Raw genomic sequence first — 144,179 nt, 5'->3', positions numbered from 1 at the left:
TGGAAAGAGCTTTTATTTCCAAGTTTAGTTCAGTTGTTCAGCTCTACAATTATTTTTAACATCTACTTGATGCTGGTCACTGTGCTGGAAATGCAAAGCTGAATTATTCGTTTGAAATATATGATTCTGTAATTCTGTAATACTCAGCTAAATTCTCGAATTTGCAATACATTTTTCAATACACGTATAATACATATTATGTGTAATATATAATATGTTATATAATTATGTATTATAAATATAAAAAGAGAGGGAGAGAGAGAGTTTGGAGGAAGAATGTAAATTCTGGCTATCAATGAACAACCTGTCACTATATTGTGAAAATGCTGGAAAATAACAAGTCTTAGAATTCCAGGAGTCTCCCCTCCTCTTTGGCTCTTATTCCCTCTGGGCTGACAGTTTAGATCAAGACCACATAGAAATTAAACTTATCCAAAACTAGAATTGGAGGAATAAGATATTTAGGAACTAAAATGCATATTTTAGTAAATTTGAAGTATCTCTCCCCCTAATCCCTTTCTGCCTTCTCTTCTCAGGAGGAAACATATTCATATCAAGTACATCTGTAAGATTTATTTCAATAAACACCCAGGCTCACTTTATGACAGAACAAATTGCAGACTAAATCTATTTATATTATCTGAACTCTGTAATATTTGAATTATAATTAAAATTTTGCTAAAAGAATGATGGAGTTTTTACTATGAAATTTGTGTTCACTCAACTAAACTATCATTTAGAGTTATAAATCTTCTACTTGGACTTTTTTTCCTCACTATTTCCCCCCTTTTCTTTTTTCTCTTACTTTTGCTGTTGACATTAAAGGAACCAAGCAACACACCTGTAATCAGTGTTTAGAAGTGTTTGCTAATAATTACTACCAGTCAAGAAAACATTCCTACCTGATATCACATTGAGTAGCTTTACTCAGCGGGAACTAGGGTCCAAAAATAAGTAAGGGAAGACGGGGGGAAAAAAACTGGTTGTTCAGTTTTAGAAGACTACCTTCATAGATGATGAAAAAGTCATCTGACAACTTTGTATGCCGTGTTCTTCATTCCCAGATAAAAACCAAATGGCTTCCTCCTCATAATGGTACATCTGGTTTTAGAGAAATAGAGCCTGAAGCATGGTATCTGGGAAATTACTGATAATACCAATGACATTTCAGAAGAGTAAGTTGTCTGACCAACTTTAAGAACATTACACATAATTTTTGTGCAAGTATTTTTTGTTATAATTTATTTTTAAATAGATTGACTTGCTTAAATAAATGCCCTATGGTGATATTGAGTTGAGTGCTTATCTAAAAACATGACATAATAGTGTTTTTGTTTCTTTTCTTCCAGCTCTAAAAATTTAGCTAGCTAGAAATGATTACTCTCTGTATATAAAAATTACCAAGTTGAACATACAATAGTAATAAGGAAAGTTAATAAATCTCTCTTTAATTACCTAGCTAAGCAAACAGTTCTGTGCAAATGATCTAATCACCTAATGTTTGAAAATGACATATGATTTAAAAATATATTGTTAAGTGTTATAGTTTAAAGTAGATCTGTCTAGCACGACAGGAACTCACTGGTTGAGTGGCCCCAACTTCCCAATAATGGGCCATCAGCGCTAATTTCACCATGCCCTTTGTCTCTGGCTCCTTCAACCACCCATCTCTAATGGTTCAGACTCTCAATCCCAAACTTTTCTATACAATTCCTAATGTGAACCCATCTCCCAATCTGCCTACCCATTACCCGCCCCTCCCCCAAACCCTTCAAAGTGTGCCCTCCGGAACTCATGGTCATCACCCTACTTCCTCAAGCTCTTTACTAAATGCTTCCCTCTCTTTGTTCTAACTAAAAGTGTCTTTCCCCTGAGGATATCTCATCCCCTACAGACTTGTCAAAGGCAGCTGTTTTCTCACCTGTATCCCTAGCTACCCTTTATATTACAGGACTTGGAGGAAAACTAAGCATCCTCTTGTACTCATTGACATTGCGGATAATTTTCCCTCTTTCTTTCCTAACCTCCACCCCTTGCAAACTCTGAAGTTCTGTGTTCAAACTATACCTCTTCTTGCTGCAGACCTCAGACTTCCAAGTCATTTCTCTCTGTCTTGAAGATGTTAACTCCTAGTCTACCGTCACTTTCTCCAAGGCTACTCCTGCCAAAATTCTTGATAATTTTCTTGTCCACATAAATGGTCCAATAATGGACTTTCAACTCTTTAACCCTCTGTCTTCCAACAAGCATGTCCTCCACTCCATTTCATCTCACACTTTCATAGCCATCCCCAGAATCTGCCATTATCGATAATGAAGCCATTCCAAACGATTAATTTCAAGTTCCACCCTCTGTCTTCCCAGCCCATGCCACTAGTGCTCTATTTCCAACACTTGTTCAACCTGCTTGAAGCCCATAATTCATTTATTTTATCACCTTTTCACTGTTCCTCATTTACTTACACTCACCTCTTTACCTAGTGTAGATTCCAAAATTTTTTAGCATTATTTTAAACTCTCTCCCATTAATACACTTTTCTGGCTAAACTTGACCCCTTGTTAAATGGAGTTGGCCTCTTACTGTACTCCTACACACGTGCAACTGAATATGATGGAGAAAAACACACAATCAGCCTCAGATTAAATTCATGACAGGTATGAACCACTCGAACTGCTCAAGAATCCTACCCAGTTCCCTATTACTTTCATTCTCCCACTCTTTGAGATGACTATTTCATACCACCTCCCTCCTTCAATCTCAAATACTTTCCTCATCCTCATTCTCAGTTAATGACATTGTATCTTGTTTCACTGAGAAAATAGATGCAATCAGAAGAGAATGTCCATATTCCCACCTCTACCCCTACACCAGCTTACATCTGTTCATATACTCAACCTTCCCTCTTATTACTACAATTGAACTGACCATCTCCCATCAGAGCCGCCCCTTCATATGTGTCCTATAGGCACCCTTTCATGCCTGTTCAAGAATATACCCTCCAATTCTCCTCTATCCCTTGAATCTTCAGTTCTCTTCTAAATAATTACCTCTAGTATTCAAAAAATGTAGTAATATTCCCTCTTAAAAAGAATTATTTTAAACCCACATCTTTCAATTATCACCTTATTTCTCCACTTTATGAAAAAAGAAAACCTCTTTGAAAGAGTCATGTAGACTCCTTGTCTTCAGTTATTCTCTTCCTAACCTTTTGAATCCACTCTAATGAGACTTTTGTCATTAACACTTCACCAAAACAATCTTAACCATATTGTTCTATATTACTAAACCCAATGGTAAACGCTCAGTCTTCATCTTGATGACCCCTCAGTTACTTCTTGAAACAATTTCTTCCTTGGCTCCAACTCACCTCCTTCTTGGAGCTCTGTTAACTCACTAGCTCCTCTTTATAGTCTCATTACTGGTTCTTCCTCAACTCACCGGCCCTAAGGCTAGTCCTTGGTTCTCTTCTCTATTTACAGCTTCTCCCTAGGTTATTTCTTATAGTCTCATGACTTAAAAAAAAATGTCTCAAATGAATACCTCCAGCCTTGACTTCCCCCCTTGAACTCTGAACTAAAATTTCCTGCTGCCTGGAGAATATCACCACTTATCATGTCTAAAGCCAAGTCTCTAATCTCCCCCATAATATGTGTTCAACTCCTCTTCCTCCCTAGCGTCTAGAAATGGCAACTCCATTCTTGAAAATCTTCAGTCCCAAACACTGAAGTAATTCTTTACTTCTCTCTCTCACACTCAACAATATAGCCAATCCATCAGTAAATACCTTGACTCCTCATTGAAAGTACGTCCAGAATCAGACCATTTCTCATCACTTGTACTATAGCCATAAACTTATCACTAACCACTGTCAAATTCGTAGCCTCCCAACTGGTTTCCTGACTTCTCATCCTTTTTTCCCCTTCCTTTTTGATTTACTTTTAGTGTCTTGACTTAACATATAGCTTTTAAGCCAAGAAGGGGTGAATTGTTTCCCTCCTCACTACTCTTTCATAAAACGTAAGGAACGTGAATGAATTCTGTGGAAGGTGTGGAGAGTATGTTCAATAGAAGATGTTGACAGAGGAGAAGATTGTTCTGTTTACAACCAGGTGTGAGAATTCATTATAAAGCAAAAGGAAAGGAGGTCCACAGTGTCTTTTGAAAAAGGCAATCATGGAGTCGGGAGAGGAAAGTCATAGCCTTTTAAAAACCAAGCTGCAATCACTGGTGTCCAGGGGAATAGAGCCTGGGAGAGGCAGAAGCTGTACAGGCTTAGACGAGGAATTCCGCAGCATGCCCAACCCTTACAGGAGAATGTCACCTGAGTTCCAAAGCGGTTTTAGGGAGAGGTCAAGATCTCTGCCCCTTACCATGAGGAAATGGGAAGCCCTTCAAGGAAATGACAGCAGAATGGCCTGGAGTTGCAATAGTGTAGAACCTTCCACCAGGTATAGGTACTTGTATGTCCTTACCCGAATGCACAAGCTAAACAGACATACAAAAGTAGTCCCCAAGCAGAAAATGTGGAGCAGTTAATTTCCTGGGGGTTCAAGGCAGAGGCCACTTGATACCTTAAAGGAAACTAAGAATAAACAACTGTTTATCTGGGAGAAGACCAATCCAGGTAGAGGGGTCAGCAAGTGCAAAGGCCCTGAGGTGGGAGCATGCCTAGTATGTTTGCAAAATAGCAGATGTCAATGTGGTTGGAGCAGAACAAGCAAAGCAGAGAAAAATCGATGGAGAGGCCAGAGAAGCTGCACAGGGCTGCACTGAATAGGGCCTACAGTAAGAATTTCAGCTTTGCCTTTGAGTGAGAAAGGAAAACATTGGAGGGTTTTGAATCCAGCAACATGCTCTGACAGATTCTAACAGAGTCACTCGGGCTGTTGTGTTGATAACAGGGGCAGAGGGCAAGGACAAAGTGAGATGATTAGGAAGCTGCTAAAATAACCTGGTGAAAGAAGATGGTGGTTTGGACCAGGGCAGTGGTCAAGTTTGGATATGTTCTGAAGGTACAGCAGGCAGGATTTGCAGATAGACTGAACATGTGTTGGGAGAAAGTTATCAGGGGAAATAGCAAGGCTTCTGGTCTGGGCAGCTTGAAGGGTGGAGGTCCCATTTACTGAGATGGGAAGATGGCGGTTAGAGAAGGGTAAGAAGCAGGAGAAAGTCAAGAGTTCAGTTTTGAACTTGGAGGCTGGGGCTGTGTGCTGAATAGCATGGCCTTTAGTACCCAGCTGCCTCTGTTTAAGTCTGGGGTGGGCCATTCACTGGTTCTGTGGCCTTGGACATTCTACCCAACCTCTTGGGGCCACAGTTTGATAATGTGGAAAAAAAGTCTATTTCCTGGGCTTTTATGAGGCTGAAATAAGTTAATATTTGTAAAGTGCTTATAATAATATCTTGTACATAGTGTTTATCAAATAAATAAACATCCAAGGGGAAGGTTAAGGGTGTGTTGAGGGAAGGTATAAGAACTATCAAGAGGCTTTTTGAGACTACATGTATATTTCAATCAATATAAAAAAGATATACTGTCACTATGGGTAGAGGGAGGAGTGGGGTGAAGGGTGAACAAAAAATAAGATGAAATGGAACAAACAGAAATAGTGTGTCATAAGGGAATAGACGGCTTTATTCACTGCTATGGCCCCAGGGCCTGGGTAATGTGTACTGAGCACAAAAATGAATAAAGGATTCAATGAATGAACAAATAAACTGAGGGGTTCATTAGCTCAATTCTGTGCTCCCTGGGGCCAATAAAAATTAAGGCACATACGCATAGCATGGATCTGATTCCAAAGATAAAGGAAAAATCTTATAGGCATTCAGATAGAAATTCCTTGATTGTGGTGATGGTATCACAGGTGTTTTGATAAGTCCAAACTCATCAAATTGTACACATAAATTATGTGCAGTTCTTTGAATATCAACTATAACTCAATAATGCTGTTTTCTAAAAATAAAAAAAGGAGGATCAGCCTAACACAGGGATTCTCATCTGTAACTTTGGAAGCCAGAGGGCAGTGGAATGAGCTTAGAAACTATTAAGGAAATAGGACGGCAACTCAACAATCCTATATTCGGCCAAAATAGTAATCATATGAAGGCAGAAAAAGGACAGCAAATATATGTCTATGACCACCTTCTGAAAGTCTCTAGAACATATCCTAACAATATAAAAATTAAATCAAAACAAAAATTTCTAAATAGCAAAAGATTAAGAGTAAAAGCAACAATATTGAGTAATATTATCTAAATTGGGATTTCGTTTATATCAAAAAGAATTATGATAATATGACACAATACAATGCTGTTAAAAAAGGATTTTTGAAATGGAAAAAACAAATTTCAAGAAAACACATAATATTAACCTGGAATTTAAATTTTCAACTGTGTATAAAATAGATAACTAGCAAGAACCTGCTGTATAAAAAAAATTAAATTAAAAAAAATTTTTTCAACTATGTCAATAACCCCTAGTTGTTAACAGCATTGGTGAATAGCTGGCAAGTTAATCTTCTTGACTGGATTGTAAGATGCATAGCTAATCATTTAATTTTGGAAAATTTCTCCAGCTGTATTTTTTGAAGTTTAAAATGCCAAATTGTTTGATCCAGCAAATGTTTGGTGCAATGATTTTCATGACAGCAACAAAAGTAAAAAGTAAAATTGTCTGAACTTATATCAGACACATAAACCTCAGTAGATATATGTTCAACAAGATGTCAAATTGGAAGAGTTGGTTCTTTTTATAATAAGACATAGAAAGATGTCAATGAGATCCTGTCAAGTAAAGAAAAAAAATTGCAGTGTTTTAAAATACCATGTACAGGGACACACACACACACACACACACACACACACACCCCTACACACACACAGAGGCACACACATTAAAGCAGGAAGTCATTCAGAAATGTGCCAGGATTTTTCCCACCAAATAATATTTGTGCAAATAAGATTTTAGTTCTGTAGTTTAGTATATAGTAACAATAAGATACAGTTTAATTTTAAAACCTGAAAAATCTCCATGAAGACTCCTTTATTACATTAAAACCAGCCAACAAACACAACATGGAATTTTCTTCTTCATTTACAAGGAAAGGAGATTTTAAAAAATCATGTTTCAACTTTTCAAACTTTCTAGCTTCACACAGGTGAATTTTTAATAAAAGTGAAATATTTTTAAAAGCACATGTAAAGCAAACTATTTAAAAATATGTAACTATTTTTATCCTCTCCTACTAATATGACAGAATCCTTGTGAATCTTCCCAATAAATGATCCTAAATTTTAATGTATGAATAACTATGAAACCATTGATAGGTCTTATTCTCTCGAGCACTCTCCCTGTAAAAGATTACCTGGGCCTCCAGGCTAGTCTGTGTGATTTGGCGAGGCCGTTCATCGCCTTCAGACCTACCTTTTCAGGAAAGGGTTACAGAGCGAGTGGATGAGCAGAAACACAACCTTTGGGAGGAAGCCGTCTGCACGTGTCTCCCGTACACCTGCTGCAGCTCTATGATAGACCGCAGTTAACGCAGACAGAATGACGCAGAAATTAAATCTGAAAAAGATAAGCTGATAATAAATCTTTCTGAAACAAGGTAACAGTATACTATTGAGAAAGATAAGTGGAAGGGGCTTTTATTCTAAACCAGCATCAGGAAGCTAGCAGTGAGCAAACTAGAGAAGGTAAATATTACCATTACTTTAAAAATAGTCTCAAGCGTGAACCTCCAGGAACCACAGTCATGGGTGTTAACAGCATATAAATGAAACCGCATGTCCATTAAAACTGCCTTAATTGTTGATTGATTTGAAAAAAAGTACTCCTGTATTAGACATCTGTACAATGCAGATAATAGCACTAAAAAAAAAAAAAAAAAAAAACCTCACTTCCAAAATAGATGACTTGTACCTGACAAAGGAATATTTTTTAAAAATCAGACTGTATTTAAACCCACTAACATCTTATAGTTAGAAAATAATTTAAGGCAGTGGCTTTCAAAATTTTTTAACCACGATAGGAAAAAAATGCATTTTAGATAATGACTCAATACACATGTAAGTACACATTTGTAACAGAAGCAAATGTTTTCATTAAAAATATCCTTACCTCATTCAATTCACTCTAATACTCTCTATTTTATTCTATTTCATTGTTTTCAAATGAGTAGGGTTCCCACCTCAATAATGTTACTAATCACAATTAGAAAAACATTACTTTAGAGATTATATGATCATACATATTTAGCCCACCAATTTTAAAATTCCTATATATAAAACTTCCAAAATGACCCTCTTTTTAGACAAGGAGCCAGTGCCTTCAGTATAGCAAAATAAATAGCTGAACAAGTGTAGTTTCTCATCTATTTCTATCTCTCTGTTATTCTGCCAAAGGAAATCATAGGATCATTATGACAGATTGATTATCGGTTCCAATTCTTACTCTCCTAGCATCTACACCTTTGTCTTTGCTTCACTGGGAGTGGAAGGTACTCCCCTGTCCTTTGAGCTCGAGCTTTGCCATTTGGCTTGTTTGGGCCAAAAGAATGTAGACAGAAATAAAAGTGTGCCAGTTCCAGCCTAGTCGTCAGGAGGGCTCAAGTGTTTGTGAATGTCCTCTGTGCCATCCGCATGAGGAGGACATGCCCCGGAGAAGCCCACTTGTCCAGGGAGGCTGAGAGGTGTGCAGAGCAGACTAGGGCGTGGAGATATGCAGAATATGGCAGAGCCACCTTAGCTGACCCTACAGATTCATGAACTTAAGTGGCTATTATTTTAAGCTACTGAGTTTTGGGCTGGTTTGTTACACAGCATTTTCCTGGGAATAACTAACTGAGTTAATTGTATTTCTGAAAGAAGCCACTGAAATCTATTACCCATTCTCTTGCCATGGAGAAATACTGACACCAGAGAAGTACTGACACCACACGATGGGCCACCTGTGATCTAACCAGCCATCGACAAAAGCTGCAACAGCACAAACAAAGAAAGCATAAAATAAAAATTACCCCATACTAGGTGAAGTTGACCTTTTACTAAGTAAATGTAACTCCATCTTCAGAAATTCCTAAATATTAAAGGTCAGTTCCAGAAATAACATCCAAGTTCACTTCTTATTAACAGTACATAGAAAGTATCATTCATCTTTCCAAAAATTAGTTCAATGTGTGCCTGACTCATGTGTATACCTGTCATTTTGTGAATGACCGAGAAAGCATAATGCCTCACATATTGGAGTTTATTAAGCTCCAGGAAATCAAAGATCTTATCTGCTTTGTTCACTACTGTCTCTCCATCACCTAAAATAGTGCCTGCAAACCATAAACACCCAATACACATTTGCTCACTGAACGATATTGATTTACTGATTAAACTTATTATTTTTTAAAATCAAAGTATTACATTGATATGGAACTCTCATAGCTCCACTTGTGTTAATTACTAAACTTCACCACCAGTCAATCTTGTTTTCATTTTAGGTCTAGTTATTTTTTTCACCTGAAAATTTCTTTAACCAACAATGAATGGGTGCTAGGCTTGTGAGATGAAAGATAATTATGATTTTTTCTGCCAGGAATAGATAGCTAATGGTGAGACAGACATGCAAACTGATGGTCACATTACAATAGAGAGAATGCTAAACGGAAATATAAAGGCCGTGTTATGGGAGCACATAAGAGAGATCTTGAAAGCACATGTGGTACCCAGGAAAGGCTTCACATAGAAGCTGAATCTAGAAAGAAGATCTCAGAAAATTTCGCAAAAAGACTAAATTTAAAATGGCAAATATGCACAAAATCTTTTTATTTAGTCTTAATAAACTAATTTCATAGTGGAAAATTAAAGTCCTTTAATCAGTAACGATCCTGTTTTACATTTTTATTATCTTATTCCAGCATCCTTTTTATCAACAGAATTGTATTGAGCGTGTACTTCAAGCATTCAAAGTTTCTCCATTCTGTCAAACACACACACACTTAAAAAGTATTTAAGCTAGCAAATGACTTTTTTGCCATTCTGTAATGCATTTATTTTTAATTTTTTATTGAAATATATCTGATATATAACACTGTGTAAATTTAAGGTGTAGAACATGTTGATTTGATACTCATATACTGTGATATGATCACCATTATAGCAATAATTGTCTTAAGTCCCACAGTCCAAACAGAAAGCTAATTTTTCCTTTATCCCTTTTGTTGCCTTTGCAAAGAACAAAACTGAGCATCTCAATTTGTATTTGGAATAGCTTAATATCATTTTTATGACTGGCATGTTCATATGGGTATGTTGAGATTTTCAAAATATGTCTTTAAAATTATTTATATTATATGTGAATAGTACTAATTGAGCACTTATTATGAATAGAGTTATGCTAAATGCTTAAGTAATATTTTTACTTAATCCTCACAATAACCAAATGAAGTAGGTATCATTATTCCCACTTTACAGGTTATGATGAATTTGAGAGAGATCAAGTGGCTTTTCCAATATCATATTACCAAGAATGGCAAAACCAGAAATCAAACCAAAGCCATGCTCTTAAAGAGGATTCTACACTGCCTCCAGAGACAAGCTTTATGATATCAGTAGCAGTTCATTACTGAAGATATCACAATCTCACATAACCACTTAAAGAAGAGAAGAAAAATGTAATGAAATGAACTGAGTAAAGGGAAAAAGGAGTAAGTAGAGAGAATTATCCTCAGTAACATGACTGCTTTCTCTCTATCCACATTTTCTTAGATATGAAAAAAAAGATCCTTAAGAGAGAAGAGAGTGTCTCCACTGAGATAAGCTTGAGCAGTGGGTCCTGATGATGGTGGAGGGGAAGATCTGCCCCCAGGGGACATTAGGCAATATCTGGAGACATTATTATTTATTACAACTGGGGGAGGGGGGCGGGAAGAGTGCCATGAGCATCTTGTGGGTAGAGGCCAGGGATGTTGCTAAACATCCTACTGTGCACACAGGACAGCCCCCACAACAGTGGAATTCACTGCTGTGGAACGGAATAAAGAAAAAAGAATGAAAAGAAATGAAGACAGCCTAAGAGACCTCTGGGACAACATTAAACGCAACAACATTCTCATTATAGGGGTCCCAGAAGGAGAAGAGAGAGAGAAAGGACCCGAGAAAATATTTGAAGAGATTATAGTCAAAAACTTCCCTAACATCAGAAAGGAAATAGCCACCCAAGTCCAGGAAGCACAGAGAGTCCCATACAGGATAAACCCAAGGAGAAACATGCTGAGACACATAGTAATCAAATTGGCAAAAATTAAAGACAAAGAAAAATTATTGAAAGCAGCAAGGGAAAAACGACAAATAACATTCAAGGGAACTCCCATATGGTTAACAGCTGATTTCTCAGCAGAAACTCTACAAGCCAGAAGGGAGTGGCATGACATACTTAAAGTGATGAAAGGGAAGAACCTACAACCAAGATTACTCTACCCAGCAAGGATCTCATTCAGATTCGATGGAGAAATCAAAAGCTTTACAGACAAGCAAAAGCTAAGAGAATTCAGCACCACCAAACCACCTCTACAACAAATGCTAAAGGAACTTCTCTAAGTGGGAAACACAAGAGAAGAAAAGGACCTACAGAAACAAACCCAAAACAATTAAGAAAATGGTCATAGGAACATACATATCGATAATTACCTTAAACGTGAGTGGATAAAATGCTCCAGCCAAAAGACACAGGCTCACTGAATGGATACAAAAACAAGACCCATATATATGCTGTCTACAAGAGACCCACTTCAGACCTAGGGACACACACAGACTAAAAGTGAGGGGATGGAAAAAGATATTCCATGCAAATGGAAATCAAAAGAAAGCTGGAGTAGCAATACTCATATCAGATAAAATAGACTTTAAAATCAAGAATGTTACAAGAGACAAGGAAGGACACCACATAATGATCAAGGGATCAATCCAAGAAGAAGATATAACAATTATAAATATATATGCACCCAACATAGGAGCACCTCAAAACATAAGGCAACTGCTAACAGCTATAAAAGAGGAAATCGACAGTAACACAATAATAGTGGAGGACTTTAACACCTCACTTACACCAATGGACAGATCATCCAAACAGAAAATTAATAAGGAAACAGAAGCTTTAAATGACACAATAGACCAGATAGATTTAATTGATATTTATAGGACATTCCATCCAAAACAGCAGATTACACTTTCTTCTCAAGTGTGCATGGAACATTCTCCAGGATAGATCACATCTTGGGTCACAAATCAAGCCTCAGTAAATTTAAGAAAATTGAAATCATATCAAGTATCTTTTCTGACCACAATGCTATGAGATTAGAAATCAAGTACAGGAAAACAATGTAAAAAACACAAACACATGGAGACTAAATAATATGTTACTAAATAACCAAGGTATCACTGAAGAAATCAAAGAGGAAATCAAAAAATACCTAGAGACAAATGACAATGAAAACACGACGATCCAAAACCTATGGGATGCAGCAAAAGCAGTTCTAAGAGGGAAGTTTATAGCAATACAATCCTACCTCAAGAAACAACAAACATTTCAAATAAACAATCTACCCTTACACATAAAGGAACTAGAGAAAGAAGAACAAACAAAACCCAAAGTTAGTAAAAGGAAAGAAATCATAAAGATCATAGCAGAAATAAATGAAATAAAAACAAAGAAAACAATAGCAAAGATCAATAAAACTAAAAGCTGGTTCTTTGAGAAGATAAACAAAATTGATAAACCATTAGCCAGACTCATCAAGAAAATGAGGGAGAGGACTCAAATCAATAAAATTAGAAATGAAAAAGGAGAAGTTACAACAGACACCGCAGAAATACAAAGCATCCTAAGAGACTCCTACAAGCAACTCTATGCCAATAAAATGGACAACCTGGAAGAAATGGACAAATTCTTAGAAAGGTATAACCTTCCAAGACTGAACCAGGAAGAAATAGAAAATATGAACAGACCAATCACAAGTAATGAAATTGAAACTGTGATTAAAAATCTTCCAACAAACAAAAGTCCAGGACCAGAAGGCTTCACAGGTGAATTCTATTAAACATTTAGAGAAGAGCTAACACCCATCCTTCTCAAACTCTTCCAAAAATTGCAGAGGAAGGAACACTCCCAAACTCATTCTGTGAGGCCACCAACACCCTGATACCAAAACCAGACAAAGATACTACCAAAAAAAAAAAAAAAAAATTACAGACCAATATCACTGATGAATATAGATGCAAAAATCCTCAACAAAATACTAGCAAACAGAATCCAACAACACATTAAAAGGGTCATACACCATGATCAAGTGGAGTTTATCCCAGGGATGCAAGGATTCTTCAATATACGCAAATCAATCAATGTGATACACCATATTAACAAACTGAAGAATAAAAACCATATGATCATCTCAATAGATGCAGAAAAACCTTTTGACAAAATTCAACAACGATCTATGATAACAACTCTCCAGAAAGTAGGCATAGAGGGAACCTACCTCAACATAATAAAGGCCATATATGACAAACTCACAGCCAACATCATTCTCAATGGTGAAAAATTGAAACCATTTCCTCTAAGGTCAGGAACAAGACAAGGATGTCCACTCTCACCACTATTATTCAACATAGTTTTCGAAGTCCTAGCCATGGCAATCAGAGAAGAGAAAGAAATAAAAGGAATACAAATTGGAAAAGAAGTAAAACTGTCATGTTTGCAGATGACATGATACTATACATACAGAATCCTAAAGATGCCATCAGAAAACTACTGGAGCTAATCAATGAATTTGGTAAAGTTGCAGGACACAAAATTAATGCAAAGAAATCTGTTGCATTCCTATACACTAATGATGAAAAATCTGAAAGAGAAATTAAGGAAACATTCCCATTTACCATTGCAACAAAAAGAATAAAATACCTAGGAATAAACCTACCTAGGGAGACAAAAGACCTGTATGCAGAAAACTATAAGACACTGATGAAAGAAATTAAAGATAAAACAAACAGATGGAGAGATATACCATGTTCTTGGATTGGAAGCAACAATATTGTGAAAATGACTATACTACCCAAAGCAATCTACAGATTCAATGCAATCCCTATCAAATTACCAATGGCACTTTTTACAGAACTAGAACAAAAAATCTTAAAATTTGTATGGAGACACAAAAGACCCCAAATAGCCAAAGTGGTCTTGAGGGAAAAAAACGGAGCTGGAGGAATCAGGCTCCTGGACTTCAGACTATACTGCAAAGCTACAGTAATCAAGACAATATGGTACTGGCACAAAACCAGAAATATAGATCAATGGAACAGGATAGAAAGCCCAGAGATAAACCCATGCACCTATGGTCAACTAATCTGTGACAAAGGAGTCAAGGATATACAATGGATAAAAGACAGTCTCTTCAATAAGTGGTGCTGGGAGAAATGGACAGCTACATGTAAAAGAATGAAATTAGAACACTCCCTAACACCATACACAAAAATAAACTCAAAATGGATTAGAGACCTAAATGTAAGACCAGACACTATAAAACTCTTAGAGGAAAATATAGGAAGAACACTCTTTGACATAAGTCGCAGCAAGATCTTTTTTGATCCACCTCCTAGAGTAATGGAAATAATAAACAAAAACAAACAATTGGGACCTAATGAAATTGAAAAGTTTTGCACAGCAAAGGAAACTACAAACAAGACAAAAGGCAACCCTTAGAATGGGAGAAAATATTTGCAAATGATTCAACGGACAAACGATTAATCTCCAAAATATATAAACAGCTCATGCAGATCAATATTAAAGAAACAAACAACCCAATCCAAAAATGGGCAGAAGACCTAAATAGACATTTCTCCAAAGAAGACATACAGATGGCCAAGAAGCACATGAAAAGCTGCTCAATATCACTAATTATTAGAGAAATGCAAATCAAAACTACAATGAGTTATCACCTCACACCGGTTAGAATGGGCATCATCAGAAAATCTACAAACAGCAAATGTTGGAGAGGGTGTGGAGAAAAGGGAACCCTCTTGCACTGTTGGTGGGAATGTAAATTGATACAGCCACTATGGAGAACAGTATGGAGGTCCCTTAAAAAACTAAAAATAGAATTACCATATGACCCAGCAATCCCACTACTGGGTATATACCCAAAGAAAACCATAATTCAAAAAGACACATGCACCCCAATGTTCATTGCAGCACTATTTACAATAGCCAGGACACGGAAGCAACCTAAATGCCCATCAACAGATGAATGGATAAAGAAGATGTGGTACATATATACAATGGAATATTACTCAGCCATAAAAAGGAACGAAATTTGGTCATTTCTAGAGATGTGGATGGATCTAGAGAGTGTCATACAGAGTGAAGTAAGTCATAAAGAGAAAAAGGAATATTGTATATTAACGCATATCTGTGGAACGTAGAAAAATGGTACAGATGAACTGGTTTTCAGGGCAGAAATAGAGACACAGATGCAGAGAACAAACATATGGACAACAAGGGGGGACAGTGGCAGGGGGGCAGTGGTGATATGACAAACTGGGAAATTGGGATTGACATATATACACTAATATGTGTAAAATGGGTAACTAATAAGAACCTGCTGTATAAAAAAATAAATAAAATTAAATTTAAAAAAAAGATAATAGAAATAAAAGGATAAATACTCACTTCCCAGTTCTATTGATAACCTTATACGTGGGCACATGGCCAAACTTCTGTGAACATCATCTTCCTAATTATAAAATGAAAGATTGATTGTTTTCAGTTCCACCATCCAATGGCTGTTAGTGAAGACACGATCCATGTCTCTGGATGTGCAGACTCTCTGCTGATCTCTTCGAGTGGGGCACTCCTGCAGAATTCGTGAGCTCCTGGAAGACAGGGAGCTCTATTCACTGCTATATCCTTAGACCTCGAACATAGTAGGTGCTCAAAAACTACTGATCAGTTGACTGTCTGAGATTTCTAGCAGATTAGATGAATATTCACGCCTATAGCACAAGAGCAGTCAGAGCATGTGGTATAGATTCGGAAGGCATCAACTCGGTGGTAATAGTTGAAGCTGTCTGTGGTGGAGGATTAAAAGAGAGAGAGGGAGAGAGAAAGAAAGAGTGAGGAAATGGATTGAAAATAAGGTCATAAGTTAAAGCGTCATTAGTGATTTTGAAGCAATGTCAATGGATTATTGTGGACTAGGGGGAGGAGGTCAGAGGAAAGCTACATTCACGACACTAGAAAGATAGTGCACAGTGAAAAAATAGAAGTACCTAGGTTAAATTAATTTTTTGAGACATGTGACAGTGAAAGGAAGGTGAAAATGGAATATCAGTGAAGAGATGAAAAGTTCAGGGAAGTATAAGGGCAAATACAAATTCAAAATATAAGGCTTAATTCTCCTTTTTGAAAATAAGGGAAGAGACTCCTTCTGTCCCTTTTCTTAGAGCATTTATTTAAAAGAAAAAAAGTGTAAGTTCTTTCTCTCTTTGAAATATAGGTAAATCTTTTTTAAAAGCTAAGTAAGCTGGCTCTTGCCAGCTTTATGACCCAGGAGTGTCTTGCTCAAGGACCTGGGAACTATCTCTGAAATATAATTATTAAGGAAGATGATTCCCCTAGCTCCCAGTTTCTGTGGGTTGGTAGGAGCTTAACCTCAGCAGACACTTCACTCCCAAGATGCAAAACTATCTTTTGTCATAAAGAGGAGTTTATATGTCCTTTGGATAAAGCCCATTAGTTAGCACAGATGGTCAGCCCAACTACCAAGTGAATTTAGGATAAACTATGTGTGACAAATGGTGCTGTCAGTCCTTTTTCTTGAGGACTAGTTATTGTTTATCTTGAGAACATGTATTTATTAGTCAGGGTTCTCCAGGAAAATGGAACCAGTAGGTTGTATATGCATATAAGGAGAGATTTATTATAGGGAATTGGCTCGCGTGATTATGGGCACTGACAAGTCTCAGGTTCTGCAGGGGGAGCTGGCAGTTTGGAGATGGAGGAGAACGAATGGTGTAGTTCCAGTCCAAAGGCCGACAGGCTCGGGACCCAAGAAGAGTCAGTGCTGCAGTTTGAATCCAAAGGCAGAAAAAAGCCAATGTCCTCGTTCAAAAGCAATCAGGCAGAAGGAATTCTCTTTTACTTGGCAAAGGTCAGCTTTTTGGGTTCTGTTCAGTCCCTCGACAGATTTGTGTTTACCGGAGTGGGGGGAGGGGGATTGGATGAAGGTGGTCAAAAGGTACAAACTTCCAGTTATAAGATAAATAAGTACTTGGGATATAATGTACAACATGATAAATATAATTAACATTGCTGTATGTTATATATGAAAATTAAGAGAGAAAATCCTGAGTTCTTATCACAAGAAAAAATTTTTCTGTTTCTTTAATTTTGTATCTATATGAGGTGATGGATATGCACTAAACTTGTGAAAAATCACTTCATAATGTATGTAAGTCAAATAATTACGTTGTACACCTTAAATTTGTACAGTGCTGTATGTCAATTATATCTCAATAAAACTGGAGTTAAAAAATAAAATCAGTTCATCACACACACACACACACACACACACATACACACAAATAGTGTGGAGGCTGAAAAGCAAAGTGGTACTTCAAAAATTGTGATCAGTTCAGAGCCCTGAGGATAGACCAAATGTTAGCAGGTCTCATAAATCTCTCAAAACTCCATTCAGACAATAGACTGACTCATAAATAAAATCATCCTGATGCCACTAACTCTGAATATTTTCATGAACGTTATAGGGAGGATCTTTGGAGGATTGTTTGTATACCTATTCTTTGGCTACGACAGATAGAAGAATGGAAATGTAATGAGGCATTCGGCTTACACACTTTAGGAAGGATATCTTCTCTTTTTTAACTGACCATAAGACACTACAACTTGAATCTTAATTTCTTATTGAACTTGAATCTCTGACCTAGATATTATATTCACATGGACCTATAGAGGACAGCCTTCCGCAAATTTTTGTAGGATGTAGGTTTTTATACTGGATCCTTCCTCCTACCTCCCAAGGACCCTAGAATGGAGTGACCCAGTGTGAAGTAAATTCATCCTTCTCACTTTTTTTTTTCCCCCGAGGGGAGAGGGGAGGAGGAATAAACTAGGACAATGATTTATGATAGTGGATTTCCCACAGTGTGCAGCTCTGGACCTTCCCTTGCATCTTAGGAATTCTTGAAGACAATCCCGAAACATACTGCTCATGTGGGCACAGCCTAAGCTTGGTTACTCTCAATAATAATAATTTTAAAAAAGGGAAATAAGAAGGAAGAAGAGGAGGGGCAAGAGGAGAGGTGAAGAAGAAAGGAGGAAGAGGAGGAAACCTGGGAGGAAGAGGGAGGAAAAGGAGGAGTAGGAGGGAGAGAAGGAAGAAAAGGGATGAGAAACAACTTTTACTGAACCTGTATCAGTCACTGGACTAAGGGCATTATGTGAAATCTCTAGTTTATTTCCATAACAACTCTAAAGTAATAGATACCATCATTATCATTGTTTTACAAAGGAAGGGACTGAGAATTAGATATTTTAAGTTAAGTTAATACTGAGGGGCAGCAGTGGAGTTTGATTCCAGATTTGTCTTACTCCAGAGTTCCAACTCCTAACTACTACCAAGAATTTGAAAGAAAAAATGTTTGAGTGAAGGGTTTTCTTCTCTAGAGGTGATTTTTCCCACAGACCCTCCAAACAGCTAGATAGCGAAAACTGAGATAACTACACTATTGTGAACTTTGCTTAACATCCATGTATGGATAGGTGGGCAGGGGAATCTTATTAATTACAAGTTAGGCAGGTGAGATAATAACATACTAACAGTAATTTCAAAACATTTTCAAAATAGTATTTGTAATTGTTTTTGTCTCTAAAATTATTATAGTATATTTTTATCAGCAGTCTCTAAAACTAACTTTCACATATTTATTTCAGTTAAAATTCAATTATAAATATTTTCAGGCTAACAGATTTTATTTTCTTGCTATAACACTTTTATAATCGATCTTTACAAGTAGTTTTTTTGTACTAAGTACACACAATGTCAATTAATTTTCACTCATATTGCTATAGCAAGTAAACCCTCAGTTAGTTGTCTTTGATAAAGCAAGATGAAATTTTATCACAGACAGGAAGAAAAGAAATCAGCAAGTTCACAATTTCAGTTAAATCAACATCATAATCTGTTAAAAGAGTATTCTGTGATACTAATATTTTCATAACTCAATTCAAAATGTATCCATTCATCCTGTCTACAAAGCATATTGCCCAAATATTAACTATTTATCAGATAATCTACCACTGTGCTGACAGGTGGCCTTTATGTTCTTTGGCAGCAGTTCAAAGTTTCTAGAATGTATTGATGGCTAAATAGCTATTAACACTGATAAGAGCTCTTGCTGTATTTCTGTGACTGGACCACCATATGGAGCTGATTTCAAAACAGAAAGATTAGAAGAGCTCACTCTTAACACATATAAGGAAACACAATGAGCACATTGTCATTGATCCTTCTAAACTTACCTCCCAAGTCTGAAAAATTCCTACTCTTTCTGTTGACAGTCTTCTCTCAGTGTCTCAAGGAAAATTTATATTCTCCATGCCACGTCTACAGATACGATTAAGTTCAATCTTTCTTCAGGGTGTGTATATATATTTAATATTAATTTTGTTCTCTCACCTAAGCCCTCACCCTGCATTCTATCAAAGTCTGTGGCTATTAAAGCTACAAGATTGACTATGAGGAATGTGGTGTATTTAAGGTAAGGATGCAATTAAAACCTAACTTTAATAATCACTAAGCAAAATGTCAGTGTCCAGCCCTTCAGTCAAACAGGATTAACACTGAGTCCCTCAGGAAGCCACAGTCTAGCATGGCCATGTAAGAAAACACTGGTAATCTAAACTGCTAAAGAACACATTGGACATGAAGTTCAAAGACTCTGGTTTGAGGATCTGATACACCTAAATTAAGAGATTTGAGTACAACACTTTGCTCTCTAAGATAAAATAGAGAAAAATATACCTACTTTGTGAAATAAAAGAAAATACATGTTAAAATATTTTGTAAACTATAAAATGCTATATATGAAACATCAGTGATAACTTTACATACTCCTGGCAAGAAGATACAGGTAAAATTGCCCTCAGATCAATGAAAAGGGCAGGGAAAGTTTGAGCAAATGTTGGTATTGGCTTGCAATTAGCAGGTACATGGTACTGACAACAAAGTAATGGGGCAAGAGGCAAGGAGTATAATGTAACTATTGGTTAGAGAATAAAGGAAGGATAACTGGCAACCTTGGTGACTCATGGCAGACATTAGTCATTTACTGAGTGACTTCTATATGCTAAAGTTAAAGAAGAATGTAAGATACATGTTTTTGAGGACCTTACATTCAGTGATAGACATTACTGTGCTAGCCAATATTCATGAATCATTTCCCTTTCCTGGACATGCAGGAGAATTACACTTCCTACTTATTTAAATTTGGCATGGCCATGTGACTTTCTTTGGCCAATAAAGTATGAGTGGAAATGGCAGGTATCACTCTGGGTGAAAGCATTTAAAAGGCAGTATGCAATTTCTCCATATTCTTTTCTCATGCTCTAGAAATTATGGGAGCAGTGTTGATAAGGAGATGACACAAGATGAAAAAGCCTGGAGTGAGCTTTGACATATAGGCTAGCTGCCCTAGAATAGATTCTGAATGAACAAGAAATAAACTTTTATTTTAATAAGCCATGAGATTTTTTTATATCATTTATTACTGCACCGTTACCTAGCCTATCCTGACTAAAACACATTCTACAGAGAAAGTATAGCATGGTGAAAGAGTACACTCATTCTTCAGTATCCAAAGGGGATTGATTTCAGGACCTCCTGTGGATATCAAAATTCTCAGATGTTCAAGTCCCTTATACAAAATGGTATAGTATTTGTATATAACCTATGCACATCCTCCGGTACACTTTAAATCATCTCTAGATTACTTATAATACCTAATAAAATGTAAATGCTATGTAAATAGTTGCCAACACACAGAAAATTCAAATTTTGCTTTTTGGAAATTTCTGGAAATTTTTTCAAATATTTTCAATCTGCAGTTGGTTGAATCTGTAGAGGCACTAACCACAGATATGGAGGGCTGATTGTACATGCATCTGAGGCAAAAGGAGCTGGATGTTTTACCTCATCTTAACTATTTATTATTGGTTGACTTTGAATATATTACTTAGTCCCTCTGAGCCTCAATGTTATCCTTGTAAAATGATAATAATGCTTGCTTAGAGAATTGTTTCATGTGAGAAAGTGTCTATTTTTAATAGTAAGTTAATTAAACAAGGAAGCCATTAGACTAGGCGGTTCTAATACCTTAGCAACTTATGTAAGCAAACCAAAACCTAAGCCTGTAAATGCGTAGAAGTTAAGAAATCAAAATCTAAAGACAACTAATCACAAACAGCCAACTAGGCTTTCCCAAATAAGGCGGCCACTTGAACTATCGCCAATAAAATTATTTCTTGCTTTGCTTTTTCATCTTCTCTATAAAAGTCTTGCCCCTAACTCTTGTCAGTGGAGCTCTCCTAACCACTTCTGGTTTGGTGCTGCCCCATTCAAATTGATTCTTGCTCAAATAAACTCTTAGAACATTTAATATGCCTCATTTTATCTTTTAATAGTTAATCCTTGAAATGCTCATTATTATTATACCTCAGCAATAATAAAATACAGTTGAAATATCTTAAAAATAAACACAACTCTTGTTGGTGCCACTACACATGGATGTCCCAATGCAATGGGTACTAAAGAGATATCAGGGCTGGAAAATAGGAACCATCCTTGGAGGGTGTGAGGGGTGGGATATTCCCTTGTTCCAGGAAATAAGGGTGAGGGGGCCATGCGTTCCTGCTGGGACATTTTTTGCATTTTGCAGTTGTTTAATTTTTTCCTTCTTTTTTGTAATTTTGAATTTTTTGTGAGACCCGGGTCTCAAGACAAGTGGAAACATCCTTACCACAGTGAGCAGACCACAGGTACTTTGAACCCTTTCCAAGGATGGACGATTCTTGGAATCTGGAAGTTCTGTTTTGTTTATGTTTTTATTTCTTTTAATTTTTATACAGATATATTCAGAGATCTAAGGAACTTTTTCCTTTCCCTGTCTTCTCCACCAACTTGAAAGTGAATACTTTTAGCAAAGGAAGGAGGAAAATACTATGGCAACATTTTGAGAGGTTTGGGATTTTTTATGAAAAAAAAAAAAAAGGAATGAATTGAGATGGAGAAAATGTCCCCACCTTAAGCCCACATGAATCCCTCTCTCCCACCTCTACTGTCTTCCTAAGTTTCTATTAAAGAAGCCATTGAAGTAGCTCTCCTATCATCACAAAGATGCATTAAGTGAGGAATAAAGAAAAAGACAAAGAGCTGGATAAAGAGTCACAGCCCATTGGTTCCCCAGTCGGTGTTCTACAGCACTCAGAATGTGAGAACTTGTCATCATGGCCATAGCCTCCACATTCTGGAGCTGTGGCCGGCTGCTCAGCTGGCCCTTCTATCCTGGTCCTGGCATCTGGGCTCTCTTCACCCATCATCCTGTCTCAAAACTGCACGAAGAATCCCATCAGTCCAGGTCAGCTGTTGTCAAAAAACCACCAGACGTGGAGTCCCATTGAGCTTGACACCATTCATGTCCCTGTGGGGTATGAACAAGATCGTTGAGATCTTGGTTTCTCCAGCATCCATGCCCAGGAAGTGTGTGACTGTAGGAAACCCAGGTTCTCTAAGGTTGTACTGAAACCACAGTTCACGACTAGGGAAGCTCACAAAGTCTTTATCCTTGGCTGTTGAAATTTACCAAGTCCTGAGCTATGACTAGAAAGAACAGTACGGCAGCCAAGTGCTCCTGCCATGCCTGGAGGCTGAAAGAAAATGAGATTGTGGCACAGGAGACCTCAGCCCTCCGAGTGCAAGCCAAGCACATTTCCCTGCAGGCTGCATTTTTGATTGTTCGCTTTTGAAGAGACTCATTTGTCTCCTGTCTGAGGGCACCATACCTGAACAAACCTTTCTGTCATAAACACTTTTCTAGTAGTACAAACACACTGACTCACATTTTAATCGACACCTGTGTCCAACTATGTGCTCCCACACGTGCTATGGCCTGTGTGTGTGGTCACAAGGTGTGTCTGTGTGTGTGTGTGTGTGCGCCCACATATGTATGCGTGAACACGTGTTCTTTTGCATTACTCTCCATTTTAAAAACCTTCATCTTTAGTTCAAAAAAAAAAAAGTACCATATTTTTATTAGATTATGGAGAACTCTGATGGTTTTCCTCCCCTGCTATTCTCTTTCCTCCCTCCCATTCAGTGTTGTTTTTTCACGTTAGACCTTATTTACTTTTCCATGCTGCTGTCTTTGGATTCACTAAGAACAACTTTGGTGAAATAGCAGGTCTCAGTTTTCAAAAGCACAAGCTCTTATTTGTTTAATCTTTAAATTACCATGATAAAATGCTATACAAAATAATAGCACGACACTGCAGCACTATTAACGTATAGGTTGTTTTCCTCACATTTTAAGTTTTGGTGATAATTGTCTTCATATTTAAAGTGCTATTTAGATTTATTAAGTCCCATATTTACTTCTATTTTATCTACTACGTTTCACTTTAATAATGCCAACCACTGCCAGGTAAGAATAGAATTATTAGAACACAGATTTGGTTTTGCACTATCTGTACCTAAATCACTAATCCCATTGTACACAAAAGCATGCTGCCTAAGTATTATTACTAGTGGATGTGAGGTATTTTCCCCATCTAAAAATTTTATGTTCTTTTCAGAAACAAAAATTAAAGTGATGCATTTGGAACATGCCCAGAACATCCACAAGACAGAGGATCAAAGGAAATGTGAGGAATGAACAGTTATTTTCTGTGTAGGAGTCAAATGCTATATTTCAAAACAGCTTTTGATATTGATATGATTTCCTATTTGACCTTTTCCATGTTCCTCTTGATATTCAAAACACTTCAATTATTTAAGTGGATTTTTCCATTTTTAATAAATATTTTTGTAAATTATTAGGAGAAAAAAACCTTGATGATTAAAAAAACATTGGCTCATTAAGTAAACATGTCGCTTTTTAAAGACCCTTTTTCCTAGTAGTGTCAATTCCTGAAGTAATCCTCACTCTAAGAAATTGTATAAGATAGTGTTTATTGTTTTAAGGTGTTAGGTTTGGTGTAACTTGTTATGTCACAATGGATAACTTATGTCACAATGGATAACTAATACATTTGTTCAGATTGAACAGAAAAAGAAGCATTTAGGGTTTTTTGAAGCCTTCAGTATTTTAAACCTATTACTGATATGCATCAGCATGTTTTCTGTTTTAAACTAAAATTGTAGGACGGTATTGAGGCTTATCATGCTGATTCCTATTCCTAAATACATAAGGAGCTTCCTTATTTTCAAATAGGTTTTTTTTTTTTAAGTCAGTTAATGTCATCCAAAACACAAGATGAATTTTACTTATATATTTATTGGATTATATAGTATTTTTTTAGGAAAAGCATCTGCCACAAAAATGTCTGTTTCAAAAGGGTGTATTGCTGGCATGAATCACTGCTGCCAGTGCCCTGCTTTCCCTCGTAGAAGGTCATGTTTTGTACATTGTGAGGTTTGTATCAGGGCTATGTGGATATTCTATCAGTTGAGAGATGATTTGACTTCAAAGATGTTCTTTGTTTCACTAGGTTGTATAATGTCAAGAGATTCTGCTGTTACTAAAAGAGAACGTTTAATGCCAGATTGACTGCATAATTTCATCAATATGACTTTCTGGTTTCCTAACTCCAATAGATCTCCAATAAGATGGTGGCTTCACTATCGTTTCATCAGCAGGTGCTTCTCTAAGAATGTCTAGTGGAGTCTTGGGGAGTCAGGCTAGCTGGATAGTCTTACTAGGTAAACATTTTGTTCAAGGTTCAATTAATGGTGGAAAATCAAGGTGGAGGGAGGGTGTTGGAATATGTATAAGTTTGCTAGGGCTGCCATAATAAAGTACCACAGACAGGCTTAAACAACAGAAATTTATTTTCTCATTCTGGAGGCTAGAAGTGTCAGCATGATTGATTTCTTCTGAGGGCCTCTCTCCTTGGCTTGTAGATAGCCATCTTCTTCTGTGTCTTCACATGGTCTCCCCTCTGTGCATGTCTGTGTCCTAATCTGCTTTTCTTATAAGAACACCAGTCATATTGGATTAGGGCCCACCCTAATGACCTCATTTTACTTCTTTAAAACCCTATCTCCAAGTACAGTCACATTCTCAGGTATGGAGTTAGGACTTCAATGTATGAATTTCAGGGACACATAATTCAGCTCATAAGAGACCTGAAATGTATTGTTTAGGAAAATAACTAACATATTACATAAATAAAATCGTTAGGAGTCTTAAGCAGAACAGAGTAAAAGATACGTGTTATAATAAAAGTGGTAATGAATTCAGACTTATTGTAGGTGATAAGGCTCAGAAATTGTATAAAAAATAATAGCAGAAGAGTTCATCATGGAGAATCTCTCCATGGAGACTGGAGGTGAGGATCATTGAGGGCATCTTGGAATGGGCTGCCACAGTGAGAGAGAGAGAGAGAGAGAGTGTGTGTGTGTGTGTGTGTGTGTGTGTGTGTGTGTGTTACATCATCATGAAGTTGATAACGTAAATTATATCATTAAATGAGGAAGGGTCAAAAGTTTCTCTCTGGACCATTGACATTTGTCAAGGTATAAATAGATAGCTTATTTTTTTAAAGTGTATTTGAGCATTGGTCTTTCTTAGAATTGGGTTGTTTGTATCAAATGAGCATCACAAATATTTTATGCAGAAGAAAGAAAAATTACAGTTAAAAAGCACATCAAAACTATCATTAAAAACATATATGCATTAAAGAAATCCAGAGTGAAAAAGTAATCAGAGCTGGGTATGGATGTAGTAAATAACATTTTTTAAAGTGAATTCACTGCTGCAATGTTAAATTTTAAGAAAAATCATTCTAAGACAAACAAGCAAAGTTGTCACAGAGAAAAATATCAGATAGTATATTAATATAAGTAGTTCTTAGTTGATCTCCAGGAAAAATTTGAAAATAAAAACTAACAATTTTTTTCAAAAATTTTAGAACATACCAATGCAACAAAAGACTATGATGTGGTATCTTATAATGATTAGATATTAATCATGTTTATAAAAATTATATTCACTTGTTTGGGGTATTAGCCTAATAGGCATATTTGGTCAAAAATTATTAAAGGTAATCCTTTTGTGGTGTTAATATAACAGAAAGCAAATTGGAATATTTTATTTCTCCTTGGGTGGAAGAATTACAAGAAAGACACTCAAGGACTATTTGCCTATTGATTTGTATTAAAGGTTTTCAATACTATAATCCATTGTTATTTAATACTTTAGAGCAGGAGACAGCAATGTTTTTCTGTAAATGTAGTAAATACTTTCACCCTTTTTAGCCATGTGGTCTCTATCACATCTACTCCATTCCACAATTGTAGCATGAAAACAACCATCAAAAATACTAAACAAATAAACATGACTGTGTTCAATAAAACTTTAGGTATGGAGACTAAATTATGAATTTCAAATAATTTTCATGTGTCACAAAATGTCTTCTTTTTCTTTTCTTTTTCAAACCTTTATAAACATAAAAACCTTTCTTAGCTCATACAAAAACAGAATAACAGGCCACGTTTGATAAATGTCTATTTTTGAGCCACCCTATTAGCTTGCTTACAGGTTGACAAGATAGGCAAAGCACTAAATAGGCAGGAAATCACCACTGAAAAGCACATAAAAAACATTAAGGCTCTTGAGCAGATTCCTAGATGTAAGCCCAGCTGCCTTCTGGGATACCTTAGTGCTAGATATCAAGCCACATCCAACTGGCTGATGTTGAGTTCATTGATTTTCTAACTGAAATATGCAGAGTGGCTGAACTGTTGGAAAATATATGCACTTTGTACAATCAGAGGTGATATAATTTTAGCGATAAATACATCACTGTTGGTTTTTCTGTGATAGTCCTATATCATTGAAGTAGCTAACATATATAGAGTGCTTTCCATGAGCTGGGAATTTGTCTAAGCACTTTAACTGCAGTAACTTATTTAATTCTCACCAAAGAAACCTAACAGGTGGGTATAATTGTTGTTCTCATTTTACAGATTTTACCTTTCAAAATTCTTTCACTATTTATCTGGTTTATATTGTCGTGTGTGTGTGTGTGTGTGTGTGTGTGTGTGTGTGTGTATTTGTCTAAACAGAAGGAAAAGTGTATTAGTAATTCACTGATATGATAGACCATGGCCACTATTATCAACATCCCAGACCCATTCTTCTTTTCACATCCACTTAAATGATCTGAAGTAAAAGAGAGAAAATGTAAATATTCTACCAACCTAATGAGTACACAATAGGTATTACAACTATGAGCATTACTCTCAGTACCTGTGCCATGGGGTCTGAGAAAGCATTTGGTGAACTATCCTTCTCATATAACCTTCCAAACAGAGTTACTGTCAAGATAGGTCCAGATAGTGGCTTCTGGCTGCACAAGCGTCCGTCACTTGACACCTATTTAAAACACAGGGAAGTTGACTGAGAATAACTTTCAGTTATACAACCCCACAACATACTCTTAAAATTCAGTACAACTGGATGAAGAACAGTAAAAATAATGGCCAGATTCTATTCCATCTGAAATATGTGAAATGGTACAGAGTATAAGAAAAATTGGAGCTATGGAATTGGCACTGATTCATTTATTATTGAAATGCCCATAATCTATATCTTATAATTTACTCTGAGTGAGCATCTGATGAGTTAATAAACATAAAACAATGGATATGAGAATAAATAAGAGAGAAATCTTGTTCTCTCCGACAAGAAAAAGACTCCTCCAAAGGGTCAGGCGGGCTTGACTAAGGGGGTTTTGGGCTGAGCCTCTATCATCCCTGACACTCACTCACCACAGCCTTCCTACCTGCCCATTGTCCCCAACTCCCCATAGCAACTGTTTGGACGAGGAAAGGGGAGTGAGAGTGGAACCTGCAGGAAAAGTCAGTAGGAGAATGTGGCTGGACAGAGCACTTGCGCAGTAATAAATTATTTCTTCCATATTAACAAAAAAAAAAGGTTTTGCTTTCTTGCCAATTCAGCGACTGTCTAATTCTCTCTCAGCTTTTCCTTCTTTCCTTTTCTCTGATGGTCACACGGTGCCCTAGGCCATCCCTCCCCAGTGATACAAAGAGGCTTCCTCTGGTGGGACTGGTCCTGAAACTCTTCTTGAGTCTTCTTTCTACTTGACAGACCTTAAACACCCCAGCCCACTCCCTGAAGTCCCCACAATAAGATATATTTCTTTATTCTCAAGGACACGCTCATTTTTCTCTAAGGGAATTTTAGACAAGAGATCCCATGTCCTCAGTGTCCTTGGTGAGCCCTAAGGACAATTTTACCCTTTCCAAATGAAAATTTTCATGATATCTGTAAGTACTTGGGCAGCTCTTCTACTCAAAAGATGCTTCCTCTTACGTAAAATGAGTTGGCAATATTAAGCAAAAAATCGTACCTGAAATTCTCCAGGTGCAAGCTGAATTTCACTCAGCAGCACCTCAGGGAAGACATACTGGGTTTCAAAAGTGCCACTGAGGGAGAACATTTCAAACCTGGTGGAAGCAGTTTCAACTGAATCACCACAAGTGTGTAAGTCCGTTGTTTTACACTTCAACAGAGTACAAATCTAGGAACGTAAAAACAAAACAATAAGTCTTAGGAAAGCCAGTTGGAACATTCTCTTGACCTAGAAAAAAGTGCCTATGCCCCTTTGTTTATAATGTTTTTTATAGTATTACTTCCTCATTAGATTAATCTGGTTTGTTGCTGAATACTATTGCAACTAGTAATAAAAATAAAGGACTTCAGACCCTAGTGCTTTCTGCAGTTCACTGTAAACAGATTAAACCACGTAAAGAAATAATCAGATCCTTGGTCTACAGTCATGAACAATTATACCCTAATTGTTTTCAAGTTAGCCATGCTTTTAATAATCAAAAGTGTTTGATTATTTTAAAAAAGTTTAGACACTAGTTTAATTTCTACCTTAGTGCCTATTTCTAACAATGAAGGAACTTTACATTTGTACTGAGTCCTAGAGTTGATCTAGAGACAACTCTTGTGATCTGGAAAAGTCACATATTTTATACCTGAGCAGGATAATGATAACAGCTCTCGTTATCCTACGTAGTTATACTATACTACACTACACTACATAGCTATTTGCATGTAAATTTAAGTGTATGAATCACCTCACCATGCAGATGCAAAGTCCCCAGAAGGAAGATCCATCTTCATTTAACTCCATCTGTACTGCATCTTCAAAGCTTTACTCCAAGCCACCTTTATTTCTTGCCTGACTAAACCAATAGCCCCTAACTGGTCTCCCTGCTTCCACTTTTGAAGTTGGAGAGCAAGCGTTTTAGGGCAAGTGTTTCAAGATGGGATACAAATAACTTTCAGATAAAGGTAGAATGAACACATGCTTCAATTTTGTTCCCTTGCAATCCTACTAAAACCAACTTTATTATTATTATTATTATTATTATTATTATTATTATTATTTTTGGAAGATCTAAACCCACAAGGTTAGGAGAACAGGAGGATAGATTATGGCACAAGTTTAGAAGTTGGGGTGTTGATGCAAAAATGGTAACTGAGGAAGCAACCCAAGTGTCCATCAACAGACTATTGGATTAAGAAGATGAGGTACATATATACAATGGAATATTACTAAGCCGTAAAAAAGAATGAAATACTACCATTTGCAGCAACGTGGATGGACCTAGAAAATATTATATTTAGTGAAATAAGTCAGACAGAGAATGTGGAATCTAAAAAATGATACAAATGAATGTGTATTAAAAAAAAAAAGAAACAGATTCATAGATATAGAAAACAAACTTGTGGTTACCAAAGGGAAGAAGGAAGGTGCGAGGGACAAATTAAGGGTATGGGATTAACAGATACACATTACTATACATAAAATAGATAAGCAACAAAGGTATACTGTAGAGCACAGGGAATTATACCTATTATCTTGTAACAACCTATAATGGAATATAATCTGCAAAAATACTGAATCACTATGTCGTACACCTGAAACTAGCACTATATTATAAATCAACTAAAGTTCAATGTAAAAAATGGTAACTGATTTAACAGACCTAAGAAAACCAAGTTCTGAACTAGCTGTGGGGAAAGCTAAGAATCAACCTATCTACACTGCAGAATACTCAAAAGTTTCCATCCCTGGAAGTACTAGGTACCTCAGGAGCTGGGAGTAAATTGGGGTTCTTGAAGAAAGGAAAATTTGTGGGAAGTTGTTAAGAATGCCTCAAATACTGAGTCCCCACCCATGCATGGGCAACTACCCTTTCCCTGTTCCAGTAAAATATGGAATATTTATTTCCAGAGAGGGTAAAGCAGACGATGTTTAGATGGAGGTTTTGAAAGACATATTTGAAGGGGATTCCTTGAATGAATCAAACTGAATGGTAAAACCATCTCCCTCCACCCTGCAAGGTCATTTCCCTCACTTGACTCTCTAAATGCTGTCAAAAAGGCATTTACCCTTCAGGAATAGGGTTGCCAGATAAATTACAGGACAGGAGTCCCAGTTAAATCTGAAGTTCAGATAAACTAAAAAAACTAAAACCAGTTTTTAGTATAAATATGTCCCAACTATTGCATGGACATACTTTTTTTTTTTTTTTAAATTTGCTGTTTATCTGAACTTTGAATTTACCTGGGCATCCTGTGTTTTTATTTGTTAAATTATTCAGGAAGGGAAATAGAAGAATTTTGAAACCTGGAAAACCTAATCATCCCAAAGGGAAGTCTCTAAAGACACTTGCCTCAGGGATTCCCCTAATCAAAAGCCCAGCTAGACCGTCCCTCGGTGAAGCTTAAAACTGGCAAGTATCACCCACATGCTCAGAACTTTTAGTCAGTTTTGGTAACCCTAAGAAGTCACCAGATCCATGAAGAAAGCTTCTAAATTTAGAATTTTAAATTCGAAAACCTGTCTGGCACCAGTGGCTTAGCTAGGGGATCACTGGCCAGCAATAATAACAGAGGACTTCGTTTCACTTGACAACACTAACCAACCTCCCAACACCAAGAAGAGACCTACCGCCGATCCCCTCAAGTGGAGCCAAGACTTTGGGGCAGGCAGAGAAGCAGACAAGACTGAGAGGGAAGGATGGAAAAGAGAGAGGAAGAGCTGAGAGATTGCTATCTTGTCTTACAACCAGCTTTTTAAACTTAAAAATAGATCACAAAATAATAAAAAAAATCACAATTTTTTAATTTTAAAAATATGGCAATATAATACCATATATATACACCACGTATATAATGCAATATATGTCAGTATGCTGCATAATATATGATGATATTTATATGGCAATAAATATTCTTCTACAACATAATTTTTTAAACTAATTTCCAATCATTGGACATTTTCTACCTGTGTTTTTTATACCATTTTTTCCCCCTTTCTTCTAGCACCTCAGAGCACTGGTAAGGAGTATTGATTCCGCTGATATTTTCATCCTTTCCTTTCTTGTTGCTCTTTCCCTTAGGCCTATAAAGATAATCATGCTTCTCTCATCTATTGGGAGAACAAAAAACAAAAAAAGCATGGGCCTCTCTGTCTAGCTTCTACCTTGTTTCCTTTCTTCCTGTATCAGACAAGATTTTCGCAGAAGAAATATTCACTCGCTCTTTCAATATCTCACTTCCCTTTGACTTTTCAACCCACTGTAATCTGTCTTTCACTCTATCATTATGAGCCCAGGAGATTTCACCAAAATTATACTCATTCATTCAATAATGGTAAACGTATTGCACAAATACACTTCACAATTTCCTCCTTCTGAGAGTCTTTGCTTCCTTTCCTTCCATGAGAGTTCTCTTTAAGTTCTCCTTTATTTCTCAAACATATTTGCATGTTCCTATTCTTCTGTTTATTTCCTGCCCAAACACAGGAGTTTCAAAAGCTTCCACTTTTAGCTCACTGTTCTTCACTGTTTTAGTCTGCTTTTGCAATTCACTCTTGTGGGTTTACCACCACCTTTTTCCTGCTGGTTCTCAAAACAATATTTCTAAATCTCGTATCTCCCTAAAGTATCAGACCCATATATTCAACAGCCTACTGGATGGCTCCAACTGAATGTCCCCAAAGTAATTAAAAACCAGCACATCCAAAGCTGAATTGAACGTCTTCCCCACTCCCATCCAGTTTGCTCCCCCTCTTGAATCCTGATCTGTCAAAGCATCACATTTCATCCAGCCACTCTTGCCAGAAACCTGGTACATTCTAGACCCTTCATTCTGCTTTCCTGTTCCATGTCAAATTAGCTACTAATGGGGCTTCCCTGGTGGCACAGTGGTTGAGCATCTGCCTGCCAGTGCAGGGGACACGGGTTCGATCCCTGGTCTGGGAAGATCCCACATGCCGCCGAGCAGCTGGGCCCGTGAGCCACAACTACTGAGCCTGCACGTCTGGAGCCTGTGCTCCGCAACAAGAGAGGCCGCGGCAGTGAAAGGCCCGCGCACCGCGATGAAGAGTGGTCCCCGCTTGCCACAGCTAGAGAAAGCCCTCGCACAGAAACGAAGACCCAACACAGCCAAAAAAAATAAAATAATAAAAAAAATTAGCTACTAAGTTTAGTTTTCTAAATATTTCTTGACTCCATACCCTGCTTTTATTCCTACAAACATAATCTTGGTTCAGGTCCTAATAGGACTATTTTAATAATCTAACTAGTCATTTTGTCCTATGTTCCATGATCTGTAGTGCAACCAAAACAATCTACTCAAAAACAGATGTGATCACATCATTCCCCTGCTGAACACCTTCCAACAGAAACCCATCACTGATGGAATGAAGTCCACATCTTAGGAATGAGAGGTAAGATCCTGCAGGATGTGATCCTGCCTCTACGCTCATCTTCCACCCATCCTTGCTTCTTATGCTACATTTTAATGACAGTCAGCTGCTTACTTGTCCCTGCATACCCTGCTTTTTGACATATCCACCCCCTTGCTCAGGCTCTTAACTCCACCTAGAATTCCCTCCCACTTTTTTTCACCTGGATAAAATAGCATAAGTTCAAGCAGCATGTCTTCAGAAACTTCCCTGGGTCCCCAAATTAGGCTAAGTGCAGCTTCTTAGTATTTCTACAGCAGAATATGCCTTTGTTCTATCACATGCCAACCTGTACTGAAATTATGTTCATCTGTCTTTCTCCCCTACTAAATTCCTCAAGAGGAGGGTCCATACTTATTCATCTTCATCACATTAGCACCAAATATATGCCTGATATGTATTTGGCACTCGATAAATGTTTGCCAAAATGAACAAGCTTTGGTAGAGGTGCTTATCACACAGCAAACAAAATGCTACACAGTGGGCATGGTTCCAGCACTCAAAAGGCTTTCGGTCTCGAACAAGTATGTACGTAATTTGACATGATATGTCTTTGAAAAAGTTAAGCATAGGATATTTGGGAGTATATAAAGGAGTTACCTAACCCAGCTGGGGAGTGGGAGTGTCAGAGAAGCCACCTTGGTGAAGATAACACCTGTAAAGCACTATGAGTGTTGAGTAGCTAAGGGCCATCAAAGTTTAAAAAAAAAAAAAAAAAAAGCCTGTTCAAACATCCAGAGGTTCTACAGATGCTGACACACTGTAAATGGGAAATGTCTCAATATGATAGAAGCCCAGGGTACATGGGGGTAGAAGTGAGAGATGAGGACAGAGAGTAGGAAAAAGCACATGTTAAGACTTCCTGTGTCCTTTATGTTAAGGAATTTGATTTGCCAATTAGAAAACAATGAGGAATTTTAAGCAAGTGAGGGAAATAATCAGAAATGGTGTTCCATGATTTTTGTAATTACAGTGTAGAGAATGCACTGGATGGAACTGAAACTATCAATGGAAAGCCCTCTTAGGAGGATGCTGCAATAATCTGGGTGAGATAGGATGGGGGCCACATCAAGGAAAAGAGCAGAATGAGAGAAACATGGAAGCAGCTTTTTCTTGAGGGTTCCATCTCAACTGGCTATAATAGCTCCCCCTTTATGTTGAGGGCTGTGAGACGTCTGAATCTCTGCAGCTATTCTACCGTACATCACAGAGGTCAGCTCTATATGTCTCCGGGACATACTCAGTCTGAAGCTTCTTATAAAACAAGATAGGCATTAGTGACCATAAATGGGAAATGCCTTAATAAGTTCAGGCAGGAAATATTAGAGGTTAATTATTCATTAAAATTATCTGTAATTTGATTAATATATCATTTTAAACACTGGGACTGCAAGTAAATGTTCTGCCTTTTCCCAACCAGTTTAAAATTGGACTGACATCTAAGATTGCAAGTTTTAGCAAGTAAAAATTCAGGATACCCAATAAATTGGAATTTCAAATAAACAACCAATTTTCAGTATACACATGTCTCCCAAAGTGGGACATACTTATAATAAAAGTAATTCATTGTTTATCTGAGATTCAAATTTAACTGGGTGTCCTGTGTTTTATCCAGTAATTCCCCTGCCACCAAAACAATCATTACCTGTAAATAATAGCTCCCTTCCACAGTATGTAATCCATCAAATGCCCCTAGTACATAAACTTCATCTGATCTCTTCTCAGACATCCTGTAACTTAGATGACAGCAGAGATCTTTCTGACAAACTGTGTAATTTCCTGCGACTCCTTTGAGCTCCAAGAAGGTGAACTCATCAAAAAAGATGGTGCCCTTAAATTCCTGGTTTCCCATTGAGGGGGCTTCTATACCACTGGCATAAGAAGTCCAATTCACTACTGCTGTGGGGTGTGGGTGGGAGGCCAGTTGTGAGAGGAGGAGTTTTCCCTCCTCTGTCTTCATATCATAATGAAATGCTCTTGGAGAATCAGGTGCATAGATGCCACTTCCTGGAAATTGGAAACGACATTTAAAACAGTAAAGCAAAAAGGGGTTGCATAGTTGTTATTGTTATTCTAAACTCATATTAACATTTTACTTTCTCTAAGCTATATATTTCATTAATTTCAGTAAAATATGTTGATAAGGACAGAGAGGTGAGATGAAATCCATTAGAGTATGTCACCAAGAAGCCAAGAAGAGAGAGTTTCATGTAAGAAGTAGTGAATTTTGAAAAAAACAAAAGGAGTGTACATTCAAGTTGAATAAATCAATTTATGAAACAATTTAGGTTGAGATTGATTCTACAGCGTGTCACCAGCTAGATGTGCAACCATTAAGAGTTGGAAAACATTGTATTAAGGAGTACATGTTACCTAGAAAGAACATGATTTTTTTTTCCTTTTTTGATTACATCAAAATCTTAAAGATGACACGTTACCTGTCATTTTCTTTGAGGGGTAGTGTAGATTGGATGCAAGGAAGTTGACTCCCATACCCATGGCCCAAGCTGAGTGGAATTCAATAGCTGACAAATGTGGCAAAACATTCATCCAAGCTGTCGGGAAGAGTATGGTGTCCACGTGGAAATCTTTCACCAGAGTCACAGCAGGATCATGGAAGAGAATATCAAAGCACGTGAAAATGCCAAACTTTCCAAAGGTGGTGTTGAAAGTCACGACCTCAGGTTCCTTGGGAGCATTGAACTCATCTTCACCCAAGAAAAGATTTTGCTGCAATAAACAGAAGATGATGGTGGGGGGAAATCTCTTTTAAGAAGTTGGCCCAGATATCACTGCATCTAAAAAAGTGCAAGCTCACATCTATTAAACAGTGCCAATCTCATCTACCACCACTGTCTCTGCAGGGAAAGAGCATTAGAAAATCAAAGATCACTATGCTGATAGGATTACTATGCCTTTGGTTTAATTTCCACATTTGATAGATCTGTAGAAGGGAATCCTTATCTATTAAGACCTTCTCAATTATTAGAGACATAGGAGTGAAACAGATAACTTCTATTTGCCAAGAACACATAACAATTTTCTATGGACAAAGAACTTTCTTTCCTCCTTTCTCTTTAAAACCAAGTCTATCTGGTAAGGAGTTTTTCATTCTAGCCTTGACCCTTTGCCAGGGCATGTCATTAAAAGGACAAAGTCCAAAAGGCAACATTTTATTTCAAAACAGGTAGCTTCTACTGATTATCACATACTCCTAATGACACGTTCCTGTGTTCCTAAATGTACAGGAAACCTCCCTTTTCTAGGACCTTACCACAAATAATCATTACTTTCTATGCTTTGTCTCTCCTCTGCTTTTAAAGTAAGCTTGTTATTATCAACAATGGTGATTTTTTTCCCTTCTTGTCCACTTTATTTTGGTAAGCAATTCAGGAGTTGAATTATTTGCAGATGAATTCTACCTTATGGTAGCGGGCCACCAGTTTCCCCTCAGAATCAAACACCACATCAGTGTTGTATTGGTAACGACCATCAGGGGGACAGTGAGGATCACTGGTATTGCATGGCTTCTTGTCCCCAATATTTGCCACGATGTAGATGGAGTTGTCCTTGGCCAGACAGCTGAGCCTTTCTTGCACTGGGGTGCGGCCAAATCTGGTATGTGTTCATTGGAAGAGGAAAAAAAATCAAACTTAGCGTTTAATTAAATTCAGAATGATAGTTGCCTGAACTTATGTGATATACACAAAAATAAATTCTAAATAGCATAGATAGAAGGGAAGGATTAAAACAAGAAGAGACTTCAGAGGAAGTCCATGCTTGTGGGAATTTGGTTCTAGGAAACTATTCTAGGATAAGACTCCAGGCCATGTATATTCTTATGGCATTTATCATCATCTATAATCATATATTCATTTATGTGCTCATCTTGTATGTCACATCTTATAGATATTTGGGGACAAAACACACATCTCCTGTTCACCGAACACATGCCTGAAAGAAAAGAGGTATTAAAAAATATTTTGAATGAAAGAACAACATTTTGGAAGTAGGATGATTGTGGAAAGATGGCAGAGTAGGAAGCGCCAGGAATCCACCTCTCTACGTCGATAAAACTTGCCCTACAAGAATCTAGCTGACATAATTATTTTGGAAATCTGGAGTCTATTCAAAGACATGAAACTTCGAGGGAAATGCTTGGAAGGTAAATTGCAGTCAGGTTGAGTCAATCTAAGCTCTTAGCTCAGCAGGGGCTGTCCATGCCCCAGCCCTCCAAACCTACCCCATTGCAGGCAGCCATGCAGGTGTCCTTGGAGCAACTTGCTCCAAGTTTGTAGGAGCAGGGTGGGCCCTAAGGACCCTGTCTTCCAAATATCAGGGGTCTGGTTCTGATCACTGATAACTGCTCTGTTCATGGAGGTACACACACAGAGACAGGCCATTATTACATATACTGTTGCAAGTACTTCCCCCACTGGCTGAAATGACTTCTAGGGGATTTAAAGCGCCAGTACCTTCTTTTTTTACCCCTTTTTGGAGCCAGACATTAAAGGACTAGGACATGGAAAAGCAGAATTTAGAAGATCACTGCATATGCCCAGGGAAAGTCATAGACTAAGAAAAGACCTGAGAAGACTTTAAGCTTACTCCCAGCATGGAGACAGCCTACAACAATCAAAACAAACAAACAAAAGACATAAAACCCTGGAGAAGGGGGAGAATTTGATTTCCAGAGTTATCACATTATAAGATTCAGATGCCCACTTATCAATAAAAAATCATAAGGAATACAAACAAACAGGAAAATATGACCCATTCAATGGGAAAAACTAAACCAATAAAAACTATCCTGGAGAAAGACCATATGGCATACCTACTGGACAAAGACTTTAAGACAACTGTCTTAAAGATGTTCAAAGAACTAAAGCAAGACATGGAGAATGTCAAGATAATGATGTATTAACAAAATGGAAATATCAATAAAGAGATAGAAACCCCGCCCCCCCCAACCAAATTCTGGGGCTGAAAATTACAGTAACTGAAACAGAAAATTTACAAAAGAGATTCTAAGACAGACTCAAACAGGCAATGATCTCTAAAAAGGATGAACTCAAAGAGACCCATATTAAGACACATAATCAAACTTTCAAAAGACAAAGACAAAATCATAATTTTGAAAGCAGCAAGAGAGAAATGATTTATAATATACAAAGGATCTCCAATAAGATTATCAGCAGTTTTTAATCAGACAATTTGGAGGCCAGGAAACAATGGGCTGATATATTTAAAGTGTTGAAAGAAAAATACTGTCAACTAAAAACCCTGTCTCTGGCAAAACCGTCCTTCAAAAGTGAGGGAGAAATTAAGATATTCTATGTTAATATTAGACCAGATAGACTTTAAATCAAAAAAGGTTATGAGAAACAAAGGACATTGTATGTTAATATTAATGTCCAGAATACAAAGGGAACTCTTAAAAATCAACGACAGCAACAAAAACCTGATTCGAAAATGAGCAAAAGACAAAGCCAAAAAAATAAAATTAATTAATTAATTAATTAATTAATTAATTAATTTAAAAAAAAACAAAGGGAATTCTCTGGTGGTCCAGTGGTAAAGAATCTGCCTTTCAATGGAGGGGATGCAGGATCAATCCCTGGTTACCACAACTAAGACCCAACGCAGCCAAAAAAATTAAATAAATAAATAGGCAAAAGTCTTGAATAAACTTTTCTCCAAAGAAGATACACAAATGGCCAATAAGCACATGAAAATATGCTCAACTTCATTGATTATAGGGAAATGCTAATCAAAACCATGACAAGATACCTCAAACCCATTAAGATAGCAGCTACTAAAAAAAAAAAAATAGAAGAACAACTGCTGGTGAGGATTTGAAGAAACTGGAACACTTGAGCACTGTTGATGAGAATGTAAATGGTGCAGCCACTGTGGAAACTAGTCTAGCAATTCCTCAGAAAATTAAAAATAGAACTACCATATGATCCAGCAATTACACGTTTGTGTATATATCCAAAAAATTGAAAGCAGGGTCTCAAAGACATGTTTGTACACCCACATTTATAGCAGCATTATTCACAATAGTTAAAAGGTAGAAGAAACCCAAATATCCATCGATGGATAAATGGACAAGCAAAATGTTGTACTATATACATAAAATAGAGTATTATTCATACTTAAAAGGAAAGGAAGTTCTGAACATGCTACATTGTAGATGAACCTTAAAAGCATTATGCTAAGTGAAATAAGCCAATCACAAAAAGATAAATAAGGTACAATTCCACTTATATGAAGTAGCTAGAGTGGTTAATCATAGAGAAAGAAAGTCGAATGATGGTTGCTAAGGGCTGAAGGGAGGGGGAAGTCGGGAGTTATTGTGTTTTTTCCCCAGCTGCATTGAGATAGAAGTGGTATATAACACTGTATAAGTTTAAGATGTAAAATGTGATGATTTGATACATGTATATATTGAGAAGTGCTTACCACAATGTGATTATCCTTCACCTCACAGAATTACAATTTTATTGTTGTTATGGTGAGAACATTTAAAATCTACTCCCAAAGCAACTTTCAAATATACAATACAGTATTGTTAACTATAGTCACCATGCTGTACATTAGGTCTGAGAACATACTATAAGAAAATTTGGTGTCATCTGCTGGCAATATAAGCAAAACCATAGCAATCATCCACAAAACATATCATTGAAAAAGACCAACAAGGATAGGAAACTGCATCTTAAAAAATTATTATCTCAGTGCATTTATATAAAAAATGACCATTTGATAGTTTTCCCCCCTTGTGTGCTTCAAGTCATATCTGAAATGCAGATATAAATACAATACACTGGACCACTTGAAGCGTATTTACCCCATGTCTTTTCAAATCACCTGAAGTGGTAGAATGGACACTTACACATCTTACACTTACACTTACACATGCCTTACATGTCTCAACAAATGACCCAATTTCTTTCCTTTCTATGGCTGAGTAATATTCCATTGTATATATGTACCACAACTTCTTTATCCATTCGTCCATCGATGGGCATTTAGGTTGCTTCCATGACCTAGCTATTGTAAATAGTGCTGCAATGAACATTGGGGTGCATGTGTCTTTTTGAATTACGGTTTTCTCTGGGTATATACCCAGTAGTGGGATTGCTGGGTCATATGGTAATTCTATTTTTAGTTTTTTAAGGGATCTCCATACTGTTCTCCAGGGTGGCTGTATCAATTTACATTCCCACCAACAGTGCAAGAGGGTTCCCTTTTCTCCACACCCTCTCTAGCATTTGTTGTTTGTAGATTTTCTGATGGTGCCCATTCTAACTGGTGTGAGGTGATACCTCATTGCAGTTTTGATTTGCATTTCTCTAATAATTAGTGATGTTGAGCAGCTTTTCATGAGCTTCTTGGCCATCTGTATGTATTCTTTGGAGAAACGTCTATTTAGGTCTTCTGCCCATTTTTGGATTGGGTTGTTTGTTTCTTTAATATTGAGCTGCATGAGCTGTTTATATATTTTGGAGATTAATCCTTTGTCCGTTGATTCATTTGCAAATATTTTCTCCCATTCTGAGCGTTGTCTTTTCATCTTGTTTATGGTTTCCTTTGCTGTGCAAAAGATTTTAAGTTTCATTAGGTCCCATTTGTTTATTTTTGTTTTTATTTCCATTACTCTAGGAGGTGGCTCAAAAAAGATCTTGCTGCGATTTATGTCAAAGAGTGTTCTGCCTATGTTTTCCTCTAAGAGTTTTACAGTGTCCGGTCTTACATTTAGGTCTCGAATCCATTTTGAGTTTATTTTTGTGTATGGTGTTAGGGAGTGTTCTAATTTCATTCTTTTACATGTAGCTGTCCAGTTTTCCCAGCACCACTTATTGAAGAGACTGTCTTTTCTCCATTGTATATCCTTGCCTCCTTTGTCATAGATTAGTTGACCATAGGTGTGTGCGTTTATCTCTGGGCTTTCTATCTTGTTCCATTGATCTATGTTTCTGTTTTTTTTTTTTTTTTTTTAAAGGGAACACTATTTATTTATTTATTTATTTAGGCTGTGTTGGGTCTTCGTTTCTGTGCGAGGGCTTTCTCTAGTTGCGGCGAGCGGGGGCCACTCTTCATTGCGGTGCGCGGGCCTCTCACTGTCTTGGCCTCTCTTTTTGCGGAGCACAAGCTCCAGACGCGCAGGCTCAGTAATTGTGGCTCACTGGCCCAGCCGCTCCGCGGCAGGTGGGATCTTCCCAGACCAGGGTTTGAACCCGTGTCCCCTGCATTGGCAGGCAGATTCTCAACCACTGTGCCACCAGGGAAGCCCTATGTTTCTGTTTTTGTGCCAGTACCATATTGTCTTGATTACTGTAGCTTTGTAGTATAGTCTGAAGTCAGGGAGTCTGATTCCTCCAGCTCCGTTGCTTTCCCTCAAGACTGCTTTGGCTATTTGGGGTCTTTTGTGTCTCCATACAAATTTTAAGATTTTTTGTTCTAGTTCTGTAAAAAATGCCATTGGTAATTTGATAGGGATTGCATTGAATCTGTAGATTGTTTTTGGTAGTATAGTCATTTTCACAATATTGATTCTTCCAATCCAAGAACATGGTATATCTCTCCATCTGTTGGTATCATCTTTAGTTTCTTTCATCAGTGTCTTATAGTTTTCTGCATACAGGTCTTTTGTCTCCCTAGGTAGGTTTATTCCTAGGTGTTTTATTCTTTTTGTTGCAGTGGTAAATGGGAGTGTTTACTTAATTTCTCTTTCAGAGTTTTCATCATTAGTGTATAGGAATGCCACAGACTTCTGTGCATTAATTTTGTATCCTGCAGCTTTACCAAATTCATTGATCAGCTCTAGTAGTTTTCTGGTGGCATTTTTAGGATTCTCTATGTATAGTATCATGTCATCTGCAAACTGTGACAGTTTTACTTCTTTTCCAATTTGTATTCCTTTTATTTCTTTCTCTTCTCTGATTGCTATGGCTAGGACTTCCAAAACTATGTTGAATAATAGTGGTGAGAGTGGACATCCTTGTCTTTTTCCTGATCCTAGAGAAATGCTTTCAGTTTTTCACCATTGAGAATGATGTTTGCTGTGGGTTTGTCGTATATGGCCATTATTATGTTGAGGTAGGTTCCTTCTATGCCCACTTTCTGGAGAGTTTTTATCATAAATGGGTGTTGAATTTTGTCAAAAGCTTTTTCTGCATTGATGGAGATGATCATATGGTTTTTATTTTTCAATTTGTTAATATGGTGTATCACATTGATTGATTTGCATATATTGAAGAATCCTTGCATCCCTGGGATAAACTCCACTTGATCATGGTGTATGACCCTTTTAATGTGTTGTTGGATTCTGTTTGCTAGTATTTTGTTGAGGATTTTTGCATCTATATTCATCAGTGATATTGGTCTGTAATTTTCTTTTTTTGTAGTATCTTTGTCTGGTTTTGGTATCAGGGTGATGGTGACCTCATAGAATGAGTTTGGGAGTGTTCCTTCCTCTGCAATTTTTGGAAGAGTTTGAGAAAGATGGGTGTCAGCTCTTCTCTAAATGTTTGATAGAATTCACCTGTGAAGCCATCTGGTCCTGGACTTTTGTTTGTTGGAAGATTTTTAATCACAGTTTCAATTTCATTACTTGTGATTGGTCTGTTCATATTTTCTGTTTCTTCCTGGTTCAGTCTTGGAAGGTTATACCTTTCTAAGAATTTGTCCATTTCTTCCAGGTTGTCCATTTTATTGGCATAGAGTTGCTTGTAGTAGTCTCTTAGGATGTTTTGTATTTCTGCGGTGTCTGTTGTAACTTCTCCTTTTTCATTTCTAATTTTATTGATGTGAGTCCTCTCTCTCTTTTTCTTGATGAGTATGGTTAATTGTTTATCAATTTTGTTTATCTTTCAAAGAACCAGCTTTTAGTTTTATTGATCTTTGCTATTGCTTTCTTTGTTTCTATTTCATTTATGTCTACTCTGATCTTTATGATTTCTTTCCTTCTGCTAACTTTGGGTTTTGTTTGTTCTTCTTTCTCTATTTTCTTTAGGCATAAGGTTAGATTTTTTATTTGAGATTTTTCTTGTTTCTTGAAGTAGGCTTGTATTGCTATAAACTTCCCTCTTAGAACTGCTTTTGCTGCATCCCATAGGTTTTGGATCGTTGTGTTTTCATTGTCATTTGTCTCTAGGTATTTTTTGATTTCCTCTTTGATTTCTTCAGTGATCTCTTGGTTATTTAGTAACGTATTGTTTAGCCTCCATGTGTTTGTGTTTTTTACATTTTTTTTGCTGGAATTGATTTCTAATCTCATAGTGTTGTGGTCAGAAAAGATGCTTGATATGATTTCAATTTTCTTAAATTTACTGAGGCTTCATTTGAGGCCCAAGATGTGATCTATCCTGGAGAATGTTCTGTGCACACTTGAGAAGAAAGTGTAATCTGCTGTTTTTGGATGGAATGTCCTATAAATATCAATTAAATCTATGTGGTCTATTGTGTCATTTAAAGCTTCTGTTTCCTTATTTATTTTCATTTTGGATGATCTGTCCATTGGTGTAAGTGAGGTGTTAAAGTCCTCCACTATTATTGTGTTACTGTCAATTTCCTCTTTTATAGCTGTTAGCAGTTGCCTTATGTATTGAGGTGCTCCTATGTTGGGTGTATATATATTTATAATTGTTATATCTTCTTCTTGGATTGATCCCTTGATCATTATGTAGTGTCCTTCCCTGTCTCTTGTAACCTTCTTTATTTTAAAGTCTATTTTATCTGATATGGGTATTGTTACTCCAGCTTTCTTTTGATTTCCATTTGCATGGAATATCTTTTTCCATCCCTTCACTTTTAGTCTGTATGTGTCCCTAGGTCTGAAGTGGGTCTCTTGTAGACAGCATATATATGGGTCTTATTTTTGTATCCATTCAGCAAGCCTGTGTCTTTTGACTGGAGCATTTAATCCATTCACGTTTAAGGTAATTATCGATATGGATGTTCCTATGACCATTTTCTTAATTGTTTTGGGTTTGTTTTTGTAGGTCCTTTTCCCCACTTAGAGAAGTTCCTTTAGCATTTGTTGTAGAGGTGGTTTGGTGGTGCTGAATTCTCTTAGCGTTTGCTTGTCTGTAAAGCTTTTGATTTCTCCATCGAATCTGAATGAGATCCTTGACAGGTAGAGTAATCTTGGTTGTAGGTTCTTCCCTTTCATCACTTTAAGTATATCATGCCACTCCCTTCTGGCTTGTAGAGTTTCTCCTGAGAAATCAGCAGTTAACCTTATGGGAGTTCCCTTGTATGTTATTTGTTGTTTTTCCCTTGCTGCTTTCAATAATTTTTCTTTGTCTTTAATTTTTGCCAATTTGATTACTATGTGTCTCGGCGTGTTTCTCCTTGGGTTTTTACTGTATGGGACTCACTGTGCTTCCTGGACTTAGGCGGCTATTTCCTTTCCCATGTTAAGGAAGTTTTCGACTATAATCTCTTCAAATATTTTCTCTGGTCCTTTCTCTCTCTCTTCTCCTTCTGGGACCCCTATAATGAGAATGTTGTTGCATTTAATGTTGTCCCAGAGGTCTCTTAGGCTGTCTTCATTTCTTTCCATTCTTTTTTCTTTATTCTGTTCCTCAGCAGTGAATTCCACCATCCTGTCTTCCAGGTCACTTATCCGTTCTTCTGCCTCAGTTATTCTGCTATTGATTCCTTCTAATGTAGTTTTCATTTCAGTTAATGTATTGTTCATCTCTGTTTGTTTGTTCTTTAATTCTTCTAGGTCTTTGTTAAACATTTCTTGCATCTTCTCGATCTTTGCCTCCATTCTTTTTCCTCGGTCCTGGATCATCTTCACTATCATTATTCTGAATTCTTTTTCTGGAAGGTTGCGTATCTCCACTTCATTTAGTTTTTTTCTGGGGTTTTATCTTGTTCCTTCATCCGGTACATAGCCCTCTGCCTTTTCATTTTGTCTATCTTTCTGTGAATGTGGTTTTTGTTCCACAGGCTGCAGGATTGTAGTTCTTGCTTCTGCTGTCTGCCCTCTGGTGGATGAGGCTACCTAAGAGGCTCGTGCAAGTTTCCTGATGGGAGGGACTGGTGGTGGGTAGAGCTGACTGTTGCTTTGGGGGGCAGAGCTCAGTAAAACTTTAATCCTCTTGACTGTGGATGGGTTGGGCAGGGTTCCCTCCCTGTTGGTTGTTTGGCCTGAGGCAACCCAACACTGGAGCCTACCTGGGCTCTTTCGTGTGGCTAATGATGTACTCTGGGAGGGCTCACGCCAAGGAATACTTCCCAGAACTTCTGTTGCCAGTGTCCTTGTCCTCACGGTGAGCCACAGCCACCCCCTGCCTCTGCAGGAGACCCTCCAACACTAGCAGGTAGGTCTGTTCAGTTTCCCCTGGGGTCACTGCTCCTTCCACTGGGTCCCGATGCACACACTACTTTGTGTGTGCCCTCCAAGAATGGAGTCTCTGTTTCCCACAGTCCTGTCAAAGTCCTGCAATCAAATCCCACTAGCCTTCAAAGACTGATTCTCTAGGAATTCCTCCTCCCGTTGCTGGACCTCCAGGTTGGGAAGCCTGACGTGGGGCTCAGAACCTTCACTCCAGTGGGTGGACTTCTGTGATATAAGTGTTCTCCAGTCTGTGAGTCACCCACCCAGCAGTTATGGGATTTGATTTTTCTGTGATTTTGCCCCTCCTACCGTCTCATTGTGGCTTCTCCTGTCTTTGGATGTGGGGTATCTTTTTTGGTGAGTTCCAGTGTCTTCCTGTCGATAATTGTCCAGCAGCTAGTTGTGATTCTGGTGTTCTCACAAGAGGGAGTGAGAGCATGTCCTTCTACTCTGCGATGTTGTTCCTCCCTCTCCTACCAGACTTCTTGAAATGGAACAAAAGGAACACCCTGGTGGGGATTTTCAGAAGGCCCTAGGAAATTTGGCTCTAGGGAAAGATCATTCAGAAACAAATGAAGTCAATTCAAAATGGAAGTCATAACAGTGCTTGCCCTTTAGAATCTGAAGCTCTGGTATAAGACATGGTTAAATAAGAAAAAATTATGATGTAATGAAATATAAGGTAGATGATTAAGATAAATAATATTGAACTTTGTCAAAATCAAGGTGTCTCTATAAGCAGATACAGTTGTTTGTGTGGTTTTGAGAGCAGTTCCAAAAGAGGAACTCCTACAATTTTAGCAATAATACACTTGGAAAGAAGTGAGCTAACTGACGTGATTCTCTAAAACGTTTGTCCACAGTTTGTATTGTTTTGCTTATATTAAAAATAATAGTGCTACTTTTATCAGACTTCATATTTCTTATTCTAGACTTGATGTAAACCACTTACACAGTTCTGCTATATCACCTCTTAGGTTTTCACCTTAAGCTTTAAGAATTTCGTATATATTAACCTCATCCAGCTATCTTATTCATGTGAAAGGAAAAATTTTAATCTTAAACTGACATGTGACTCTGTTTCACTATTTTCTCACATAGTTTTAAAAGTACAGACCTACATAGGGAAACAATTTTCTGTTCACTGGCAAGGAGTCAGAAGAGGTGAGTTTGGATATGGTTCTTCCTCTAGCCAACCACCGTGTGGCCCTAAGTTACGCTATTCTCTCCACATCATTCCCCCAGTGGAAATTCACATTGAATTTGATCATTTCTATGTTACGTTACAGCACTGACTTTTGTGATATCATAATTCATATTCACTTTCCTAATACACATATCTGTAGGAGATGAAAAATTATAAAACTATCTTGAAACTTAGAGTCAATAGTAAATCTTATACAGTGATCTTTTACAAAGTTTTCCCAGGTAAAGTAAGTTCATGTTCATGGTTAAATTTTCCACAATATGTTTCTTTACCTGTTGGGATTATTACAAGGGATCCAGTTCACTTGAGGGTCTGGGATATCCTCCAAGTATGGGTAGATAGATTCCCTGCTGAAGTTAAAGCCATAAATACCATCTTCTGGAGTCACAATAATATGTGCACCCTGTTAAAAATGGAGCTGAATCAAAATATTTCTCAAATAAGCAAACAGTCAAAAACGGGGCCTGCAAGAGGACCTGAGTGGCTGAAGAACAAACATTCGGGGTTTTTTTTTCCACCTTATTCTTTTGCTTTCTATATTTTTATAATTTATTTTCTTTGCCCAACCACTTTCATTTTCTAATCCCATAGTAATCATTTCTATGTAACTTTTTCATCCTTTCATAGCTGTTAATATTTTTCCAGGCTATTCTCAGGCTTGCCACTCACTGTGGTTGTTAACTATAAACCTAACTCTTCCCTGGATAAACCCTCTCCCTGACCTTTGGCCAATTATTTTGCCTGAATGTGTCAGGATTGATTTATCACTCTCTCCTCCGCCCAACCTTTCCTGCCTCGTACCCCGCAAATGTGATTCCTGCTTCTCAGAAGGGAGCTCTGACACAGTTACCTGAAGGGTGCCAGGCCTAGAGGTACAATGTGAGCTCCCCTGGGCGCCTTCAGTAGGAAGACCATCCTGGAAGCTGCTGTGTGGCCTTTAAGGAAATAGTTGGACTAAGGTGAAAAAGAACCTCAGAATTCTTAATAACCTGCTAATTAATTAATTAATTTGGTTGCTCTGGGTCTTAGTTGTGGCAGGCAGGCTCCTTAGTTGCAGCTTGCCGGCTCCTTAGTTGTGGCATGCGAACTCTTAGTTGCGGCATGCATGTGGGATCTAGTTCCCTGACCAGGGATCGAACCCAGGCCCCCTGCATTGGGAGCTCGGAGTCTTAACCACTGCACTACCAGGGAAGTCCCCTTAATAACCTTTTTAAATCTTTGCATGTAGAAGAATGTATGTTGATAGATATGTCATATGTATATATCCATGACTTTCATCAGACTTTATATATCCCTTGTTTACCTGATCTACGAATAGCTTATTTCAACTATATTCGTCCAAACCACACACTTAAACTTAACCCTTCATTCAACTCAAGAACTTACTATGCATTAACATATGTACTTTTGTCTTGTAATTAGAATGAAGTATGAAGTATATAATACACACTGTATATAATACACAATGCAATTTACGTTTAATCGTCTTGGTGTTATGAAGTAACCTAAAAACCTGCAAACTCTTAAGAGCACAGAAGTACACCAAGGCCACAAACACTCTAAGAATAGCAACTGATCCCTCACCCATCCGTCCTTCACCCTCCATCTGTAGCAGAAAAGAGCAACAAAATTGTTGAATTTACAGCAAGTTCCTCAAAAGTTTGTTGCCACTTAATAACCAGCCGTTCTTTTCAAAATGTTGCTCTCACTACAAGGGAAGCATGTAATAGTGTCTTTGCTCTAATAACTAGGAGCAGGGAGGACTCTGTAAAAGAAGGTCTTGGCTACTTTGACACATATGTCATTCAAAAGTGTAATTGACCCTGACAGTGATTCTGTCTCCTAAGACCCCACCCTTTTCTCTACGTAGAAGCCAGCACACTTGAGAAACGGTACCTGCTTTGATGCTGATGTGATTGCTCCCTCCAAAAGATCCAGATTTTGGTTTATTAATAGCAAGGCCTCTTCATGGGACACCGGTATCAGGGTGGCATTAGGCAATATCACTGCATGCTCATAAACAGCTGCAGTAAACGTATGCAGAGAGCTGGCTTTTAAGACACAGAAAAACAAAATTGCCACATGATCCAGCAACTGAGACATAGTCATGCTGAAGTCCAACGATTGTTGAAAAGCAGAGCAAGCTCTGATATTTACAGGGAGAAAACACAAGCAATCACGTGGTTCCCAGAACTTAGTACTTTAAAAATAAATTACAAAAGCTAAGTTTAAGAAAGCCTTGTGGTTTTACATCACAGATGTAGATGTAATCAGATTTTATGTAACAAATGACCTTCTTTTTGCAAGAGGTTTTGAGGATCAAATAAGAAAATGCATGTGTGTTTTCCTTTGCTGGGGTTGTCATAACAAAGTGCCAACACTGGGCGGCTTAAACAACAGAAATGTATTCTCTGTCATTTCTGGAGGCTAGAAGTTTCAGAGGAAGGGTGTCAGCAGAATTGGTTCCTCCTGAGGGCTGTGAGGGAAAGATCTGTTCACGCCTCTTTCCCGGTGTTTTGCTGTCTTCTCCCTGTGTGTCTTCACCCGGTATTCTCTCTGTGTGCATACCTGAGTCCCAGTTTCCTCTCTTTACAAGGACACGTGTTAATGGATTTAGTGCCCACCCTACTCCAGTAAGATGTCATCTTAACGAATTACATCTGAAATGATATTATTTCCAAATAAGGTCACTTTCTGGGGTACAGGGGGTTAGGACTTCAACACATGGATTTTTGGAATTCATACATTTGAGAACTTCAGCACCTAGTAGTCTATGTAAATAATTTGAAAAATAAATAACTTTTCAATTTTGAAATTATTATTAACATCATCATGCGAATATTTGAGCTTCATACTTTGTTCACTTTGGTTTGCACAAAATGACAAAGAGTCAGAACAAAGGGGAATAGAAAAGGGCTATTCATTGTCCATTCCTATGTAACAGATCACCCCCCAAAAGTAGTGGCTTCTAACAGCAAACGTGTATGATCTCACATTTTCTGTGGGTCAGGAATCCTGGGGCAGCTTGGCTGGGTTCCTCTGGCCCAGGGTCTCTTTCACAAGTCTGCAAAGGCTGCAGTTACCTCAAAACTTGACTGGGGAAAGATTCACTTCTCAGCTCCAGGCTCACACAGCTGATGGCAGGCGTTGGGTCCTCACTGGTTATGGCCCAATAAGTTCTTTGCCACAAAGGCCTCAGGCCACACTAAAAGAACACTCACATTATGGCATGTAGGTTCCCTCAAAGCCAGAGAGCAAGAGACCCCACCACCCAAGACAGAAGTCACCGTCTTTAGTATTGTCATCTGGGAAGTGACAGCCCATCATTTGTGTTGTATTGTATTCATTAAAAGCAAGTCAGTACACTTGTTGGGAGGGGACTACACAAGGGCATGAATGAGGCAGGGATCATTGGGGACCATCTTAGAGGCTGCATACCATACGAGGCATAGAGAGGGGAGTATAAAGAATGAGAGGGAGAATAAGAGGGAGAGAGAGGGAGAGAGAAGAGAGGAAAATAATAGAAAATAGAAAAAGAGCTTATAGATTTTGGTATGGAATAAGTAGGCAAATTTTATTTTACTTGTGAATTAAGTATAACATATTTTATATTTACAGAATTAGTGTTTATGATTATTTGTTTTGTTTTTAGATTTCACTTTGGATGGTGTTTTTATAGTTCAATTTGCAGATGGGTATGTATGATTTTTTTTTTTTTTTACTTCAGGACTACAGTAAATTTATTCTGTGGCTGCCAAAGTAGCCAGGAGGCTGTGTTTGCCTGGTCTTCCTAAGTCTATAGCAAATACCAGCTCTCTCTGCTTGCTGACCTCCTTTGGGCTTTCCCTTCCCAGGTGGCTGGGATACACATACTTCACAAGGATGTTGACCCAAAACAGACTACCAGATCTTTCTCCAGCAAAGATGGGTTTATCCGGGATCTGCAGAGAACTACAATTCAGGATCTGCCACCATGGTGAGCCCCCGCACGGCAAGGGAAGGAGAATGCTTACATAGAGAGAAAAAGGAAGCTGAGAGGGCTAGAGTAAACAAAAAGTCCATGGCTTTTCCTTGGCTGAGTCCTTGCCAGGAAGAAGAGAAGTGGTCTTCTTCCTGTTTGGCTCTGCTATTGTCACGGGGCACGAGAACTCCGCCTTCTGGTCTTCCAGCTCTATTTAATTGAGGTTTCTGTTGATTAATTTTTTACAAGGAGATGCAGTCATTCCATAAGAATTTATAAAGGAAGCTCTGAAAGAAAAGTTAAAACTGGAATGAGTCACCAGGAGATTAAAAAAATTACTTCTTTGATCTTATTAGAATAAAAATATTAAATAAGAAGCTTCCATTGTGTTTCTAGTCTGATATAGAAAGAGCTTGCAAGTCATCTCTACCATTTTCTCAATAAGAAAAAAGCTGAACAACTGAAAAACAGCAACTTTTTTAGGTACATCAGAGAACTGGACTCACAGGACAAATCAAAGTGTGAGGGGGGCCCTCACACTTTTGTGACTTTTACTCCAGAAGCCCAACCAGGTTTTCTGGGCGAATAATGAGCAAATAAAACTCCTTGTGCTTCTTCTAGGAGGAGGAAAAATACACCTACTTTGAAGTAAGTCTGGAGCATTCTGTCCTCTTAACCAAAGCCTGCCTTCCATGGAAACAACTTACTAGAGCCTAACCTTCCTGGGGGCCGGGGAAACCCTATCTCTAATCCCCTCTAGCTTGCCTGTCTCAACTATGGGGAAAGGAAACAGCTAAGAAACACTTGTGAAGGTCACAGCCCAGGAACACAAGCCCACTACAAGACAGAGATTTAATCACTGGGCTATAGAACCCTTCCCCTCCCCCGACATTTACTACTACATCAAGCTGGCCTTTCTGGCCTACCTTGGCACATACCAGCTGGGAGAAGCCTTTAGGTGGACAATTGTGGTTCTTGCAGTAGAATGCCATCAGCTTAAATTAGAACTGGTGGGACACCAATAGCCTCCGCTATGATGCCTGAGCTGAATCTCCTGACCCCTAATGTTACCCCCAAACTGGGTTTGCCTCTTGGTGGATGTTGAGCCAAAAGATGCAATCAAGCCAAAGAGCAGAAGGAAGGATTTTTTACTTCCAACAAGTAAGAAGAACACCGGGGATATTTCCCAATGCAATGTCTCCCAAACCGCAAAATTGGGGAAGTTTTAAGCTAAGGGCACATTCATATTCCTGAAGGGCCCTGAGCAAAGAAGAATTCAGCACAGACTAGGGACCAAGGTTGGCAGAGTCCAGGCTCTAGTTGACTGAAGTCAGGAGGGTTAGGAAAGGTCAGCATCATCCTTACTTAGGTTCTAGTCAGCCTGGTGGTTGAGTGCTCATTGGGGGTTTGGATCCTGCAAAACAGCTCAAGAATGTGCTTAAGGCTGATCTTTACTTTTGAAACAGAACTGGTAGTCTTTACAACTGATATATTGTCTCCAATATGGTTATCTTCTGGCCTGGTAAGAGCTGTTTTTTTCTTTAATTCCTTTGTTCCCTTAAAACCATTATCTACCGAGACCTATTCTTCTGCAAAGACAAGCATTGTGGCCAGGCTTAGATTACAAAATGGCTTAGGTCTAAAATGGCTTCTCTCATGTTAAGAAAGCTAGGTCTGGTTCTTTTCCTCCGGGGACCCCCTATCCTATCTGCCTACAGGTACGCAAAAGAAACAATAAATGTGGCATTTAAGGGATTAGACTAATTCTTGTCCCAGCACTGCCACTAGTTTGCTGTGGGACACTGGATAGTTTATTTCTCTTATCAGTTATCTTCCCAGCTGATCCAGCTGATTTAAGGGAGGTCAACAAAATGCTGATCTCACAGGGTGGTTTTGAGGATGAGATGAGATGAGAATTGTGGACGTCTGGTGGACTCTGAGGAGCCACTTGAACACGTGTGTATATCTGTGCACACACACGTGTTTTATGTGCAGTATTGTGACTCATAATAAGAAATATATATTTGGTCTTTATCCTCCACAGAGCTTTTAAAATCCTTGGAATTTTCTTTGATGAGGGCAATAAACATGTCTTTTGTTTTGTTAATGAAGTGACTCTTGGAAAGCACCTAAGGCTGGGAGCTGGTTGCCAGGAGAATCAACGAAGTGACTAGAAGCTTGGAACTTTCAGTTGCATCCCCCTGACCTCCAGAGAGGGGAGAGGAACTAGGGACTGGCTTTAATCATCAATGGTCAATGGTTTAATCAGTCATACCTATGTCATGATGGGGTTCAGAGAGCTTTCTGGTTTGTGAACAGGAAGACACGTAGAGAGAGTAGCATGCTCCAGAGGGCATGGAATCTCAGAGCCCCTTCCCCATACCTCACCCTACGCATCTCTTCCATCTGACTGTTACTGAGTTATATCCTTTTGTCATAAACTGGTAATCAAGTAAGTAAACTGTTTGAGTTCTCTGAGAACCCTGGGAAATTCATCAAACCTAAGGAGAAGGTCCATGAAACTTCTAATCTACAGCCAGTTGGTCAGAAGGACAGGGGGCAATCTGGGCTTGCAACCAGAGTCTGACATGGGGAGAGGGCAGTCTTGTGGGATCTAACGTTATCTGCAGGTAGATGGTGTCAGAATTGAATTGAACTCTTGGACACCCAGCTGGTGTCAGAAATTTGCTAGGTGGTGTTGGGAAAAAATCCACACTGCAAAATCATAGCTGGTAATCAGATGTAGGATCAGAGCCAGAATTCTAGTGTGTGTGATAAAAGATTAGAAATCTATCTCTTTATTGCTTCTAAATATATGCACCTAGATATTAATATTTAATGGCTACTGAGGCATAAGGATCCGGCGTTCCAACCCAGGAAAATGAGGCCTCTGAATGAAGAGGAGACGCGTGTAATGTTTGAGAAGATAGCAAAATACATCTGGGAGAATCTTCAGCTGCTGGTCGACAGGCCCGACGGCACCTACTGTTTCAGGATGCACAACGACCAGGGGTACTACGTGAGTGAGAAGATTTTGGAAGTTGGCCGCCAATATCTCCGGTGACAAGCTGGTGTTGCTGGGGACGTGCTTTGGAAAATTCACCAAGACCCACAAGTTTCGGTTGCACATCACAGCTCTGGATTACCTAGCACCCTATGCCAAGTATAAAGTGTGGATAAAACCTGGAGCAGAGCAATCCTTCCTGTATGGGAACCATGTGCTGAAATCTGGACTTGGTCGAATCGCTGAAAATACTTCTCGGTACCAGGGAGTCGTGGTGTACTCCATGGCAGACATCCCTTTAGGCTTTGGGATGGCAGCAAAGTCTATACAAGACTGCAGGAAAGTAGACCCCATGGCGATTGTGGTATTTCATCAAGCAGACGTTGGGGAATATGTGCGGCATGAAGAGACATTGACTTAAAACGAAATCATCGCGAGGACTTGTGGCTGTGTGAAAGGGCCTAGCTTTGTTTCCTGTGTCTGTGTAGCCTCCACCATCATGCTGAATTTTGTCAACACTGTGACCTCTTCAGGGACTTCTTAGTTTAATATTCTATTATGGACAAATGCAGGCTGGATTCTTATTATGCAGAAATGGCTCAAAAACGGGGTTTTGGATCTTTGTGATTATGACTAACTAGAATACTGTGTTTTATACTTGAATCAGAGGGCTTCTTGTTTTGAGTAACAGGTTCTAAATTGTTGGAACTGAGGACAAGAATAGCGTATTATTGTTATCTGTGATAACACTGTTTTCCAAACACATGATAAGAACGTAATGAATTCTCTTAATTATTTATAAATACTATGAAAGATAGATATTGCCATCAGAATAGTAGGTCGTGTCTGGGATTTTACAAATGAAATTTGGATAAAATAGTAAGAGCAGTTTATTCTGCCAATTTTCTATATGGTAGGTGCTGTGTAGCGTGGAAAAAAAACTTGGACTCAAACACCAGTTCTCACATCTACCAGCTATATAACCTTAGATGAGTCATTACACTTTAATAAGCTTCATTTCCTTCTTCTGGTTCAAAAAACAGCTTAGCCGTCTTCCTAAGAATAGTTTTTAGAATTAGAAATCATGATCGTAAAGCACCTAGCACAGTGCCTGGCAAATGATAGTGTTGAATAAATGGTAAGAATTATTTTTGTAATGTTTATACTGAGTGTTTCTGTTACTAAGAGTAGGATCTTATGAATATACTTTGATTATACTATCTTGGTTTTTACAAGTGGTTTTCTTGCTCTTTTTCTTGAATGGTATGATCCCAGGCTGAATGTTATTTCTATCACCTTGATTTCTAAAACAATTTCTCTTATAAATCTTTTGGTTTTTTTTTAAATTAAAAAAAATTTTTTATTGAAGTATAGTTGATGTACAATATTGTGTTAGTTTCAGGTGTACAGCAAAGTGATTCATTTATACATATATTCTTATAAATCTTAAATTACCTGACTGGACTGGACAAAAAGCACTAATCAGAGACCCTGAAATAATAATTTAGTTCCTCCATCCTTCTCCCATGCCTTCCAAAATTATTTTTAGAAATATTAAAATATTTTTTAGTGAAAAACATATCACAGACAAAAAAAATTTTACTACCTGTATTGTAAAGCAATTTCTTTAGTGCATATACGGCTTAATTTAAATTCCAAAGGTGACATCTCTAAAAATAAAGCATTTTTCAATTACAAAATATATATATATATATATTTAATGGCTAGAACACTGTGTTAATTTCCTATTGACATTAATCTGATTGATAAAGTTGTTTACATTGTAAGAATGTATGTTTGCCATAAGACTTAATAAAACTTTTATTTTTTTAATATAGCCTCAAATCATTATTATGTGGCTTGAACTGTCTCTCATGAAAAAAAATTTTTTTTTTTGCCTACCAGTGAATTATACTCTGCTGCCTCAGAAACACTAGTTGAAGCCAGAAGAGTGGCTTCACTCTCCAAAGAAAGAATTTCAATGAGGAAGACACAGCTGTGAGGGCTGAGTCTAGCAAGGTCCTCATTTATAAGTCATAGTAAATAAAATGAGAATTAGGGGGAGAAGGGTGAGAGACAAAAAAAGCCGTCAAAGAAATAAAAGACGTGGGATATTAAAAGATAAGGGCCAAAACGACTTTCAGAGGGGCACTGGGTTGTTTAGTCCCAGTGAGTAAGAGCTGAGAACACCCCAGTACTAGAGAAGGGCAGAGGTCAGCTTATATAAGATGGCTGGGGTGAGGGGCGGTGAGGAAGCTAGAGCCACCAGGTACTAATGCAAGCTCCAACAACTGTCTAGAAGAGAGAGAGAAGCCTAGAAAGAACCAACATGAGGCCATTGTGGGGAAGAAGGTCACGTCCTGCACAAGCGGAGGAGTCTAGGGCATCGGTAGCATCCTAGATATCGAGTGTTGTAGCCCCTGGAGAGAGATTCCGAGTAAAATGGAAACAAAGAGACAAAGGGCATTTTCTGCTGCCCAGAATGTCTCTGGCTTCCTGGAACTGGATTGAATTAAACCGAGCAGAAATAAACACCTGGGAAAAGATTAGGAAAGCAGTTGTCATATGTTTTAAGGGAAGGGAAAGGTGTCCCCAAACTCAGAGTGATCCTCAACCTCTCCCACACATCCTAGAGAGCCCTCCTGCTCTCATGTGTGTCTCTTCCCAGAGTTAATAAGTGACAAACCAGGGAAAGGATTCAGGGTGCCAGGGTCAAGGGACCAAAGGTAACCGGGAGAAAGGTAACAGGGTAGCCTTTTCTGAGGAAGCTCCTGTCTGGCACAGACTGCAACAAATCCATGAGTATGAGGGGGTTTAACCAGGATTGGGTAAATTTTAGGAAAGAATAATTTCAGAAGGAAACAGCGTGTGGTCTGAAGGAGATCATTTATTCATTTATCTCTTTTTAAATTTCCATTCACAAGTATCTAATTTCCATACAAATATTCCATAAAAATAGAATAAAGAGATAATGGAACAATTTTAATTTGTTATAAAAGTCATACATAATTACTTTAAAAGATACCCTTGTTTTTTAACTTCCTGTATCCTAAAGACTAGGACCAAATACCCTCCGCATTTTCAACGCTTACCCTGTGCATTTACAAATGAGAGACACAATATTTGCATATATTAGAGAAGTTACCACAAAAGGACTCTTTTAGGCTCCCCTCCCATAAATACATGTTGCACTATACATAGACATACTGACACATACTTAAGTGTACCCACACAGAAGATGCATGCAGCTCCCAGAAATGAATATGTAAAATGTGCACACACGTCCATTGCTTTTAAAAAAAAAATTTAATTAATTAATTAATTAATTTTTGGCTGTGTTGGGTCTTCGTTTCTGTGCGAGGGCTTTCTCTAGTTGCAGCAAGTGGGGGCCACTCTTCATCGCGGTGCGCGGGCCTCTCACTATTGCGGCCTCTCTTGTTGGGAGCACAGGCTCCAGACGCGCAGGCTCAGTAGTTGTGGCTCACGGGCCTAGTTGCTCCGCAGCATGTGGGATCTTCCCAGGCCAGGGCTCGAACCCATGTCCCCTGCATTGGCAGGCAGATTCTCAACCACTGCGCCACCAGGGAAGCCCCCATTGCTTTTTAAATCTTCTTAAGTTTGTTGTTTCAGCAAAGTGATGACATCTCTTCTAAACAGACACTAAAGACTCTCTCTTTTCCCTCTCTCTTTTCCAGGCTAATCCTGAAAGGATGGCGGTGAAGGGGATCATGGTAGTTGCCCAGTTCCCTGCCCTAAGCGCGGAGGGTCCCTCTCAAACACTCTTCCATACAGGGCCAGAACCAAGAAAGGCAAAGGGGCTCCGCCTCGGCTCTGCAGACGTCCATCTCCTGAAACCCGATCAAAGAAAGCAAAGGATTAACTTCAATGCAGAGTTGGTTCCAGCCCAGAAGCCTTCTCTGACAACATCATTCTAAAAGCAACATGAACAAAAGCACACAAAATTTGGAGTCAGAAGACCCCTGTTTCAGCTCTACATGTCCAATAGTATCAGAGGGACTTAGGATGAACGTGTAGCAAATAAATCTATTGCCCTGGGGATTAAGTAAAATAATGTATAAAAACGAGTGTTTTTTTTTTAATTCATGAAACACTATACAAAGTATCAATTATTACTATCATTATTATAACTACTCAGAATAATGTACCCATGAAATAAGTTATAGATGCATTATTTAATGTATTCAACTTGGACCTTCTCCACTATGCAAAAAAAGAAAACATTTGTTGCCGGTTATCATTGGCAATCAATATTTTTATTTTAATTCTTCCGTAATTTCCTTGTTCCCTTGGATCTCAAAATCACATTTATGTAGAAAAATAAACCCCAAATTCTCCACCACATCCTAAGGACAGTCTAGAACCACAACTTGTCTTCCATATCATAGTTTCTTTGTATAAGTTGCTTGAATAAGGTGAACGACAATGTTGCCATGTAGTCCCATTATTTCAACGATTTTCATTAGGCCAGTCTACTGCATCTGTTCAAAGGAATTTATTCTCCTGAAAATCTCCTACCTCATAATGTCTTTCAGGGGCAAGCTGACTCCCACTAAGAACGATCTGTGGGAAAACATAACTTGTTCCAAATGTGCCACTGAGGGAGAATTCTTCAAACTTGGTAAAAGCTGACCCTGCAGGCTCTCCACAAGTTCTCAGGTCAGTGGTTTGAAACTTCAGTAATGTGCATACCTGTGTAGGAAAAGAAAAGTGGTTGGAAATCTTGGAAATATTTTCTCAGCTAAAAATACAATTTCAAAGAATAGAAGAATATTTGTTAGGTTGCCTCTTAAGTAGTTTTTTTTTTCAATTGCAGCTCATAATCTATTAGTGAATCCTAAAATTAATTTAGTGAGTCAAGATTAGCCCTTTTTGCAATGAAGCAAAATGGAGTAGACTAGAATTTTCAAAATTAGAGTATGTTGGATATAATTATAGCTATTTCTAATTCTGATTTGAATTATTTTATAAAATGTTTGTTTCAATTAAGTATCTCTTTTAACTCAGTCATACATCTTGACTGCGCTTGTTTATGATGTGAAATGGACTTCTTGCTCTGGACTCTAGTTGAAGACAGTTTGCAAAACACAGCTCTAAAGTTACCTGACAGAAAAAGAGAGTATATGGGGGTTGTAGCTTTTTAAACTTGAACCCAGTCTGCTGAGAACTAATCAATCTGCTTCATGTTTTTACCTTGCAGCTCTAATTCTCTTCTCACTAAGACTGAACAAATAATGTGTTCTAGGCAGAAAAGGTCAGTGACAAATATAACACCATTCCAATTAACTGAATCCAGCACAATTCTTAAAGAAATGCAATGATGACCTTGAAGACAAATCAGTAAAAGAGCCATTCTAACATATTCGGGTGTTTCTACCTGTAAGTAATACTGGCCTTCTACCATGTGAAGTCTGTCAAAGGCACCTAGTGCATACACCTCATTGGTTCGTTTCTCAGACATCTTGTAAGTTAAGTTACAACACAGGTCTTTCTGACAAACTGTGTAATTTCCTGTGTGTCTCTTAAGCTTGGTGAAGGTGAACGCATCAAAATAAGTCATCCCTGGAAAACTCAACCGTTCAGATGAGAATGGCTTGACACCTCTGGCCTAAGCACTCCAGTGAACAGCTGCAGAGTAAATGGCTTCTCTTCGAGGCCGGGACTTCAATTCTGAGAGCATCAGCTGGCCACTCTCTGTTTCCATGTCATAGTAATACACCTTGACAGCCTCCGGTGAGTAGATTCCACTGTCTACGGGTGACATAAAGAAACACAAATATTGGCTTCAAATTTTGCATGGTGACAAACTAATAGAATCACTTCCGTAGGAACTGAAATATAAAGTTATGAAAGCATAAGCATTTTCAAGATAAGGAGGGAGAGAGCTTTACATTGACCTAAATTCCAATTTGACTCTGAGTCTTCCGTATGGGACTGCTTACACTGAAACTATATGACTTGATAGCTTTTTTTTTTTTTTTTAACTTAAACTCCCCTTTCTTTAGCCAACTTAACAGTAAACCAGAAAATTTCTCAAACATGAAGAACAATTTTAGCTCTCCACTAACCTATCTAATTTATTTGTGTTTGAGATTCTTCACCTGGATCAGTGAACAACAAACCAGTCAAGAGGGGAGGCTGCTTTACCTTGAAAGTGGATACCATAAAGGATAAACTCTAAAAACCTGATTAAGTCTAAAGTGATTTTATCACCTCAACAGCAAGATTTATTTCAATATTACTCATGGATGTTAGCTGCAGCATTCTTTAGCTCTGGCTTTGCTTTTTTTATGTAACTTGAATTCTCTCTAACTCCGATTTCCCCTCGCGTGAAATTGAGAATATAATGTTTGCCTTCTTCTTTACTCCCAGGAATAATGTTCCTTAAATAATGTTGGTATAGAAGCCCATACTCTTATTAATTTTGTGACGTTGGAGTTAATAGAAGAATCTTTAAAGAAAAGCATGGCTTGAAAATGAAGGAAGGCTTCCCAAGACTGTGGCTACCTGTTGGGGCAGAACCAGGGTGAGGTACGTGTCATGTGCATGCTCATGTTGTGGGTATTGGCAGCAAGCAGGTTGACTCCCAGGGCTCGGGCCCATGCCGAGTGGAAGGGGACCGCCGAGAGGAGGGGCAGCGTGTTGTACCAGGCCGTGGGGTAGAGAATGCTGTCAACCTGAAACTCTTCCACCACCATCACAGCTAGGTCATGAGAAAATATGTCAAAGCAAGTGAAAATGCCAAACTTCCCAAAGGGAGAGTCAAAAGTCACAAGTTCTGAATCCTTGGGGAAATCAAATTGAATTTCAGGTGCAAAAAGATTGTACTGTTAAGCGAAACGCAAAGAAGGGGAAGATTAGTAAGAAAACTGTCAGATAGAAGTGATCAATATCTTCAAAATCTTTTCTCGTGCGCGTGTTGGTGTGCATACTTAAAACTGTTACACAGCCCCTCCCGTTGCGGGGCACAGGCTCCAGACGCGCAGGCTCAGTAGTTGTGGCTCAGGGGCCCAGCTGCTCCGTGGCATGTGGGATCTTCCCAGACCAGGGCTCGAACCCGTGTGCCCTGCATTAGCAGGCAGATTCTCAACCACTGCGCCACCAGGGAAGCCCTCGCACGAACCGAAGACCCAACACAGCCAATAATAAATAATAAATAAATAAATAAAGTAGCTATAAAAAAAAAAAAAAAAAACAAAAAAAAAAACTGTTACACATAAATTAGTGTAAATTATACCCAGTATACCACTGTCTGTGAGTTTTCTCACTGTGACATTCATCAGAACACTTCATTTTCCCACAACCTATGAATCAACCAATGAGTTCATATCTACAAATGATATTTATTTATTTTTAATTAATTTATTTATTTTTGGCTGCGTTGGGTCTTCGTTGCTGTGCACGGGCTTTCTCTAGTTGTGGCGGGCAGGGGTTACTCTTCATTGTGGTGCGCGGGCTTCTCATTGCGGTGGCTTCTCTTGGTGTGGAGCACGGGCTCTAGGTGCATGGGTTTCAGTAGTTGTGGCACGTGGGCTCAGTAGTTGTGGCTCGCGGGCTCTAGATCACAGGCTCCGTAGTTGTGGCGCATGGATTTAGCTGCTCCGTGGCATGTGGGATCTTCCCGGACCAGGGATTGAACCTGTGTCCCCTACATTGGCAGGCAGATTCTTAACCACTGTGGCACCAGGGAAGCCCCTACAAATGATATTTAAAAGGTGAATATTTGTCTTAAAATCACTTGAAATTTTGAACCTCACAAATTTCTGATTGTTTTCCACTCTATTCTTTAAATACCAACAGCACTGTCCGTGTGAAGTCTAACACGGTAATAAAATAAACGGTAATAAAATAAACGGTCATAAAATAAACTTTGTCATGTCTCCCCATGGTACAGCTAGGTTTATATAATTGGAACTTAATTTAGACAATGTAATAGCTAAACCTTGTCAATTAGTAAGCCGTTAGAATTTTTTTTCCAGCCTGATTATTGCTCCCAAACTCCAACTACCCTGGGCTCGGGAGAACAGCCTTATGTTCTGCTCACGTTTTTATTTGGCCTGATGTGTGCATATGTGCTCAGGCAACACCCCACCCCCACCCGACCAGTGAGCATCCCAAGCTCCTCGGCCCTCGGCTCAGGGGGTAGCCCATCCTTCATCCCCAGCTGATCGACTCGAGGGCGGCATGTGGCTGATTTGGAGTCAAGGAAGGTTAAGGTTTTTGCAGGGTTTCTAGGAAAGACAAATGCAGTCTTCCTCCGGATTTTGTTGCTATTAGGATACGTGCTTTGTGATGAGCAGCCGTGTGGCTTCTGAAAGGACAGTCATCCTGGGAAAAAGTTGTTACAAAGGAATAAGAGAGCTAGAGGGATGGCTGACATCTTCTGGGCCTCTGAGGGACAGACTGCATCGGAAACTAGACCTACCCTTTCTATGATTTATATTTTCTCAGGTACCTAAGCAAGGAAATTCTGTGTTGTTGTTTTTTAAGCCAATTTCAGTTGGGGGGTTTTTCTATCATTGCAATCAAAAAAGTCCTAATGAAATGAATGACTACAGCTTAATACCAAATGTCAACAAATTGGGTCAAAAAACTAACTCTAGTACTAAATCTTGTGATGAAACTGAGCATTTCTCCTTTCTCAGTGAATACTAAAATCCTCGTGCAGCTATTAGCACATCTGCTTTAATAGTCTGCTAGATTCTATTTTATGACTAATTCAAATTCAGAACCCTTATACGAAATTAAAGTAAGTTAAATCCCTTTTTCAACTAAGTGTAATAATTCAGAAACGCATTCACAACAGTTCCCTCACCAGCATTCACAGACAAGTATACCTAGCTATCACAAACAAAAGAAGTAAATCGAGCTTAGCTAAGACACAAGTAATTCTCACCTTGTGGTAGTGGGCCACCAGCCTACCCTCAGAATCAAACACCACATCAGTGTTGTATTGGTAACGACCATCAGGGGGACACTGAGGGTCACTGGCATTGCATGGCTTCTTGTCCCCAATATTTGCCACAATGTAGATAGAATTGTTCTTGGCCAGACAGCTGAGCCTTTCTTGCACTGGGCTGTGGCCAAACCTAATTCAATAGATATTGCCTTAAACTCACTGTGTGTTAGTGATTTTGGAACTTCCAAAGTGACATTTTATTTGCCCGTTACCTATAACACACAACAGCTCTAGGTTAAGAATCAACAGTAAAGATTTAAAAACTCACATGTAATACAATCTTCTTTATGAAAACTAACCTATTTTTTAATTGGCAGATTCAAGATGGTAGTGCAAGACTGAAGCACAGAGCAAATTGAGGGGGAAGAGGAGAAAGAAGAGAAGCAACATATTTTCTTATGATGTTCTCCCAGGAACACAAATGAAGGACTTGAAATTTAACACTTTTCTAATGGGGAGGACCTTTTCCATAATCCAAGCCACAGTCCTACTAGAAGGCAGTATAGAGTTGGTCCCAGGCAGATCATCTTCTACAGAGAACAAATGCAGCATTAGGTACCAGAAATATTTTTAAAAAGGAAAGAAAAGAAAAGGAAAAAAGGATTTCACTATGCAGTCTCAGTGTCCCCATTTGTCAGTGCAACACAATAGCTTCCCTTCTATCTTAGAGGGTCCTTGTGTGAAACCCTGGGATAAATACAGACTATGAAATTGTTTTTCAGAGTAATGCCCAAACCACCCACCTTGGGGATATTTACCCTAGAAATAAGAGGGGATTGAGGTGAGGAAATAGGTGGGATTATAGCTGGCTTCAAATAATTGAAAGACTCTAATTTGAAGAAGATGAGTCATGTATCTTAATATAAGATAGGTGCAGTATGAACCCCAAAGGAAGTTATAGATAGATGATTTCAGTGGAAAATAAGATTAAAATTTCTAGCAACCAGAACACGCTAAGAAGTGGATTCACTAGTCACTGGAAATTTCAAGTATAAGATGGTGCTTCCAGGCACTCAAGAGTCCATTCCGTTAGCGTGGCTCAGTGGAAATGGCTGTGTTTGAATTCCAGCCAGGCTAATTACCAATTGTGAAACCTTAAGCTCCCTTCTTTTCTTCATATTTAAAACGGAATAGGGACTTCCCTGGTGGCGCAGTGGTTAAGAATCCGCCTGCCAATGCAGGGCACACGGGTTCGAGCCCTGGTCCGGGAAGATCCCACATGCCGCAGAGCAACTAAGCCCGTGTGCCACAACTACTGAGCCTGCACTCTACAGCCTGCGTGCCACAACTACTGAGCCTGCGTGCTACAACTACTGAAGCCCATGTGCCTAGAGCCCATGCTCTGCAACAAGAGAAGCCACTGCAGTGAGAAGCCCGCGCACTGCAACAAAGAGTAGCCCCCGCTTGCCGCAACTAGAGAAAGCCCACACGCAGCAACGAAGACCCAACACAGCCAAAAATAAATAAATAAATAAATAAAAAGAAACAAACAAAAAAATAATCATAAAATAAAATGGGAATAGTTATACCTGCTACATAAATTGAATGAGATAATGTGCATAGTGTACCAGGTACAGATTCTGGAACCAAGCAGGTGCTCAATAAATAAATAATGGCCATTATGGATTTTGTAACTACAAGAAGACAGCCCAGAACACTGATGACTTGATTGCTTGTAGAGACCATTCAGACTCTCCATGGTTTCTCAGTCCCTTTGCAATTGATGTTGAACTAATCTTTGAATAGAAAGAAGAGATTGTGACCATTTCTTTTATTTTGCCTTCTGGAAAAGCAGGGTAATATTGTCAACATTCATATTCATTAAGGCCTTAATAAAAGTATTATATATTTTATTTTGGTTTTCTTTTTTTTTTTTTTTTTGGCTAAATAATTAGGGTACTTTAATGTTTCCTATTAGTTCCTCATGGGGAAAGCCCAGGAAGAATGACATGTGTCAGTATTCTAAATGATAGTACTTAAATACACAAGGATGACTGTGGAATTTTATTACCCCTTTTAGGGATAAATGACACTAGGAAAGAAACGGTGGCTCTCTTTACCAATATTAGCATTCTATTAAATACTGGATTTTTCTTTTCTACAACACAGAGTTGAAAGCTTGCCATTTGAGTAAGTTTCTGCAAGCCTCAGTAATATTAAAGTTCCATCAGTCACCTACCTTCCCTACTTACAATAATTCATCAGAGACTAATTATCAGGCTTCAGGACATCTTTCCCCTAAGAAAGTCAGTTTTATCAGCCAAGGCAAATAGAGTGTATTTCAGTATAAGCCTCTCGAATTACTGCAAATAATGAGTCCTTCCTGCTCTGGGAAAAGCCCCATAATCAAGTAGAAACTGAGTCATAATTACGTGATTACTATAAACACAGACTGTGCAACATTCAGAGAAAAATTTTCCAAAGGTGACAATCCCGGGGTGAGACCTGACTCACGTAATAGAGCTCTTATGTTGCAACATTGGACTTGACTTTCCAACTGATTTCAAGTGGTCAAAATTATTTAAGAAGTTTCTTTTTTTGTGTGCTAGATAATAGTTCTGAACAGAGGCATGTAAATTTAAAATTAGCAAATTAAATTACTTTTTAATGCATTGATTTTGCCAGTTAAAGGGATTACATATGAACTATTTTAAAAAGTAAATACACCTAAAATAATTTATTTTCAAAAATCTTTCTTATATTTTATACAGATTTTCTTTAAGAAACTTATGCCTAAACTACAGCTATAAACAATTATTAAATTTCTTGAAGGACAAGAAAGCAAAAGTTCAGATCCCGCTCCTTCTGTTAAAAAAAAGTAATAGTGAGAGCTAACACTGAAGAGGGCACCATAGTATATAGATTCTATGTATTACTTCACTTTGCTCTCATTTTGGGGTTTTGTTTTTTTTTTTTTTTTTTTTTTGGCCACGCTGTTCGACTTGCGGGATCTTAGTTCCCCAACCAGGGATTGAACCCAGGCCCTTAGCAGTGAAAGCATGGAGTCCGAACCACTGGACAAGCAAGGAATTCCCTATACTGCGTGTCTACTCTGTAAAGTAAAGTAGGAGAGGAAATTTTATTATCCCTGGTTTACAGATAAAGAAACCGAGATGTCAATAGTTTGTCTGTCCCACGTCACTCAGTCAGGAGGTGGAAGAATGTGGTCTCAGAAAAAGCACCTCCTTTTTCAAGTCCTATGCAATTTCCGCTCACAGTACTGATTACATTGCATGCCAATATCAAAGCCCTTTGGGAACATAAACCCATTCATCTTTTTACCATTCCTGCAGAGGAGGCAGGTGTTCATGGGTGGACCTGCTTACTTACATTTGAGAACGTAAGTCCTAGATATCACAACTTTCTCACTTTGTTGAAACCCAATTAAGCACATCTGTTATAAAAACTGTGTGTACACATACTATTCATGAAAGAAAACTACAATAAATAACCAACCAAACATCATCCTCTCAAGTCATTTACCAAACAGGAGACAAGCCAGATGGTACACATTATGAAGAATTAGAGAAGTCTAAATCCAGTGCCACAGACTGATTGTTTGTCAGCAGGAATACTAGTCAAGCTTACTGAACTTGCTGTTACAATATCACTACACTTGTTTAAAATCAAAGGGCAGCTGCTTCCTCTTGCTACCCTTTGGTTTTAGACAAATGTTGTGGAAGGAAGACGCAAGAGGGAGGCATACGGGGATCTGTGTATGCATATAGCTGATTCACTTTGTTTATACAGCAGCAACTAACACATCATTGTAAATCAATTATACTCCAATAAAGATGTTAAAAAAAAATCAAAGGGTAATGATATTATCTCTGGGGGTCTCCACATGGAATCCAGTTCACTTCAGGATCTGGGATATCCTCCAGATAGGGATAAATGGTCTCCCTTGTGAAGACTCAGCCATAAAGTCCATCTTCTGGGGTCACAATGATATGTGCACCCTGCTCAAAACAAGTAGGAGCAAAAAAGTTTCTCCCAAATTCTAAACACTCACATTCTTATCAAGTTCCAAATTTCCTTTCCAATATCCCAGCCAGTGTAGAAAGGGCAATACCTGCCAGTTTAACTGCTTTCTCTAGGACATCTATATTCCTGCTCATCAGGAGCAAAGCTTCGTCTTTTGGCACAGGAGTTTCTGTTCTGTTTGGTAACATAACAGCATGCTCATACACTGCAGCGATAAAAGTGTCCAGTGCACCAGCACTCAGGACAAAGAGGGCTAAAACAGCACCACATTTTGGAAAATATGATATAATCATAGCTGAAACTTAGTGCACTTTGATAAACTCAGATTCTTGTACTTTGTATCACTGGAAAAACTTTTATGTTGAAGACCTTCCTGTCTGCTACCACCTATCTTCACTTGCTCATGAATAGATTACGCAGCACGGGGTTGAGAAAGAATATTGTGAAAGAAGTACATAATCAGATTGACTCAAGTGTCCGATGCTGTTGTTGGCATTGTTCAGAGGTCGACCCAACTCTAAAAGTGGAGTTAATGAGCCAACCAGATTAGTCCACCCCATTCCAAAACACACTGGCTGTTAAACTCTTTTCTTTTAATAAAATATATTTTCCTGGTAGTTCAATATTTCCATTAATAGGACCAATATGGGATCACTGTAGTAAGAGCTGTCGTAGCAACAATTTGTGAAAATTTACATATTTCGCTGTAAGAGACAGAACAGAGTGTTAGGCAAGCCCTGGTTTTAACAGAGCTCACAAAATGGCTCACAAAGTATACATGCTAATGACTGAACTCAATGTTCATGACCAGTGACCATTAGTGTTCGCATTTATAAGAGGCTATCAGCAGAAAACACGGGAAAGACCGCCTAATAATCTGAGATATTAGAACGTTACCTGAACACTGTGCAAAACATAGATAGATGATAACGTGATCAATGATGGCAAGTGCCCACCAGGTTAAAACTCCAGACCTCTCGGGAACCCAGCTAATGCTGTGGAGTTTATGTGCAGAAAACCAGGGAGCTAGGCTTTGGGGTCATACAATTTCTTCATCTTTATAGAATATGCTCATTTTTCAAGTGAACCCCTTTTCCCTAAATACTTATACTAGCACATCGCTCAAAATCTAATTTTCAAGAGGTTGTTTCCTTATGCCTCGTCTGATGTAGGGAAACTGGTAGGTTTGGGATATTTGTGCCTTTTGTTTCTTTAGTTGCTTCAGTTCTATAATTTTAAGCCCTTTAATTCTAATAACTTTTTTTCATTATCTGAATATGCCTTTATTCTCCCAGACTCCCTGGTGAGTTTCCATGTGTCCTTATGAAATAATATCCATCAGACACAAATTCATTTCAGAAAAAATTATTCAAGGACAAGACGAGACCTGTGTAAGACAGATAAATTGCTTTACAATGAGAAGGAACTTATTTTCATATGTCAAGTTGAAATTCTACCTGTTGCTTCAGTCGACCTGACTTTCTGAATAGAAGCAAAAAGAAACAAAGGAATTTCCCTTCACTCTCCCTAATATCAGGAAGTGTACCAACTTTTTATTATGTTGAAATCAATAGAAACTTGCATTAAATATTTCGTTACCAAGTGTCGTTAGTAATGCCTTTGCCTCATTTGTACATAAGGAATAGGGATTGTGGGTGCAAATTATTTAAACGAGGTTTGAACGTAAACATTCAAGTACCTAATTTGAATGACAGTTCAAAATTATTGTGGGATTAGGAAGTTTAGAGTCTAAAGTTTTGTATTAAAATAAATATAATTCTGCCTTTAAATATGTAAGGTACAAATTTTAAAGGGGAGAAGGGCCGGTAGAATAAAATCTCTAAGTTTGTTGGCTCTCCCCAGGTCGTTAGTTCCAATATCCATTATAAAACTTGCTTTCTATTTTTATCATCAGAGTCCTGACTCTGTGGCCAAGAGTTACTCTTACAGGCCCTCCATCAGCCCTTCTGATCTCACTCCTCCCAACTTAATCTTCAATCAATACTGCAAACTACTGAGTTCCCTTAACCCTTGCTCTCATTAAGTGAAATGCTTCCCATGTGTATATCAAATCAAGGCAGACAATCAGAGCCTTCTCCCACTCAGTCCCATTTTATCTTTCCTGTTCTTAGCTAAGACCACCTTTCTTATTATATTTTAATACACTTACTACCGCTCTGATCCTGGGTTGATTCCTCGCTAAATCCTGACCTTCCAACTCAGGTTTCTCACCTCTCACCTCTGTTGCTGTTCACTTCTCTGAACCCTGAATGCACTTATGGTCAGTAGTCACATTATTAATTAGTTTTCGTTCTGTATTCTACTGTCTTGCCCCCATAGCAGATCCTTTTCTACTTCATACCTTTAACTACCCTCTATGAACTGAAAACTACTGTCTCTATCTTTAGCTCAAACTTCTCTCCTGAACTCCAGGATTGTTTATCCAACTAAATAGACTTCCACAAGCTCCTGCAAAGCATCAATCCACTTGCCGGCATCCATGCCTATCAAGTTCACCTCCCCTCCTCTCACTATCAGTGACTGCTCATGCCCCTCTCTACGTCCTTTCCCTATCCTTGTTCACTGGATCCCAAAGACATTGCTTTAGAAATTCTCTCTCTTCCTCCTTCTCATCAATTTTTCTTTGTCTATTGGGTTAATTCCATCAGCATACAAATATCCTGTTGTATTTCTTACCTTAAATAAAAACAAAACAAAACCCTCTCTTGATCTGACAACCCCTTCCAGTTCCCGTCTCATTTCTCTGTTCTATTGTACAACAGAACTCTTCTACATGGTTGCGTATACTCTCTGTCTTAATTCCTTCCTTCCCATCAGGATTTTGTCCCCATGACTTCACCACCTTGTCAAGGTCACCACTGATCTCTGCATTACTAAGTTAGTTGACATGCTGGCAGCATTTGACACAGCTGCCACTACCTCATTTTTGAAGCACTTTCTTTGCCCACAATTTCCTGCTTTTCCTCATTCTTTCTTCTTGGTTTTTGTACTTATTTACTTCAGAGTTTTTTTGTGGCCTTTTTTCTTCCTGCTTCCTTCTCATCATCCCTAACCTCTCAACGATGTTTGCTTTGGAGCCTAATTCTTAGAAATCTTCTGTTCCTATCTACACTCACTGCTTAGGTGATTTCATCCATTTTGTGGCTTTAAATACCATTTATATGTTAGTGATTCAAAGATCTCTATCTCAGACCTCTCCTTGAACTCCAGACTTTTGTGTCCTAAAACTTTTGTCTGCTCAGAATCTCCAGTTGGATATATAAAGGCGTATCAAATCAACATAAACAAAACTGAGCTTTTGACCTTCCATTTCCGACACTCCTAAAGTTAGTCTTTCAGATCTCAGTTAATGGCTTCTGTAAACTACCAGTTGTTGAGGCCAAAGCCCTTGGAGTTATCCTTCCTTCTATCTTTGTCTCTCACTCTATACACTTTCAATCAGGAGGTCTTTCACTACTGCAACTCTGGTCCAAGCCCACCATCATCTCTGTCCTGGGTTATTCCAATACCGTGCTACCTGTTTCTGGTACCACTTCTACTTTTGCACAACAGCAGTTAGAGTGATCCTATTAAAATGTAAAACTAATTGTGTCAATCTGCTCAAGAACTTCCAAAGGCCTCCTACTTCACTTTTCAGAGTAAAAAGCCAAGTTCTTGCAATGCCTGCAAGATCCAGCCTTCTATTACTTCATACATCAACTCCTAGTGATTTCCTCCATGTTCATTTGGCTCCAGTTGTATTGGCCTTGGCCTCCTTGATGTTCCTCAATGTGCTATTGTGCCACCACTACCCTGAGGGAACTATTAAAATTGTCTCCTATATGGCTACCCTACATTTAGAATTTTCCCTTCTTATCTATCCTCCAAACTACTAGCAAAGTAATTTTTTATGGAAATTTAGTTGATTTACAAAGTTGTGTTAATTTCTGCTGTACAGCAAAGTGATTCAGTTATACAAATATATACAATCTTTTTTTGTATTCTATTTCATTATGGTTTATCATAGGATACTGAACATAGTTCTCTGTGCTATACAGTAGGACCTTGTTGTTTATTCATTCTGTATATAAAAGTGCAAAGTAATTTTTAAAACTATTTAGTTCATCATGATACTTGACTCTGAAATCCCTCAATGGGTCTTTTAGCTTCAGGATAAAGTCCAGACTTCATCTGTGCTTCAATGATCTGGCCCTTGCCTATCTTTCTGGCCTCAAATTTTTTCATTGTCTCTCCTTACCCTTCCTCCTTTTACCCTCCCCCAGCCTCAATATATTGTTCTCTACTTGCAGCATGCCATTCTTCCATGTCTTTGTATGCATGACTGTCTCTACCTAGGATGTTCTGATTAACTTACCCAACTGGTCTCTGACAACTCTCTTGTCTTCCAAGGCAAAATTGACCCATTATAATATTCTGTGATGTTCATTACATGTATTAAATGAGATACTTGGAAATGCAGAACACAGTGTGAGGCATATTCTACTCGCTCAATATTTGATTATTATGATAATGAGTGACAATGATGATGGTGATGCTCTGTCTCCTAGACTGAGATTCTTAGAAAAGAAACTTTTGTTTTATTCGTCATCACCATCCAGCACAAGACCTTCCTGACCAGTTGTAGGAATCCAAAATAAGTTGTTGGACTTCTTAAGATGCACAGGGAGATATGTACAAGAATGCTCAGAGAAGCTTTATTTATAATAGGAAATAATATTAATAATAAGTATAATAGGTAAAAAACCCCAAAGTAAAAAACCTAAGCATCCATTGAGCTGGACTAAACCATAGAAACAAATACAGGGACAAAGGCTGTTGAAACTGGTGATTCAGAGTCAGCTGATGTTACCTTTTGATTCAGTTTGTCACTGAGAATTCACATAAGTTCCACAAAGTATATATTTGAGATCAACGATATAAATGTCCACAAAACCTGTTCTCCCAGAGGTGCACCCAAAGTTTATGGTTTCAGCAGCCCTCCTGTAGTGAAGAACATAGCAGCTCAGAGGAAGCCAGAGGATGGGCCTGCTGCTTTTTTACTGATGTCTGTGTGAGAGGCCATGACAACATGCCTGGGACCACCACTGCATCACAGCTGACTGCTTCCACATTTTGTCCTTTACTATATTATCAAGCTTACCCAAGATTTCAGAGCAGCGGGTTTGGCCATGCCCACCATATTCGTCAGTAGGAGAGAAGACAAACGAATATTGTCTTATCCATTGTATCAGACGATATGCAACCAGGAAAACAGAATCCACACCAGTTATTTTAAGAGAATTTAACATAGGGATTTGGTTAAACAGGTATTTGATGAATGAAGGACAAAAGAGGAACACTGAGGTAACACACACAGGATAACTGAGGAAAGCAGCTACCACTCCTTATATTCGTGAGAAAAGGGAAGAGGAGAATGTCGGGAGCTAGAAGCTTTCCAGGGAACCCCGTGGAGCTGAGGCTCAGACCCCTAGGGAGAGGGTGCTCTCCAGCTGGTGCTGATAAGCCAGCACCTCAGAGGGGGACCTCCACAGAGCTGGGACTCATCCCTTGAGGAGACACTGGTTGGTGCTGGTACTTTTGAAGGAGAGTAATGACACTGATTCTGAAAGTATGGAAAAAACTGAAAGCTAGAACCAAGTGCTACTGGAACAAACTACTGCTGTCAGGTACAGTACTGCTGATGGGACGACACTGACAGGTGAGCAAACGGAAGTCCCTCCACTCCTCGTCCAATCTTCTGTTTCCCTCTAGCGTCCTCTATTGGCAGAACCTAACAGGGAGCCAGGTGACAAAGGAGAAATATGTTTGCCTAGTCCCAGCCTCATCATCACAAAGAAGAATACAGAAAGGTGGGTTTGGAGCTGAGAGACAATAGCTGAATAACTGGCACACTAAGGCAACTGTACAGCATACACTGCGAAAAATGCATGAGGTAGATTGATGCTCGTTTGCGTAGATAAAACTCAAAGTTTCTTATGTAAAAATAAGAAATATGCAGCATGATATGTATAATTTGATGCCACATATACAAAATTTTTAAAAATGCAAAACAGTACTAAGATATTTATGTACATATGTAATAAACTACCAAGAAGTCATGGGAATGATCTAAAATAACCTTAGGATAATGACTTCCTCTAATAAGAGCAAACAGGGAAAGGAGAAGAATGCAATTGGGAGGAAATACAAAAGGAGTCCATTCTATTCATAACATCTTATTCCATAAACGGGGCAGAGGGTACATATTCTTTCACTTAATTTCTTGTACTATCACTTTACCATCTTTTCTAGTATATTTGGATTCCTTTCAAATTAGTGAGATGTTTAATTGATGAATAGGTTCCTAGCCATGAGGCATGAGTTAGGACTTAATAGTAAGGCACATATCTGCCCTCCAACTACATACTTCCTACTTCTATTTTCATGTAGTCAAGAGCATGTTTATACTAGATGTCTCCCAGCAGGAGTAACTTATAAGCAATTGCTTTTCCGTCATGTCCAAATGACAATGCTCTCACAATTCACTGATATGTTCTATGAATTGCTAAGATACTTAAATCTAAATTCATATATGGTCATATTGGAAGTGTGATCTGGTCAGTGAAAGATTTATATCTTGTACAGTAGAATCTACAGAACTATCATGTCCCAAATACAAACAGACACCCATTCTGGGCACCCATTCTCTCTGTTCTTAGTAATTTTTTTTAGTTCATTCAGCAGCTTTGTTTCAGGCACTGTGCCATACATTAGAAATACATCATGGTGAGTAAGCATGATTTCTGTCCCTGAGAAGTTCATTTCAGTGGTAAATATATCAAATGTGATGCTTTTTATAACATGAAGTGTTACTAGTACTTACCAATGCCATGAGGGTTGTAAGAATTTATAATAGATGTAAAGTCTTGTAGGAATAATTTATTTTAGGCCTCACATTCTTTGCTTTAAAATCTACCATTTCTTATATTTTTAATTAAGTCTTAGATTTCTTTAGCTCTGGCTTTTCAATTCTAGCACATGGAACCTTACCTGTAATCTTGAAGTTGCTATGGTGGACCTCCTAATTACAGATAAGAGAAGGGCAGGCTAAATGCAGGTGGGTGGGGAATGAAAGTCAAACAGAAAAGCCACCTGAAGTGTATTCTATGTAAGGTCTGATGCCCAAAACATTAAATTCCTGTCCTATCACTGGTAACCACATGAGTGTCCTTGTAAAGTTGTCTATGAAAACCCCCATTTTAGCCTTCTGGAATTCAAATATTTTATACGTCTGTTATACCCGCTCTTCATTTATAAAGCCCTTCTGGCTCATTAGTCATCCTGGGTAACTGCATTTAAATTTGCACTTCTGATTCTAGAAGATATATAAACTGCCATTTTTCTTTATCATAAAAAATGAGTATTGACCTTTTTTGCCTCTTGTCTCTTTGTTCATAAAAAAAAAATCAGACTCTCCTAGGAAACTCATCTTCAAACAGTATAATGAAAAACTCAATACCAGCAATCTCCTAAAATGTTTTCATACTTCATTATTTATTTTATTAAAAAGATTGAAATTATAGTGTAAAGTGAACTTAGCATAAGAATTCCTCAGTCTCCAGCTAATGGACTGAATTTTGAGAGTTCAACAGGAACAAGTGAAGGTTAGCGTATCTTTCTAAAAATTAACATCTGGGATAAAAAAAAATGAAAAGTACATAAGAGGAGCAGGGAAACAAGGGCTCACAACTCTTATAACTGATCAAAGCTATCATCAGGGTTGTTCGATCCATATTTACATGAGGTGTCACAAGATATTTGAGGACAGGTAAATTAATATCATGCAGTTCATCCCTATTATTTTTCTCCTTCGACTTATCATCAAGTGGCCTGGAAATTCTCTAGGAGATTGTTAAAATATCTTCTTTCCTCCTCCAAGTACTACTTCATGTCTCCAGGTCCAGTAACTCAAGAAATTCTCTTGCCAGTTGTTACTGTTTTTATTCAATACATCCAAATATCTTTTCAAGAATGCCTTTGTTAGAGGTATCTGTGTGTGGCTAAGTGTTTGAGTGTGTGTGTGTGTGTTATGACCATATTTACTTAAGCAGGCATCAGCCCTAAGATTTTTTTAGAACATTATCATCTATGAGATACCTAAGACAGATGGTCAGAATGGAGTTAAAGAATGTGAATGGAATTTAAGAGAGGTCAAAACAGAGAAAAAAATGCCACTGGAAATCACTTATGTAGATGAATATGCTAACACCATGAGGATGGGTCAAAATGCAAAGAAGGAATAAAAAAGTAGAAAGTAGAGGTAGTGATCCTTGCAGAGTAGGTTGCGAATATATCACAGAAATTACTGGACTAGATTATATGACAGGGGCAGTGTCACAGAATGAATGGTAAAAAGATCAAAGAGAATGCATAGACCATGTCCCAGTACCTAGTGCCTGGAACATAGTATGAAATCAACAAATGCTATCTGAATGAAAGAACAAAAGACAGAGAGTGAGCGCTGACGGAAACCTGAAGCTGAAGGAGCAGCTTTGCAGTACAGGTGCCCGCAACTGGGAAGCTGTGACAGCGCATTTTAGGAAGAAGCCTGGTGAAATCCAGGATAGGTGGAAACCAGCACCTTGTTTATTCCCTCCAGAACCACAGGAGACTCAAGAACTAACATGAAATTTTAAGGTGAGACAGAAAGACGCTTATCAAAGAAACTGGACTCTGACATCAGATTCGTTAGAAACTAAAGAGCTACTCCCTCAAGCGTAGTTCCCTAAATCAATGCCAAATGAAACTACTTGAGTTGTTTGATAAAACACAGTGGGTGTGTGAAAACCACTGACAAGATGTGGGTTAAAACATTGTGATGCAATTTTGCAGTTAAGTACTCTTTATTTTCCTTGCGACTGGTGCTCTTTGTTTTTCATTTTTGTTTTTATTTTTAATGAGTTGAAGTACAGCTGACAGCTCTAAGTGTGAATGAAGGGAAGAACTGTCCCTTAGAATCTGTGAGGATATCCTTGCTTGTATCTTTCTCAAACCAGTGGGTTTAGTTTCAGCGGTCGACGGGAAGTGAAATATCATTGCCCAAGAGTCACAGAACACATTGCAAAACCATTGCATAATGTCTAACTTCCTCAAGCGAAACCTGGCAAATCTGAAATGTTCTATATTTTATGAAGAGATAAAAGAACACACAATTTTGACGATTATGTGATTTTGGACTATTTACATACATGTACATTCACCACCACTAAAAAAGCAGGTACTCAATGTTGAAAATAGTGTTACCATTAACAGTCATGGTGGGGCTTCCCTGGTGGCGCAGTGGTTAAGAATCCACCTGCCAACGCAGGGGACACGGGTTCGAGCCCAGATCCGTGAAGATCCCACATGCTGCGGAGCAACTAAACCCGCATGCCACAACTACTGAGCCTGCGCTCTAGAGCCCGCGAACCACAACTACTGAGCCTGCATGCCACAACTACTGAAGTCCACGTGCCTAGAGTCCGTGCTCCACAACAAGAGAAGCCACCGCAATGAGAAGCCTGCGCACCGCAGCAAAGAGTAGCCCCCGCTCGCCACAGCTAGAGAAAGGCCGTGCACAGCAACAAAGACTCAACACAGCCAAAAATAAATAAATAAAATAAATTAAAAACAAAAAACTAAAAACAGTCATGGTCTTTGTGTTATGGGATTTGTGCCTGTTAGATTACACCACGGCCTTTAGGTAGGACTGTTTGGAGCTATGAATACCCATTAACCTGGACTAACTGTTATTTCTTCTAGAACATCTCAAAACGACTTTCATTGTTAAGATAAACTTCAACGTTGGAGTTTATGTTTCCAATGAAACTCCAATGAGTTTATGTTTCCATCTGATTAGAAAGCAAATCCTCCCCAATCATTAGCACAGAAAACTAGATGAGTTCAAACTGTCTTTAATGTCAAATGGAATTCAGTCATAAACATCTCAATTCCCATCATTACTGTTCTCTCCCAAGGCTACCACTATATTTACAACGTCCCTGAAGCTCTTCACTCTGCTCATGCTCACACACACAAGCACACACAAGCACACACAGCAAGTAAGGCTGGAGTCAGGATTAGTCCTCATTTACATGACCCAAACCTCAATTATACAATTATACCATACTGTATTATTTCAGCGTAACCAAGAAAAGAGGCAAAATTACCATAACACTTAAATATAATCCTTGATGAGAAAAATATATATATCTGGAAATCATTGGTCTATACTAGGGAGCGAGCCATTCAAAGTTTCATAGTAAACTTGGGATGCAACAATGAATATGATAAAGTGATGATGTCCTACACCATCACAATATTTTGCAAAGCTATGATCATTAATAATGTGGATATTATCAGGTAAGTTGTCGCTGAGTTGCTGGTCCTGCCTGAGATGGAACGTACGTCTTCAGTGTACCATCTCCCAAACAGTGACACTGTTAGGATAGGCTCAGATGATCCATTCTTGTTTACCAAACGCCCATCTTTTAGTACCTAAAGAAAAAGTGGGAAAAGTATAGTCAACTTGATTAGAATATACATTACAAGCAGACTCATAATTTTGAAACCATCCTAGATATCATGGTAGGTAAGGGGGCTAGGGCTGGGGTTGGGGGATGGGGAACAGGTGGGAAAGATAGGAAACAGCTATTTTATATGTAAGGAAGACTAGAGCCATCCTAGAGGGTTCAATAATTGAGTTTAAACAATCAGATGTAACCCTTAATGAAAAGTCAGAAATCATCAGTAGCAAAAATCTATTGAGTCCAATTATATGCAAGATAACCAGGAGCCAGAGGCACACAAATAACACCCTTCCCTCAAGAAGCTTAAAAGTTAATGGTGAAACTGAGAAGATCCCACAAATAAAGAGAGAAATCAGTATATTAGTATATTGCAGAGAGAAACAGGTATGTGCTTAGGAGGTCTGAGAAGGAATAGCTGAACTGCTCTGCTTCCCAAGGTGGGATACAGTCTGCTACAAGGAGCAGTTAGGAATTTCTCCCTGGGGCTGTATGATGGAAAACTTTGTGCCAAGTGGAAATCAAGCAGCAAAGCCTCATTCTGAGACAGGAATGTATGTGACAGATCTAGGCAATGTGTTTTCTCACTCCAATTTGGTTAGAACCAGCTGTGTGCTGGAGCCAGTGGTGTGTAAGTTCACAACAACAGACTGTTAAATCTCCAGGAATTTTGACAGCTGGTTGTTGCATGGCTGTTCTTGAAATTGATGGTGGTGAGAATATTTACATCATGATAACTGGCAAATGCCACAAATCGGAGCTTTTCTTTTTCTTCCTCAGAGAGTGGCTTGTTACAATTTACAGCACATCACTAGCTGGAGTTGAAGATTATTGAAGAGGAGACTAAGCCATATGGTCAAAGAGAACGGTAGGGATTGGATTTGTGAAAGTCATGAATGATCAGATCTATCCTGAAGGCAAGAGGCTTCTCTGTAAGGGAGTAATGTATGCAAAGTAATGGAACAAGAATAGAAAAAAACACAAATAGACAACAGATAGAACAAGAATTAAAGAACATGAGTTCATCATCAGTTGTGAGAAGGACAGTTTGGATGGGGAAGAAATTAGAAGGTGAGAAATTAGATACTTAATAACTAGAAGTAGAAAATAACTAAATATCCCCGAAGACGATAATTGTGGTGACACATACACACAAAAACATAGCTCACTGACAAGTCGTCAAACACACAACCTGTTGGTAATTAAACGAACAAATATAAAATGTTAAATGTTCATTGTTTATTAAGTGTTCATTGTTTCCAAATAGTCCCTTGTTTATTAAATTTTTCCTTAAAGAACAAAAATGAAATAAAAGAGGTATATTTCAAATTACATTTGGGTGAAAGTTTGAAACAAGTTAAACACAAATATTTAGTTTTCTTGTGACTTTTCATCAATATAGTAAAATTGTGTCTATTTTGACCTCCTTGGAATTAATTGTTCCACATCAGTGATTGTCCCTTGGGTTCTAGTTAGAACTTAGCATTTTTACTGCTTTCCTGTTACAAATTTTCCTAAAATATACTATATAATTAACTGGCCTTCTATGTTACACACTCAAGATAATTTGACCTTTTTGACTATTCCCTTAAACTGGTAGTTTTTACCCACCAAAATCACCTGTAGGACTATGAAAAATATAGGTCTCATCCTCAGAGATTCTGATTTACTGTATCTACAGTGGGACCTGGCCTCCTACTCCTCCAGTCTGTCTGCACATTGATGTATACTTACATGATGTTCAGTACATGTGGCCTAATTCTGGCAAGCTTTTCCTCCAGTTGTTGATGAACTTGGTTAACTAGGTAAACTCTTTGAGGTAAATACCTAAAAATACATCCTGATACTTGTATAATGCTTCACTGTTCACAAAGTGCTTTCACATGCATTACCAAATCAGTGAGGAAGATATTCTCCCCATTTTACAGGTAGGAAATTCAGAGGTTAACTGGCTTGCACAAACTTACATAACTAGTTAGTTGCAGAGGCCACACTTCTGATAATATAGCAGAGTTAACCTAAAATGTTAAAGCAAGGTGTTTCCCACAGTTGTGATGGTCAGTAACACTTCATGCTCTTAGCGTAGAACTAAGGATGGGGAAAAGATAGGCAATGAATATGTTGGAATCTCTGCAGAAGTGATCCTCAAAGATAATGTGTAAATATGTGTTGATGGAGAGTCCATCAGTCAAGGAAACTGGGAAAATACTCAGGAAGACATGGTCAGTGTGACTCATGTAAAAAACTTGTCATCTATGGCAGGGGTCCCCAACCCCCAGTTGCAAGCAGAGACTTGAAAAGAACTGGCCTATTGTGTCTTTCCCTACTTATGCTCTTGGACTCCTTAATCTAACATGTGAACAAGACCAGGCTCTCTGGAAGATGAGGGACCACAGAGGGAGAGTGGCCCCAATCATCCCACCTCTCCAAGACTATGCCATCACAAAGCAGCCCGCCCCAGCTAACCCACCTGCTAGTGGCAGATGCATGAATGAGCCCAGCCAAGATCAACCGAGCCTCTTCTAGTCCAGAACAGCCTAGCTACACCCAGTTCACATCACCAACCACAGAATCAGGGCTAAAGAAATGGTTATTGTGTCAAGCCATGAAATTTTGAGGAGTCTGTTACACAGCAAAAGTTAACAGATACAGTTGTCATAGCCTGTTTTATTTGACTTCAGAAAACATATAAAATGAAGACACTCTTAAAGTTATCCTACCTCAAATTTTCCAGGTGCCAGATTGATTTTAGTAAGTAGCACTTCAGGGAAAACATACTCCGTTCTAAATGTGCCACTTAGGGAGAACATTTCAAATCTTGTCAGAGCAGTGTCTACTGGCTGTCCACAAGTTGTCAGATTAGTAGATTTACATCTCACCATTGTGCATACCTGTGTAGAAGAGATGCAGATAAAATGCAATGTCTTGCATCTAAGTTACTTGTACTAGAACTGTTGACTCAGTTTATAAACGTAGCAAAGTAAATATTTTCACCATTTGATAAAGGGATTTGGATCATATAATTACCTGCTTTGTTGAAAATGGCAAATGATTAAGAACCAACCCTCACTTCCTGGGTAGCTAGTGGGATTGAAAGAAAGAAGCCAGTTTAAAACTGGATTTGTAATAGGAAAGAATAAATCCACTCCATATTGGATCCGTTTCTCTTTATTTAAACCTTTGTAGTCTACTGCTTTTGCTACAAGTTACTCACTAAAGGCATGCTGCCTATAAGCTTTAAATTATACATAATGAACCATCTCTAAGAATCCTGCCTTTCATGTAATGAGCTAAAATACCTTTGTTTAGCTCACAGGAAACTTCCAGACCAGGCACACCTATGAATGGCTGCAGGAAGGAAAAAATAAACACATCCCCTCCAGAGTCTTACTGGAACTAGGACTTTACCCCCTCCCCATTTAGTGTAAAAGAAGCCTGAATTCTACCTCAGGGAAGATGGTTCTTTGGGACACTAGTCCACCATCTTCTCAGTCTGCTGGCTTTCCAAATAAAGTCACTATTCCTTGTCCCAACAATTCATCTCTCAATGTATTGGTCTGTCATACAGCAAGCAGTACAAGCTTGGACTTGGTAACAGATATAAACCATTAGTCTGGCATGTCAGATGATGGCATTTGGCCCAAGAAAGTAGAGGTATTTGGGCAACAGGAATACAAAAGCCAAAAGGATGATTGAAATTTTGACCATCTCTTTTTTTTTTTTTCATATCCGTTTCCTTAGGAGAAGGCAGTGAGGCACAGAGTAAAATAAGAAAAAACAAATGCATAGCCAACATAATACAAAAAGTTTAAAAAATTTGTCAGTGGAAGGGCATGAAATGATCAGGATATTTGGTTACAAGAGAAGTTAAAATAAAAGTGATATCCCTACTTATTGTTGGTTTTAAAAGTTAAAACAAAACTTTATATTCAGATGTGTTAGCAAAGCTGCTTAAAGAAGCCTTCTTGAAGTTCACTTCAATATGTAAACTAGTTTCATTAGTCAAATAGAAAATCAGCATCGTCAGGCTAATGTATTCTTTTAAGGTGCTCAAAGCAAGCAAGCAATGATACTTAGCCCCCTTGCAAATATCACATGATTAATCCCAAAGTGTGTGTGTGTTTGTGTGTGTGTGTGTGTGTGTATGTGTGTGTGTGAGACACTGGCAATGCATGCAGTCATGCCAAGGAAAAGCATTTGGTTCCCTGGGACAAATATGAAAACTTAACCCTGGAATTTACTGACATCCAAACACTCCCTTTCTCTCGAGCTTAGATTACCTGCCAATACTCTCTTCTCCTTCGGCCATGAAGTCCAGCAAAAGCTCCTAGAACATACACTTCATTCTCCTCTTTTCCTAACATTCTGTAGCTTAAATGACAGCACAGCTCTTTTTGACAGACTGTAAGGTTTCCTGCATTTTCAAAGAGTTCTGTGAAGTTGAACTCATCCCGGGAAATAAAGCCCCTAAAGGAGTTTTTCTGTCCTGGGAATGGTTTGATGGTGGTGGCGTAGGCACTCCAATTCACAGCTGGTGGGTAGGTCAGAGAGTTTCGGGGATGCGAATCCACCTCTGCAAAGAGGATCTTTCCCAGCTCTGTTTCCATATCATAATGATATACTTTGGGCGAGTGTGGTGCATAGATACCACTGCCTGTGAATGGAAGACAAGTCTTTTAAAAACAAAAAGCAAACCCAACACCACCAGTTTCCCCATCAGAATTCAGCATGTGGTCATGTCACAAGATTAGTCACAATGAGAAAGCACAAGGCACTGAACATCTAAGTATAATACTTCTCCTATTCTCTACTGGAGGAGATTAAACTACGTGATCAGTGGTCTCATTTCAAATAAACCTTGAATATAATTTACTAGCATTATAGAAAATTAAGCCAAATATTAAAGTCATTGTACTCAGGCATTCCTGAGAGGTAGGGAAGTTAATACAAAATTCCCTCCTGTTCTCCATTGTGGTGGTTTTCAAATATGTTCCAAAATTCTTCAAAACTCCTTTCTCCAATGGGTGGATCTAATTCCCTTCACTTTGAGTGTGGGCTTGACTTAGTGACATACTCCTAATCAATAGAACATGGTAGAAATAATGGTTTGTGACTAGTCATTAATGGCAATGCAGCTTTCCTCTTTCTCTCTCTTTCTCTCTCTCTCTCTCTATCTCCCTCTCTCTCTCTCCCCCTTTCTCTCATTACTTGCTCTGGAGGAAGCCAGCTGCCATGTCATAAGGATACATCACACAGCCCTATGGAGAGGCCCATGTGCAAGAAATGAAGGTCTCCTCTCAACACCCACTGAGAAAGAGAGGAACCCTACCGATAGCCATATGAGTGAGCCATCCTGGAAGCAGACCTGCCAGCCCCAATCAAGCCTTCAGATGACTTTCAGCCCAGCCAACAGTTTAATGTAACCTGAAGAGATGGCCTGAGCCAGGACCACCCAGTTAAGCTACTCCCAAATTCCTGACCAACACAAATTGTAAGATAATAAATGTTTATTGTTTTTAAGCCACTTTCACTTTTTACTTTTAAAGCAATTTGTTATACAGCAACATGTCAATAATACACTACTCTGCCTTGCCAGTTATAGAGCATATCTTGTTTAGTTCCCTGCTTTGCCCCCTACTATCTCGTGGCCTTTGGCAAGTTACTTGCATTTTTGTGTGTCTCAGTTTTGTAATCTGCAAAGTTGGAATGATAGTACTCAGCGCATACATAGAGTTGTTGTGAGGATAGATGAAATAATACACATGAAAGTCTTAACACAGCCATAGCTGTTATAATCAGGCAGTAGCTTTTCTTTTCTTCTTCCTCTTTTTTTTTTTAATGAAAGGATACAAACATAGTAAGAAGTCCCAACAAAGAACCAAAAAATTACAACAGGTCATATCTGAGGCACACGTTTCTCTGCATTTAGAAATATAATCTGCAAACCACATCTGGTCATGAATTACCTGTCATCTTTAGGCTGACATTATGTGTGTTGGCCACAAGAAGATTAACTCTCATTCCCATTGCCCAAGCTGAATGAAATTCAATAGCTGTCAAAAAGGGCAAAACATTCATCCAAGCTGTGGGAAACAATATGGTGTCCACGTGGAAATCTTTCACCAGGGTCACAGCAGGATCATGGAAGAGAATATCAAAGCATGTGAAAATGCCAAACTTTCCAAAGGAGGTGTTGAAAGTCACCAACTCCGGCTTTTTGGGGACATCAAACTGAAGCTCAGAGTAGAGGTTGTACTATAACAAACACACAGGATAAAACCAGGAAAGGCTTGTTTATTGAAGAGGTGACACATGAAAACTCTCCAAGTTAGTAATTTTGAGATTTGGCAATGCTCAATAGCAGGAAATCTATAGAAGGTGAATAACTCTGGTGACTGGAAGTTAATTTCCAAAGAAAAATACGGAGAAATACAGTCTCTCTCACTCCATCTCTCCCTCTCTCTCTCTATCTTTCCCTCTCTTTCTCTCTCTCTCCCTCCCTCTCTCTCCTTAACTCCCTCCCTCTCTCAATCAGGAGCCAAATACCTCCCCATAAATCCTAAACACTATGTGCTTCTTGAAAGCTGAAGACATACATCATTTTTCTTTGAGTCCCTGATACCTCAAAACATAATAGATGCACAATAAATATCTATTAATCAGATGAGGGAGGCCCTCTCCCTCTTTACAGTGTCCCATCCAAAGTAATTTCAGGGACTCTTACCCAGCTTTCAAAATTGTTGTTAAAAATAAATGTTTTATTTCATTCTCTCTGATTCCCTCCAAGTAAACTTGAGAAATGAACCTAGTCTAATTTAATAATCAGGGTCAACAGCTTAATAAAATGATTTGCAAAGTAGGAAAGACTGAGGGTTGGGAGCCAGACTATTAAAACTTCTTTCTAAATTTATTTTCTAACTAAAAAAAAATCTTTAATTGAAATTTACTAGCATTTTAAGAATTGATTGACAAAAGTACTCTTATCAGATCCATATGTCAGAGAGCATGGGTCACGAACTGTTCCGAGGTACCCTGATGGAAGAACGAGAGCTTCTCACTTTAGGATGACCCAGGTCCTCATTAGCTGTCCACATCCGGTGCACTGTGCCATCCTGCCGTTTACTGGGCCTGGATAAATGGATTGACCAACTATGCTACCAGTTTAACTAGGTCAACACTTACAGAATGGAAGAGTAGCTGCAAAGAAAGAGCCTTTAAAAATGATACTCAAAATGCAAACACAGTCTCGGAAATAAGGGAAAAGGAAGTACTGACATTTCTATTTCCAGTCTGAGACATATTTTTGAGGAGAACACAGAAGTTTAATTACATATAAAAACAAGTTGTGAAACCCACAAGTTTATGAAGAAAACTTTTTGAAAGTTTTGTGTTTTATTTATAAATACACAAATAAACACACAAAAAAATATAAATATATATATATATTTTAAGTATTTGTTTATTTATTTATTTATGGCTGTGTTGGGTCTTCGTTTCTGTGCTAGGGTTTTCTCTAGTTGTGGCAAGCGGGGGCCACTCTTCATCGCGGTGCGCGGGCCTCTCACTGTTGCGGCCCCTCTTGTTGCGGACCACAGGCTCCAGACGCGCAGGCTCAGTAATTGTGGCTCACGGGCCCAGCTGCTCCGCGGCACGTGGGATCTTCCCAGACCAGGGCTCGAACCCGTGTCCCCTGCATTGGCAGGCAGATTCTCAACCACTGCGCCACCAGGGAAGCCCATTATATAAATATATTTTATTTTGAGGACTCATGTTAAAATTTTTTTCCATATAGAGGTATATGATCAAAAACATTTGAAAGTCATTGGCTCAATATCACTCCTCTTGAGTAATATTTATTTTTCCCTAGGACTTCCAGGAGATAATTTCTCCAGTCAGAAGATTTTGAAGCCACAATTAAGATGCTTAGAAAAAATATGGGAGAGGAAAAGGGACATTCACACTGACCTGCACATCCCATAACCATTTAAAAGGTCAGCCTCTCTCCCGGTCCAATTTAGTATAAAATTATCACTTCAGGTTATTTTACTCTTTCAATTCAGATTTTAAAGTAAAAAATTTTATGATTTGACCTTAAATCAATAAGAAGATAATTAAATTCACTGGTATAGAAACTGAAAAGAGAAAGATCATTTTTGTGACTTGATAGAAAGCAGGGAAATTAACTTCCGTGCAACTGATTCATACAATGTGAAAACATCTTTTATCATTTCAAAATTAAATGGGATCCAGACTACAGTCATCTCAGTATCTTTTATATCAATATTAAAATTACTTGTTTTATATATGCTTTATCTCAATCCTGGAGTATTACCAAACGTTTCTTACAGGTCTCTGCCTACAATTTTTTCCACATTTCTAAAGTGTCATTTTCTTTATTGCTCGCTTAAAAAAAACTCTTGGTAATATTGTGTTATAAGAGAACGAAGCTCTAACTCTTATACACAGCATGCACCCCCCTCATAGCAGGCTGCATATTACACACCCACCCCCTCTTACCTTATGGTAACGTGCCACCAGCTTTCCCTTTGCATCATACACCACGTTGGTGTTGTATTGATAATGGCCATTAGGAGGACACGTGGAGTCACAGGAATTACATGGCTTTTTGTCCCCAATATTTGCCAAGACATAGATAGAGTTGTTCTTGGCCAGGCAGCTGAGTCTTGCTTGTACTGGTGTACGACCAAATCTAAATCCAATTTTAATTAAGACATTTCAGTAAGTCAGACAGAGAAAGACAAATACTGTACGATATAACTTATATGTGGAATTTTAAAAAGTCAAACTGGTAGAAACAGAAGATAGAATGGTGGTTACTAGGGGCTGGATTGTGGGGAACTGGGGAGATGCAGTTTAAGGGTACAAACTTGCAACTAATAGATAAATAAGTCCTGGAGACTGAATGCATAACATAGCGTTTATAGTCAACAATCCTGTATGATAAACTTCAAAGTTGCTATGAAACTAGATCTTAATTGTTCTCCACCAAAAAAGAAATGATAATTATGTGACATGATAGAGATTATATGCAGAAGTCACAAATTATGCCTAACCTTGATGAATTTTTTTCCACATTGTATCTATTGCTCCAGCAATTTATTATTCACTCTCCTGCATCAACAGTTGTCATCTCTCTACTAGATCATTCCATCAGCATGCAAATATGCTCTAGTACCTCTCATCTTTAAACAAAATAAAATAAAAACCTCTCTTGACCCCCATGCCCCTCTACTTTATGCTCCATTCCTTAGGTCCATCTTACAACAAAACTCCCTGGAAGAGCTGGCCATTTTGCTATCCTCAGCCCATCTTCTCCTGTTCTCTTTAGAAGCGCTCAGATCAGCTTTCATCGCTATCATCCCACCCGACAACTGTCACTAATGCTGATGATGACATCCACATGATGTCATCATCATGTGGCATCTTGTGATCTTGTGCTACTTACCTGCAGCAGTTGACACAGTTACTTACACCCTCCCCCTGGAAACACTTCACCTTGCTTATTGGACCCCACGCTCTCATTCTCCTACTCACTGGGTGCTTTTCTCCATCTCCTTTTCTGGTTCCTCCTCATCTGCACTGAGTCTAAACACTGTAGTTTCCTATAGCTCAAGCATTAGATCTCTTCTCTAACTCACTCCATAGATGAACTCATCACGGTGTTAAAAATTTTTTTCTCCCTCTTAGTGGTAAGTTTCTTTTCTTTTTATAAAGGAAGTTTATTCTTTTATTATTTCCAAAAATAATCCAGCTCCTAAAGTCTTGAAGTTTAAGATGTATTTGGGAATCTGTTTCTTGGTAGTTGGGGAATAGCCAAATGACGTTTCCTCCTGGTGTTAAGGCGGAGGTAGGGGTCTCAGTCTGTTAGTGGTGGTAATCCAAGACGCAGACGTATTATCTGGGTAGTGCAGGAATGGAACACCACTGGAACTCCCCTGGAAATGGTAGTGCTGTGAGCCATTAGACCAAGGCCAGCTCTGAGTGCCCTGACGTTTGGAAGCCCATACTCTCAAGATACCAAGATAACTGACAAATAAATAGCAGACTACAACAGAAGGGACATTATTCTTACCATTGTGACTTTCTTTTTAGCTGTAACTCTGTGGCCTTATGTTATGCAAAGCGGTCTATAATTCTTATCTTTGGAGATGAAAGGAATATGAACAGAAATGTTTGCAGGGCTTATAGAAAATTTGACTACTGTGTCTTTACAGTGAATTGAATAACTTTATATGATGAAGCTAACTTTCCTACTATAGAAATACTTTAAAAAAGTTTATGTTTAAGGACATAAAAATGTGCTTGACAGTGAGTGCCTAGAACTGTGCCACTAAAGAAGGGAAATCTTATCTAAGAAGGTACATTTCTGTACCAGAGTTGTGTTGTAACCATCCTTTGGGCCCTCTGCTGGAAAAGTAGAATCAAGTCTCAAATAATGTCTTTTTAATTATATCCTATAGTATTACAGATGTAGGACAGTACTGTATCATACCTCTGTGAATGTAAGATATCTTGTACCTGCTTTATGATACATAGTAGTGACCATGCTTTATCAGATCTATTTATAATGATGTTATTCTAGAATGTTTTCTTTCCAGATGATGATTGAGAAGCTAATAAAGAAAATGGTGCCAGGTACCACAACAGTAACAGAACTTTGCTGTTTTCTGAGGTTTTGTTTTTTACCTTTTTTTTTTAATAGAGTGTGCTATATGTCTCTATAATTTTGTGCAGATGACTGCAGAACCTGGAAAAGCTGTTGCTGCTATTGATGCATAAAATACTGCTCTTGGTCTTTTTATATAAATAATAAATCTATATATATGTACATATATATGTATATACATAAAATTGGAATTTTTGGAAACTTTAGCTGTGCTGTCAACTTTGGAAAAAGTATCCCAGTTGTACTGTGTTGAGTTGGCACTGTACAGAAATTAACAGCTATATTGGTCTAGAAACGTTAAATCATAATTTTTTCCATTTGTACAGGGGTAACACACTGTATTAAATATGTAAGGTCTTATCTACATGGGTTTGATTACAGAAACTAACAAAGTATTCTCTAAATAAAAACAAAAGTACAAAAATTGAAATGTGCTTGAAAGGGGCTTCCCTGGTGGCGCAGTGGTTGAGAATCTGCCTGCTAATGCAGGGGACACGGGTTCGCGCCCTGGTCTGGGAAGATCCCACATGCTGCGGAGCAGCTGGGCCCGTGAGCCACAACTACTGAGCCTGTGCGTCTGGAGCCTGTGGTCCGCAACAAGAGAGGCCGCGATAGTGAGAGGCCTGCGCACCGCGATGAAGAGTGGCCCCCGCTTGCCACAACTAGAGAAAGCCCTCACACAGAAACGAAGACCCAACATAGCAATCAATCAATCAATCAATCAATCAATAAATCTTAAAAAAAAAATGTGCTTGTAAGGTCTCTATTTTTACCCCGAATAAAGAATATGTAGAGTGCTTTTTAATTTTTGTGGTTTCATCTGTGAATAGGTAACTCTTTGAGACATTTCTGCTTCCACTGAGGACCAAGATTCTTTGCTCTTTGACATTACTGACCAATGCGGAGTTGGCGATATACTTATTGATAAGTTATTAACCTTACTTGAGAATAGTCACACTAAATGTGAAAGGGACAGAGTGAGAGCCATGTCAGGGTATCTTTTTTAAACTAAATGTGATTATCAATATTTAAAAATGCAACTTTACTATTCTTGTATAGATGATAGATATTGTGTTTTATTTCCTAAAGCTTAATAGGTTTGAACATGGAGTTTATTTATAGAAGACAAATAAGAGGAAATTTATAAAAGTGAATGTCTGAATAGAATAATGATAAACTTATCCATCCTATAAACTACATTATTACATTAGTTTCATTAAGAGCAATGTGATTTGAAAAAAAGGTCTGTATTGGGCTTCCCTGGTGGCACAGTGGTTAAGAATCCGCCTGCCAATGCAGGGGCACGGGTTTGAGCCGTGGTCCGGGAAGATCCCACATGCCGCGGAGCAACTAAGCCCGTGTGCCACAACTACTGAGCCCGGGTGCCACAACTACTGAAGCCTGTGCACCTAGAGCCCGTGCTCCGCAGCAAGAGAAACCACCGCAGTGAGAAGCCCGCGCACTGCAATGAAGAGTAGCCCCCGCTCGCTGCAACCAGAGAAAGCCCACGTGCAGCAACAAAGACCCAGCGCAGCCAAAAATAAATAAATTAAATCGATAAATTTATATTAAAAAAAAAAGGCCTGTATGTGAGAAGATTACTGTGGACCTAGATTTACTTAGGAGATATTTATAGATGGTTCCTCATTTGAGCTGCCACTGCTAAGGCACCAATGAGAATCTAGTAAGATTCACCTTTGATTTTTACAGCACAATTATGTGTTTTGGAGCTTACATTTAACAGGCAGTCTGAATTCAAACCTCAAACGCTTCTTTATCATGACTGAACCTCCTGCTTCCTTACTGTAGCTCTTTATACATTTGCTGGTTACATGGGTGAATGAGTGAATGAATGAATGAAAAGGGATGGATTGATAGTTACTCTTCTCCAGGTTAGTAAATCTGATTTAAAAATTTTTTCTCCCTTTCTCCCTCCAACCCAGACCTTGTCTTTCATGCCAGACTCGAATATGCAACTGCCAAGGTTGTATCTCCACTTGGATATCTATTAAATCACAGCTCAAACTTCAGATGCACAAAACTGATTTCCTGAGTTCCATCCCAGACTTTCTATTCCTTCAGTGCTCCTGTAACCGAGAGCACCCTATGGGACCTTCCCAGGACAGACTCCCTCCATCCTCCATGTCCTCTACCTGCCTCTTTCTTTGTGGAAAAGCTTTAGTCTCCCAGGCCTCCCCTGAGTCACAAAAAACTGGCTCAAGAATTAATGATTGGAAGAATGTAAACACATAGTAACAAAAAAATAGCAGTTGGGCCGGGAGAACTGGTAACAACTTAAATAATAGATTAGCCATACAACAGAGTCACAGAATCTTTAGTTCCTCCCCAAAGAACATAAATAACAGAGTCTGACACACATTCCTCAATTGTTTTGCAGATACTAAAATCCCCACCAGATGGAAGAAGCTAACTGCATGATGACCATGAGCACATAACCCCCAGACTGGCTGGAGCCTGAGGAGAGATGATGTTAACCCCTGTGACATCACCCTGTTACCTCACCATCAACCAATCAGAGAATTGTGCAAGAGCTGATCACACACCCTGCCACTCTCTCCCTCACCTTGCCTTTAAAAACCCTTCCCTAAAATCCAGCAGGGAGTTTCAGTCTTTTGAGCATTAGCTGCCTGTATGCCTTGCTTGGCCCTGCACTTTCCTTCACCACAGCCCCGTGTCAGTAGATAGGCTTTACTGTGCCTGGGCAAGTGGACCCAAGTTTGGTTCAGTATCACTCCCTATGTCTGTAAATGGCAATTCCACGCCTACAACTGCTCAGGCCAAACACTTGGGAGTCACTCTTTGTTTGTTTGTTTTCTTTTGTTTTCTGGTCGTGCCAAGTGGCCTATGGGATCTTGGTTCCCTGACCAGGGATTGAACCTGCGGCCCCTTCAGTGGAAGCACGGAGTCCTAACCACTGGACCGCCAGGGAAGTCCCATTAGCAGTAATCTTTTGATGTTGGGCTACCTTGTTTGTTTTTTCCTTTGGGGGCGTTGCAAAAACTCATATATCTTGGCTCCTCCCTTACCTCTTTGGAACTGTCCGAAGAGGTGTCTGAGGGGCTGTATCCCAGGCTAAAGTCCTTGGTAAAGCCCCAAAGAAAACATAATTGTCAACTATTAGGTTGTGCTTTTTTTTTTTCAGTCAGCATCCCTATTCTTATCTCCAAATGACATTCTATATAATAAATGAGTTTGTTTACATCTATCTTCTCCCACTAGAATATTCATAAGCCACAGGGAGGGCAAAGACTTTGTTTGAATAAGTGCTATATCTCCTATTCTTAAAATAGTATCTGGCACACAGTAGATGCTCAATAAGTAATAGTTAAATGAATTAAATGTAACTGTATTGGGTGACAATGCAAGCCCATTTTCTGTCAAAATTTCTTTTTTCTAGTGTAGAACTATGAAAGAGGTATTTACTAACCGTATGGAGTAGACCTCTCCGCCAACCTTCACCAGTTTCCATAGCTACTGTGATATCTGACTAGTCCATAAATTTGCAACATATGTTGTTTTTAACAGGAAGTCCATCTTACAATCGTACTGTGAGATGAAAACAAATGGGTTGTCCCGCTTCTCAAAACTTCTAGGCAGAAAGACTGTTCAGGGCTTCCCTAGTGGCGCAGTGGTTGAGAATCCGCCTGCCAATGCAGGGGACACGGATTCGAGCCCTGGTCTGGGAAGATCCCACATTGCCGCGGAGCAACTAGGCCCGTGAGCCACAATTACTGAGCCTGCGCGTCTGTAGCCTGTGCTCCGCAACAAGAGAGGCTGCGATAATGAGAGGCCCGCGCACCGCGATGAAGAGTGGTCCCCGCTCGCCGCAACTACGGAAAGCCCTCGCACAGAAACGAAGACCCAACACACCCAAAAATAAATAAATAAATTTATAAAAAAAAAAAAAGAAAGAAAGAAAGACTGTCCAGCTATTGCCCCTCTTCTTCCACAAAAGTGTTTCTTACAAACATCATAGGAAGCATTAGCTCAGAACAGGAATGATTGGCAAGTGGAGCGGTTGACTGTCATGTAACCCGATATTCTCCTCGTTGTGCGGTTAGTCACTTTAGAGCTGAGAAAAGCCGCTTTCTGATAACACTTATATAAAATTTACACTAACCAGGAGTGCCTCAAAAAGCGTGGTATCTATAATCCTCCAGCAAGAACATGGCAAAGGGATGTTTAATAAACTTAATTTGAGGTACAAGAGTGAGAGAAAGTGCAAGAGGGTAAGAGATGGTGAGAGGATTTGATAGTTGAGAAAGAACGAGTGTGAAAGAGTGAGGGACTTTTTACTGCCAGTATAGAAGTGTGCAATCCATGCCTCAATAATTCAAGCCTTAGTAGATAGTAGGAGTTATATATTAAATATACACACATATATTAAATATTTTATATTAGAAAGTTTCTAGATTACTTTTTCCCAGGAAAATTAGCTTTATGAGCCTAGGAAAATGCAAGGTTTCAAAACATAAAGTCTCACTAGAAAGTAGATAGTGAGGTCTTTCTGCCTGGGAAACAGATTCTAGAGCAGAGAGGCTATGAATTGAAATATAATACCTTCAATAGAGACCTTGGAATATTTTCCAAACACAACCCCGTGTCCACTTCAGAAATTAACTTTCATGAGAAATTAATATTCATGAGATCGTGTTCCCCTTAGTTTCTAATCCCAGTAATAAATATTTTTATATTTCTCCAAATTTAATAAAGATACTAGATTATAAATAATTGTTAAATGGCATCTAGGTACAATTTTTAAATATCTAATGAATGCCGATATATATATATATATATATATATATATATATAAAACAATAACATACACCACATACATGATCATTCAGGATTTATCATTTTGCTGCAGTGAACGTGTACATTTTAGAGAACCACAGCACTTTCGTACAAACAACTAGGATAACTCAAATACCTGTGTGGGTCTTGACATGGAATCCAATTCACCAGAGGATCTGGAATATCCTCCAGATAAGGGAAAATGGCTTCCCTGGTAAATTTCCATCCATAAATTGCATCTTCTGGAGTCACAATGATCTGAGCACCCTGTTTAAAACAAGTTAAATCACAATTATTTCTCTATGTATGTAGACAATTCAACACTCGAACCTTCACCAGCTCTCATGCTCCTCATACATTATGATTAGCAGAAGTAAAAGAATACCTGTTCAGCGGCCTGCTTAATTGCTATCTCCAGAATATCTATATTCTTGTTCATGAGGAGCAAGGCATCATCCTGAGAAACACGTGTTTCTGTGTGATTCGGCAATATGACCGCATGTTCATATACTGCAGCTTTGAAAGTATCCAAAGCGCTGACATGCAGAATAATTAGGGCCAAAACTGCCACGGAAGTTTGAAAAGAGGAAGTGATCATGATCAAGGTCTAGTGAGTTCTGCAAGTGAAAGTAACATTCATGTAGTATTTATAAAGAAAGGAACATTTAGGTAACATGACTGCCAGCTCTTATTTTACAATCTTATGAATATTATGCCTGACCATTTTGGAGGAAAAAAATTCCAGTTCCATGAATACAATCAAAAAGTATTGCAAGGATTGTACATGTACTATTGATAAGATTTAATGTCAAATTTCAAAAAGACAAAATTCAAATATAGTACAATTGTACCCTTTTATTAATAGAAAGAAAATAGTAACTAAATTAACTCTCATGTGAAAAACCATAATACAACAAATCTCATTTATTAAATTACAAAAACCAGATAATAATTTTTTTCTGTTCTGTTGACAGATCTACGTCATGTTTATTTTTAGAAGAGAAGAAAAAAAATTAAAATATTTACTACTAGGAAAATGCAATACAGGGCAATATTGGGAACAAAATTCACCCAAGTCAACACTCTGACTTACCTATTAAAGACTCTGAACCTGCACTCCATAAAAACAAGATTTTGTGTCTGGTTTGCTCACTGCTGCATCCTTAGTACCCAAAGCACTGATCCTCCAGGGGCTGGTCCCTGGTGTTTAGCCAGAGGAGAAATCAAGAACTTCTGCTAAGGGGGCCCTGGCCCTCCGGGGACTAAGCCTCCTTCCTCCCCCACTCCTTTTCTCCCCATCCCTCTCTCCTTCCTTCCTTCCTTCTTTCCTTTCTTCCCTCCTTCCCCCCTTCCTTCCTTTCTTTGGAGATAGATGGAAGGGAAGGGAAGCATCTCACTCGGGCTGGTGATTATAAAGATCATCTCTATTATAACCCAGATAAGATGTAATTTTCATTTTTGTTAGAGGCAAATAACCACGTAAATGAGCTTTTAAGAAAAACGCATACATTATGTGACCTCTGATAACCTCCTAGGACATCCATATTCTCCCTTCCCCAGTCCCAATCCTATCACACAAGAGTTTAGTGGGGTTTTTCGGTTTTTGATTTTGTTTTTTAATCTGAGTCTCTTCATTCAAATACTTTTAGATGGCATAGAAGAGTAGAAACAAATGAATAAAATTCTTTTATGTTTCCCCTCATACTGAGATAAAAGTCTTGATATAGATGAGGTCTATATTTGAGGTCTAAAATATGAGGTCTAAAATATGAGGTCTGCTCATATTTTCTGCTTTGAATAGAAATTTTTAGTAAAGAAATAACTTCTTACCTCTATAGAATAGAAAACTGAAAATAATTTCTAGAAAAATGGTCAAGGCTTTTAGTGGATAATGTGAAGGGAATGAGATTTTTATAATCTATTTTTATATAGTAGATTATGAGTGCCTTTAGAGTCTACAGAGCATGTAATGCAAATGCCCACACTTTACAGGACAGGAATCTGAGGCATAGAGAGGCAGAGTGACTTAGAGCAGGGCGTAGGACTTTTCACTCTTGATTCCAGAATCTTCCCCGATACCCAAGACATCATGCATGAGTCTGTACTCTGGTTTAACGTCTGCATCCAAGTGTCTGGACACTCACTTGCATCTTTTTATTTATTTATTTATTTTTTTTGCTGCATTGGGTCTTCGTTGCTGCACACTGGCTTTCTCTAGTTGTGGAGAGGGGGAGCTACTCTTGGTTGCAGTGTGCTGGCTTCTCATTGCGGTGGCTTCTCTTGTTGTGGCTCACGGGCTCTCGGGCGCGGGCTCAGTAGTTGTGGCGCACGGGCTTAGTTGCTCTGCAGCATGTGGGATCTTCCTGGACCAGGGCTCGAACCTGCGTTCCCTGCACTGGCAGGAGGATTCTTAACCACTGCGCCACCAAGGAAGTCCCTCACTTGCATCTTTTAAGGAACCCCATTCAAAATGACCACCTTAGGAAGACCACAGATAAATCCAAATACTGAGTGAGTACTTGATGTAATTGAGAACTGTAAGCTCTTTCATTTCTACAAGTATCAATATAATTTGGATCATGATCTACTTCTTTGTGATTTAATCTCACCAATTAGTAATACTTCATTATCTCTTTTGCTTGTAAGTAGTTAGGTAAGCTGGTGAAAATAAACTAACATCTTTACTTTTGGAGGGTAAGAACAGAAACAGTCATATATGTCTTTCGCATCTCAGTGTCCCCAAATTTCCTGGACTTTTTTCTCTCTTTGTGGCTATAAACAAGAGAAATAGTGTCTTGTTTATTCGGGTTTTTTGGCTGGAGGGCGAAAGGGGAAGTGGTTTCTGATGCGAAGTCAGGGTGATTAAGCTCCTTTTTTTCTCTGCAGCATTTCAAAATTGTCTCATAAAAACTGAGAATCTGAGTAACTAAGACAATGGCATGGAAGAGTCAGAAGCTAGTAAATGAAACAACAATTTAAATATGGAAAAATCCATGAGACATAAAGAAAAAAGTGAATAATTTTTACATACATTTGTCATAGAAGCAGCTGATATTGTTTTAAATCTTCAGAGGTAAAAGACTAAATTCAAGACATAGAACTTTAAGAGTTTACATTTTCATGCTCATAAAGGTGGTTGATTAAGTAAGGCTTAATTAACTTCTTTAACTCTGTTATAAAATAATGTTACCTGGCCACAGGGTACATTGATTAAGTATTAGTCACTGTTAATAGGACCTATTTACTAATTTACCAATTTGTGATTAATGGAATTGATTTCAAGGGTGAAAAGTTCCAATCAATTCAAAATTATATGGTCAAAGGGCCACTATAAAAAAAATAGACATAGTTCAAATATTTGTTTCTAACTGGGAATCTGGTCATCTCTTAAAATAGTATTCAACTGGACTTAGTTTTCTGGCTGTAATAAGTAAGAAGAGTAGAAGTGTAGTTTCTGCTTTGCACTCCACTTCTCTGAAACTCTATTTCTCACCTTAAAAGTTCAGGTAATCATACCTGCTCTATCACCTTCACAAAGTTATTCTGAGAGTCAAAGACATATGAAAGTCCTCTGCAAGATTATGATGGGATGACAATAATTAACAAAAAGGGGAGACAATTTAGTAATGTAATGATCCTGACTCCATAATTCATCGTTAGGTCCACAGAGCTACTGTTGTTCGGCTGGACAAATCTGGTCTATCTGGGGCACTGTGCTGAGGATGGGATGGGAAACACAGCACCTGGCCACTTACTCCTGGATCATGCCCAGCTGGGCCTGGCAGACGTACATCCTCGGCGTGGCGAAGGCATCGTAAGAGCACCAAGGCCCCAGAAAGGCAAGGGGTGGCTCCTGGCTCTGATTCAGGCCTCAGGACTTCCTGGTCTGGCCCCTCTCCCAGGTGTGAAATGACATTAACAAAGAGTTGGAAATAGCATGTACAGTCACTGATGGCGTTTCCTCATAAGCAGCAAGGATGACATCAAAAAATAAGTAAGCAAAAGAGAAAAACCAGGCCCTACTTTTAAAACTATTTTCTCTTGATGCTGTAGACCAAAAAAAGGATGATACTGTACCCCCCCCCCCCAAAAGTACTCGGTGGTAAAGAGCAATGTTTCTGTCCCTGTCCCCATCGGAGACTTGCATTGGTCTTTAGCAAGCCTGTCTGAGTCAGCGTTTGAGAAAGGAAATGGCTGCTTGAGCAGAACCAGCCTGAACTTTATTTATTTATTTATTTATTTATGGCTGTGTTGGGTCTTCGTTTCTGTGCAAGGGCTTTCTCTAGTTGTGGCAAGCGGGGGCCACTCTTCATCGCGGTGCGCAGGCCTCTCACTATCCCGGCCTCTCTTGTTGCGGAGCACAGGCTCCAGACGCGCAAGCTCAGTAGTTGTTGCTCACGGGCCCAGTTGCTCCGCGGCATGTGGGATCCCCCCAGACCAGGGCTCGAACCCGTGTCCCCTGCATTGGCAGGCAGATTCTCAACCACTGCGCCACCAGGGAAGCCCCAGCCTGAACTTTAACCATCTTTTGGGGCCATATCCCAGCCCAGGTGAGGTGCTCCTCCAGCTCTGGACTTGGATTGGTGTTCAGCTCTTCAGACAGTTCATGCAACTCAAGCCAAGAGAGAATCTGAGAGAGTAGTGATTCATCACAGCCTGCCGCTCCCAAAATGGGTGGAAAGGGTTGTGCCATAGGAAGTTGCTAATCGCCACCTGTTTCTGACCCGCGGCAACAGTGATTTCATGTGGTTCAAACTACCCTTCTGCTTTCTGCTCTTAGAAGTTTAGGATCGTGGTAGGCTGGGCTGCAGAAGCCCCTTTGAACTGGCAGTGTGCTCCCACATTGTCTGAAGGTCCCCACTTCCTCAAAAGAAAAATAGTAACAAGCTCTCTTCTTGATGATTTCACTTGCAAATCCTTTATTTTGTTCTGATCCAACTCTGCCAAAGTTTATTGACTTCACCAACAGGAACTTCTGAAATGTCTGTTAGTTGGTGTCATAAACTGAACGTTTGCGTCCACCCCACCAACAAATTCATATATTGAAATCACATCCCCAGTGTGATGGTGTTAGCAGGTGAAGCCCTCGAGAGGTGATTAGATCCTCAGGGCGAAGCCCTCCTGAATGCGATTCCTGCCCTTATAAAGGAGACCCCAGTGAGCCACCTGCCCCTTCCACCATGTGAGGACACAGGACCACCATCTATGAACCAGGAACTGGGTCCTACCAGACCTGAATCTGCCAACACCTTGTTCTTGGACTTCTCAACCTCCACAACTGTGAGAAAGAAATTTCTGTGGTTTTTAAGCCACCCAGTTGATGGTATTCGGTTGTAGCAGCCTGAACTAAGATGATATTGGGGGATGGTTAGGGGTATGGACCCTGTAGCCAGAATGCCTGGGTTTGAAACACTTCCTATCTGTGTGGCCATGAGCAAGTTATATGCCCTCTCAGGGCTGCAGTTTCCTTCACCTGCAAGATGGTGATAAAATGTGCTGAATAGTTTTGGCTGTTATTATTATCTCATGCCCACAAGACGGAGGCCCTATCGTGAGGGCAATGCCCAGTGCAGTGTTGACCCACGTCTTTAAATCTCTGGTCAGATGCTCACCTGTTCTCGGCCACTAACTCACTAAAAGAATGTCAATTAGTTCACATTCTCTATTTTCTCATTGTTCTGTCGCTTTCCGCAAAGTCGTTCATGTTTCCTGTCTTCTATGTCAATCTGACCTGAATGGTTTCGCCAGGGATTATTAACTTAAAGTCCATTTCTATGAGCTCATCTGGACGGCTTTTCCTGCAGCAGTCCCACAGATTCGCCCTCTGATCAATACCTCTCCCTATTTCACACATCATTCTATTTTTTTAAACCTCACACACACACACACACACACACACACACACACAAAACTTACCAAGAAACTGGGTTACTTCTGCGTTGCTGTTGGGAAGATTGTGAAATGATACAGCCACTCTGGAAATCAGCTTGGGAATTTCTATATGAGCTGCTTCTTCAGTTTCTTATAAGCTGGGCCATTAACCAAAGTGACTATATTCAAAGATAGAGAAGAAAAGCCGAAGTCTGCGTTTGTCTGCTTTGACCACCCAGAATCCAAACCTTATGCTTTGCTAAATGGAATTTGTTCATATGGAAGATCAATTAATATGCAGCATCTGTTTGGGAGTTCTTGCTCTTCTGAATCAACTAACCAAAGTCCTGAGAGCTGCATTAAGACACATTCACCAGGTACAGGGATGGAAAAGTGTGGGCAGATCTTCCTTTCTTATGCAGTTTTTTTTTTTTCCAATTAATAATGCTGTTTTACCTCAAGAATATTTTTTCTTTCAGAGAGTTTTCAGTGACATGCGTGAAATTAAGTCCTGCAGCTTCCTTACTACCAGATGGCAGTGCCACTTAATGCACAGCCCTGTCCTCACACCATTCGTGTTCCAGATCTAGAGGTTGGACCCAGCTCTTAGGAGTGGACACACCGACAACCAGGTAACTCTGATCTTTATCAGATAAGTAAATAAAAGAGGCAAAAGCAAACCAGTAATAGCAAGAGAAAACAACAGAGGAAATGAATATAGCCATTCATTTCACTTAAGTTCTGAAAGTGAAAAGTATTAATGTGATGTTTGCAAAAAATTAATAAACAGAAATCTCAATAAAGTTGGGAGACCAGAGAGGAAGCTCTCACACCCTGCGAGGATAGCAGAGCCCACCAGGGAAAAGAAAAATTCATCTTCTTTCCTGGCAAGAACTCAACCAACGAAACACCATGGGCTGTTTGTTTACCAGAGCCCTCCCAACTTCCTTTTTCCATCTATAAAAGTGTCCTCCTTCCCTTGCTGTGTGGGCACTTGTACAAACCCTGAATTGCAATTCTCTATTGATTCTAAATAAACCCATCTTTGTTGAAATATCTGGCTGTCTATTTGTTTCAGGTCAATATGTTCAAATGAAATATATACCTACACTGGTTTTAATTCTCAAAAGAAAAAAAAAAAAACCCTATTCATATTCATCCAACAACTGATTTCATGGCTGTCATTTTTTTTTTTTTGGCCTCAATGGGTGGCATGTGGGATCTTAGTTCCCCAACCAGGGATCGAACTGGTGCCCCTGCAGTGGAAGCGCTGAGTCTTAACCACTGGACAGCCAGTAAAGTCCCTCATGGCTGTCATTTCTGAAACATATAATAATGTGACTTAACTGATTTGGTATTCAAATTTATCTTAAATGACAAAAACTTAAAAATGATAATAATGTACTGCTTTTTGTACTTGTGCTACTGTTGACCATGATCAACCAGAAATGCATTTGGCTTATTTTAGTACTGCTGATGCAATTGCACTAAACTATAAACCAGAAGTTATTACTGAACATCATGCTTTCTCAGATTGTCACCTATAAATAAACTGGGATTCGAAGTGGAGCTGTGGATTTTCTGAAAGAAACTAGTGCAAATATTTTAAGAGTTGCAAGTTGTTCCTAATGAAAAACTGAATAAGTAGGCTTTTGTTTCATTTGTTAATACTTTGGATAACATTTTACTTTTTCTGTCTTAAGTATGTTGTTTCTTACTCTCCTGTGTGTTTATTTCACAAATTGAGGACATATGACAGTGAGACCAAAGGAAAGCTAACTATCATAGTCTTTGGATCATTCCCTTTTGCTATGATCGTATATAAATAAAAGATATCGGGGGGAGGAGAGAAGATGGCGGAAGAGTAAGACGCGGAGATCACCTTCCTTCCCACAGATACAGTAGAAATACATCTACACGTGGAACTGCTCCTATAGAACACCCACTGAACGCTGGCAGAAAACGTCAGACCTCCCAAAAGGCAAGAAACTCCCCCCGTACTTGGGTAGGGCAAAAGAAAAAAGAAATAACAGAGACAAAAGAATAGGGACGGCACCTGCACCAGTGGGAGGGAGCTGTGAAGGAGGAAAGATTTCCACGCACTAGGAGCCCCTTCGCGGGCAGAGACTGCGGGTGGCGGAGGGGGGAAGCTTCGGAGCCACAGAGGAGAGCGCAGCCACAGGGGTGCGGAGGGCAAAGCGGAGAGATTCCCGCACTTCCCGCACGGAGGCTCGGCGCTGACCAGCACTCACCAGCCCGAGAGGCTTGTCTGCTCAGCCGCCGGGGCGGGCGGGGCTGGGAGCTGAGGCTCGGGCTTCGGTCGGATCGCAGGGAGAGGACTGGGGTTGGCGGTGTGAACACAGCCTGAAGGGGTTAGTGCACCACAGCTAGCCGGGAGGGAGTCCGGGAAAAAGTCTGCAGCTGCCGAAGAGGCAAGAGACTTTTTCTTCCCTGTTTCCTGGTGCGCGAGGAGAGGGGATTCAGAGCGCCTCCTAAACGAACTTCAGAGACGGGCGCGAGCCGCAGCTAACAGCGCGGATCCCATAGCAACAGGGGCGCAGAGGGAAAAACGGAGAGACTCCCGCACAGAGGCTCGGCGCCGAACAGCGCTCACCAGCCCGAGAGGCTTGTCTGCTCCCCCGCCGGGGCGGGCGGGGCTGGGAGCGGAGGCTCGGGCTTCGGTCGGATCGCAGGGAGAGGACTGGGGTTGGCGGCAGGGAGAGGACTGGGGTTGGCGGCGTGAACACAGCCTGAAGGGGTTGGCGCACCACAGCTGGCTGGGAGGGAGACCGGGAAAAAGTCTGCAGCTGCCGAAGAGGCAAGAGACTTTTTCTTGCCTCTTTGTTTCGCGGCGCGCAAGGAGAGGGGATTCAGAGCGCCGCCTAAACGAACTCCAGAAACTGGCGCGAGCCGCGGCGATCAGCGCGGACCCCAGAGACGGGCGTGAGACGCTGGGGCTGCTGCTGCCGCCTCCAAGAAGCCTGTGTGCGAGCACAGGTCACTCTCCACACCGCCCCTCCCGGGAGCCCGTGAAGCCCGCCACTGCCAGGGTCCCGTGATCCAGGGACAACATCCCCCGGGAGAACGCACTGCGCGCCTCAGGCTGCTGCAACGTCACGCCGGCCTCTGACGCCGCAGGCTCGCCCCGCCTCCTCTGTACCCCTCCCTCCCCGCGGCTTGGGTGAGCCAGAGTCCCCGAAGCAGCTGCTCCTTTAACCCCGTCCTGTCTGGGCGGGGAACAGACGCCCTCAGGCGACCTACACGCAGAGGCGGGTCCAAATCCAAAGCTGATCCCCAGGAGCTGTGCGAACAGAGAAGAGGAGGGGAAATCTGTCCCAGCAGCCTCAGAAGAAGCGGATTAAAACTCCACAAACAACTTGATGTGCCTGCATCTGTTGAATACCTGAATAGACAACGAATCATCCCAAATTCAGGAGGTGGACTTTGGGAGCAGGATATATTAATTTTTCCCCTTTTCCTTTTTTTTTGTGAGTGTATATGTATATGCTTCTGGGGGAGATTTTGTCTGTATAGCTTTGCTTTACAATAGCTTTATTTTACTTCACTATATTATAGCTTCTTTCTTTCTTTCCTTTCTTTCTTTCTTTCTTTCCTTCCTTCCTTCCTTCCTTCCTCCTTCCTTCCTTCCTTCCTTTCTTTCTATTTTTTCTCCCTCTTACTCTGAGCCGTGTGGACGAAAGGCTCTTGGTGCTTCAGCCAGGCATCAGGGCCGTACCTCGGAGGTGGGAGAGCCAACTTCAGGACACTGGTCCACAAGAGACCTCCCAGCTCCACGTAATACCAAACGGCAAAAATCTCTCAGAGATCTCCATCTCAACATCAAGACCCAGCATCACTCAATGACCAGCAAGCTACAGTGCTGAACACCCTATGCCAAACAACTAGCAAGACAGGAACACAGCCTCATCCATTAGCAGAGAGGCTGCCTAAAATCATAATAAGGCCACAGACACCCCAAAATACACCACCAGACGTGGACGTGCCCACCAGAAAGACAAGATCCAGCCTCATCCACCAGAGCTCAGGCACTAGTTCCCTCCACCAGGAAGCCTACACAACCCACTGAACCAACCTTAGCCACTGGGGACAGATACCAAAAACAACGGGAACTACAAACCTGCAACCTGTGATAAGGAGACCCCAAACACAGTAAGATAAGCAAAATGAGACGACAGAAAAACACACAGCAGATGAAGGAGCAGGGTCAAAACACACTAGACTTAACAAATGAAGAGGAAATAGGTAGTCTACCTGAAAAAGAATTCAGAATAATGATAGTAAGGATGATCCAAAATCTTGGAAATAGAATAGACAAAATGCAAGAAGCATTTAACAAGGACGTAGAAGAACTAAAGAGGAATCAAGCAATGATGAAAAACACAATAAATGAAATTAAAAATACTCTAGATGGGATCAATAGCAGAATAACTGAGGCAGAAGAAAGGATAAGTGACCTGGAAGATAAAATGGTGGAAATAACTACTGCAGAGCAGGATAAAGAAAAAAGAATGAAAAGAACTGAGGACAGTCTCAGAGACCTCTGGGACAGCATTAAACGCACCAACATTCGAATTATAGGGGTCCCAGAAGAAGAAGAGAAAAAGAAAGGGACTGAGAAAATATTTGAAGAGATTATAGTTGAAAACTTCCCTAATATGGGAAAGGAAATAGTTAATCAAGTCCTGGAAGCACAGAGAGTCCCATACAGGATAAACCCAAGGAGAAACACGCCAAGACACATATTAATCAAACTGTCAAAAATTAAATATAAGGAAAACATATTAAAGGCAGCAAGGGAAAAAAAACAAATAACACACAAGGGAATCCCCATAAGGTTAACATCTGATCTTTCAGCAGAAACTCTGCAAGCCAGAAGGGAGTGGCAAGATATACTTAAAGTCATGAAGGAGAAGAACCTACAACCAAGATTACTCTACCCAGCAAGGATCTCATTCAAATGTGATGGAGAAATTAAAACCTTTACAGACAAGCAAAAGCTGAGAGAGTTCAGCACTACCAAACCAGCTTTACAACAAATGCTAAAGGAACTTCTCTAGGCAAGAAACACAAGAGAAGGAAAACACCTACAATAACAAACCCAAAACATTTAAGAAAATGGGAATAGGAACATACATATCGATAATTACCTTGAATGTAAATGGATTAAATGCTCCCACCAAAAGACACAGGCTGGCTGAATGGATACAAAAACAAGACCCATATATATGCTGTCTACAAGAGACCCACTTCAGACCTAGAGACACATACAGACTGAAAGTGAAGGGATGGAAAAAGATATTCCATGCAAATGGAAATCAAAAGAAAGCTGGAGTAGCAATTCTCATATCAGACAAAATAGACTTTAAAATAAAGACTATTACAAGAGACAAAGAAGGACACTATATAATGATCAAGGGATCGATCCAAGAGGAAGGTATAACAATTGTAAATATTTATGCACCCAACATAGGAGCACCTCAATACATAAGGCAAGTACTAACAGCCATAAAAGGGGAAATCGACAGCAACACAATCATAGTAGGGGACTTTAACACCCCACTTTCACCAATGGACAGATCATCCAAAATGAAAATAAATAAGGAAACACAAGCTTTAAATGATACATTAAACAAGATGGACTTAATTGATATTTATAGGACATTCCACCCAAAAACAACAGAATACACATTTTTCTCAAGTGCTCATGGAACATTCTCCAGGATAGATCATATCTTGGGTCACAAATCAAACCTTGGTAAATTTAAGAAAATTGAAATCGTATCAAGTATCTTTTCCGACCACAACGCTATGAGACTAGATATCAATTACAGGAAAAGATCTGTAAAAAATACAAACACATGGAGGCTACACAATACATTACTTAATAATGAAGTGATTACTGAAGAAATCAAAGGGGAAATCAAAAAATACCTAGAAATAAATGACAATGGAGATACGACGACCCAAAACCTATGGGACGCAGCAAAAGCAGTTCTAAGAGGGAAGTTTATAGCAATACAAGCCTACCTCAAGAAACAGGAAACATCTCGAATAAACAACCTAACCTTGCACCTAAAGCAATTAGAGAAAGAAGAACAAAAAAACCCCAAAGCCAGCAGAAGGAAAGAAATTATAAAGATCAGGTCAGAAATAAATGAAAAAGAAATGAAGGAAACAATAGCAAAAATCAATGAAACTAAAAGCTGGTTCTTTGAGAAGATAAACAAAATTGATAAACCATTAGCCAGACTCATCAAGAGAAAAAGGGAGAAGACTCAGATCAATAGAATTAGAAATGAAAAAGGAGAAATAACCACTGACACTGCAGAAATACAAACGATCATGAGAGATTACTACAAGCAACTCTATGCCAATAAAATGGACAACCTGGAAGAAATGGACAGATTCTTAGAAATGCACAAACTGCCGAGACTGAACCAGGAAGAAATAGAAAATATGAACAGACCAATCACAAGCACTGAAATTGAAACTGTGATTAAAAACCTTCCAACAAACAAAAGCCCAGGACCAGATGGCTTCACAGGTGAATTCTATCAAACATTTAGAGAAGAGCTAACACCTATCCTTCTCAAACTCTTCCAAAATATTGCAGAGGGAGGAACACTCCCAAACTCATTCTACGAGGCCACCATCACCCTGATACCAAAACCAGACAAAGATGTCACAAAGAAAGAAAACTACAGGCCAATATCACTGATGAACATAGATGCAAAAATCCTCAACAAAATACTCGCAAACAGAATCCAACAGCACATTAAAAGGATCATACACCATGATCAAGTGGGGTTTATCCCAGGAATGCAAGGATTCTTCAATATACGCAAATCAATCAATGTGATACACCATATTAACAAATTGAAGGAGAAAAACCATATGATCATCTCAATAGATGCAGAGAAAGCTTTCGACAAAATTCAACACCCATTTATGATAAAAGCCCTGCAGAAAGTAGGCATAGAGGGAACTTTCCTCAACATAATAAAGGCCAAATATGACAAACCCACAGCCAACATTGTCCTCAATGGTGAAAAACTGAAACCATTTCCACTAAGATCAGGAACAAGACAAGGTTGCCCACTCTCACCACTATTATTCAACATAGTTTTGGAAGTGTTAGCCACAGCAATCAGAGAAGACAAAGAAATAAAAGGAATCCAAATCGGAAAAGAAGAAGTAAAGCTGTCACTATTTGCAGATGACATGATACTATACATAGAGAATCCTAAAGAGGCTACCAGAAAACTCCTAGAGCTAATCAATGAATTTGGTAAAGTAGCAGGATACAAAATTAATGCACAGAAATCGCTTGCATTTCTATACACTAATGACGAAAAATCTGAAAGTGAAATTAAGAAAACACTCCCGTTTACCATTGCAACAAAAAGAATAAGATATCTAGGAATAAACCTACCTAAGGAGACAAAAGACCTGTATGCAGAAAATTATAAGACACTGATGAAAGAAATTAAAGATGATACAAATAGATGGAGAGATATACCATGTTCCTGGATTGGAAGAATCAACATTGTGAAAATGACTCTACTACCCAAAGCAATCTACAGATTCAATGCAATCCCTATCAAACTACCACTGGCATTTTTCACAGAACTAGAACAAAAAATTTCACAATTTGTATGGAAACACAAAAGACCCCGAATAGCCAAAGCAATCTTGAGAACGAAAAATGGAGCTGGGGGAATCAGGCTCCCTGACTTCAGACTATACTACAAAGCTTCAGTAATCAAGACAGTTTGGTACTGGCACAAAAACAGAAATATAGATCAATGGAACAGGATAGAAAGCCCAGAGATAAACCCACACACATATGGTCACCTTATCTTTGATAAAGGAGGCAAGCATATACAGTGGAGAAAAGACAGCCTCTTCAATAAGTGGTGCTGGGAAAATTGGACAGGTACATGTAAAAGTATGAAATTAGAACACTCCCTGACACCATGCACAAAAATAAACTCCAAATGGATTAAAGACCTAAGTGTAAGGCCAGACACTATCAAACTCTTAGAGGAAAACATAGGCAGAACACTCTATGACATACATCACAGCAAGATTCTTTTTGACCCAGCTCCCAGAGAAATGGAAATAAGAACACCAATAAACAAATATGACCTAATGAAACTTAAAAGCTTTTGCACAGCAAAGGAAACCATAAACAAGACCAAAAGACAACCCTTAGAATGGGAGAAAATATTTGCAAATGAAGCAACTGACAAAGGATTAATCTCCAAGATTTACAAGCAGCTCATGCAGCTCAATAACAAAAAAACGAACAACCCAATCCAAAAATGGGCAGAAGACCTAAATAGACATTTCTCCAAAGAAGATATACAGATGGCCTACAGACACATGAAAGAATGCTCAACATCATTAATCATTAGAGAAATGCAAATCAAAACTACAATGAGATATCATCTCACACCGGTCAGAATGGCCATCATCAAAAAATCTAGAAACAATAAATGCTGGAGAGGGTGTGGAGGAAAGGGAACCCTCTTGCACTGTTGGTGGGAATGTAAATTGATACAGCCACTATGGAGAACAGTATGGAGGTTCCTTAAAAAACTACAAATAGAACTACCATACGACCCAGCAATTCCACTACTGGGCATATACCCTGAGAAAACCATAGGTCAAAAAGTGTCATGTACCACAATGTTCATTGCAGCTCTATTTACAATAGCCAGGACATGGAAGCAACCTAAATGTCCATCGACAGACGAATGGATAAAGAAGATGTGGCACATATATACAATGGAATATTACTCAGCCATAAAAAGAAATGAAATGGAGGTATTTGTAATGAGGTGGATGGAGTTAGAGTCTGTCATACAGAGTGAAGTAAGTCAGAAAGAGAAAAACAAATACAGTATGCTAACACATATATACGGAATCTAAGGAAAAAAAAAAAAAAAAGGCCATGAAGAACCTAGTGGCAAGACGGGAATAAAGACACAGACCTACTAGAGAATGGACTTGAGGATATGGGGAGGGGGTGGGGTGAGATGTGACAGGGTAAGAGAGTGTCATGGACATATATACACTACCAAATGTAAAATAGCTAGCTAGTGGGAAGCAGCCGCATAGCCCAGGGAGATCAGCTCGGTGCTTTGTGACCACCTAGAGGGGTGGGATGGGGAGGGTGGGAGGGAGGGAGATGCAAGAGGGAAGAGAAATGGGAACATATTGTATATGTATAACTGATTCACTTTGTTATAAAGCAGAAGCTAACACACTATTGTAAGGCAATTATACTTCAATAAAGATGTTTAAAAAAAAATAAAATAAAATAAAATGCAATAAGGAAAAAAAAAAAAAAAAAAAGATATCGGTTTTACTTCTCACTTATTAATTGTACTTACTGAAAATTAGTTGGCTATGTCAGCTAATTACCCACCTCTTTTGCCAGCTAGATATGAGAAGGTATGTTTAACATATTTAAATCTTGATAACTTAATAAACAATAGAATATTGCATTGATGTATGATATTTAATATTTATTGTCCAAATCAAATTTCCTATGTAAAATATATGGGTTATTTGGGGAAAAAAACTAATCATGCAATTACCATACAACTCAGCAGTTGTATTCTTGGGCATTTATCCCAGAGAAATGAAGACATCTTCACACAAAAACCTGTACATGAATGTTCATAGCACCTTTATTTGTTTTACCCACAAACTGAAAACAATCCAGATGTACTTCAGTGGATGAATAACCAAGCTGTATGTATGTCCACACCATGGAATACTACTCAGTAAGAAATGAACTATGGACACATGCAACAATGTGGATGGATTTCAAGAGCATTATGCTGAATGAAAAAGGCAATCCCCCCAAAATAACATACAATAGGATTCCATTTACGCAGGATTCTTGAAATGACAAAATTACAGAAATGGAGAACAGATTAGTGATTCCCAGAGATTAAGGAGGGAGTGAGGGTGACAGAAAAGTAGCAGCATGGGCAACTGAAGACTGGGAATCTTTCTTTATCTCGACTCTACCAATATATCCTAGTTAGAATATTGTACTGTTAAGTGTTGCAAGATGTTACCACTGGGGGAACTTGGGTAAAGAGTACAGATGATCTCTGGGTATTATTTCTTACAACTGCATGTGAATCAACAATTACCTCAAAAATGTTTAAAAAGTTTAATTGAGAAAACGATTTGTGATTTAAAAAAATTTGTCCTTTTTATTTTTCCTTGGGATTAGTCTGTATGTCATATATGTATAGGTTGCAATGTGACCTTAACATAAAAGATACTTTTTAATTTATTATATTCTACATTGTCTCATTTTTTAAAAAGTGCTTTTAAACTGGGCACTTTGTTACATTCAGATGAACATAAACATATATAAATATAAACACACAGATTTCCTTTGATAATTTTGACCTACCTTTTGGTTTCAAAAGGTTCAAAGTTCTGCTATTGTTTCTCATATTTTTAACTTTTTTTTGTCATTTATCTTAATACTTCAAAATCATAAAATGAGGAAGGGGCAAAGTTGTTTTTGTACAAAGCGGCTTTAAATACACTGGTATCCACAGTAGGTACTGACAGCGGCGTGTTGGGAGGGAGAACAAAAAGTTCTCTAGCCAGTAAGCCTGGAATCTTTGCGTTGACCTTGAACTAGTCTCAACAGTCAACAGCCCTGGTAACGGTAATAGGCTGACAGTCCTGAGTGACGCCGGGACGCCGGTGGGAGCGGTGCGAGCTCGGGCGCCACGGCCCGGCTTTGAGCTGCTGGATCCCCGCGGTGCTTTAATAGCGGCCCCACGTGGTACAAATGGGAACTACAGGCATTCGGCGGCATCCTCGGCCACTGGGCGGAGGAGGGGCGGCCCCGCATTAGCCTGCATCCTGCGCCCAAGGAAGGATAGCCCTGGAGAGGGGCCAGGACGATTTAACCCGGGAAATCGAGGCCTGGCCCTTTCCGCAGTGCACACGAGTGCAGGGGGCTGGGGTCACACTCGTCCTGGTGCCGCTCCGGTAAGCGGGTGACAGGCCACTTGTGCTTGGCAGGCAAGGGACCAGCCTCTAGAGCTCTCAGGGCGAACGGACTTGGGGCAGGAGGAGAGTGAAGAGTTCATGGGAACTGTGAGTATTCAGTTTTGGGAATTAATGCCAAACAGTCTTCCGAAACAGTCCGTGGTCCAGCTGCTGTCCATCTTCTCCAACCTGGGTATTGTGATACTCTAAATTTTATTTATTTTTTCCTTATGGTGGTGTGAAAGAGCATGGTTTAATGTGCCTCTTCCAGATCTGTTTCTCTCCCATTCTTCCCCATTTCACTAAGAGGCACCAGCTGACCACCCATGCCCTCAAGGCAAATCCTAGGAGTCTTCCTGAATTTCTCTCCCCTTCTCTGTCCATTATCAGCAAACCCTGTTGGTTCTACTTCCAAACACATCCTTTTCTCTACACTTCAGCACCACCTTCCTGATCCAAACCATTAATGTCTCTCTCAAAGCTTCCAAAGATCTCCCTCCACCCCTGGTAATCCGCATCCCCACTCACCTTGGCCATGCAAACACAATGACCTTCCTGAAATATGAATCAAATTCTAGAATCCTCCATTCAAAAGCCGGCTCCTCTCCCTCGCCCAAGTTCCTCTGTTTACTAGACTCCAGCCATGTGGGCCACGGCCTTCTCTCTGACCAGGTCAAGCCGTTTACACATGCTAGGGAGGGCTCATCCCCTCAGAATGGCTGCCTCGTTCTCACCCTTCAGAGCTCAGTTCAAGGCCTTATCTAAATGAGGATCCTCACACCTAATCAGCTCCAGCCGATTACTCTTTCATATCACCAGGTTTTTGTTTTTGTTTTTGTTTTTCATCACAGCATCTCTGCAAGATAACTAGAGATTCTGGTATTTATTTCTTGCTTGTCCCTTCCACTGGAATATTAGTTCCATAAAGACTAGACTCTGTTTATCTTGATCACAGCTAAATCTGTAAGATCAAGCACAATGTCAATTCAGAGAAGGCATTCAATAAATATTTTTGAATTAATAAATAGATAAAAAAACGTTTCTTCTACTAAAAAGGGGGGGGGTAAATGGGGCTACTACACCATGAAAATGGATCAGGAGGTATGAGAGTTGCACAGCAGAGATTCACTCACTTCAAACAACAGCATGGATTTTACATGAAGTGAGAGGAACCCCTTCCCTAACATAGAACAAGCATTCCTGTGGGCTCACTTGCTCTGGGAATGGGATACATCTATTGGGAGTATGTTTTTTTTTAAAAAAATGATAGAACTAAAACAGAGACATTAAGGGAAATGAATAATATTATACCAAGCATTATGTATAAATCCAGATCCTAATTCACAGCATGTTACAAAATTGGAAGTGTTAAGTAATATTATTCTTGTATCTTTCACACAAACAAAAGTTTTAGAAGAGCTGATGGCCAGGGTATGCAATAGAGTTTTTCCATGGTAGGCTGGAATTTTGCCTTTTGAATAAAAACAAAAAAATCTTAGGACACAGAGAAAGCAAATATTTTTAAAACTGATTTCACAGTAATTATTCTGTATATTTTGAGTTATCTTTATATTATGTTTAAGCATATCAAATCAATTCATTTCTTTCCCTGTTAATAAAAGGGGTACAGTCACAGAATCAGTGCCCTCAGAATAAAAAGTAAACAGAGGAAACAGGACACCTAGAGTCAGTAACAGCCTCAGGGCCAAGTCTGGTCACTCAAAACCAAAAACTTTTGTTGATTTTCAACAACTCTTTGCATACTTAAGGTTTCAAATACGGCTGGTTCAGCAGGCCAGCTCTTCAGGACAACAGTATGTGCAGCCCAACACAGGATCATCCAAAACTATGTTAACAATTTCAGGATGCTGGTGTGGTGTTCATGGAGTTTTGTGTGTAAAAATTAGGAAAATCCTTCCAGCAATGAAGTTCAAGGCCAGGAGCATCCATCTCCCAGCCCCGTATCAGTAGGGATTCCTAACGTAGGGCTACGTTTCATCAGGCAAGAGAGCAGTCCGTTCCTCCTCTGTGCCGAGGATATTTTGAAGTTTAGATCTACGTGGAAGGAAAGAAGAGGCCAACCTCAGTATTTCTCACCTTAAAAAAAAACCTCAGTACCTACATCTCTATCCAACTATTTCCGTAAACGTGTCTATCAAGTGATGAGGCTCAGAGTGCCCAGAAATCTCCAGGGTGGAAGAACGGATGTAAAATGGTGTTTTTTTCCCACTCCCACAAGCCAACTTTTAAAGGAGAAAAAAAACTCAAGAGTTGGGGCTTCCCTGGTGGCGCAGTGGTTGAGAGTCTGCCTGCCAATGCAGGGGACACGGGTTCGAGCCCTGGTCTGGGAGGATCCCACATGCCGCGGAGCAACTAGGCCCGTGAGCCACAATTACTGAGCCTGCGCGTCTGGAGCCTGTGCTGCACAACAAGAGACGCCGCGACAGTGAGAGGCCCGCGCATCGCGATGAAGAGTGGCCCCCGCTTGCCGCAACTGGAGAAAGCCCTCGCACAGAAACGAAGACCCAACACAGCCATAAATAAATAAATAAATAAATTTAAAATAAATGTGATTTGAATAAAAAATATAAAATCTGGTTTTAAAAAAAAAAAAAAAAAAAAAAAAAACTCAAGAGTTGACCATACCTCCTTCTTCTCCTTGAATGCTCCAATAGATAAAACAAGCCCATCACTAGTCCCTTTAACACAATGAAAGGTACTGGTTACTGTCAATTATCCAAGTCACATTTCTCCATAAACATAAGGAAAATGAAAGTAAAAGACTAATTACTCACACTTGTCAGAGCCCAGAGACCCTGTAGAGCAGCTGCCCATTCAAAACCTATTTTCTCATACAGAAATCCCCCCAGCGTTGGTCCTAGAAAAGCACTAACAATGAAAAGAAGAAAGAGGATTACAGTGCAAAAAAACACGTTACTCCTTATAGGCTGCATGACCGCTTCAATTCATTATATTGAAACTATAAACGCTAACGAAAAAAGCCAATTCCTGGACAGAGCATTAGGTTTAAGAAAATAATTCTACCTGATAATGATGATTGCTTAAAATTTTTAAACAATCCTAAAATTATAACTGCTTCTGAAAAGTTGATGCCTTATATGAAAAATTTTAAAAGATGATATGCATTCAAAAGAACCTTTATATTATTCTCTCTACTCTTCTAGGTATTTGTATTTAAAACAACTCAGTACATACTTATTGATGATAGCTACATGGGCAGCATACAGTTATCCCTCTGGTATATAGTAGAGAGTTAAAAATAAATACACAAATGAATGAATAAATGAATACATTTTCAAAACTGAGACAGGCTCCTGTTAAAGGAACTTTAAAATATCACTTAAATAAGACAAAGTATATGAGACCATTTTGATTATGTATTAAAACTGCTGGTATAACCATTGATCTTGAAGTCAGACAGCTGGATTAGAACTGCAGCTCTCCCCTAAGTGAATTATGTGCCTTCTGGCAACTCATCTGACCTCTCAGTGTCTGAATTTCTTCATCTGTAAACTGGAGATAGCATTTTCCAACTTACAGGTGTGAATGAAATTCAACAGCTACTCACCCAACTGACCACAATGCACCAAAGAGACCTGACACCAGTCCCAAGGTACTTAATCCTTCTTCAAATCCATTTTCACTGCAAAGAGAAACAAGAGTGTGTCTGTGGTTAAAAGGGAAACCTGCGTGAAACAAAAGAATAGTGTATGGTATAAAAATAAACCAGGGATAATCTGGATAAACCCAACAGCAAGAACACTCCATTTCTAAATTAAAAGCTAATCTCATTTGAAGATATCACTATAGTAATATTTCCTCCAGGGTTTTCTAAAAATACTTCTACTGCATATATAGGATACAATATTAAGAATCGCGACCCACTTGCATTAAATGTTTATTAAAGTATATAATTAACTAAGAAATTCTTCAAATGAGATGAACATGTAGAGAGAACGATGGGCAACCTTTAGAAAATACAGAGGCAGCTCCTTATTCCTTTGAGACTTGTTGAACTGACAACAGCAGAGCCATCAGTATTCTCCCTGCTCAAGTTCACTTTGTGTTCTTCATCATTATGCCTACTAAACAAAAGACTGATGGCCAAGTGACAAAGATACACTTGGTCTTCTTCCCCATTTCTGGCACAGAGCTCCTAAAATCCGTGGAATTTCTTAAGTGATGAAAGCCATAAAAAAAAGTGTCTTTTGTTATGTTAATGAGATGACTTTGGGACTAGCACCCACGTTGCCTGGAGAACCAACACGTGATTACAGGCTTGGAACTTTCAGCCCCACACATCCCTCCCCCCATAGAGAGAGGGGGTGGAGGTTGAATCAACTGTCAATGGCCAATGATTTAATCAGCCATGCATATGTAGTGATGCTTCCATAAAAACCCAAAAGGACTGAGTTCAGAAAGCTTCCAGCTTGGGAAGCCAGAATGCTTCCACGTGCCACCGAGCTGGGCCCCAAACTCCACAAGGACAGGGCTCTGTTGCTTGGGACCTTATCGCCCTATATATCTTGTCATCTGACTGCTGATCTGTATCCTTTAATATCCTTTGCAGTAAGCCAGTAGCTAGTGAGTGAACTGGTTTCCTAAGATCTATGAGCTGCTCTAGCAAATGAAGAGAACCCACGGAGGGGGTCGTTGGAACCTCTGATTTACAGCCAGTCGGTCAGAAACATAGGTAACAACCTGCACTTGAAATTGGCATCTGAAGCAGAGGGCACTCTTGTGGGACTGAGCCCTTAACCTGTGGAATCTGATGTTATCTCCCGGTAAATACTGTCAGAATTAGTTGAACTGCAGGACACCCAGCTTGGTGGTGTGAGGGAGGAAAAACCCACACATTGGAATTGATACTAGAATCCATTTACCTGGTCACTCTGTGCCCTTGTGTGGACCTCCTCTATGAGAGGGAAATGATGCTGAGGGCTTCCCACTGTGCTTTGGCTTTTTTTTTTTTTTTTAATTTATTGAAGTATAGTTGATTTACAATGTTGGGCTAATTTCTACTGTACGGCAAAGTGCTTCACTTATACATATATATGCTTTGGCTGTTTAGAAGTATACCTATACCGAGGCGTAAACTAAGCCGAGCCTCTATCCACAACCCATTTTACCTATCATTGTATTAATATTCCTATATATTATCATTTATATTATTGTATTTTTGCTTATACTATTTATATCACAATATTGCATGACATGAAATCATGAAGGTTTAGTATTGAAAAAAAATATCCAACATCCTACAAAATTGAGAAATTCAAGAAAGCTTGTGATGTTTATTGCTAATCACAATACAGTCCTTCAAGCCATGGAAGTAACTTACTGTGCACAACTGAGAATCTCCGGGAAAGCTGGAATTAAACTCATTCCAGCAGAGATACCATTTATGACTAGTATCAGCACCAACAACCAGAGCTGACTGCAAGAGAGTTTTGGAGAAAAATTAACATTTAAAGAGACAACAAAGCTTCACACCAAGGAGGGCAGGCAGGATCTCAGAGAAGTTCGTTTCACAGATGACATGACTAGTCTGGTTCTTATCCCCATCTGATCCCATTTTGTTCAGTGAAAACATCTTTTAACTCCTTACATTTCTGAGGGGGGAAAACGATCAATTTATCCTGCTATCCCAATATCTTTGGTCACACATGTCACATGCCTAGAGTCAACCTGCCTTCTTATCACCATGTAAAAGCCTTTCAAAGTTGGTTAAAATGTCGATGTTAATGTTGCTCCTTCAAGCACTTGGCTTTGAAATCCCACTGACTGGAAAGTGGTACAGGAAGTGACAGGAACCTGCTATGTGTTCCACGTCAGGCCCTACGTCAGTTACGTCATACCCATTATTCTACTGAACCATTGCAGCAACCCTGCCATGTAAGTCTGTTAAAAATGATTAAGGAAGACAATCTAGGTAATACGAACAAACTTTATTTAACACTTCATGAAGTGGATGGTCTCATTTTGGAGAACTGAAAAATGGGATGGAAGGCAGGAAGCTTTTACAGGATAAGGAAAAAAAAAAACAAGGAAGAGAAAAACAGGTAACATCTGATTGTCTGGGGCTACGCAGTCCATCTTGTTTGGGGTGAGCGGCCCACAGTTGGTGGCTTGGCGTTTGGGGGTGACTGGGTGACTGGATAGACTGTTTTTCTGGTCAAGAGGAGCATTTACAGGGACATGAAAGTTTTCTAAGTTTTGGTTTGCTGACATGGCACCCTGGGCTGGAGTCACTCTATCTTGAGCCTAGAAAATTATTTCAACAGTACTCTTATCGGCTTTTTTGGTGGATAAGAAAACTGAGGCTCTTGGAAGTTAAATGATTTGCTCAAGTTCACATACCAAGGAAGGGGCAAAGCCCAAATACAAACCCAAATCTGAAAGACTCTGAAATCATTCTTTTTTCCATATCATGTTTTGTCCCAGAGGTACCTAAAAAGCTCTAAGTAGCTCACTTTATTTTAGCAAATAAATTATAATAAACAAGCTTTATTAAGCAGCTACCATATGCTAAGGATGATACAGAAACAAAAAAGATTTAGTTCCCTCCTCAAGGGGCAAGAAGGAATAGAAAAAACAAAAGTATATTCTAAGAACTATCAGCTAAAGGTAGATTAACAGATGCTACTTTTAAAATAAAGTACAGGACGTCCCTGGTGGAGCAGTGGGTAAGAATCCGCCTGCCAATGCAGGGGACACGGGTTTGAGGCCTGGTCCGGGAAGATCCCACATGACGCAGAGCAACTAAGCCCGTGCGCCACAACTACTGAGCCTAAGCTCTAGAGCCCACGAGCCACAACTACTGAGCCCGTGTGCCACAACTACTGAAGCCCACGCGCCTAGAGCCTGCGCTCCGCAACAGAGAAGCCACCACAAGGAGAAGCCCACACACTGCAACAGAGAGTAGCCCATGCTTGCCACAACTAGAGAAAGCCCGCGCGCAGCAACGAAGACCCAACGTAGCCAAAACTAAATAATAAATTTTTAAAAAATTAAATAAAGTACAAATGTGCAATTGAAATACAAAGGGAATATAAGCATTTTTATAATTTGATTCAGATTTTATGCATTCCTGTTTGCCTAGACCACTGCTAGCATCCAGTAATACTGTCAGTAAAACAAACAATTCAATATAGTCCTAAATCTGGTAATTATTTAAATAAGATTCAAAGATACTAAGCATATCAGTGTTACACCAAAAATTTTTAAAATAATTCCTAATGTTATTTTGCCACAAATTCAAAAGAAGAAAAAAAATTACCTCTTAATGTGCAAGAATGGGGCAGGTCCTAAGAACATGTAGCACCCTGCTGTGATTAAGTTTCCGAAAACGAGAAGCCATTTCCTTAGATGCTGGTAAAGAAAGTCCACAGAAACTCTTAGAGGTAAAGATCTTCCATAATTTAGGAAAATAAAGAAATCATTGAAGAACACAAGTCATGATATTAAAAAATCCAAATACATTGGAGAAAACAAAATTTTACATGTAAGAGAAAACAGGTAGATGGTAAACACAAAAGCAAGTGCAATATACCCCAAGACAGGGGTTGAGCAAAGGACAAGTATTCCATGGAAAGGGAGTGTATGGTAGATTTTGCACATGATAAACTGTTCCAAATATGACAATTTAAAAAGCAGTCACCACAAGGAATGACCAAGTAGATGCACTATCTAGAAAATTCACATTATTAAAAAGTACCAAATAAAATGTTTCCTTATAAACTACTCAAACGCAGGCTAAAAATTATAGGGGTACGATATCTGTTCAGTTATATAAGGCTATGCCTTAAAACTAAGTTACAAACACTGTTTAAGACACTTGCTTTTTTCCACCTGGACTACCAAGTAATCTCCATGTAATAGGTCTTCATAAATATATACCCACATCTAATTAAGAGGGGAAACACAAAAATAAGCACTCAAGTCATAGAAGCTTGAGACCTGGCTAACAGTACTAGCTCTGTGTACTAGTCATCTGGACTGAACGGCTTAGACCTAGTTAAAGGAGAATGGAAAGGATTTTCTGTCAGGATGGCGATGGGATAACTGATGCATATTTACACGACCAATCCTTTCACTCCCACAGAAAAACTAAATTCTATCCTCTCAACTTGGTCAAGTCCTAACTACTTTTGGGGCTCTGACCTAATTATTAAGGTCAAACCACTTTTTTGCATCAAGGGAACTTTTTCCTTTAGAGAGTCTAATCCAAGAGTTTTTCAACAGTTTTAGCGTTAAGACTCCTCTTCTCCCAGAGGAAGCAATTAAAAAGTGAATCTGGGGCTTCCCTGGTGGTGCAGTGGTTGAGAATCTGCCTGCCAATGCAGGGGACACGGGTTCGAGCCCTGGTCTGGGAAGATCCCACATGCCGTGGAGCAACTGAGCCCGTGAACCACAATTACTGAGCCTGCGTGTCTGGAGCCTGTGCTCCGCAACAAGAGAGGCCACGATAATGAGAGGCCCGCGCACTGCGATGAAGAGTGGCCCCCACTTGCCGCAACTAGAGAAAGCCCTCGCACAGAAACGAAGACCCAACACAGCCATAAATAAATAAATAAATAAATAAAAACTAGTAAATTGGCCACATAAGATCTTTAAAAAAAAAAAAAAAAAAGTGTATCTGTTCAGGGTGATGGCAGGTTGGCACATACTGAGCCTCACACTGGAACCTCTCCATCAGCTAAAAAAATTGAATATATTAAAATTTAAATGTTCTCACTGCTCTCCACCCCCCCAAAAAGGTAACTGTGGTGATGGATACGTTAATTAACCAGGTGGAGGGAATCCTTTCTCAGGGTGTATGTATACCACATCACCATGATGTATACCTTAAATATCTTACAATTTTATTTGTCAACCATACCTCAATAAAGATGAAATTTCTTAAAAACCGAATATGTTAATTCTAATCAATGGACCTCTAGAGTTCAGGAAGTACAGTTGGACAACCACCAATCTAGACATACAAAAGTAACTCTTAACTATCGATGAAGTATACATACTGGCATTTTATCACTGAGTAGGCCCACCAGTGGTGAAGAAATGGCATAGGATAGCGCCAAACCCAGGAATACCAGTCCCACATATCCAGCTGGTAAATTAAACTGTAGAAGAAATTCTGTGTTAAAGTTACATGGTTAAGTCATTTTTTCAATAAATATCTATCTTTTCCTTCTACCATTTCTTCAGCTCTTACTATCTGCCATGAGGCTACTACTAACAGCATCCTTCCTAATTTTTGCCTTACTCTTAAAAACGGATTACTTTTTCTCTATAGGGGAAAAAACCTAACCACAGGTCAGAAGTCCTGTATATTTTTGATTTGTAGCATTTGACATTAAATATAGTATAATTATCCTTCTATGAATTATAGCATTTTTACATGTCAATCAGTGCTTTGCAGACGTTAGTATGCACAAAAAATTACCTAGAGTACTTGTGGGTTTTTTTAAAATAAATTTATTTATTTATTTTTGGCCGCACTGGGTCTTCGTTGCTGCGCATGAGCTTTCTCTAGTTGCTGCGAGCGGGGGCTACTCTTCCTTGCGGTGCGTGGGCTTCTCATTGTGGTGGCTTCTCTTGTTGTGGAGCACAGGCTCTAGGTGTGTGGGCTTCAGTAGTTGTGGCACATGGGCTCAGTAGTTGTGGCTCGTAGGCTCTAGAGCGCAGGCTCAGTAGTTGTGGCGCACGGGCTTAGTTGCTCCAAGGCATGTGGGATCTTCCCGGACCAGGGCTCAAACCCGTGTCCCCTGCATTGGCAGGCAGATTCTTAACCACTGCGCCACCAGAGAAGTCCGGAGAACTTGTTATAAGAGGTTCTTGGACGCCAGCCCTAGAATTTCTGATTCAAAAGAGTCTGGGATGAGGCCTGAGAATGTGCATTTCTACAAAAATCCCAGGTGATGCTCATTGCTCGCAGACTGAAGTGCACTGGTGTGCAAAACACTGACAATAATATCTGTTCTATCCATCTCAAAGAGATATTAATTTCTAATTAAAGAATTAGATGGTATGACACATTTTAAAAGGCTTCTAAAGTAGTAAGCCACCTCATAACTCTGCTACTGTTACTGTTACCAACATGATATAAATGCCTTTCTTGGTTATCTGAGTTGTTCTCATTTTCCTTAATTTCCTTAACTAATCCTTAATTAAGCCCATGAGATCTATTTATACATCAGTATATGCTTGAATAATTTTAATGACATAACTCAAGCTAAAAATCAGCCCTTTAAAGACAGTAGCAAGATACAAAAGTCAGAAATGTCCTCTTCTGATTTTACAACAGGGGGGAGACAGGGTGGAACCCTTCTTCCCTAAAAGGCTGAGCAACTGGACAGCAAACAGCCAATACAAAAAACTGTTAAGAAGGCAGAAGAAGGGCAACAGGAACAAAAATGTGATAGAAAAACCAGAAAGTACATTTCTAAAGATTTTTTTATAAGTTAGACATGAGCAACTTGGGTTTATGAGAGACTGGTTACAAATTTTTTTTTTCATTGTTTGGACAGACTTCTTAAAAGGACAGAAAAATGACTTAAAGAGACATGTTGTTGGGCTTCCCTGGTTGTTCAGTGGTTAAGAATCCGCCTGCCAGTGCAGGGGACACGGGTTCGAGCCCTGGTCCAGGAAGATCCCACATATTGCAGAGCAACTAAGCCTGTGCGCCAGAACTACTGAGCCTGTGCTCTAGAGCCCATGGGCCACAACTACTGAGCCCATGTGCCACAACTACTGAAGCCCACACAGCTAGAGCCTGAGTTCCGCAACAAGAGAAGCCACTGCAATGAGAAGCCCGCGCACCACAACGAAGAGTAGCCCCCGCTCACCGCAACTAGAGAAAGCCGCGTGCATCAATGAAGACCCAATGCAGCCAAAAATAAATAATAAATAAATAAATTTATTTTTTAAAAAAAGAGACACGTTGTTGATAATGTGAATGGAATGTGTCACCATAAACACAAAGTATTTTTCTTATGCATTACCTCATAGATGCTCACTTCTTAAGTGTGATATTATATTATTTTCCAAAACTTGGGTCCGGCACTAAAATAACAGTCCCCAAGTTTACCTGTGAAATACCCAAAACTGTCTTTACTGACTTGAAGGGGCTGTGTTTCTGGTAACAGTGCTTTTTTTCATTCTAGGGCCTCAAATAAAGTGAGTATGGACTGCAGCTAGTAGATTTCTGTCTTTATAAACACAGATTAATTCTCCAGTATAATTAACTATCAGACAGTAATTTATTGCATTATTTATTAATAATCTTTTTTCAAAAATATCTAAGAACAAATTGCTACAACATCAAACTTTAAAATTCAGTATATAATTTTCAGCATTAAAAAGATGGAGAGAGATTCTTGGTTCCTTTCTCCCATCTCAGATTAATATAGCCCACAGTCTTTTGAATATGTACGCAATAGACTAAAAAGTAAATGGACCCAGAGGGGATCTGTTAGAAAAGAAGGGACACCTCACATTAAATGAGCCACTAAGTACCCCAAATGCCTCACTGAAATCAAAACAGAGGAAAGTATCTTATTAAGCAGCCAGGATGTTGCCCAAGCCAGAGCTACAATGATTCGAGCAAGGCCTTGGAAAAAGGAGACCAGATGAAAGGCTTCTTTCATTTACACCAAATCAGACCCCTAGTTATAGGGATGTCACAGAGGGAAGGTACAGGCTGTCTTGGTGAGTAGCTCTCATTCTGCCTCCTTCTTGAAGCCACTCCCAGGACTTTCCATCAAGCAGGGCCCGAGAGCAAGCAATTATGTCCACCCACTACAATGCGGAGGTCTGCATCACCAGGCTACGCACCTTCTCCAAAACAAAGAGGGACAGCGTAGGATCAAGGAAGCCAAAACCTGAGCTGAGTGAGGTAATGACGAAGGATATAAAGGCAACCTTGGGTAAAATGATGAGTTTCCAGAATGAGTGTTTCCCTGGATCAGACTCTGTGGGGTAAAAATAAAAAAAGAAATGAGAGTAATGAAAATTGCTTAACTTTATCTTTCAATCTATTTTGAAAAGTAAAATTGGTAAGGTCACCTTTATCCAGTAATCAAAATAACCACACTTTTGAGTTTGCCTAAAATTTGCATATAAGTTATTCAAACCTAGAGGCCATTTCAGTGTTCTTAAAAATAATTTCTCTAATTCAAAAAGAATCAACTGGAATCAGAGTGTGAGGAGAAGAAGCAGTCTTGGTTACGGGTCATAACCTAGAAGTCAGTGAGGCCTTCCCAGATGGGATAGAGAATATGTAAAGTTTGATTTGGTGCATAGGAAAAGCCAGACGCTTTATCAGGGAACAATGTGTGTGTGCTGAGGAGGAATCTGAGTTAATCAAAGAATACAAAACAATTTTTTTCTGCTCGTGAAAAAAAACACTGGATTGAAAGAGATGCTCGGGACTTCCCTGGCAGTCCAGTGGTTAGGACTCCCTGCTTCCACTGCCGGGGGCATGGGTTCGATCCCTGGTCAGGGAACTAAGATCCTGCATGCCGTGTGGTACGGCCAAAAAAAAAAAAAAAAAAAGAATGAGATGCTACTGAATCATGTGTACATTCCATTTGGCAGTAAAGGTCAGTTGAACAGCAACCTCATGTCCCGCCATTCCAACAGCAACACAACTTCTGCACCGTCCCAAGCATGAGGCATGATTGTTTCCAAGCCGCCAATCATATCCTACAACTCCCTTCTTTTTCCCCTGCTAATTTTTCAAGTTCTATTCACTCTGTAAAGTCTGGCTGTGACCTAATTACGCCACAAATTTTACCTCTGTTTCCTACTGCACTTCTAATCTATACCATGTAATTTAGCACTTAAACTGTATTTCATTTTATGTGGTTTACTACTGTTTGATGACTTTCCTATCTTCCAACTAATTTACTGAACAAAATCTATGCTGAGTCAGATACCATGTAAAATGCTGGGCAGACAAAGGCAAAGGAGACAAATCCAGACCCTGACCTCACAGAGAAGATACAGTAAGGCGTGGGGAGAGCTAGGATGGAGCTAGGAGGGTATGGATTGGAGCATATGAGAGGGTTGCCTTAAAAAACCAGGGAAAGCTGTTTAGGAAAGAATTTCCAAAAGTAGTAATATCTAAGTTGCTGCCTAAAAGATGAGCTTGAGATGAAAAAGCAAAGAAGGAGGAAAGAATAATCCAGGCATATTATCCAGGAATGGCTCATTCCAAGACTCAGAAGTGAGGGAAAACGATTCTGTTTGAGGAAATGAAAGAACAGAAGCAAAGGTGGAGGACGGAGATTGGAGGGTAGGGAGGAGAGATCACATTGTAGAAGGATGTAGTGATAAGATTATGCAGCACTTGTAAAATAGGCTAAGAAGCCCGGGAAATCACTAGACACTTCAAACAAAGACTGAGAACCAGATCTGTGGTTTAAAGAGACCCCTCTGTGGTCTCCTGGGAAATGGAGACAGGGGGACGGGTTAGGAGACTGTGCACTGAGCCAGGCCAGGAAGCTCTCTGAGGGCCAAATCAGCACTGACATATCCTCGTTTCTCCAAAAGCACCCACCACAGTTCATTATTCAATAAATTCTTGGTGAATAATGATCCAGTAGGGAGCAAAGTACCAAAAAAGCATAAAGTGTGGTTCAACTATTTTAAGTACTATACTTGGACTTTGTCAGAATATGAGGGATAAAGTTAAACTGTGGTGTTAGTTTCTTAATTATTAGCCAAATATTCAATGATGAACCAATTGTGAGCCCAGCCTAGGATGTTTAACTACAGATTGGACTTAGAACGGGGATAGGCACCCCCTTGCGGCTCAGTGTGGCAGTGCCAGCAGGGAGACTTCATTGGGTGTGGATTTTGGATTGTATATTACAGATGTTTATTAGTCACCTTTAAAATATAAATGATAAAAGATCAACTGTAATCAACTGCATTTATTGTGCATATAGAAGGTATTATGGATGTATGGTATAAGACAAATTATTATGGCATAAATGGTCCCTTTCTCTAAATCCAAAGTGGGAAAGGGGATTATCGCAATAAGAACATACAGGATGGGCTTCCCTCATGGCGCAGTGGTTAAGAATCCGCCTGCCAACGCAGGGGACATGTGTTCAAGCCCTGGTCCGGGAAGATCCCACATGCTGCGGAGCAACTAAGCCCATGCACCACAGCTACTGAGCCCATACACCACAACTACTGAGACAGTGCTCTAGAGCCCGCGAGCCACAACTACTGAGCCCAAGTGCCACAGCTACTGAAGCCCGCATGCCTAGAGCCTGTGCTCCACAATAAGAGAAGCCACCATAGTGAGAAGCCTGCGCACCGCAACGAAGAGTAGCCCCCGCCCACTGCAACTAGAGAAAGCCCACACCCAGCAACAAAGACCCAACACAGCCATAAATAAATAAATAAAATAAAACTAAATAAATAAAATTAAAAAAAAAAAAAAAAGAACATACAGGAACGTACATGAAAATGAACACAGAATGAGTTTAACTAAGCTGTTGATGAAGCCCAAGCAATGAAAACTTACGGTGATACCTACTTCCAGAGGCACGTGACAAAATCACCTGGGGAGCTTTTCCAAGCTACTCAGGTATTCTCTCTGCTTCCTCCAATTCTGATACATTCTTCTTGGAGGGACAGAACTCCATGGTTGACAATGCCTGCCACAGGAAACTGCTCTTAGAGATGAGGAAGTGGTGTGGCCCTCAGGTGTGAAGGGGCAGGAAAAATGCAGAGCACTGTGGCACTATTGACTTAGCATTTAGATCATTGATTGAGAAGGTTCAGAAAAACTTCCCAGAAGAGGTCATACAAATTAAGTTTTGAAGGATGAGTAGGAGTTAGGGAGAGTAGAAGTGGGAGATAGTCCAGCTCATGTGACTCCCCTGCTGACACCTAACAACAGCTCCTAGTAGCTTTCAGGATAAAGCTCTCATTTCATGGATTTAGGGATTTTTATTAAGAGGATTGTCATGTACTTGACTGTGTTTTAAAAATATTTCTTTAGCGCAGTATGGAAGAGGTGACTTGGTGAGCAAATATAAAGGATGAGAGAGAGGGAGGGACCGAAGTTGACTCTTAGATACCCAAACCTAAAGCTACATTGTTCATGGGTCTAGAAGCAGTTAAATGAGTGGGGTGGAACTTATAGAACAAAATTCTGCCAATATCATCCAAATAAAAGAAAATTTAATTTTCTAGCTTCTATCTATAAGCTTTCCTAAAACATTAATTTTTAAAGGTACTCAATGGGAACCCCTAAATCAATATTTATACCCTCAACATTATCAATTTTTGAGATTAAAAAAAAAATACCAGGTTTTTCCATTCAATCTAAATATAAGATCCTTCTTTAGATAAACAGAAAGTTTGCCAAACCATTTTAAATGGGCAAAAGATCTAAATAGACATTTCTCCAAAGAAGACATACAGATTGCCAACAAACACATGAAAGAATGCTCAACATCACTAATCATTAGAGAAATGCAAATCAAAACCACAATGAGGTATTACCTCACATCGGTCAGAATGGGCATCATCAGAAAATCTACAAACAACAAATGCTGGAAAGGGTGTGGAGAAAAGGGAACCCTCTTGCACTGTTGGTGGGAATGTAAATTGATACAGTCACTATGGAGAACAGTATGGAGGTTCCTTAAAAAACTAAAAATAGAATTACCATATGACCCAGCAATCCCACTCCTGGGCATATACCCTGAGAAAACCATAATTCAAAAAGAGTCATGTACCGCAATGTTCATGGCAGCACTATTTACAATATTCAGGTCATGGAAGCAACCTAAATGCCCATCGACAGATGAATGGATAAAGAAGATGTGGCACATATATACAATGGAATATTACTCAGCCATAAAAAGGAACAAAATTGGGTCGTTTGTAGTGAGGTGGATGAACCTAGAGTCTGTCATACAGAGTGAAGTAAGTCAGAAAGAGAAAAACAAATACAGTATGCTAACACATATATATGGAATCTAAAAAAAAAAATGGTTCTGATGAACCTAGGGGCAGGACAGGAATAAAGACGCAGACGTAGAGAATGGACTTGAGGACACAGGGCGGGGGGAAGGGGAAGCTGGGACGAAGTGAGAGAGTGGCATGGACATATATACACTACGAAATGTAAAATAGATAGCTAGTGGGAAGCAGCTGCATAGCACAGGGAGATCAGCTCGGTGCTTTGTGACCACCTAGAGGAGTGGGGTAGGGAGGGTGGGAGGGAGAGGCAAGAGGGAGCGGATATGGGGATATACGTATACATATAGCTGATTCACTTTGTTATACAGCAGAAACTAACACACCACTGTAAAGCAATTATACTCCAATAAAGATATATATATATATAAAGGAAAAGAATAAACAGTAAAAAAAAAAAAAAAAAGAAATCAAAGAAACAAAAAAAACCATAGCTAACTGGAACTTTAAGTTCACTGAAGATGCAGGGAAATTTTAATTGAGGAATAAAAGAAATGAAGAGGAAGAAGAAACCAGGCTGGCAGGGATTAAAAGGGCTTCAAAAGATACCAAGTAGTGGGGGTGATGGGCAGAGATGAGCAGAGCAGGCCAGGACGCAGGGAATTACTGATGTTGAGGCCAGTCCGGCACCCGACCACAGAAGCTCTAAATACACGTCCCACGATTAACTAGTAAAGTCTTTTTTCCTTATACGGTGTTACTGATAAAGAGTTAACACAACTCCTTCTCCTGCTGCATGAGAATCTGACCTGGTATCAGTTTCTTAGTCAACAGCCAAGTGTTCACCTGTGAACCCAGTCTGAGCACAGTCCAGGATGCCCTACTACAGAAATAACCATCACTACGCACAGAAAGAGGACAGGATCCCCTCCAGCTCTGTTCCACTAGTAATCTGACAATGGTAAAATGCCTACTCCACTGCTAGGCAATCTTACGTATAATGAAAATAACCCCCGACTGGTAAATTTCATCTGTACAGAAGGAACTGTAAACAAACCATCAATATGGGATGCTTTGTGCCTCCCTGACTATGGTGACTACTGTACCCGGCGCATGCCTCATGGAGACCCTGGCAGCTGTGCCCATAGTGCTGTTAAGGATAGGATGACTCCTATGGGGCATGAAGCTTTGGAGCCAAGATGACTCCCGTTACTGCCTGATGCGGTCCTGTGTCCTCGCACTTGAGCTGTACTGTACACAGCTGCAAGCACCACAGGGAAGGAAGGTCTGACTTTGTCCTCCTGTCACAGAGCCTTGTAAGCAGATGGTGAATCTTTCATTTTAAATCAAAAAGACATCTGATGGGCACTGTGTATGTTTTATGATAAGAAATTTAATGTTTGCTAGTTCTATACGTCAGAAAGAATTTATGACAGACAGAAATTCACATAAACTGATTGCTTACAGCAACATTTCTGAAAAGAGGATCGATTCTTTCACCATGCTCTACAAAGCTATTATTGATTATGTAAGATAGAACTGTGTATATGTTAAATTGGTCTCCTACAAAGGCATAAAAATACTTGAATTTAAGGTTCTTAAAGTGAGTAATATATGAGGTCTTACCATAATTAGGTAAAATACACATGTTGAGGGGAACCATCAGCAGAACTATGCATCCCAGAAGAATGAAAGGCACCTCGTAGCCAAAGGACTGATACAAGAAGCCACCCAAAGGAGGCCCTAGTACCAGGCCCAGTCCAGAAAAACTCTCAAGACTTCCCTACAAATGGGAAAACAAAAGAAAATTGAGTTAATACATTTTGTTTGAAAAATGAACAAAGATTTAACGGGCAGGATCTGAAAAAATTCTATCCACTTTACACTTTATACACACACCACACACACACCCAAGATGGACCAAAAATTTAAACATACATATTAAAATCATATAAGTACTAGAAAAATTAAAAATGAGAGTTTTTTGTTTTCTAATCCTTATGGTGAGGTAAATTTTCTAATTATGACATAAAAACTTAGAGGACACAAAAGAAAAGACTGATAAATCTGATTACATGAAAATATGAAAAACTATGAAAGGCAAAAAGAAAATCAAAAGACAAATGAAGAATGGGGAAAAAATATGGCAAAGGATTAATTTCCCAAATGCATCACAAGAACAACTACTAATCAATGAGAAAAATCAACAATCCTATGGGAGGAACTTCCCTGGTGGTGCGGTGGTTAAGAATCTGCCTGCCAATGCTGGGAACACGGATGTGATCCCTGGTCCGGGAAGATCCCACATGCCGTGGAGCAACTAAGCCCATATGCCACAACTACTGAGCCCACGAGCCACAATGACTGAGCCCACATGCCACAACTACTGAAGCCCACGCACCTAGAGCTCATGCTCCACAACAAGAGAAGCCACCGTAATGAGAAGCCCGTGTACCGCAACAAGCAGTAGCCCTTGCTCGCCGCAACTAGAGAAAGCCTGTGTGCAGCTACGAAGACCCAATGCAGCCGAATAAATAAATAAATAAATAACTAAACATATAAAAAAAAATTTAGCAAAAAGAAAAAACACAATCCTATGGGAAAATGGGCAAATGTTGTAAATAGACTGTTGACACATAAAATGAAATACAACTAGCTCGAATGTGAACTGGCCACCTCTAAGTTTCAGGACAGCAAAGCCACACTCCAAACATGTTAAGCCACAAAACCTTGTCTTACAGAGCATGTCAATGGCCTAGCATCCTTCTGAACCCTTCTTGAGAAATGTAAACAGCACACCTGTTACAGTGGCCACCACTGCATGGCAAATGACTATAGAACCTAAAGTGAATCTATACAGATATATATACATACATACATACATACACACACACACATATATATATATATATATATATATATATATATACACACTTACATGGGTGTATAAATATATGTGTACATATATTTAATACAAGTGTGAAGATTTATATTTATACACCAAGTAGTTTACCTGAGGGTCAAAACTTTCAAACTGTAGTATTAATATGGGTAAATGAGAGAATCCTTGGTACTGAGCTGATTAGACCCTGAGGTCTCTGAGGATGGTGCCTGTTCTGCGTTGCAAACCAGGAGTCCTTCGGGGATGTCTGGGTCCAGAGGAGTGAGCTATGGGAAAGGCTAGTTGGGATCAGGGAGACAGCAGCCAAGAGCTAGGACAGGAATCTGGTATGTCACTCATACCTGGTGTCGAGGTGCGTAGGCAATATATGAGAATGTACGCCAATACGATGCTACCAGGCTCTGGATTTTTTTGGTAAAATAAGAGGGCGCTCCTCAGACTGACTGCACAGAAGCACTTATGGACTTCGGAATGATCTCTAAGGTCCTTTCCGTGAATCTGGGAAAAGTGGAGGAAGGACTCTAGTATAAATCTGCTTCAGGCGGCCTAGCTACAATCTAGGCTATAGAGAGACAGCAAAATACTATTAGAGAGGGTTTTTTATTTTTTAAGGGGTAAAAAGAACATTTGGTTTTGCCCATTCAGGGGCTTCTAAGCCCAGGAAGAGCACCTAAGTAGCCTAAGGGTATATTTATTGACAGCCTGCTGCTACAGGCAGAAATTGGGGTAAAAGGTAACGAAAACAGAAAGTAGAAAAAAGGCAGGTCTAGAAGAATGGGCCCCAGGTTTAACTTGAAAGGTCAAATAAATATTTTAGCCTACACTAAAAGGAAAATAGGAAAAGTGTATAAAATACCTACCATTACTGTAGCCACGTTATTTGGAAAAGCCTTTGCAAGGATAGAAGAAGATGCGGTTATTGCTGCAGCAAAACTGATTGCATCAGTTATTCTCACTAGAAAACACATAGCAATAAACACGGGTCCTTCTGGAACTTGGTCCAATACACTAAAAAAAGAATAAGATGACTCTCAAATGCCAAATTGATTTTGATTTTTTTTTAACGGTACTCACTGAAAACAGTAGTACCTCAACCACAGTTATTAAAATAAATCTCTTTAGAATACAAATTTTTTAAGAGTTTCTTTGTTATATTTTTAGTAGGAGGAATTTGAGTCATAATGACAGCCTCATTGCGCTCTTTTACTGATATATTTGATGCCCTAAATAATAATACTAAATAGGACTTTTGAAAAATGTAGAGTCACTCTGATAAGAACATGTGTAGAAAGCCTTCTTAGTTTTAGGTCTTCCCCCAAACAAAAAAACAGCACAAGAAGAGGAAAGCAAAACCAGGAACCTCAGAAACATTTCTGATGACATTATCTTAACATTTGTATCCTTATATTCTTCAGCTGATTCTTTAGGTAAGAAATTCACCTTTCTGCTTAAGCCAAAAGGTTTTTGTGACTCAGAAAAGGGAGTTAAGTTTCTGTCTCTCACGATCACAGGAGTCCTAAAGAACAGATTCAGCAGCCAGCTTAATGGTGATCCCCTAGAGGACTCTTTTCTTAAGATCAATGTCATTCATTCCATTCACTGTATCATTCAACTCCCTTCAACATTAGTCACATGGTATTGACTGATTTACATAAACCATTAACATTTTAAACTGAAGATAAATTATGAAACCTGTTCAAGCTCCCAAACATATCAGAACATGACTTACCCAAAGAGAACTGTAACTCCTCCTGAGACAAACATTCCTGCTACAAACATAAATTTTGCTCCAATATGTACAAGCTATAATAAATGTCAAAGAAAAGTATAAATTGATGACTGCTACAAGTCTATAGTGACATAAACAAATCCACTGTATCAGGAAACAAAAGATTTGGGGAAGATATGTACAGTTAACAAAACATAAGTCTTTAATGGAATGACAACATGCATTGCTTACAAACATGGAAGAAGTTAAAAATCAATCAACTTTAAGAATGGAACTGTCAACTGAAGCACAATTCATAAAATATAATGGTGGTTATTTCTGTATCAGTGGAAATTCTAGACTAGTAAATTAGAATAACTCATTACACAATTTTAAAAAATTAATACTTACATATTTTCCAAATACCAAAGATGCCAGCAAGTCAAACAAAGCATAACATCCAAAGATCATACCAATAACTGTATTGCTGGCTCCTTTCTTTTCAGCCTTTAAAGAAACAGAAAAGAAAACAAAGTTTGAAAGGCAAATTAGCACCAATATAGAAAAATGGAGCTATTAGATGAGAGCATCATCTTCTTGTAACCTTTATCTGTAATTTCAAAGATTATTATTTTAAAATAAACAGGGTGAGGAAGGAAAGGAAACTATTAGACCTAGTCTCTGACATGAAAGTAATTCACTCACCAAGCCTATAACAAATTGTTAGCTTTACAATCTTGAGAAAAAAAAGAACAAAGCTGGAGGAATCACACTTCTTGATTTCAAAAATAAGTTACAAAGGTACAGTAATTAGAACAGTATGGTACTGGCATAAAGACAGACATATAGACCAATGAAACAAAATAGAAAGCTCAGAAATAAACCCACATAAATATGGTTAATTGATCTTCCACAAGGGTGCCAAGGACACACAATGGGGAAGAGATATTCTCTTCGACAAATGGTGTTGGGAAAACTGGATATCCACATGCAAAAGAATGAAATTGGACCCCTATCTTACACCACTCACAAAATAATCTCAAAGCAAATTAGACTTAAACATATAATCTGAAACTGTTACACTTCTGGAAGAAAACAGGGGGTGAGGGCTTCTTGACATTGATCTTGGCAATGATTTCTTGGATTTGACACCAAAATCTTAGGCAACAAAACAAATCAGACAAATGGAACTACATCAAACTAAAAATCTTCACAGCAAAGGAAACAATCAACAGACTGAAAAGGCAACCTACAGAATGGAAGAAAGTATTTGTAAACCACCTCTATATAAGGGGTTAATATCCAAAATATGTAAGAATCTCCTACAACTCAATAGTCCAAAACACCACCACAAAGAACCTGATTTAAAAATGAGCAAAGAACTTGAACAGACATTTCTATAAAAGAGACACACAAATGGCCACCAGATATATGAAAAGCTGCTCAAGATCACTAATCGTCAGGGAAATGCAGATTAAAATCATGAGATATCATCTCACACCAGGTAGGATGGCAATTATTGAAAAAAACAAAAGATAACAAGTGTTGATGAGGATGTGGAGAAATTGGAACCTTATACACTGTTGGTGGGGATGCAGAATAGTGCAGCCACTATGAAAAACAATATGGAGGATCCTGAAAACATTAAAAATAGAACCACCACATAATTCAGCAATCCCTCTTCTGAGTATATATCCAGAAGAATTGAAAGCAGGGTCTCAGATATATTTGCACCCCCCATGTTCACTGCAGTATTATTCGAAATAGCCAAGATGATATAGAAACAACACAAATGTCCATTGATCGATGAATGGATAAAGAAAATGTGGTATACACATAAAATGGAATATTATTCAGCCTCAAAAAGAAGGAAATTTTGGCATTTGCAACAACATGGATGAACCTTGAGGAAATTACGCAAGCAAAGTAAGCCAGTCATAGAAGAACAATCGCTGCATGATTCCATTTATATGAAGTATCTAAAATAGTCAAACTCATAGAAGCAGAGTCTAGAATGGTGGTTGTCAGGGGCTTTGGTAAGGGGGAAGTGGGGAATTATTGCTCTTTGGGTATGAAGTTTCTGTTATGTAAGATGAGCTTGTTATGTTCTCACCACAAGAAAAGAAAAAGAAAAAAAAACCCCACAAAAAAACACAAGGGAATTTTTGGAAGTGCTGAATATGTTTAATATTTTGATAACAGTGATGACATCACAGGTGTGTGCATATGTCCAAACTCATCAAGACGGATATATTAAATGTGTGCAATTTTTTGTATATCAATTATACCTCAATAAAGTCCCCCACCAAAAAAAAAAAAAAAGAAGAAAGAAAAAAAGAATTGTTAGCTTTAGCTGGCAAAAATCAGAATTAGAGTATAAACAAAACAAAAAATCTTGGTTAAGGAAATTTGGGCTTTGCTTCAGCCGTGGATCTATGCAAACAACAGCTGATCTTGACACACTTTCTTTTTGATATCCATGAGATAATAGAAAATATGTATATTGGTCTCTGCCCCCTGGTTCTTGGTACAAAGCTCCTAATACCCTTGTAATTTCCTAAGTGATAAGAGCTCTAGGAGCAATATTGTTCTAATATTCATTCTCTGACCCTGGTTCCTGACACCGAGCTCCTAAATCCCTTGGCATCTCCTGGGTGACAGGAGTTCTAATAAGATAACTCTTGGTGGACTCCTACATGGGGGTTGGTCACCAGAAAAGACAAGCCATGATTAGAAGCTTAGAACTTTCAGTCCCACACCCCATCCTCCAGAGAAGGGCTGGAAATTGAGTTAATGATTGATCATGCCTACATGATTAAGCCTCCATAAAAATCCCTAAGATATGGGGTTTGGGGAGTTTTGGGTTGGTGAACACATGGAGGTGCTGGAAAAGTGGCTCACCCGGAGGGGAAATGGAAGCTCCGTGCCCCTTCCCACATACCTCGCCCTCTGTATCACTTCCATCGCATGCCCATCTGTATACTTCATCACATCCTTTTATAATAAAGTGGTAAGCATTAAGCAAGTGTTTCCCTGAGTTCTGTAAGCCATTCTAGCAAATAACTGAATCCAAGGTGGGGCGGGGGGGTGGTCATGGGAACCTCTGATTTGTAGCCAAGTTGGACAGAAGCTGGGGGTAACCTAGACACCTACTACTCGCGATTGGCATCTGAAGTGGGGGGGGGGGGCAGTCTCGTGGGACTGAGCTTTTAACTTGTGGCATCTGGGCTAATTCAGGTTACTGTCAGAATTGAATTGAATGGTAGGACACCCACCTGGTGTCGAAGGGAACTGCTTGGTGTAGGAAAAAAACCCCCACATATCTGGTGTCAAAAGTGTTGTGAGTGTGGTAGTAGTATAAGAATAAAGGAGAAACACACAAAACTGGACAGCTACATGTAAAAGAATGAAATTAGAACACTCCCTAACACCATACACAAAAATAAACTCAAAATGGATTAGAGACCTAAATGTAAGACTGGACACTATAAAACTCTTAGAGGAAAACATAGGAAGAACACTCTGACATAAATCGCAGCAAGATCTTTTTTGACCCACATCCTAGAGTAATGGAAATAAAAACAAAAATAAACAAATGGGACCTAATGAAACCTAAAAGCTTTTGCACAGCAAAGGAAACTATAAACAAAACAAAAAGACAACCCTCAGGATGGGAGAAAATATTTGCAAATGAATCAATGGACAAAGGATTAATCTCCAAATTATATAAACAGCTCATGCAGCTCAATATTAAAAACACAAACAACCCAATCAAAAAATGGGCAGAAGACCTAAATAGACATTTCTCCAAAGAAGACATACAGATGGCCAAGAGGCACATGAAAAGCTGCTCAACATCACTAATTATTAGAGAAATACAAATCAAAACTACAATGAGGTATCATCTCACACCAGTTAGAATGGGAATCATCAGAAAATCTACAAACAACAAATGCTGAAGAGGTTGTGGAGAAAAGGGAACCCTCTTGCCCTGTTGGTGGGAATGTAAATTGATTCAGCCACTATGGAGAACAGTATGGAGGTTCCTTAAAAACCAAAAATAGAATTACCATATGACCCAGCAATCCCACTACTGGGCATATACCCAGAGAAAACGATAGTTCAAAAACACACATGCACCCCAATGTTCATTGCAGCACTATTTACAATAGCCAGGTCATGAAAGCAACCTAAATGCCCACTGACAGACGAATATATAAAGCCATAAAATGGAACGAAATTGGCTCATTTGTAGAGATGTGGATGGACCTAGAGACTGTCATACAGAGTGAAGTAAGTCAGAAAGAGAAAAACAAATATCGTATATTAACGCATATATGTGGAATCTAGAAAAATGGTACAGATGAACCAGTTTGCAAGGCAGAAATAGAGACACAGATGTAGAGAACAAACGTATGGACACCAAGCGGGGGAAAGTGGATGGGGGCATGAACTGTGAGATTGGGATTGACATATATACACTAATATGTATAAAATAGATAACTAATAAGAACCTGCTGTATAAAAAATAAATAAAATTAAATTTTTTAAAAAAGGAGAAACACACAGGAGGAAGGTTCGAATGCAAATAAATAAAAAAATCACTTTGCTGGTCAAAAAAACTCAAGAACAGGAAGCTCCTTAAGCTGGCACATGAGTCATCCCAAGGACTGTTCAGTCCGGTTCTCTGTTTCTGACACCCACTCTCAACTACCTGACAGTTCAGAGAAGATGAAGTTTCCTTTCCTGACATCAATAACACAGATGAAAGAAGCTCCCCCAGCTCCCAACATTCTCTCCGTTCTCCTGAAACATTTGGAGTAGTTTATCGCCCATCAATGATCCCTATTAATATTTATAGCCTATTCTATCAGTGAGCTCCTAAATTTGCTACAGATGATATAGTATTTATTCTAAATCTACTTCTTTTGAACTTCAAATGCTACCATTAGTTGTGATGTACAAATGAATAGACAAAAGGTTTGAAAACCTTTTTAAAACCCTGGAACTGTGGTAGATCCTTAGATCAGGTTCTAGCTATAACCATGTAAGGGGTTAAAATATGAGTTTAATTTCTTTAAGATAAGATTGGCAACTTGGCATACCATGAAGCACTAAGCCTGAAACACACGTCTGTCCTCTCAGGAATCATTTATCGAGCACCTTCTATGCATCACGCATGGTACCCAGGAGCCAGCAGTGAATAGCTATGGTCAGAAGATCCGACTTAGATTCATCCTTCTGTCAGAGCTTCAGCTCTTCCACAAATCACTTTACTCTGAATATAGAAATGCATGTGCATACACACATTCCCTTTAAAATCCGTCCTCCACAACAGCCATAATTCTATTTCTTTACCTTTTCTCCCTAACTACAATTTTAAGATAAAAATTTACTTTATTGCTTCCCATATGAAGTTATGATCATCATTCAAACCTTGTCTTTTTAAAAAATGTTCTTCTTATGTTATTATGTCTCTAAATAAACCCTACAGTTCTCAAAGCAGCATACCACAGGAAATCAGATAGGTGAACTCTACTTTTCATGGCTAAACTATAGGCAGGAAAGGTCCCCTCACTCTAGGAAGCACCCCCTACCCCTGAAGTGTGGTCCCTAAGTGCCTGGTGGTGGGAGATAGTGGAGAAGTTGAACCCAGAGCATTGTAGAAACTGCTTGGGCAGGATTTCAGCCCATAATTCTATGAGACTCAGGATTAGCCATTCCCCTTCCATTACTAATCATCACATGAGATAATGGTGTGGAGAAAAGAGAGCTCTCACTATGAACGATGCCTTCATTGGCATCCTAGCAAAAGGTTACACTGTGTGTAGACAGGAACACAGAGTCCACATTTCTACTACACAAAGGTCAGGTGGTGTTACGGGGTTCACTGTGTCCCTCAAACTTCTTATGTTGACATCCTAACTCCCAGTACCTCAGAACGTGACCTTATTTGGAGACATAGTTTTTGCAGGGGTAATCAGTTGAAATGAGGTCGTTAAGGGTAGAGTCTAATCCAATATTACTCGTATTTTTGTAAAAAGGGGAAATTTCTTCACAGAGACACGCATAGAGGGAAGATGGTGTGAAAGGACACACGGAGAAGTTGGCCATCTACAAGCCAGAGAGAGAGGCCTGGGACAGATCCTCCCCTCACGGCCCTCAGAAGGAACCAGCCTTGCCAATGACACCTTGATTTTGGACTTCTAGCCACCAGAGCTGTGAGACAATAAATTTCTGTTGTCCCCAGTCTGTGGTACTTTGTTACAGCAGCCCTAATAACATAAAACAGGTACCTTGAAGGGAAGGTATCATCAAAGGGGTGAATTAAGATGTAGAAAGAACATTCATTGGTCAAGTCACATCCATGTTCTTTGCTTAATAGCTCTGAAAGGTATTTAATTCTAGAGTCTGGCAGAAAATATATAATAGTCACAGCAACTAACATTTATTGAACCCTCACTATGAGCCATGCTGTTCTATATGGTTTCTAACAACAGTAAAATAAGGGATGTATTTTTAGCTGGCCCCATTTTACAGATGAGAACACAGACTTGCAAAAGTTACTTGTGTCATGGTCCCAGCAGTCATGTCAGTTTCCATCTTGCACAGGTTCCCACATTCTCTGTGGAAGCAGGATGGTGACTTAGGATGTCCTACAATCACATACCACAGCAGTAACTGAACACCACTTTTGGCATGCGGATCCTGCTTCACATTAGGACAGCAAGAAGAGCTATTAAAAGCAATTTCTAGTTCACTTATAATCCTCTGCCAAAGGAGGAGGAGGCCAGAAAAAGGATGAGTAGAAATAAGAATCCTGTGCCAGAAGTTAAGAAGGGCCTTGTTTTCCCTTGACCTAATTAGCTCTAGCTAATAGGAAGGTTAACAGAATACGAAGGAGAAAGAGCAAGTTTTGCCAGTGCATTTGTCAATCCTAAGGCTGTTATTAAAAATGAAAAAGAAGGGCTTCCCTGGTGGCGCAGTGGTTGAGAATCTGCCTGCTAATGCAGGGGACACGGGTTCGAGCCCTGGTCTGGGAAGACCCCACATGCCGCGGAGCAACTAGGCCCGTGAGCCACAACTACTGAGGCTGCACGTCTGGAGCTTGTGCTCCGCAACAAGAGAGGCCGCAACAGTGAGAGGCCCGCGCACCGCGATGAAGAGTGGCCCCCACTCGCCGCAACTGGAGAAAGCCCTCGCACAGAAACAAAGACCCAACACAGCCAAAAATAAATAAATAAAATAAATAAATTTAAAAAGAAATGAAAAAGAAGAGCCCACTCTTCAAATCTACACCTATTAAAGTTAGAACGCTCTCTCCCCTGCCTCTTGGACGCAAAAAACTAAATCAAAAACTTTAAGAAAAAGAAAAAACAAAAAAGACACACACCAACAGCCTTCTTTTCCTTCGTCTGTATTCCACTAAGAGGAATCTAACACTAGTTGCCCTTGCTGAGTTCCAGCTGAACTGGGAAATACCCTTCTAACTTGATGGCCCACTTACTCCTGTTCTTCTCCATCGTAACCCCACAGGCTCCATCCATCATTTTTTTCCAAAACCGGTATCTACTCAGTCTACTTACTCTGTCTTGCCCAAGCACCTCTGATGATTTCTTACTGACTACATCTTTGGCCTGCGTGGAAGGACCCTTGCATTCGAGCACCAACCTGCCTCCTCAGATCCTCTGCTCCCATCGGACCTCACTGAACCCTAGGCCCAAGCCCCACCATCGTCCATGGTTCCCTAAGAACATGCTATTTACTTTGCTAATTTCGTGACTATCCCCTGCGGGTTTCTAACCTAGAACACCCCTTTGACTCACCTTAGGGTTATTCGGCCAAGCCCCTTTCAGTATTACTCCTTCTCTCCTTCCCTTCCACACCAGCCAGCCTCTCCCGTGGCAAAATTAACCATTCCCTTCCCTGGAGTCTCCTAACATTTTGGACATCCTCTTCAAGGAGATCCAAATACCCTGCAACCTTTTGTTGTCATATTTTTTCACTCCCAATGGACAGACGAGAGAGGGACATTTTCCTTATCTTTTTTCCAGCCCTAACACATCCAACGCCTAGCACATTCTAGGGTGGGAAGTCGTTAAACATCCCATTCCCGTTCAGTAAACAGAATTGAACTGGGCCAGTCACTTAACTTCGGAATCTGTTTCTTCATTTGCAACATGATGAGATTCTGACTATTCTGCCTATCTTATGGAGTTGCTACAGAAACCAAATGGGATAATGTGTGGGAAAGTACACTGACAACTAAAAACCACTTATGGCTACAGAGCCGTACTGCTCCTTTAGCAGAGAAGCCATGTTTCTCGTCTTTTGTAGCACACAGAAGGAAGGACCACATGTTATCAAAGAAGTTAGAGGACTGGGAGGGGCCCGTGCATCATGAGGCTTTGGCAAAGAGCATGAAAGAAAACATACGGGCATATTATCTCCACTCAGCCAAGTCAGTATCATTCCTTCCATACTATATACCTCACCAACCTCCAGATTCCAGGTGGATTCTCTAAGGGTTATTCCTTCAAGTCTGTGCCATTATCCACAGACCCTAACACCACATAAAACACTGATTAGAAGGACCTAATCAATATTAATCAGAATTCCTCCTTGGCACAAACATTGCCACTAGATTCCATATGAAATTCAGGTCAGAAAAGGGCATTTAGTGGACCATGCCTTTCTAATTCCAAAATATTAATAAACCCAAACTCCAGGAAACACTGTCTTAATGTAGATCTTTTGCAATAACGTTAAAATCTCAGTTATTCAGTGCACTTCCTTTTTTTTTTTTTTTATCAGTTGCAGAAACCAAACAGATGAATCAAACTACATGGTAAGCAAAGTAATCCTCAGAAGGTCAATTATACTTAGGTGAATTACTTCCTAAGATGATGTTATTTTCACTGAATTTTTTTTTTCTGGTATCAAATATCCTGTAAGAAGTCTTCTGTTGGCTGAAGTTCTATACATCATCTTTGCCATATGCAGATTTTTACATCCCCCAAATGAAGTATTTCAAAGGCTTTTTAAAAACACTAATAGTTCATAAGGATATAAAAATGTCTTACCTCCTTGGGGAAAAAAGGTCCAAGGATAGAATAGCACATCATGGAACCTAAGTTAATGGAAGCTGCTGATATCAGTACAAAAATCTGTTCTCTTGAAAGCCGCCTGGATGTCTCCCTTGCACCTCCTGGAGGGCCATCACCTTGAAGGCAAACATGCTGCAATTACAGACATGTAATTGGGGCTACTGATCAAAGTACAGAAATGTCACTTCTGTGCACAGAAATGCACTCAGGATAACATTTACTGAGCTAAGGGCTATTTTGAATACAGCACATTTGATCAAATGTAACACAATCCCTGTATATCACGGCAATTTTCAAAATATATCACTTTTCATTTACATACTATTCCCTATTAGGATTTCAGTGCACAAATTATCAAACCATCTGCTTTGTTTTGTCTTCACCATAAGGTCTATTTCTTTCACCTTTAATAGATTCCTTCAAGAAGGATGAGGCCACAGGGTGCTCTCCAGAGTACTGTTCTCTGAAGTATAGTGTGCTTTCTCAAGTTACTAGCTTCATATGCTACATGGACTCAATCACATTTTTAGCATGTCATGTTAGCGGTTTATCAAGAGGGTACTATTGAAGTCAAGTGAAGTGTAAGTAGGAGAAAATAAGCTAAATCATTCAACTGGAGAATTAATACTTACAATGGCAGCTCCTGGAAAGACAAGTGCCATAAATCTGTGACTCAGTGTTTTACAATAATTACTGGTCTTCTGCATCAATTAATTTAATACTTATTCCCAGGGCTAAATTTCCATTTAATTTAAAGACACGAGGTCAATTACTCAGTTCCAAACATCCAGTAAATCTATTTGCTATTTTTAAATTAAATGGTTTTGAGAAAAAAGAAATTTAAGTAAGAAAAGTATATTTGAGTTGTTCTATTTTTTCAGAGGTTGTCATTGCTGTCTAGAAAAAGAAATCTGTGCAACAGGAGGAAGTCTTAAGAATCTGTGTAAAAATTTTGGTAGTGGATGAGGAAGGGAACTGAGAGAAAGTTAAAGGGGCGAGGGGGACAACAGCGGGGCTCGAAATGTAATGATTTTCGTTTGTCTAACGGGCACACTTATTTGAATGCATTCTTAAACACATAGTACTTAAAAGTAGAGCTACAGAGAGAAAGTCCTTAGAGACCACATCCGCACCACCCCAGTGCGCAAACTTTAACCCCTTTAAAGAGAGAAAAAACACGCTGACCCGAACCCCACTGCCAGGCCCCTCCTTTTCGAATCTCTCGCAAACAAACCCCGCTAAAGCTAATTCAATCGCTGTTAAAGATACACGACCCAAGCCCCAGAGGTACATCCGGCCTCGCTGCTCTCTGTAACCTCCTGGGGGGCGTGGGCCTTCGGGGTCCCCCGGCGAGTCCATGGGCAGTGCGCGGACTCCTGCGCCGCGGCTCCCGGCTCCCGGGTTCAAGCCCGCGCCCTCGGACTCGACCTTGAACGAGCGGAAACGCGGGCGGCGATTGCTCAGCCGGGCCCAGGAATCCCGGATTCCCCTACGGGAAGCGCGGCCGGGAGTTCCACGCAGCCCTAAAGTATAGGGAGGAGCTCCGGGAGGCGGGGCGAGGGCGGGGCGAGGGCGGGCGGGGGGCGGAGCAAGGACTTTTTTTTTTTTTTTTTTTAAATGAGTAAAATTTAGGAATACTAAGAGTAAGAAAGGAAGCTAGGTAGACACAGAAAAGATAGGGAACACCTAAACTTAAAAACACAAATGTGAATTAGAAAATTAGGTTCATAACGACTCTTTTTTTTTTTTAAGTGAAAGCAAGTTTATTTAGAGAGATACACATTCCATAGGCAGAATGCAGTCCGTCTCAGAAGGCTAGAGCAGCCCAGATTTTTTATTTAAAGTGCGTTATTTTTCACAGTGGGTAAATGATGTGGTGTTTGTAATCACTGAAGCCAGACCTTAGTAACCTGGCAATGAATTAACTGATGTGAAGTACTCGGATTAGAAAAATATTTGCAGGAATTATAGTGAATGCTGAGGACGCATGGCGGAGTGGCTGGGAATATCCCCCTGGAGGCAGAGGCTTGAGGTTCAATTCAAGGCACTTGTCGGCCCTCTGTATCCTCCTTCTGCATTCCTCGAATTCAACCAAGGAGGGAGGGGACTGAAAATATTTTTTAAAAATTTTTTGGAAATTTCCAAAAACCAAAACTTGAATTTGCCAAGCAGTAGCAACGATTTACATATCATTTAAATTCTGTTTACAACTATTTATATATCGTTTACATTGTATTGGGTATTATAAGTAATCTAGAAATGATTTAAAGCAAATGGAAGGGTGTGCTGTAAGTTATGCAAATACTATGCCATTTTGTATAAGGGACTTGAGCACATGCACTGGGGAACCAATACCCTCTGATACCAAGGGATGACTGTACTAGCTGTATGTGACTTTGGAGCACAGGTCAATTTCTCCATCTGTGTGACTGGGATTATAATGCTTATCTTGTAAGATGGCTGTGAGCACTGGTGATAAACTATGTGAAGGGCTTGGCACTCGAACATGACGGCTGCTATGTCACGCTCACTCTCACAATTTTCTGGCACAAAAAAATAGAGGCTTCACTTATCTTCAACTTATTTACTATTTGGGAAGGGTTAATGTTTGAAGACTGGGAAATTCTTAATTTGGGGCCAAGGTAAAATAAAGTAACTCAAGACCATTGAGTTACTGCCTAGTGCCAGGCATTGCAAATTCAAAGATAAGTGAGCTCCGTCCAGCCTCTGCCCTTAAGTAGCATACATACCTCCTTCTAGCAGATAAAACAGACACTGATTAACAATGTATTATAATGCAATGAGTTCTATAAGAGAAACATATTGGAAGAACTGTTTACTTTGGCTAAATGAGTCCAGGGTGGCTTCCTGAGGAAGTGATGTTACAGTGAGGCTGGAAGATTATGTAAAAATTCCTGGGTGAGCAGGTAGGTTAGGAGAGCTTTTAGAGCCATTCTAAACAGGATTAGCTCTAGCAAAGGTTCCTTGAAGCGGCCTCCAGAATCTTTATGATCTAATCCCTGCCTGTTTCTCTAATCTTATTTTATTCTGCATTCTCGCTCCAGTCTAACATCAAGTCATAGAGGAGAATTTTTTTGAATTATTTCTTTGATGACTACATCCCCTTTTTTTGTTCTCTCTTTCTGGATTGCTCTTTATGTAGCTATTGGGTCACTAGACTATTGGGTCCTCTTACTTATTACTCTTTTTCTCTTCTACTTTTCATCTCTTTCTCTTTTTGCTCCATCTTATTTGAAGTTTCCTTAACTTTATGTTCCAATCCTTCAACTGAATTTTTCATTTCTGTTGTCATGTATTTCCCTCTATCCCCATTCCCATTCCCTCCCCATCAGCAATCCTTCTTGCCTGTTTAATACAAATTTTTTGTTTGTATATATTTTAATAAAAGGCATTTTCTTGTTTTGCGTCCATCTACTTTTAATTTACAATAAGATTTTGTGGTACACATATTCATACTCCTATCTTCCTCTCACATCTAACCTCTCTTTCCCATCCTCCTTCCAGATCCTTAGTGTTACGGTCGAAAATATTATCTCATTCGTCTTCTGTGGCTGCTATAACAAATAACCACAAATTTGGAGCTTAAAATAAGCTGCAGTTCTGCAGGCCAGCAGTTCAACATCAATTTCACTGAGCCAAAATCCAAAATGATCTCTTCATCTCAAGATCTTTAACTTAATCAAAACTGCAGGGACCCTTTTTTTCAAATAAGGTAATATTATAACTGGCAGGGATTAGGATGTGGACGTATCTTTGGGATCAATTATCAACCTACCACAATTATCTATTCATATTTTTATATGTTCATGTAGACATATATACACATGTGAAACATTTTTTCTTTACAAACTAAAATGGAATAATATGGTCTCTGTTTAAATGTCACCTCCTCAGAGTTCATTCTTACCCCTATATCAAAACACAGACCCATAACCCTTTTTTTTTTTAACATCTTTATTGGAGTATAATTGCTTTACAATGGTGTGTTAGTTTCTGCTGTATAACAAAGTGAATCAGCTATTCGTATACATACATATATCCCCATATCCCCTCCCTCTTGCATCTCCCTCCCACCCTCCCTATCCCACCCTTCATTTTCTGCTTAAATGAGCAAAAGTTGTTTCTTTTAATAGCAACAGGGAACCCTGATTGCTACAAATGCTACGAAGAAAAATAAAGAAGGATTAAGGGACAAAGGGTATGGAAATGTAAATTGATATGATGAAGGGACAAAGGGTTATGGAAATGTAAATTGATATGATGAAGGGACAAAGGGTTATGCGAATGCAAATTGATACACCCGTAACCCTTTGTCCCTTCATCCTTCTTTATTTTTCTTCCTAGCATTTGTATCAATCAGGGTTCCCTGTTGCTATTAAAAGAAACAACTTTTGCTCATTTAAGCAGACACTGAATGTATCATAGGTTATTAGGTAACGCACAGGGTTATCAGGAGGATTATGCACGCCACTTAGAAGCTACGTGCCTAAAATCACAGCACAGGAGCGGCCCAGTACCCAGACTGTGTCAACACTGCTGGAGGTAGGCACTACAGTCAGCATCTCATCCCTACTCCCCTGGAATGCTGCCCCCACTGCACCGGGGGGATTTCAGGTGGGGCCATCTACTTCCACTTACTTGCTTCCATCACGTGTCAAAATCTGGTATGTTTGAAGTCAGGGAGTGAAAATTCTCCAGCTCTGCTCTTTTTCAAGAGCGGTCTAAACATTCTGGGTCCTTTGAATTTCAATAGAAATGTTAGAATCAGCTCTCAATTTCTCCAAAAAAACCTGGGGGGATTCTTATTGGGATTTTGTTGACTCTATAGATCAATTTAGAGAGAACTGATATCCAATTAATATTG

General features: G+C 39.3%; 4 protein-coding genes and 2 pseudogenes across 7 annotated transcripts; 2 read left to right on the top strand and 4 right to left on the bottom strand.

Annotated features, from left to right (window-relative positions):
- Window positions 1-26,726: 26,726 nt before the first annotated feature.
- On the bottom strand, window positions 26,727-48,801 carry VNN1 (vanin 1). Of its 2 annotated transcripts, XM_059941937.1 has the most exons (8): window positions 48,589-48,801; window positions 46,965-47,095; window positions 36,550-36,742; window positions 35,566-35,857; window positions 34,773-35,134; window positions 28,709-28,879; window positions 27,586-27,711; window positions 26,727-27,498 (listed from the first exon to the last, which is right to left on the bottom strand). In XM_059941937.1, exons 1-8 carry the CDS (start codon window positions 48,799-48,801, stop codon window positions 27,490-27,492), a joined length of 1,497 nt encoding a protein of 498 aa, XP_059797920.1. In that variant the 3' UTR covers window positions 26,727-27,489. The 2 variants fall into 2 exon arrangements, with proteins under 2 accessions (XP_059797920.1, XP_059797919.1); XM_059941936.1 differs by lacking the exon at window positions 26,727-27,498 and having other exon boundaries at window positions 27,529-27,711.
- A 4,733-nt stretch (window positions 48,802-53,534) lies between these two features.
- Window positions 53,535-54,145, top strand: LOC132376270 (60S ribosome subunit biogenesis protein NIP7 homolog; annotated as a pseudogene).
- Window positions 54,146-57,383: 3,238 nt separating this feature from the next.
- Window positions 57,384-66,911, bottom strand: LOC132376065 (vascular non-inflammatory molecule 3-like). The gene is given in 7 exon segments (XM_059941612.1): window positions 57,384-57,504; window positions 58,186-58,367; window positions 59,053-59,426; window positions 60,211-60,502; window positions 62,572-62,767; window positions 66,466-66,596; window positions 66,702-66,911. Coding segments are annotated over 7 exon segments (1,506 nt in total).
- A 9,686-nt stretch (window positions 66,912-76,597) lies between these two features.
- Window positions 76,598-93,283, bottom strand: VNN2 (vanin 2). Its single transcript, XM_059941934.1, has 7 exons — window positions 93,071-93,283; window positions 92,822-92,952; window positions 85,701-85,893; window positions 83,150-83,438; window positions 81,464-81,837; window positions 79,904-80,074; window positions 76,598-77,154 (listed from the first exon to the last, which is right to left on the bottom strand). Exons 1-7 carry the CDS (start codon window positions 93,281-93,283, stop codon window positions 76,963-76,965), a joined length of 1,563 nt encoding a protein of 520 aa, XP_059797917.1. The 3' UTR covers window positions 76,598-76,962.
- A 5,403-nt stretch (window positions 93,284-98,686) lies between these two features.
- Window positions 98,687-99,317, top strand: LOC132376064 (splicing regulator RBM11-like; annotated as a pseudogene).
- Window positions 99,318-110,897: 11,580 nt separating this feature from the next.
- SLC18B1 (solute carrier family 18 member B1) lies at window positions 110,898-140,782 on the bottom strand. Of its 3 annotated transcripts, none has more exons than XM_059941188.1 (14): window positions 140,611-140,782; window positions 139,271-139,410; window positions 130,599-130,694; window positions 130,209-130,282; window positions 129,340-129,487; window positions 127,204-127,360; window positions 121,468-121,604; window positions 118,653-118,754; window positions 116,912-117,003; window positions 114,974-115,069; window positions 113,201-113,275; window positions 112,407-112,500; window positions 112,258-112,310; window positions 110,898-111,666 (listed from the first exon to the last, which is right to left on the bottom strand). In XM_059941188.1, exons 1-14 carry the CDS (start codon window positions 140,651-140,653, stop codon window positions 111,600-111,602), a joined length of 1,374 nt encoding a protein of 457 aa, XP_059797171.1. In that variant the 5' UTR covers window positions 140,654-140,782; the 3' UTR covers window positions 110,898-111,599. The 3 variants fall into 3 exon arrangements, with proteins under 3 accessions (XP_059797171.1, XP_059797173.1, XP_059797172.1); XM_059941190.1 differs by lacking the exon at window positions 140,611-140,782 and adding an exon at window positions 139,927-140,078; XM_059941189.1 differs by lacking the exon at window positions 118,653-118,754.
- Between the last annotated feature and the right edge of the window lie 3,397 nt (window positions 140,783-144,179).

Source organism: Balaenoptera ricei, chromosome 12 (genome assembly GCF_028023285.1).
Source record: "Balaenoptera ricei isolate mBalRic1 chromosome 12, mBalRic1.hap2, whole genome shotgun sequence".
Classification (NCBI taxonomy): domain Eukaryota; kingdom Metazoa; phylum Chordata; class Mammalia; order Artiodactyla; family Balaenopteridae; genus Balaenoptera; species Balaenoptera ricei.
The sequence above is the reverse complement of the archived record's forward strand: the minus strand, read 5'-3'. Positions and strand labels throughout refer to the sequence as shown.

Coding starts and splice junctions, on each gene's coding strand:
- VNN1 (XM_059941936.1), bottom strand. CDS start 48,801: ATGACTATGTCTCAGTTGCTGGATCATGTGGCAATTTTGTTTTTCTGT. Junction 35,858..36,549: donor TGGTGGCCCGCTACCATAAG/GTAGAATTCATC, acceptor TGTTTATTGCAG/CAAAATCTTTTCTTGGGTGA. Junction 27,712..28,708: donor TTGCACCTGGAGAATTTCAG/GTACGATTTTTT, acceptor TGTTTTAAATAG/GTGTCAAGTGACGGACGCTT.
- VNN2 (XM_059941934.1), bottom strand. CDS start 93,283: ATGATCACTTCCTCTTTTCAAACTTCCGTGGCAGTTTTGGCCCTAATT. Junction 92,953..93,070: donor TTAAGCAGGCCGCTGAACAG/GTATTCTTTTAC, acceptor TGTTTTAAACAG/GGTGCTCAGATCATTGTGAC. Junction 85,894..92,821: donor CCATGTCAAGACCCACACAG/GTATTTGAGTTA, acceptor AATTGGATTTAG/ATTTGGTCGTACACCAGTAC.
- SLC18B1 (XM_059941188.1), bottom strand. CDS start 140,653: ATGGACTCGCCGGGGGACCCCGAAGGCCCACGCCCCCCAGGAG. Junction 118,755..121,467: donor CCCTCTTTGTTTTGGAGAAG/GTGCGTAGCCTG, acceptor TTTCTTCTACAG/TTTAATTTACCAGCTGGATA. Junction 111,667..112,257: donor CATTCAAGGAGAAGAAGGAG/GTATGGTCAACT, acceptor CCTTCCACGTAG/ATCTAAACTTCAAAATATCC.